Raw genomic sequence first — 144,179 nt, forward strand, 5'->3', positions numbered from 1 at the left:
TTCCATTCTGCTCTTGATTCTCCTGACTGAAGGTTTTCACTTTGTTCCTCTAAACCATCCTTCCTCTTCCACTGATTGTTAGACGGGTTTCTGTCCCCTCTCTCCCTTCCCCATGGGCAGTGACATCTAATCTCTTCAAGTGGGAGTGGAGAAATGGACCATCAGGCAGCTTCTTAACGGTCACTTCAATAGAAGATTGTTTGAATCCTTGTTTCTACTTTGCTGTGAGGTGGTAGAGGGAGAAAGTTTCTTCTGGATCAAGTGAGAGGCTAGAGGGCAAATAAATGCCCAGAAACAACTACATTATTGCTTGGAGATACAGTAAAATCTTGGTTTGCTTGAACATAATTCGTTTAGGAAACATGCTTATAATCCAAAGCACTTGTATATCAAAGTGAATTTCCCCATAAGAAATAATGGAAACTCAGATAATTTGTTCTACACCCCCAAAGTATGCATATAAAAATGATTACAATACTGTAATATAATACAAAATAATAAAGAAAATACAAAATATAAAGAAAAATAAACAAACTAACCTGCACTTACCTTTGAAAACCTTCCTGGCTGGTTTGAGAGAGACAAAAGAGGGGAGGGTTATCGTGTAGCACAACCTTCACTATCACTAACGGAATCACTGCTGTCTATGGGCTCAATGGAATCTTTTTCTCTTCATGCAGCTTTAACAAGAAACCTATCCAATGACACTTGCTTTTGCCTCCTTTTGAAGAGTTCATGGAAATGTGACATTGCATTGTCGTTAAACAGATCCATCACTCACACTGCTACAGCCTTCTTTGGATGGTGCTTTTCTACAAAATTTTGCACTGCTTCCCACATTTTAGACATCTCCCTCATCTCATTTGAAGTGAGGGATTCCTCTGCCTTTTTTCTCCCCCTCTGCAGACGAGATGCAGACGTAGACGTCTTATAAAATCTTGAAGTTTTGGCCACTCGCATACCCTGTTCATACTTCTCAATGATTTCCTTCTTAACTTCCACCCTAATCATCTCCTTCTTCTTAGCGCCTTTGTTTTCAGCCTTTTTCTGCATGGGGGCCATTGTATATGCTCACACAGATATTGGCCACGGTACAGTATTAATAAACTCTTGTCATATACTGTATTTAATGTAACTGGCAATAAGGCAGCAGAGGAAGGGGTTTATATCTGCAGGCAGCCTGACCTACAATGAAGCAAAGCATTCCTAAGCTTACTCACATATGGAAATGCAAAGAACTCCATAGATGCTTTGAAGTGCCAGTTGTGGGCACCTTCCAACGTTATGAAAAATCATTGATTTCTGCCAAACACCACACCCTGAGACTGAGCATCTGAGCATAGAAGACAATCACCCACAGTCCAGCAGCGAGAGAGAGAGAGAGAGAGAGAGAGAGAGAGAGAGAGAGAGAAAAGAACCATTGGTTCAGCTGTGATCATGTGACATTTGGGGGCATGCACTACTCTTATTGCAAGACATTGCTCATTTGTCAAGTTAAAATTCATTAGAAATATTTGTGTCTTGCAGAACAAATTTCTTGCAATCCAAGGTTTTACTAAATAACACGGACAAGGTTGCAAGTAGAAACCATTTGAGGAACTCAGAAAGGGGGACTTTATTGTAGAGGAAGTGTTTCCCACGAAGCCGTATCTGGACCCATTTTCTGCCTGTTGTCTCCGTGTCTGTTGCCTCTCACTCCCTCTCACTCTTCTCTCTTTCCAGGTCTTTCTCTCCTTCTGGTGCTTATTATAGTTCCCCTTACCCTACTCTAAATTTCTGACTAGACCAGCTTCCTCTGCTTCTCTAGTGCACGTGGAAAAGAAACATGCCTCTTGGATTTACTTGTTACAGATCCAGCCACTGAAATTCCCAGGGAAAGTCACCCAAGTTTTGACAGGTCTACCCTTGGAGTATCAATAGGAGAGGTGCTAAGTCAATGTCACATGAACATGGCAGAGTCCTGTAACCATGTGACAGGAAGTCATGGAGTGGGAGAGCAAGGAACAAAAAATAAACACCACATATAATGGATATCTACTATACAGTTTACTTATAATGCATGGCAAATTGTCTTCCTGATTTATGAGTATCATACCAGTTGCCTAGTGTATTTCATCTCACTTGAGAACAAAGAAAAGCACTCAGCCCTTAGAAACATTTGCAAACATGCCTATCCATATAGTAGAGATCTTTGAGAAATCTGCATGAGCTATCCTTAACCGGAAATGGGATTCGGCTCTTATCATTTCAGTTGTGAGAAATTTCTTGGTGTTCTGTGTGGTTGCCCACAAGATCAAGTGCTTTATGCTACATTTTTAACAGATGGAGAGCTTTCTTTACTTACTATAATTTTCATGTCATTGAGCCAGATGGGAGTAAGGGAATTGGAAAATAACAATAGATACAACAAATATCAGTTGCTGCTCCTTCTTTTTTTAAGACAAAAATTTTAATGTCATTTTCTTCCTTCCTCTTTCCTCAAGATCCTACTTCAATACTCTATATCCTGTGGTGACATATATCCCCTTCACGGTACAAAAAAGGTAATAGGTGCTCCATAAGTTCTTTCTGAAATAAACTGGGTTTATCCAACATGTGCGCGGTCACATGACTGACTTTGCCATCTCCCCTCTGATGGACCCAGCAAATAGGGAGGAGATCAATGTTTAAGCATTCATCAGTACACATCAGAAGTCCTTTATGGATATTTCAGAAGTATTATTCTTTATTGTCTTTGCAGTGTTAGGCTGTGAAGGTTTTTTTTTTTTTCTCTTTTTTCAGAATTAGCAGTAGGTGTGGTTCCCTTAGGGAGGGACTAAAAATATTCTGCTCCACATATGGCTTTCTTGGTGTTACTGCAGGTATTTGTGCTTTGCTAGATGCAACCGACTGTCTGCTACTTTGAATATATTCCAAGATCATTTGCCAGGGTGTGGGCAATTCATTGCAGAAGCCTTTATTAAGCACCTCCTCTGTGCTAAGTGCTGTGTAATTCCAATAAATAAAAAGCTAACATAATTGGTGATGGTAAGGAAATGGTTTATTCACTTTTTCTGTTGTTAAATGATTCACAATCCCTTATTCTTCCTATAATCATAAGAGTAGTTTTCAAAAACTGAGATCTGCTCCCATATTCGTATTTATTTTCTCTCATTTTAAAATAGTTTACACAAAGATTTACATGTGCTAGTGCTCAGTGCCTTTTTTTTTTTTTTCTTTCCTGGCTTTTTAACTAAAATTTTTATTGTTCCCTTCTCTTGGCAGAAGGAAAGAAATATTTTTAACTGAAATTAAAAAAAAAAAAAAACAATAAGGACTCTTCGTAAGAATAGAGTAAGTGTTCTCTCTGTTCAGGGTTGTCTGCCAGCCAGAAAGTAGAGTGTGGCCGCTATTAGGTTATTTGGTCCCTATAACAACCAATACTGATAATGGACACATTAAAAAGGCTTCTTAAGGGAAAAGTCTCTTTCCCAAAGAACCGAAATTAATGAAGATACATGTTTAATAGGAATGTGAAGGAAGTAGAGATTTTGACTTCTGCCAGCTAATACAGTGCTCAACTTTGGGTTAAGAGTCCATATATAATGACAGAATTAGCAATGCCTTGAAACCACACTCAGGATTCCTTTTCATTTAACAGCCTCTTCATAATGTAAAAATGACTCAAGTTATGTATAACTGTAGCGCCTAATGAATTTCTGGAAAGAAGGGGGTCTTCGTTCAAGCACTGCTGTGAAAACTCTGAATTCAGCAGCATACAGAGTTGACCTCCACACTGACCAGTCAGGCTCTGACATAGTCAACATTCCAGATCTATGAAGTACCATTTGCTTTCTGATAGATTTTGCACACAATACTCACAGCATCTTTTATCACAGGGCTTTCAAGTGTTCTATGGCCGCAGTTTACAGCCTTGATTTGCAAATGGAGATTCAGAAAGGTGAAGTGATTCCAGATCCTATTCTTTGCTGCCCTCATTAAGCTCGTAGGGCTCTGTCCAAGCCGTATCTGAGAAGAAAACAGTGACACAGATAACACCGTCCATCTGGGTCACTGCGGCAGCCCCCAGTGATCCATCTGTACTGATACAAGAGACACGGGGTTGGGAACACGGATGGCCATGCTGCTGCCACCTCAACTCACCTTGAGCTCCTCTCTTCTGAACTCCTGCTACACTCATCCTTAATTCACACATCGGGCTCTTAATCATTCACGACTCTGCACTGTGCTTAATCATTTCATGTTCATTGATTCATCTGGCACACAATGATGAAACATTTGCAGTAAAGAAAGCACTATTCTGGATGTGCATGTATGTGTGTTTTCTTTTTAATCTTACTCAGGCAAATACCTCCATGTTATTCAAAAATTAAAAAAAGAATTGAAGGAGACTTAGTCTTCCATTGCAGTGAGGAAATACAGAGTCACTGTTCTCTGGAATTCAAACCTAGAAAAAGAAGTTGGGCCTTACATGTTGTTCATTAGGACCCTCCATAAATATCCTAACTCTTCTTTTCTCCTAGATATATGGTTGAATTGAAATGACTCACCTCTCAAGCGGAATGTGACCATAAGACTTCTTTGGGCCAATGACACATGAGTTGAACTGATGTGTATAACTTCCCGGTGAAAATTTAAGGGCCAATGGGCGATTCACCACATTCCTTTGGTCCTACCTAGTGATCGTAGAAGTATATGATAATGCGAAGCCTCCATCAGCCAGGGTCTTAAGAGTGTCCACTCTGATCAGAGCCCCTCTCCCAGCCCTCACTGAGTGTGTAGCATGAGTGAGGGAATACATTTTCATTGTATTCAATTACTATGATTTTGTAACAGCTTCATTAAGATAGAATTTATACACTGCAAAATTCTCCCATTTAAAGTGTGTGGCTTGATGTTTTTTAGTACATTTATAAAACTACACAACCATCACCATAACCTAATTTTAGAATGCTTTCATCAAAACAACACCATTTCGATTTCATCAACAAGAAATCCTAAACCCGTCAGCAATCACTTGCCATTTCACTCTCATCTTCACAGCCCTAGGCAATCACTAATCTGCCCCTGTCCCTATAAATGTACGTATTCTGGACATTTTAAGTAAATTGACTTGTACAAAATGCAGTTGTTTATGACTGTTTACTTTCACCACCCATAAAGTTTTGGAGGTTCATCTGGGTTGTGGTATCCCAGTGACATGTTCCCTTTTAGTGCTGAATACGTTCTATGTGGTTACCACATTTTGTGTGTCCATTCGTTGTGCGGTAGACATTGGGGTTTTTCCCACTTTTCGGTGTTTATGAATAATGCTGCTACAAACATTTCTCTAGGAGTGAAATTGCTGGATCATACGATAACGTGTTCACCAGTTTAAGGTACCGCCAAAGTATTTGCCAAAGTGAATACACCATTTTGCATTCACGTCAGCAATGTGTAAAACTTTTTATCTCTTCACCTCTTTACCAACAATTCTTATCGTCTGACATTTTTATTAGAGTCAATTCAAGTGGGTGTGCAGTGGTACCTTGCGTGGTTTTGATTTGCATCTCCCTATTAAGTGATGATGTCGTACATCCTTCCATGCACCTACTCATCATTTGTAAATCTTTTTTGGAGAAAATGCCTACTAAATACTTTGATCACTTTATAATAGGTGTATATGTCTTATTGAGTTTAAAGAGTTCACTGTATAATCCATATACAAATCCCTTGTTAGATATATAGTTCATGGATATTTTACCCATTCTGTGGGTTGTCTTTTTGCTTTCCTGATAATAGGTTTGCAAGACAAAGCTTTTTTTAATTTTTGTAAGGTTTAATTTTTTCTTTTGTCACTCATGATTTTTGTGTTATGTCTATGAAAGCATTGCCTAAGCCAAGGTTCCAGAGATTTACTCCTATGACTTCTTGCTAAGAATCTGATAGTATTAGCTCTTACCTTTAGAGCTATGATCCATTTCAAGTACATTTTTTAAGTCTTTTTTTTGAAAGAGAGAAAGAGTGAGTAGGGGCAGACCAGAGAGAGGGAGGGACAGAATCTTAAGCAGGCTCCACACCCAACATGGAGACGGAGCCTGACATGGCGCTCAGTCTCATGACCATGAAATTATGACCTGAGCCGAAATCAAGAGTAGGACATTTAACTGACTGAGCCACCCAGATGCCCCTCAAGTACATTTTTATGCATGGTGTGAGGTAATGGTCCAAATTCATTCTTTTGTGTGTTTATATCCAATTGTCTCAGAACCACTTGTTGAAAGGATTCCTATTTCTCCTGCTGAGTTATCTTGGTACCTCCCTTAAGAAGCAACCGACCATAAACATAAGAGCTGATTTCTGGTCTCTTAATTCTATTCTTCCAATTCTGTTCTCCATGTGTCTATCCTATGCCAATACCACACTGTACTAGTTATTGTAGCTTTGTAATAGGTTTTAAAATCTGGTAGTGTAAGTCCTTCAACCTCATCATTCTTATTTCGAAATTTCTTTGGGTAATCTAGATTATTGCATTTCCATGAGTTTTAGGATCAACTTGTCAATTGCTTAAAAACAGGAGAGAGAAAAAAATCCCAGTTGGAATTTCAGTGGGGATTGCATTACATTTGTAGATCAATTTGGGAAGTTTTGCCATTGTGATGATATTGAGTCTTCTGATCCATGAACATAGGGTGTCTTTCATTTATTTAGATCTTTAAATTTTTCAACGTTTTGTAGTTTTTGGTATACAAGTCTTACACTTTTTGGCCAAGTGTATTTTTAATAAGTTTTAATATTTGAATGCTATTGTAAATGAAATTGTTTCCTTAATTTCTTTTTTTGCATTGTTCATTTCTAGTAAATAGAAATGCAGTTGATTTTTTAATATCGGTCTTGTGTCCTGCAAATTCGATTAATTCATTCATTAGTTCTAGTATTTTTGTAGTGGATTCCTAGGGCTTATCTACATAGAAAGTCATATTGTTTGCAAATAAAGATAGTTTTGCTTCTCCCTTTCCAATTTCATGCCTTTTGTTTCTTTCTGCCTTTTGTCTAATTGCCCTATCTAGAACCTCCAGTATGATGCTGAAGAAAAGAATCCCTGGGATTTTGACATTGGTTGTTAGGAAAGACTTCTAAGAATGACTTGGAGAGGCTAAGCCTTGAAGGAGTGAAGTGAAACCGTTCAATATGAAAAAATACAATATTGAGTTCTCTGCCTTTACTTAGAGTAAATCTGTACTGGAAGAGAGGAGAGAAGACAGGAAATATAAGTTGGGAACAGAATCTTTGCGAAAAGCTGTACTGGAGAACTGAGAATGAAGATAGAAAGATCAATTGGAGATTCCTGCAAAAGCCTAGCGAGGAAATAGCAAGTGTCATAGCTAGTTAGCGCTGCCTGTTCCAAGATCTCTCCAGTGCTCACACTTAGAGCTCCAACAGTAGCTAGACTCCACCTCCTCAGGCTTCCAGAACCCCCCAGCTCCAAACTAGAGGATATTTACTAGCTACTGAGTATGAATCTAATGGTGAACCTTGTCCCTGACTCTATCTTCTATTCTGGACCCCTATATCAGGAACAGCATGGGTTTTCCACTTTCAAATTGCAAGAATGCCTTTCCCATTTTGTGATCTTCCTGCTTTACCAGAGGCCTAGGAATCAATGTGCTTCACCTGTGTTTTTCACATTGCTCTAGCTCATTCCTCACCTAGGTTTTCTCATCTAGCTAGACTGCCTGTGGAGTAAAACCCAATGTCCTCAGCTGCTACTGATAGCCCTGCAACCCTTGTCCCCATCCACACAAAAACAAGACACAAAAGGGCCAAAATTCCTCAAATGAAGTTTTGTTAATTGGTTGGTTTGATTTTGTTTTTACTCCAACCTATGGATATAAACAAGAAATAACAAACTATAAAGTTTTAGAAATCTGGCAGAGTTTTGCTGTCATGATCTTTTGAATTAAAAAAAAATTTTTTTAAGTTAACTTATTTATTTTGAGAGAGAGAGCACAAGGGGAGGGGCAACAGAGAGAGAATCCAAGCGGGTCCACACTGTCAGCCCAGAGCTCATCATAGGGCTAGATCTCAGGAACGGCAAGATCATGACCTGAGCAGAAGTCAGACTCCCAACCGAGCCACCCACACACCCCACGATCTTCTTTTAAAGCAATAATTGTGAGTCAAAGCGGGCCTCTCTTCTAACAATAATTACCACCAGTGAGTACCAGGCAATGTGCTGGTCCTTTAACATGCTTACCATTCACCATTGCAAAGTAGGCATCTTACTGCCTTTTCACAGAGGATGCTAAGGCTTAGAGAAGATTTACTACTACAGCCACAATTAGCGTCGGAGCCAGTACTGGAACCCACATTAATTAATTTGTCTCCAAAACTCACATCCTAATATTATAGCCTACTGCCTTTTTGAGTAGAGTTCATCAAACCCCTTTTAGATTCCTGTTCTTGCATTGTTGTGACACTCTTTCATTGTGACCCTCCTTTTCCCTTCAATCCTTTTTTCTAGAGTGTTAACCAATGTCTTTTCAGGGATGTACTTGTCTTCATGGTTTTATTTGTATTTGAGAAACCTCTAAACTGATTGATGGTCATTTCATTAGAGTCTTGCCCCACACAGGCACAATCATTTTTAGAGTCCCATATTAGATTCAATTTCCTGAGAACAAGGCTGAGCTCAGAGCAAAGAAGTGCTTAACAAATGACGAATAAATAAAAAAATAAATGAAATAGATGAATTTATGAATGCACAAATTTAATAGATCATTCTTGCAACTGGCATTTGCACTGTTTAGAGGCAATGTCACCCTTTAGCAGAAACGGCAGAGTCCATCATGGAAACTGAATCCCAGCTTCATCACTTACAAGCTCTGTAAAGATGGATGTATTACTTAACCTTTCTAAGCCTCAGATTGTTCATTTGTAAAATGAATAATAATCGTACAGCATATGGAAGGCCATATGAACACAACACAGAGTAAACATTCATTGAGCATTATTTCCCTTCCCTTCCCTTCTCTTTCCTTTAAGACAGATGTTGCAACCTGAGTTTCCTTGTCTTAAGCTAGTTTTCTTTTGCCTGGTATGCTACCTAGCATCTACATATGGAGTATATCAATGTTTGAAACTCAGATTCTGGAGCCTGACTACCTGCATTAAAGTCTATGCCCCACCGCACCCCACCTGTGTGATTTAGGCAAGTACCTTCACATTACTTTGCCTCCGTCTCTTCATCTGGAAAATGGGAATAATAGCTCCTCCTTCTCAGAGATTCCAACTTGGAATTAAGTAATATCTATAATTCCCATAAAAGTCATATTATTATCGTTACTGATAATAAGAATAATAATACCACTACTTTAGGCACTTAAGTAAAAGACACCTACAATGTTCTTGTTGGAGGTACAGTTCTAACTGAATCTCTGCCTATTTCATTTGCTGTTTACCTTCACCTCCTTGATGTTTACTACTGGATATCATGAATGCTAATTATCGTGGGTTGTCTGCTGCTGAAAATTACCCCTAAGTACTTGCAACACTTTAGTCTGTCTCAACTCCAGGATTTATTGATTTTTTTTCTGTCCCATTTGGGATATATAGAATTCTACCGTTCCAAAATTAAATGGCCTCTGGATCATGATGTAGTGTGTGTGTGTGTGTGTGTGTGTGTGTGTGTGTGTGTGTGTGTGTGTTTGAATACCTGTCTCCTCTGCTGTCATATGTTATCTGACTCTTCACTGTGAGCAGTCATTTCTTCCAGATAGCAGCTGTTCATTGTCTGTAATCTGCTGTGGTTTTGCCAACCAGGAAAAGCCACCTTGTTTGAATTTTGTACATAGTAAGTGTGAAAAGACCCTGACAGAGAGCCTCTGGGGATTTCCCACTGAGTCCAGTTAAGTGAGGGTCAGTGTGTGTTAACATTGTAACATGCTGTCTAGCTGCTTAGAGAATTCTTTTTAGCTCACTTTCTTATTTTTGGTTGTGGTCCAAGAGAGGTGAGCTTTGCCAGGCATCTGAGTCTTAGAGAGGTGGAGCATGATTATTCTAATTTTCTTACAAGAAATGCAAAAAGCATTCAGTTCACCTCTTATCCATAGCATCCAAAGTTCTGGGCCACTTACGAGCACAGGAAGTGTATTTTGCTGGTTTGAGCTGAGTAATGGTCTGACAATCTAACCTCTAAACCTCTTTCTAGTGTTTAGAGAATTCTACACAGCCTAAGTCTAGATACAGGGCAGACAGTATCTCTTCCTAGGTTCCCAGTCCCAGAAGCCAGAGTAAAGAACTGTACAGGACGATAGTGATGGCAATGGAGCCATGGTGGGATCCAGTAAATGGTACTCGTGGCGGCAATGGTGTAAATGCTCTCCTGGATGTCTGTTCCTGTAGCACTTTGAGTGTGGATCCAATGGGCTGACCTCTTCAATCTGCTCCCATTTTACAAGCCTGGTTCTCTGGCCCTCCCGCAATAATGCAATAATTTTCCAGTAAATTGCTTGTATGCTTAAACCTATCAGCACTAGTTCTGGTATTTTTTTTTTTTTTCAGCCAAGAACCCTGTGTAGGACATGTGGGTAATTTCTTGTATTTCTATCGAAATCATAATATAAGGCAATCACTTGATTTCAAACCATAGTTTAGCTATATGTTTGATTATGGTCAGTAAATTTAACTGTTCACATTCTTATTAACACACTCAGAGAAAGTGTCAAAATTCTGTTTTGACTTACCACTTCCTGTTTAGTTTTACTCTTCTCAGTACCTGAGAAACTAGCAAGTAGCATTTAGATCATTTTTAGAAAAAAACACTTTTTCCAGGGTTCCTGGGTGGTTCAGGCTGTTAACATCAGACTCTTGATTTTGGCTGAAGTCATGATCCCAGGGTCATGGGATCAAGCTCTGTGTCCAGCTCCACACTGAGCATGGAGCTTGCTTAAGACTCTCTCTCCCAGGGCTCAGTTGGTTAGGTGTCTAACTCCGGCTCAGGTCATGATCTCACTGCTTGTGAGCTCGAGTCCCTCATCAGGCTCTGTGCTGATAGCTTGAAGCCTGGAGCCTGCTTTGGATTCTGTGTCTCTGGCTCTCTCTGCCCCTGCCCTGCTTGCACTCTGTCTCTCTCAAAAATAAACAAACATTAAAAAAAAAAAAAAAGACTCTCTCTCCCTCTCCCTGCCCCCCCAGCCCACACTCACATGCTCGCTCTCTCCCTCTCAAAATAAAATTAAAAATTAAAAATCATTTTTCCTCCCATATTTTCTTCTACAATTTTTATGGTTTCACATCTTACATTTAAGTCTTTAATCCATTTTGAGTTGGTTTTTATGTATAACACAAGGTAAGTTACAACTTTCCTTTTTTTTTTTTTGCATGATATCTAGTTTTTCTAACAACATTTATTGAAGAGACTATGTTTCCCCCTTTTTGTCTCCTTGGTACCCTTGTTAAAGATTAGTTGACTGTATATGCATGGGTCTATTTCTGGGCTCTCTATTCTGTTCTATTGCTCTGGTTTTTTTTGTTTTTTTTTTTATTTTTTTTTTAACATTTATTTATTTTTGAGAACGAGAGAGACAGAGCATGAACGGGGGAGGGTCAGAGAAAGAGGGAGACACAGAATCTGAAACAGGCTCCAGGCTCTGAGCTGTCAGCACAGAGCCCGACGCGGGGCTCGAACTCACGGACCGCGAGATCATGACCTGAGCCGAAGTCGGCTGCTTAACCAACTGAGCCACCCAGGCGCCCCATCTATTGCTCTGTTTTTATGCCAGGACCATACTATTTGATTACTGTAGCTTTGCAACATAATTTGAAAACAAGAAGTGTGATACTTCCATCTTTGTTCTTGCTCAAGACTACTTTGGCCATTTGGAGTTTTTGTGAATTTCACGATTCTTTTTTCTATTAGTTTTGGCAATCATGTTTTGGATATGACTCCAAAAGCACAGGCAATAACTGAGTGAGATTACATCAAACTAAAGAGCTTCTGTAAAGCAAAGGAAACCAACAAACCTACAGAATGGAAGAAAATGCTTGTAAAACATGTATCTGATAAGGGGTTAACATCAAAATAGGAGCACCTGGGTAGCTCAGTCGGTTAAGCATCTGACTTTGGCTCAGGTCATGATCTCGTGGTTCGTAAGTTTCAGCCCTGTGTCGGGCTCTGTGCTGACAGCTCAGAGCCTGGAGCCTGCTTTGGATTCTGTGTCTCCATCTCTCTCTGCCCCTCCCCTGGTAGTGCTCTGTCTGTTTCTCTCTCAAAAATAAATAAATATTAAAAAAAAATTTTAACAATCAAAATACATAAGGAACTCATACAACTTAAAAGCAAAAACAAAACAAAAAGAAAAAATCCACAAATAATCTAAAACATGGGTAAAGGAACTGAATAGATAGTTCTCCAGAGAAGACACACAAATGGCCAACAGATATATGAAAAAATGCTCAACAGCACTAATCATCAGGGAAACACAAATCAAAACTACAATGAGATATCACCTCACACCTATTAGGAAGGTTGTTCTCTAAAAAACAAAAGATAACAAGTGTTGGCAAGGATGTAAAGAGAATCTTTGTACACTGTTGGTGGGAAGGTATATTGGTATAGCTTTTATGGAAAACAATTTGGAAGTTTCTCAAAAAATTAAAAATAGAACTACCATATGATCCAACAATCTTACTTCTGGGTAGATATCCAAAGGAATTGACATCAGGATCTCAAAGAAATAGCTGTACTCCCATGTTTATTACAGCACTGTTCACAATAGCCAAGATAGGGAAACAACTTAAATGTGCATTAATGGATGACTGAAGAAAGTGTGGTCCTTACACATACTGGAATATGATATTCTGTCTTAAAAAAAAAAAAAAATCCTACCATCTGCAACAACATGGATGGACCTGGAAGACATTATACGAATTAGATAAGCCAGACACAGAAAGACAGATGAAAGCATGATTTCACTTAAATATGGAATCTAAAATAGTCAAACTTATAGATAGAGTAGGATGGTGGGTTTCCAGGGGCTAGGAGAAGGGGGAAATGGGGAGAGGATGACGAAAGGGCACAAAATTTCAGTTACGCAAGAGAGATAAGTTTGGAGATCTCCTATACAGCATAGTGCCTACCGTTAACAATACTGTATTGTACACTTAAAATCTGCTTGTTAGACAATCTACCACAATTTGACATTAGTATTTGTGTTGAGGTATGGTAACTTCTTAAAAGAGTGGGAAGATCTACACTTAAATATCAACTCAAAATGACTACAATCACTTTGTGTCCATTAACTTCTAAAAAGATTTCAAAAAAGATTTGGTTACTCTTTCCATGACCTAAGGCCTGAGATGTGGCTTGACCATACCCAGAATGAGTATTAGATGCCAAAAAAATGTGGGAGGGGGGAGGGAAGGGGGGGACAGAGGGGGGGGGGGGAAGAGAGAGAGAATATTCATGATGCTAAGCAAGAACCAGAGATGAAATGTGGAAAAATAATATCTTTTTTCCTAAGCACATTTCCAATTCTAGGTTCCAGTTTTTCTTGAGATTCATTTACACTTCTGCCCGTGCAGTCTGTATAAGATCCTATATTCTTAAAAACAAACAAACAAAAAACAAAACAAATCCTCCTATATATATGTTTTTTTAATTTTAAATATTTATTTTTGAGAGATAGGGAGAGACAGAGCCTGAGTGGAGGAGGGGCAGAGAAAGGAGACACAGAATCCCAAGCGGGCTCCAGGCTCCCAGCACAGAGCCGAACACAGGGCTGGAACCTACAAGCCCTGAGATCATTACCTGAGCACAAGTTGGACCCTCAACTGACTGAGCCACCCAGGCCCCCTAAACCTCCTATTCTTGAAAGAAATTCCTCCTTAGTTTCAGTTATTTACCATTAAAAAAATTTTGTCTAATGCAGAATTAGATTTGTATTTTCTTTTAAAAATGTCACACATACCTATATTTTTACAATAAAAATATATATTATAGTTATAAATATATAAATATAATAGATATTATATTTCTACACCATATTTATTTTGAGAGGAAGAAAATAAGTCCCCTAAATTTTAAATCTGTTCCAAAGACTCCAAATGATGGCCAAATGATCTTCCCATACTTTCCAAGTGATAGGAGTACAGAATTTAAACCTGTTTGTGAATCATTTGATTTGTAAATGTTTCTCAAAACCTCAAAGCAATCATAAATAACTGCCTACTCTTTACCCTGACTAAATGTAAATAACCTGTCAATTTCTGCCTATTGTTTTCTAAATTTAGTCAGTAGGATCATTTACATTATGTGACCCAAGCAGACACATGGTGTAACTCTGTCACTAATTCAGGCTAAAGGACTGTGATGGGGACCATTATTTTGTGAAGAAGTAATGTCAATCAAATAACAAATATAAAGCAGAACTGCAAGAGTATTTTTTTAGAAAATAGAATCCATAGAATTATGTTTAGAGACACTGTGATAGAATTATCATCTATGCTTAATTTTTACAGGAAAAATATCCAGGAAAAGAACACTTGGTCCCATTAAAACTTTGGGGGACCAAAAGTAAAATTAGCATACATTCAAGTTTAATACTCTTCTAGTTAAGTACAAGCATTTAAACAATAAGATGATTGACCTGGGCAGTACATTTAAGATATTGGGGCCATGTCACTATGGAATACTATAAAGAGAATATTTTTTGTATCTTATTCATGTGGATTCAGTCTTCTGTGGTAGAAAGATCTCATTTAGTAACACAGGGAGAGAAATCTGGTTCACATTTTAGATTTGCTATTTACTAGCTACCTGAATTTGGACAAATTATTTAAACTTTCGGAACCTCTTGTTACTTGTTACTGTAAAACTGAGCTGTTAATAGAATTAAAGGATATGGAACCTAGCTTTTGCTCAATAAAAAATACGGAAACCAATGTAAATAAGCCATGTAGGTAACACTGCAATCCAGGTGGAGTGTTTTATACCCTGTATGATTTGGCTTGCCTAACAACCCATATAAATTTCATAGAGAGGTACAAATGATGTCCATCAATTTGGCCAGATGGATCTTGTTATATATTGGTAGTCATGTGATACTTTGTAATTAAATCCATGGTTTGGTGGTCAGAGATTTAGTTTTAATACTGGCTCTGCCAACCACTAACTGAATGAACTTGGACATGCCACTTAAATCTCTTGATCTACTTTTTCATATTAAAAAAAAGGGGGGGAGGGGAGAAGGGTAGTATAGTTAATGCAGAAACTACCTCTCAGGGTTAGAATCAAAATGAGTTAACATGTGTGAAAGAGCTTTGTAAAAAGCAATTCTCCAAACCAGTATCAGATAAAGGGACAAGAGAGGAGAAGGTACTGTGTTTAAGATTAATGGCATGGGGGGAAAATATTTGGCAATCATATAATGAAAATGAAATATCTGACTGAGAAATATGAAATAAACTACAAATTTTTAAACAACTCACCTTACTTTCTTCTACTTTGTGTGGTATGCCCAGTGCTTACAAAACAATGTGAGTATTTAGAAGGTTGTAAGAGGCAGACTGATCAAAAAATACATTAAACAGATTTGGAAGGGGGTGGATATAAAGTTAGAATTTCTGAGTCATGAAAACATCAGATAGCAATTTCAGAAAGGTGTAACTTTATTTAAAACCAAGCTGCTGTGAATTCTATTATGTCACAGACACCTCTGAATCAACCCTCTCTGTTGGCAAATTGTTATGCTGACAAATTCTCACACACACCGAAAATTTCCACTTTGTAAACAAGTAAGTGGGTTCCTGATGGCCCAGCTTTTCTCCTGAGCTGGAACCTTGGAAAGCAGAGTCCTCATCTGAGTGGACCTGTATAATCTACTCCTCACATCCCCAAAGCAGATTCAAACCTTTATCATTCACATCCAAGGGCCACCATGAACATTAATGTAATATTAAATTTGACATTCTTGTTCAAGTCTGGGAAACACAAAAACACATCATTGGCTTCATTGGCTAGATTTCCTGAGATAGTTAGAATAGAGTGTGATAATTTGGTCATTTTTATAACACCAGGGGCTCTATTTCCACTTCTGTCCATGTGGACAAATACAGAACACTGGTCCAGAAGAACCCAGGATATTTGACATGCAGAAAAGTGAGTGTACATGTAGGTAAATATAGCTTGAGGGGTAGCCCTTCCTTCTGCTGGGTCAGAGTCAGCAGCAGGGGCTCTGGTTGTGTGCTTTATTTTATGATCACCAGCCCTGTCATCTCAGCAGGATGACCTGGCCAAGGGATAGAGCCATGCAGATGGGTGAAAAACCACTGCCAGGGCAGGGAAGGGGAGTAGGTGAGGTATATTTCCATAACATGGACCTTAGACAGGGGAACCTGCACATACATCGCCAAAGATGATGTGTGCACATCATAAAAGGTATTCAAGGGACAGCAGTGTCCAAAATGGGATATCAAGTGGGGATATTAGAGGTGTTGGGCCCTGGCCCCAGATACAGTGCGATTTAAAGAATCTATCACAGTGTCTAGCTTACAAGTGCTCAGTATATCAATATATTAGTTTAGGTTTCCTTCCTCCTGTTTTATAAAACTACCTTGTGAGAGGGGCATTATCATATATCAAGGGGAGTTGGAGTCCATGAGCACACCGTTCCTCCTAGCTCTATGAGTAGGAAGAACCTAGCAGTAATTGAACCTTTGAACAGTCCTGTTTTTATCAAGGGCTGCGACCATTGTTGCCTAAAGACCATGCCTCTCTGTGGCCCTCCGTCCTGTTAACTGGGGTGTGTGGGAGGATGAAGAGGGGAATACCTGTCCTTGGTCACAAGCTAGGTTCCCAACCCATTTTTCCTGTACTTTTATCTTCCAATTTCTAAACGCTTTAAACTTTCCAGCCAGCTGCAAGGATGATATGGGTTTACCTGTGGTCTTATGAGGAAACAACAGGAATACAAGGCATTCTGCAATTACATTGGGAGAGTCTAGTCCAGTGTGATCTTGTAGACAGACCTTCTCTGCCACACGGAAGCAGAGGTGATAACCAGCCTTCCACACCTGTGAACACAGACCTGAACATCTATTTTCCAGGTTACTAAAGATGTCAGCTAGGGCCAGACCCAGGCAAAATTAGAATATAGAAGAGGTTTGTTGCAAAGAGTGCTAAGACTGGGGCCACAATACCTAGATCCCATAGTTATATGACCTTGGACAAGCCCCTTCTCTTTTTTGAACGTTGGTTTTCTCACGTGTAAAATGGAAGGAATAATAACATGTTCAATATTTGATGAAGAGGAGAAAATGTTTGTAAAGTGTTTCAAATGGATATAAAAACAAAACAGTCTCCCAGCTAGAAGTCAGGGCCTGCCTTCCACATTCAAACCAGCTCCTTCCCTTCCGTTTTCAGTTTTCTCTTTTCTTTCTCTCTCCACTGGTATAGTCACAAGTGCCTTGGGGTGGGAAATAAATCTAGTTAATTCCTAACAGTGTTAGTGCCAAGGGTGACATTTCCCTTATGCCATTTCCACACTAATGAATGAATCTCTGGTTTTAGGAGATCATACGTTAGCAAGAGACAGAAGACTTCGAAGAAGATAGGAGAGAGATGTATGTGTGTATGTGTATGGAGGAGGGAGGTGGTTGATTGGGTGTCCTAAGGTAGACAGCTCCCTGATAACCCAAAGACAGCGCTGGCTCTACCTATGTGAAGCTGGCTGTGCAGGGAGCCCTTTAAAACACCGCCGCACAAAAAATGTGAAAGTCTCTCTCCTCTGCATCCTTGGTCTGCAGTGACACTGGCAGATGCTAAACTTTGGCCTGTCTAGAACAGTTAATTAGGTTATAGAGGCTGCCAAAAATCCCAAAGTCATCTTAAGAAAGTGCAACACTTTGAGATGTGAAGCAAAGGTCAGAAGACACAAACACTAATCTGATTTTTAAGAGAGAAACCACCAAATAAGTAGGGGGAAACGAAAGAAAGGAAGGCAGGTCCCTGACAATCCGGCAACTTATCAGTTTCTTATAAACAGCATTGAGATTAGGCATAAAGTGGTCCTGGCTCTTTTCTCCAGTAATAAATACTGTATATTCATAAAGGCTGGTACTGTAACGGACACTGTATATTCATGACCTGTTCCAGAACTCTCAGTCCATACCTCCTGGGATATCAGGAAATCTTTCAGAGACCTCCTTCCTGCTGGAGAATGTTCCCACCTGGGAGTAATAAAGCTGGAGAGGGAAGGAGATAATTTGCTAAACGGAATCAGTTGAACAAATGCCTGGGTATGTTCAACGTTTCTTTACTGGTTGCATCAAATTATTACAGAGTACGAACGGTTGACTGCCCCCTGGTTCCCAGTAGTGGAGAGGCAGCCTTAAAAACCCAGAGACCCAATTCCTCCGAAAGGTTACCCCAGAAAGCATGTTTTGGGAACGGGGTGGGGTCAGAAAATAAACAGCAGTGCATAGGACTTCACTGCCACCAGCAGGACCTAGGAGAAGTGCAGGCCAGGAGGAGGCCAGGAGAAGCCCCAGGTGAGAAGATAAAATTTGCAGCTGAGCTGCCCGCACCCTGTGCCCAAGCACCCCCTTTCCAATCCCAAAGGTTTGGAAAAGCCGTTCTTCCTCTCTAAGAGCCAGGAGTTCCTGCCCCAAAGCTCACAATGAGAGGTTTGGACGCCAAACTCCAATTAAGGCTCCAGACACACCTCCTCCCTTCCCCCACCCCAAGTACAATCACACTTTTAATTCTACGAGGTCTTCTTCCGGTCCTGGAATTTGCAGTACTTGGCAAGGGCAGTGAGCGTGCACCGGAGACGGTGATTTTACGTTGGGGTCCCTCGGCATCTTACGTCACCCCGCCGTAGACCAGACCCCTAGAGCTACGACTCCCAACCCCAGGGTAGCAGAGTTCCGCGACCGCTCTGGCCCCGTCGGATCAGCGTCAGGCGAAGCCTGCAGGGACTTGGAAAAGCGGCCAAAAGCCAACTCTGATCTCTCGCACCCCGCCCCAATCCGTGGCCACCTGCACTTTGCGGGCTCTTGCGCCAAACAGCGCTCCCCGGAGCCCCCAAAGGCCTGCCGGGCCCAGGCGCGCACCGGGCGGCACGGGGCTCCTGGAGCCGCCCAGCTCGCGGAGTGGCCCAGGAATGCGCCAGGGCGGGGGCAGGAAGGACCCCTCTGGAGCCTTCCAGACCTCGGGAAGGCTTCCCGCGGAGACCCACTCTTGGAAAGGTTCCGCGACCACGCGGCGAGGAGCACGTGAGCGGCGCGGCTTCTCTATAAAAACCCCCGGCTCTGCCGAGCGTGAGGCTAGCGGAGCGGCAAGACAGTCACCTGCGCCACCTGAGGCCGGGCGACGGTGACAGCCCCTCCAGGACGCTCAAAAGGGTGCCGAGTTTTGATGCTTTGGACCCTCGGGGGCCGGGCTCAGTGCGTGAGTCTAACTTTGAGGCCGGAATTGGCGGCACGTAGGCAAAGAGGCGCCGGCGCCGGTAGGCGTGCGTTCCCCAAAATGCTGAGGGCTTGTTTGACCTTTAGGAGAGTTGGAGGAGTCAGAGGGATCTCGGGCTAGTTTCTTTCATGTTCTCCACCAAGGAGACAGCCACGAGCGCTCGGGATCGTCCTCAGAGAAGCCCGGGAGGCCCACGGGCAGCCCGCGGCCCCCGCGCCCCCGCCCCTGCCGCCCATTAAGCCGCGGGTGAGTTCACCGCCCCGCGGAAGGACGTTCCCATAAAGTCGGACGCCTTTAGCAGATAAAGTTCGAGCAGCTCTCCTCCGCTCGGTCCCCGTCACCTCAGCGACCCCTCTTCCCGCGGCAGGCGCGGACGGGGAGATGGCCGCGGGCTGGGCGGCCGGCGCGGGCGCTTCCCGGCGCAAAGAGGCGCCGCGCGCGTAGCCGCCGCCGCCGCCACCGCCACGCTGACCTCCCGCCGGCTGCTGTGCTGAGCCCCCGGCGGCGGGCGAAGGCTGACGCCCAGAGGGCCGGGAGGCGGCGGCGTCAGCGGCCCGAGGGTCCGTATGGCCGCCCCGCGCCTGCCGGTGGTGTGCGCCGCGGAGCTCGCCGGCGGCGCCTCGGGCTCGGGGCTGCTCTGAGCCGCGCCGCCTGCGGGGATCGACCTAGCTGCTCCGCGGAGCCGCGGGCAGGAACCGAGGACCAGGAGGCGGCGGCGGCTATTACTCCCAGAGGGCGATGTGGCCGGCCGGCGCGGGCACCAGGCTGCCCTGTCCCCGGGACTCTGCGCTCCGGCGGGCGGCTTTCTCCGGGAACCTCAACGCCCTGCCTTCTCACCTCGTGCCCGCCGGGCGAAGCGTGCGGGTCTTCATCAGCGCCAACCCTGAAGGTAAGTCCTTCGCCCGGATTTGCCCGTCAGTCCTTCCGTCCGTCCGCGCGCGCCGGGAGCCGGAGAGTTCCCGCAGCACAGCCGGGCGCGCCGTGCGTGCCCCAATCTCCCTTCCTCCAGCTGAAAGCGTGGATGGTCTGAGCGCGTGGGAATTTCATTTGAATCACTTTTATTCTCCCTTCGCTCATCCCCTCTGCCCGCTGGCTTCCCCTGGGACCCCCATTCTCGCGCCCCTCGCCCGGGTTACTAATTCAGATCGAGCTAAGAAACGTCCGAGGCATTAGACGCTTCTGGAAGCGCCAACCTGCTTCCACTACCACCTTTTCTTTTAGCGGTGTCTTCTCCGGGGTTGTCGCGAACGCAAATAGTAGTTCGTCTCGCTCCCGGCTCAGCTGCGGGGTCCTGAAGGAGGGCTTCCTTCCTTGCTACTTGTTCGCGCCGAGCGGGGTGAGCATATGGGGTTCCCTGAGACTAGCCTCTTGTGAGTGCGACGGTGCCCTTCGCTTTGAAGGGCAGAAGAATCCTCTGTGAATCGAAGGCCCGCGGCGATTGCAGAGGAAACGCGCTGTGGGGCCCCGGGATAGATGGGCGTTCATCCCGGCGCTGGTTTCGTGGCGAGCGCTCAGGAGTTCATCTCCACAGCTGGACCCCGGGCTTGATTTCCCGGTTTGGAACCTGACCTACTCAGGCCTGTTTCTGCTCAAGGCTGGGCACCTGGTAGGCGCCAAACGCAAACTTGTTGCTTTCTCGCATTCGCAAATCACAGCGGCTGAGCGCTGGATGGTTCATTTCTTTTTTTGCTCAACACTGCCTTTGAGTTTTAGGACCTGAATATTAACTTTCCTTACTAGTAAGTGAAGAAGTAGGAAGTATTTGACTTAAGCTGGATAAAACTGCAGGAATTGCTCTTTTCTAGAAAAAGTAAATGTGTGGCCATAAGATAAGTTTTGCAGGAGCCTTTTTCATGCACTCTAACAAGCTTTGAGTCTGACAAAAAGTAAGCGTTAACAATCACTAGATATAATCTTTTTAACCCAAGAGTCTGGTTGCTTTTGAAAAGCATTTTGAGAGAACCAACAAAAATAACTTTCTAAAGAAGTTGTAAAAAACAAAACAAAAATCTCAGGGAAACTTTACATTATGTCAGGGCATTGGGGAAAGACTCAAATAGGTAACTCACAGTTCTATAATAATAGAATGTATACTTTTTGAGACAGAGGCACAACTGTGCTAATAAAGTTTGCAGCTCATTTTCACAAAATTTAATTGAGGCATTTAGGAAATTACTGTCCACCCTTTTAAAACCTTTTAAAATCTCAGATATGTCTTCCAGGATTCTTACTTAAGTCTGAATAAAGGAAAACATGGAGATATGCAGCCTGTTTAAAGACTACTGGTAATCTGCAATTTAAGTATTCAAGGTTTTTTTTTTTTTTCTTTTAATGCTAAAACATTTTTTTAAGTGGTTGGGAGAATTGTGTTAGAAAATGTTGTCTTAAAATTTTCACTTCTCCTAAGCTTGAAAGAAATTTCATGAGAAGTGTTTAAGTCTGCTGATGTAGAACCAGCAAAATTACTGTTTTTCTTTAAACATGTTCCTTCAAAAATACTGTGAAAATGTTAATATCAGTAGTTTGTTTTTCCTTTAAGTTTGTAATTTCTAAAATAAAAATCAATGATCATGAATGTGTGTTAAGTCAGGTTAATAATGAATTAATATTTAAGATTAATGTCATTTTTTTCATAAGCTTGTCCATATGATTCTTCAAATTTTCTAGTTTCTTAAAAGCTTTGCCATATGTTACTCTTAGGAAAGCAAACAGAAGGGAGGCTTTCGTGTCTCCTGCTTACTGTTTGAGCTAAGCTTGTACATTGATCTTGAAGGACCAGAAATGTGATTTCTATGTGAGAAGTTGTAACAGTGTTAGCACCCAGATTTGATCAAATTGGAGAGTCGAGGGTATATTAAATAGAAGAGACAGAGACGGGTATTTTTGGGGGGCCTGTGCGTGAAACCTTGCAATCTTGGTAAATGCTCTATCAGAGGCAGCACTCCACCACGAAATTTTTGTGGATGCAATTCAGGAAGCAAATGGTTGTGTTTTGGTTCCATCCAATATTAGATTCTTGGCCAATACTCAAGAGTTTCTCCACTGTCCAATTAAGACAAAGAACATTATCTCATGCTTTTCTCTACAAGTGGAAATCAATTCATGCTCTAGATAAAAGCTGCTTTGTGTTGAACTCCTAGCAGTATGTTTAAGAATTCAGCTAGGGTCTCCCTTAGGTTATTGTGTTAATACGTATTGCTTTAAAAGGCTTGTATGGACTTTACTTATCAATAATAAAAGTAATACATAAAAATTACTTTCCCATGTGTTAGCTCATTCAGTATTTTAATTTTGATTTCCATCCCCAAATCCTGTCAGGATGATGGACCAGGGGCTGTTCTCCCTGTTTCACAGATAAGGAAACTAAGGTTGTGCCAGGTTAAGCTACTTGCCTGAACCTGTATAGCAAAATAACGTGGAGCTTTCAGGGGACTCAAAACATCTCTCTTGGTACTCTGTGGCCCAGCCTAGGTTAATGCCAGATTTCTGTGAAATCTCTTCCACCCACATGGACAAGACAATCAGCTGGATATATAGTGGATAAGTGTTATCCTTACTCTTGAATCCTGACAGCCAGCCAGAAGCTGACTAACAGAGAGGGAACATGGCTGCTCTGACCTACTTCACTTACACCAGAGGGGTAGCCTCAAGGGCATTCAAGGAAATTTCAGAATGTTCTGGACTCTAATGGACCTGTTTTGGTCCAAAAGTATATCTGCATACGACCAGTCCACGCCACATTAAGGACACTGGAGAAGAACCAGTGTGGGGGAGACAATAGCATTGTCCCAGATTCTCTTACATGAATAAGCCTTGGACTTCATCTAGTCCCACCTTCCACCCAAGGTAGAAATTCCATCTGTGGCTTCTGTATTAATCCTTGGGAGTCTTCTAGTTATTTAGCCATGCTTCTCTGCCAGAATGGCACATACACCTTCTTGGAACAGTGATTCTAAAACGTGTATAAAATCTTCCACTGTGATGAGCCTGAATTGTCCATGAATATGTGGAGGAGAAGAGCCAGCATAATTCTCTCCCTGTATTGAAATTCATGGGAGCCTAATAAATAATCCTCTTTGCCTCAATTCCTGTTGGTTTTTTTTGTTTGTTTGGTTTTTTTTTTTTTTTTTTTTTGAGAGAGAGAGGGAGAGAGGGAGAGGAAGGGAGGGGAGAGGCAGAGAGAGAGAGGAGAGAATCCCAGGCAGGTTCCATGCTGTCAGTGCAGAGCCTGATGTCAGGCTTGATTCCATGAGTTGAGAGATTGTGACCTATGCTGAAACCAAGAGTCGAATACTTAACCAACTGAGCCACCCAGGCACCCCTGCCTTAACTCTTAATCAGTTTAGAGCACAGTAATGTCTTACTTAGCTCAGGCTGCTGCAACAAAATACCATAGACTGAGTGGCTTCAACAACAGACCTTTTATTTCTCACAGTTCTGGGGGCTGGAAAGTCCAAGATCAGGGTGCTGGCAAGTGTGATTCCTGGTGCGGGACCTCCTTGTGATTTTCCAATGACCATCTTCTCACTGTGTCCTTACATGACAGAGAGCACAAGCCCTGGTCTTTCTTCTTTTTCTTTAATAAGGATGCTGATCCCATAATGGAGGCCCCACCCTAATAACTTCATCTAAATCTGATTACCTCCCAAAGGGTCTACCTCTAAATACCCTGACATTAGGGGTGCCCGAGTGGCTTAGTCAGTTAAGCATGCTTAACTCTTGATATCCACTCAGGTCATGATCTCACCATTCTAGAGATTGAGTCCCTAAGTCAGGCTCTGTGCTGACAGCTCAGAACCTGCTTGGGATTCTCTCTCTCTCCTCTCTGTCTGCCCATCCCCTGTGCAGTGTCTGTCTCTCAAAATAAATAAAATACCATCACATTAGCTGTTAGGGCTTCAACATACGAATGGGGGAGGGGCAGAAATATTAAGGCCATAACATTCTGTCCCTGCACCTCCCCAAATTCATGTCCTTGTTGCATACAAATGATATTCATTCCATACCAACAACTCCAAAAGTCTCGACCTGCTCCAGCATCAGTTCTAAAGTCTACAGCCCCAAGTGTCGTCTAAATACAACCTAAATCAGATATGGGTGAAACTCCAGATATGATTTATCCAGAGGCAGGAATCCTTTCCTGCTGTGAGCGTGTGAAACGAGAAAAGTTGTGTGCTTGCAAAATGGAATGGTGGGAGAGGCATAGGATTGACTCTGTCATTCTAAAAGGAAGAAATTGGAATGAAAAAAGGAATGAAGGGTCCCAAGTAAGTTCAAAAACTAGCAAGGCAAATACCATTAGGTCTTGAAGCACTAGAATAATGGTCTTTGGTTTGATGCTCTGCTTTCCATACCCCCTGGGGGTGGCAGTGCTACATCTGTAACTCTGTGGAAGGGAGTTACCCACCAAGACTCCAGGAGGCGCTGCCCTCAAGGCTTTGGACGACGCCATCTGCCCTGTTGAAGTCCAGGTGATGCCTTCCCCTACCTTTGAACCAAGATGCAACCCTGATGATCTCCAAATCTCCTTTGAGGTCATTCTCCCTTTGTGTTGAAGAACCACAGCTGAATCGCCTTATGGCTCAGTCCTGCAGCATCTCAGTCCACCTATCTTCCTTGCAACCCCTGTCTTCCTCAGTTCCAGCTGAACCTTGCCTCTGCTGGGGTGGTCCGTGATTTATACCCGTATCAAAGGGTTGCTCGACCACACTCTTGGTTTTCAGAGCAAAAACTTTCGGTTTGTCCTTTGGTGTGATACGGATAAGCTGAGACTTTTCCAGATCCTAAAGTTCTGGTTCCTTTTTGTTTTAACAATTCCTTTCTCGGTTCCTCCTTTTTTTTTTTTTTTTCCTTTGCACGCAGGAGGAACCAAGCCACCCCTTCATCCAGTTTCCTGGCTTACCAGTGCTACCTTCCACAAAACACTAGAACACAGTTCAGCGACATCGTTGACCACTTTACAGCACTTGCCTCTGCTCTCTTGGGCAATAACATGTTCCTGGTTTCAGTCTTAGGTGTCGCCCGGATGGCCAGTTCAGCAGAATGGCCATATTCTGTTCACAATTTCTGGATTCTCTAAGAATCTTTCTCCACAGCTCTCCTCTTTCCTTTCTGAGCTCTTCCCAGAATTGCCAGTAACCGTCTCTTTGTGGCAGTCGTGGCTTTTTCTAGCATGTACCTCCCAAACTCTTCTAGTCTCTACCCATTACCTAGTTCCAAAGCTGTTTCCCCATGTTTTAGGTGTTTGTTACAGCAGCACCTGCCTCTTGGTAGCAAACTCTGTCTTTGTTTCCTAGAGTTGCCATGACGTTGGCCCCAAACTGGGTTTTAAAGTACAGGAACTTACAGTCTCATGATTCTGGAGGCCGGAAGTCCCAAATCAAGGTGTCAGCAGGACTGTGCTCCCACTGAAGGCTCTAGGCAAGGGTCCTTCCTTGACTCTTCCTAGCTTCAGGTGGCTCCTAGTGGTCCATGCTGTGTGGTCCATTGGCTTGCAGCTTTGTCCCTCCAGCCTCTGCCTCCATGGTCACCGGCAAGAAGGTCATGTCCTCATGTGGTGGAGAGAGAACTATTGTGTCTCTTCCTCCTCTTATAAATAGGACAGTAATCCCATCATAGGGCACCTTCATGACCTCGTCTATACCTAATTACCCCCCAAAGGTCTCAACCCACAATACCATCACTTTTGGGCTTGGGGCTTCAACATATGAATTTGGGGGGACACAACCATTTAGTCCGTAACTGGTAATGTCTAAAGCAAATAGAAGGTCAAGATATTGCTTTTATTACTGGTAAAAACTGATGTGGGCCCATGCTCCTTTATCATCTTTTGGGCCATATACGATTTTGGAATTTCATATTTTTTAGGTTTAGGAAGAAAATGGTACATATGCTATTTATTATGTAGGGTCTGGGTCATATCCCATAAGCAAGTATGAATGTGTGTATAAGGAAACATGCCTTCACTCTAAGCTGTACTTTCTGCAGTGCTGGAAGGTTTTCATCTGCCTTGTCCTGTGTGGTAGTACTAGTTAAATATAGCTGTTATTGAGCTTTTGAAATAGGACTGAGAATCTATTGTAACTTAGTTTAAATTTAAATAGGCACATGGGGCTGTTGGCTACGACATGCAACACAATGCTCTAAGGGGAAAAATGAGGATTTAAGTAGTTTCATGTCTGTTAGGGTCACGTTTTGCCACTGGTGACTCAGGTCACTTAAGGTTTTGCTGCCAGATGAATCGGGGAAAAATTTTTTGTTTTCATTACTTTGTGGATTCTGGAAGTGCAGGTAAGGACTGTGGACCTTTTGGGGGAAATATGGCTTTGGACTCGAGCCAAGTAGGGTTTTCCAGTGCTGAACCTCAGAACTGCAGTGTCAGCAATGGACCAGGGCATAAACCTGCCCCTTCCCCCTGCTGGTGGACAGAGTTGGCCCTTTGAAAATTTAAGACCTGGAAGAACAGAGAAGAATGACAGGTTCACTTACAAGAGAGAACAAAGGGGCCAGACTGTTTGTGCTCAGATTTTCCTTCCAAATGCATCCATCTGATTAAGACACTTCTGCCCTGAATAGTAAGTAATGGCCCTGTCCAGGGCTACTCTGCTAGTGGATCTCCCTATGTGTGTTGGGAGACATCAGGATTGGAGAAAAAGCTTCTCCAACACCTATTTTTGTCCCTTTTCACACCCGCTCCGATTTATCCACTGGTCGACTTTGAGAGTCATGCACGTTTGTCCATAGTATTCGTGATCAGCTGCTTTGTCCATTTCCACGTGGACTTTGTATGTCTTTGCATGTTCCCGTGCTCTCTCTTCCATGTCTTTGAGGTCTTAGTAGAAACGTTTGTTCTCCGTTCTGGCAGAAGCCACAGTAAAGAGAGAAATATTTTCCCTACAGTTGTTGCAACCAGTGTTTATTTGACTTTTACTTTATCTTGTGCTCCCAGGCAAGAGGCAGAAAGATGTGCATCAAGAAATTCAAATGAAAGCTACGAATATTCTTCACTGTGGTTCTTCTTACCTTCCCCGAAATGTCAATTATTTTTGAGGCTCCCTGGTTTTTCTTTTTTTCTTTTTAATGTTTATTTTTTATTTTTGAGAGAGAGAGAGCGTGAGTGGGGGAGGGGCAGAGAGAAAGGGAGACACAGAATCTGAAGCAGGCTCCAGGCTCTGAGCTGTCAGCACAGATCCCAACATGGGACTTGAACTCATGAACCATGAGACCATGACCTGAGCCAGTCAGACGCTTAACCAACTGGGCCACCCAGGCGCCCCATCTAAGGCTTCCTGTTTTTTCATTGTTTTTGCGAGTAATCAGAAAAAAATAAAGTTAAGGGGCGCCTGGGTGGCTCAGTTGGTTAAGCGGCCAACTTCGGCTCAGGTCATGATCTTGTGGTCCATGAGTTCAAGCCCCGCATCAGGCTCTGTGCTGACAGCTCAAAGCCTGGAGCCTGCTTCAGATTCTGCGTCTCCCTCTCTCTCTGCCCCTCCCCCATTTGTGCTCTGTCTCTCTCTGCCTTTCAAAAATGAATACATGCTAAAAAAAAAAAAAAAAAAAAAAAAAGAAAAAGAAAAAATAAAGTTATCACAGCAAAAAAAAACCTGTGTGTGTGTGTGTGTGTGCGCGCACGTATACACACAGCTAATTTGAACCACAAAGTTAATAGTCTTAAAGGAGAACATACTGAACTGCTACTTTATGGTAAATGCACATAGAGCATTTATACCGCATTCTCAACTTCTAGTGGTTGTATCTTCATGTCCTGGAGCAAGTATCATTCAGACAGGGGAAGATGTTAGATGCAGGTACAAGACCAGAGAGCCGGACTGCCCGGGCTTGCCTCCACGGTCCACCTTTTAATGCTGTGATTCTTAAGCACGTTGCTTAACTACTTTGTTCTCAGTTTCCTAATCTGTAGAAAGAGGACAGTAATAGTGCCTGCCTTGCAAGGTTACTGAATAAATAAAGAACTTACAACAGGGCTGGGCCCATAGTAAACATGAAATAAATGTTTGCCATGGTCACCCTTATTCTCTTTATCACTATTAGTTTCCACTGTGATCCAGATCCTGTGCAAGCCTGGGTATGGAAGGATAAACCCTCCCCTCCTTATAGAAACGGATTCTATGGAAGCATATCAGTTAGAATTCCACAGGAAAACAAGAAGCACTCCAGATACTTCAGGGAACTCAGCAGTCCCAAAAGTCCTTGTTAAGAGTCTGAGGAGTGAAAGGGATACTGCTAGGCAGTTTCCAAAAGCCGTCACCTAGAGGGTAGGAAACCGTAGAAGCCACTGCCAGTTGTCCTAGCTGCGAGCCGTGCAGCTGGCCAGTTTGTACAAACACGCCCGTCTGCTGAAGCCTCGTATCAGCCGCCACAACTCAAGGCAGAAGAACTTATCCTGTTCCCTTGTCCTCCATATGGCTCGCGGAGGCGCCCCGCCTCTCATCCCCCCCCCCCGCTCCCTGGCAGAGTCAGAATTGCACTTGGACCCTCGCAGTAAGTCTAGGCACTTCCAGGCTTCCAGCACAAGAGAGAGAATGAAAGGAAGCGGTGATGGACACTCACCACCAACACGCAGGGTCTAGTCCAAGGGGGAAGCAGGCGCATTGACTTATTCAACCAGGAGACATTCATGGAACACTTACTCCACATGGAGGGCTGTTCTGGTGCCTAGAATACAGCAGTAACAAAACAGGCAGGTCTCTGTTCTCATGCAGTTTATGTAAATAATATATGCGATGAGCACCGTGCTAAAGATATGAGCAGAGCAGTAGAGAGACGCTGAGGAGGAGTAAGCCAGCCTAGAGCTCAGAATGAGGGTTGGGAGGGCTCCCCAGAGGAGCCAACAGAGCCAGGGTGTAAACACTATCCTACATGGTAATCAAATACGAGGCAAAGCGATGATGAGCTCTCTGGAGGGAATAGAAAGAGATTATTATTCAATGAAGAGCTTTTATCCCTTTGAACAAGAGAGTGGAGCTGATGTCTTGAGGTCATAACTATGGTTTGTCCCTTAAAGGTGGCCCATTTAGAAAGCCACTTAAAAGAGTGCTACTTAGAGTATATAGGGCCGGCTACAAAGACATTGTGACTTTATGGTTTAGTCAATCATCTACAGCTCTTTTAAGATTCTTGTCACGCCATAGCAATGACACCACTTACTGTTTTAAAGGGTGTGTGTATATATGCGTTTTATTTTTTTCAGTTGTCTGCTGCCATGTATCATGATGCCCACGCTGAAATTTAGTGACTTAAACAATGATTTATGGTTTCCCACAGTTCTGTGCCTGCCGGGGAATCCAGGTAGGGCTTGGCCTGAAGAAGACAGGTAGGTACCTTCTGCCGAGCGTTGGCTGGAGTCACTCACTTGACTGCACTCAGCTAAGCCTGGGCGGAACTGGGCTGTGGAAGGTCCAGGAAGGCCTCACTCCTGTGCCTGGCTCCTCAGTGCTCCTCCACGAGGGCTTGCTCTCCAGCTTTTCTCCTCACTCGGAGGTCTAGCCCAGGATTCGTTGTAGGGGATTGGCTACCCGAGAGAAGGGAAATGGCAGCCACCAGGCCTCTTAAGGCCCTGGAAGTCCCAGGATGTCATTTTCACTGTGTTCTGTCCATGCAAGTCCTAGGCTAGCCTAAATTCAGAGGGAGAGGAAATAGACCCTCTCTCTCAGATGAGCAGAGGTAGATGCACGTGGTGGGGGGAGGGGTAGGAGTTAATGGTGGCCAACTTCAAAAGCTACCAAAACCCCAGTTGTATTGTGAAGTTTCTTTGGCCTGTTGTTGTCCTAATTAGGTTAAGTGAGTAAATGCTTGCAAAGTGAGTAAACTGGTGGCCTGGCACGTAGCACGTGCCCGACAGGTGTTAACAGCTGTGCTGATCAGTGAGTTGTTGAGCACTGATGGGGACTCCGTGCACAGTGCCCTTGTAGAACCTTCCAAATTCTAAACTGAGAAAAACGGAGCCTGCAAATAGATTAAAATACCACCATTGTTACTGAAAAGGTAATAACGGAGAATGCTTTTGTGCTTCTTGATACTAAACTCCAGAATTAGACATTCTTCTACCCACACACTGGCACTGGAGGGTCTGCCCCACAAAACACTGAGCCTGGAGAAGAGAGCATGACCTCTGTGTGGACAGGTCAATTCCTGGGGGAAGGAGTGAGCGGGTGGACTGAGCTTGCCTGGTTTATTTTTTCCCACATTTTCAGTCAAATGAGTCACCCCTTAAACCTTCCCACCCCTGTTCCGGGAAGTAAGGAAGGAGGTAAAAGGAACCCAGGAGTCCCATGCTCCAGAAGAAGCCTCCAGTTAGGGGAAGAAGGGCTTCTCCCCTAACCCAGATACTTACCTCTTTCAGTTTTAACATTTGTACACAGGATCACTTATATCGGATGTCTAGTTTGAAATAGCCCAAATTCTATCCCGGCCGGTATCTAACACATGATGCTAAGCTATAAGGTATGACATGCTTTGTATGTAGTAGCAGTAACTATATCAGCTGTCTGTATCAGATACTTTCATAAGGTAAGTGCTTCAAGTGGTCCAGGTGGCCTTGGGGTAAGTCACTTCATCTCTCTAGAAACCACTACATTTTGGGGTAGATTGAAAGGCAGCAATAGACAACCAAAAAAAAAAAAAACAAACAAACTCACAAACACCTTTTAAAATGGCAAATGATACAGTTCCTGTAGTGTGACAGGAATTCATCTACAGGGTAATTGGGTTTGATAAAGGCTTAGAGTTCTTTGCAACTCAAAAAAATTCTTACATGTTTTGCCCTTACTGGTCATGTGATTTAAATCAATGTAAAACCCCTAGGAGGTGGTTCAAAAGTATATGTATATGCTGAGTTATGGACAATCTAAAAGAAAGTCTGGTGCTACTAACTTAAAGACCGATTCCTTCCTGTTGCTGTTTCAAAGCTTTATCTTTCATATTTTTTACTGAAATCAAACAGGATTCCTTCTGCAAATTAAAGTAAGTAGGCTAATGTATAATTAGGAAAAGGATACGTGATAGAAAGTTAATAAAGAGATTGAATGGCATCCAAAGCTGTAGTTTCTAAGAGAATAATACCCACTTCTAATGAAATGCTTCCTTGAAATCTCATTTTCAATCCAAAATATTTGCTAGGCTTTGACATGAGTACAATCAAAACAAAGAGCAAAGCCCAGATGTCAGGTGTCTTATTCCAAGAGTGATTACAGAATCTAACTCAAAATGAAACCACAAAATTAAAAAGCTATCTTTCATAAAGTTTAATCTGATCCATTATGGATAGTGTCAGATTCTTGCCACTGAATAGATTTCCTTCAGAGTTTATTCTAAGTGTCACCTGCAGTATTTATTAGATACCCATTGTGTACAGCCAAACTCCTAACTGGTTGGTGTGGAGAATTACAGAGGAAGTAAGAGATACATACTGTCTTCATTCTTGAGACTCCTGCAGCTAGGAGGCAATACAGGCATAACTACCAAAAGTATACTGTGCTTAGGGCGCCCTGATGGCTCAGTAGGTTAAGTGTCCGACTCGACTCTTGGTTTCAGCTCAGGTCATGATCTCATGGTTCATGGGTTCAAGCTACTTGTCGGGCTCTGTGCTGATGGCATGGAGCCTGCTTGGCATTCTCTCTCTCTCTGTCTCTCTCTGTCTCTGTCTCTCTGTCCCTCCCCCTTACACACACACACACTCTCTCTCTCTCTCTCTCCCCCCCCCCAAATAAACAAACAAAACACCATGCTTGTGAGGTATTTCACACAAAGGGCACTTGGAAAAATTGGGATCAACCCATGGTGTCTGATATCTCAGTCAGGCATGAGCTCATCAAATTTAGTCAAAAGGGAAAGACCAGGATGTGTCAAATCTAAGAAATGGACCTCTCTGCTGTAGAGGAGTGGCCAGTGGGGAACTGGGTCAGTTGTAGGTGATGAGAGTAAGTCTAGATCCAAGAGAAAGGCACTGTTTTTGAAGAGAAAGCATTTGTTACCAAAGAGGCGTAGTGAGCACATATATGTTGAAATTTGTTTCATTTCCTTGAGTGTCAGAATAACTTCAGAGTTTACTCGGATAATAATTGGAGGGGTTCGGGCACAAGATAGGGACTCTGGGGAAGACAGAGGGGATAGTAAGAAACATCTGGCAAAATCAAGGCAGGATCCCAGCCCCTCATCTTTAGGTGGGACCCAGGTCCTGAGAAAGGTGCCGGCTGCTGTCAGGACTGAAATCCAAGGCCAGGGCCGCAGCTGCTGTCTGAGTGATCTGACCCTGAGTCTCAGGAGAGTTGGGAAAACAGGAACTAGGAAAGTAATAGGAAACATTTCCTGGCTGAGAATAGACAGCACTGCAGGTGGCAGGAAGTGTGGTTCTGGATATTTCACAGAGTACATGCTGGGGCTGGGCAGCAGGAAGCCTTATTCAATACAAACAAGGAATTCAGAGCACTGAGAGATTAGAAAGACTTGATTGGCCTAGTTGAAGATGACGAAGCATTACAGAGACACGGAATAGTATATACCCTGGAAGGCAAGCTATTCTCATTGCTATAATCCTTAGTGGTTGACTGAAATGTTTTGCAGCCACAAATGCGTTGGGGCCACATCCCATGCTCAGGGATTGATTAGTAATGTCTCCTGTGGGTAAGAAATGGGGTGTATCCTTCTTTGTGCAGTGAATTTGCAACTGTGAACCCTGAGTGGGGAAGGGGTAAGCAACAAACAGAAGGGTTTAGTTTTGGTTCATTTGGCCAAAGCAAGGAGAACAAGCCAGAGTGAAATAGGAAAAAAAAATGCCCAAGAAATAACCGGTGAGAAATGTTCTTGCCCAAGTGACAGAACTGGTAGAATCACCACTTTTTAAAGGAGGAAAAATGTGTTAGCTGTAAAAGAGACTGAAAACCTACTTGCATGTGGTAGGACCTGCATGCTCGTTAGTTGCTAAGCAAAGGGTGTAGCTTCAAGCAGAAGACCGTGCTCGGTTGACAGTGTTCTAGAAAATTCTGGAATTAAAATAGAATTCAGAAACTACTGAGGTCAGTGATTAAAAAGCAACAGAGTTAATCAAAGATATTACATATTAAAGGAAAAAAGAAAATCTGAGAACACTAAAAAGAAGATGTGAAAATTAAAGTTCCCTTTTAAGCCTAGGGTCCCTATTCAGAAGCCTGAATAATCTACATAGAGAGAATATGTAAAAAAATTATCTTGGCCAAAACCAAAAAGAAAAAAAAAAAAAAAAGGGAAAAGACCCAGACCTTCCCACCTTGGAGGAGTTGCCTTTGGGGGCATTCATCTGCAAAGTCATGCAGGATGAAAGCATTCATAAAAGAGGAGTCTCACAATTTAACAAAATCACCATTGAACCTGAAGTCTTAGAAGGTGTGGGGGTTTTGTTACACGGCCCCCAATTTTTTTTTTTTTTTTGGCATGCATCCCACTGAGAGGTAGAATCTATGACTTTTCTCCTTGAATCTGGGCTCTCCCAACTGGTTTTGGCCAAGAGAATATGGAACAAATGGCACCGCACCAGTTTCTGGGCCCAGGCTTCTGGAAATCAGCCACCTTGCGGTCAAGGAAAATGCGCCCCCTTGAAAGTGCATCTCCGCCCACAGGCACTGAGCTTTCCCAGTTCAGCTGAAGCCATGTGAGGCAAACGGCAGCCTTCCTTGCTGAACCCTGCCGAAATTGCAGATGTAAGGGGAAGATGAATGTTGTCTTAAGCCAGTGATTTTGATATGTTTTGCAGCAATAGAGAAATTAGTAAAATAAAATAAATGCATTATAGTACGTACTGGGTAAGATGAAAGAACTTGGAGGTTACAGTTGGTTTTGAATCCCAAGATTTGTTGTAAATTTGTGTATTTAGTTTCCTCAGACTTCATTCTCCCTTCTGAAGGTTGGTCACAATAACTACCTGGCAAGATCATTGTGGGAAAGAAGTGAAATATGCAAGCACCTAACACAATGCCTGAAAGATATCAAGGACTCAAAAGTTCTAGATCCGAATTTGCTAAAAGCCCTAGGAGATTAGAGAAAAGAACGAGGGATAAAGGTTTCAAAGGAATGACAGTTGCTTGAGTAACTTACTTTTTTGTAAATTGCAGCATGAAATGGTCCCTTTTCCCAGTATGCCACCCATGTAATCACGTATGCTTTTAGCTAGAGGCAACTACATAAAAACACCGTTTTTAAATGATGGTTTTAACACATAAATATGAATTCAGCCCAAATTACAAGGTATTAAATTACTAAGTTCCATCTCTAAATAATAGAGCAGATCTACTTAAAACCTGCTTTTAAAAATTAGCCCCAACTCTCTTTTTAAAGCCATGGATAACAAGCAGATTTCAATAAAATGACATTCAGAAAGAATAAAAAGATAGCACTTCCACCTTTTAATGTAGGGTGTGCTATAATCTTAAACTAAAAACCATAATTTCTTTCACACATAAAGAATCCTTTTAATGTTGCTTTAATCTACATAAAGTCTTGTCTTTTTTCTAACCTCTGTTAATCTTTTAGACCTTGATGCACAGTTTGCTACAATGTTCAAAGCATATTTGGTGCCCACATTCATGTGAGAAGGACCACTCTTCACAAAAAGGAACATCCCTCTTTAGGGAGGATTTCAATACAGACCTAACATATGTTTGAAAACTATTTCATTCTGTGTGGCCATTATGGTAGAATGACCCCATGGTTACGTCAGTTGATAATTCTTAAAAAAAATTTTTTTTAATGTTTATTTTTTTATTTTTGAGAGAGAGAGAATGAGAGTGGTGGGAGGGGCAGAGAGAGAGGGAGACACAGAATCCAAAGCAGGCTCCAGGCTCTGAGCTGTCAGCACAGAGCCATACATGGGGCTCAGACCCATGAACCATGAGATCGTGACCCGAGCCAGAGTCAGACACTTAAATCACTGAGCCACCCAGGGGCCCCACATCAGCTGATAATTCTTATTGTATGCGTGTAATGGTCATTGTAAGCCCCCGTTATACTAAGCAAATGATCTAGATATTCCTGTGTGTTGGTGTTTGGGGTGGAGGAGGGGAGAGAGGAGATGGGAAGGGGAGGGAGGAGATGGGTCTCTTGACTGAGTCAGTGCAAGGTCCAGGGACAGGCGGATGCTAACTTCAATCTGGAGAGTGCTTATCATTCATTTCTTTGTTGATTCTGCTCTGCAGATTTCAGACTAGAATGAAATGAAGGAGAAGGCTCCAGAATCTAGAAGTCTTGAAACCAAAACAGTTTTGTTTCTCAAGTTTGGAGTTGGGTTATACTAGAAAAGGGCTAGCTATTTAATCTGGTCCCTCTCGGGACAGGGGAGCCAGAGTGCTTGGTGGAGGAAGGCTAGGAGCCTGCCACCCTTTATGTGCCCCATAGGATTATCTGAAGAAAACAAAATTTAGGGCTTAGCCAAGTGCTTTCATTCTTTTACTGAGATTGTAAAAATCTATTTGAAACTCTTTTTTTTTTTTTTTGGATTCAGTACTTGCTGTGTAATGTTTTGTTTTTCCTTCTTTTTATCCTTTCAGAAATTAGTCTGTGTCAACCTTGTCAGGGAGGAAAAAACAGGTTTCACTTTTGCAAATCCCATGAGCAGTATCAAAGCAGACCTCTGCTCTGGGGGGCAGCCCCAGCGGGTATGTAAGCAGGTGGGTGTATAAGCTGACCTCACATGGGTATGCAGATTTCTCTCTGCCAGCACCTGCGTCTGCCAGGGGGATGGCCGTGCAAACTGGTAGGCTGTGAGTTTCATGTGAGTCCGGGCATCCAGGAATCATAACCCCAGAGTTCTCGATTCAGTACTGCCCACTATCTACCAGCGCTGTGACCTGAGGCGGTTTCTAGAGCCATGAGTCCCCATCTTCCTTCCTTTTTTTTTAACTTGTTTTATTTTTTATTTTTTTAAATTCACATCCAAATTAGTTAGCATATAGTGCAACAATGATTTCAGGAGTAGATTCCTTTGTGCCCCTTACCCATTTGGCCCATCCCCCCTCCCACAACCCCTCCAGCAACCCTCAGTTTGTTCTCCATATTTATGAGTCTCTTCTGTTTTGTCCCCCTCCCTGTTTTTATATTATTTTCTTTTCCCTTCCCTTATGTTCATCTGTTTTGTCTCTTAAAGTCCTCATGTGAGTGAAGTCCTATGATTGTCTTTCTCTGACTAATTTCACTTAGCATAATACCCTCCAGTTCCATCCACATAGTTGCAAATGGCAAGATTTCATTCTTTTTGATTGCCGAGTAATACTCCATTGTGTGTGTGTGTGTGTGTATACATATACGTATATATATGTATATGTGTGTGTATATATATACGTATATATATGTATATGTGTGTGTATATATATACGTATATATGTATATGTGTGTGTATATATATACGTATATATATGTATATGTGTGTGTATATATATATACATATACATACATACCACATCTTCTTTATCCATTCATCCATCGAGGGACATTTGGGCTCTTTCCATATTTTGGCTATTGTCAATAGTGCTGCTATAAACATGGGGGTGCATGTATCCCTTCAAAACAGCACACCTGTATCCCTTGGATAAATACCTAGTAGTGCAATTGCTGGGTCGTAGGGTAGTTCTGTTTTTAGTTTTATGAGGAACCTTCATACTGTTTTCCAGAGTGGCTGCACCAGCTTGCATTGCCGCCCGGTCTTCCTTTCTACAGAAACAAAACCCCTCCATTGTCTCTTTTTTGGAGTTCTGAGCATTAAATTCTGTTGTAGTATATAAACAGTGAGCCCGATGCAGAAACAAAGAATCATCCTTTAAAAAAAAACAAACAAAAAAAAAAAAAACTCTTTCAAATACATGAGTTAGAAACTGACTCTTAAGTGACTGTGTTAACAGTAGTGCTCACATAGTATGTACTCAAGAAATGCTTGTTGAATTTAAAGACCCCTGAAGAGAAATGGAAGTGGAGAGGGCAGTGAGGTGGGGGCAGTCTTCCTCATGCCCCGGCCATGTTGGGTGTTTCTGCAGGTCCGGCTGTTGCCAGGACCACCTCTGGTTCCCAAATCCCATACCTCCTGTGGTGGTTCTGTCCCTGTTGTCTCCAGTCCCTCCTCCGTGAAGTAACCCTCCGTCACTATACCCAAACTCCTCATGCCTGTATGGCTCCCCTACTCCTTCACCCCAGGGCTGATAGGGCCTCACCCACAGGCCAGCTAGGTGCCCACTGGGCTGGCCATGGAGGCCCAGCCCTAGCGTCCCCAAGCCCTGAGGCCCAAGTTCCCAGTAAGCCACATTCCACACATATAGCTCCCCGTCTCCTGCTGTAGCCACTGAGGAGGAAGTGGGGGGAGACGGGTGCCTTCCCACCGGGAGATCAGGGACTGGGGGTGAGGTAAAGAGAGGTCCGTCGTGAACCCAGACTGTGGCCGTGCAGCTTTACGTGCCCGTGCATTTCTCACAAGAACAGTGAGAAGGCAATAGTGCCAGTGGTATGGGCTAGCGACATTGTGTCTTTGAGGACCGGTTAGGCACCTTGCCGCTTTCTGAAACATCCTTTTTATGGCAGATTTCATTTTATGTTCCATTTAAATCATGTGCCATCAGGCTTGCGTAACAGCCCTTTAGAAGTTGGAGAGCTGTGTTTTCACCAGAGACCTTCTCCTCGCCTTCTGATGGCCTTGTGTGCGCATATGGGAGAATGTTCTTGTCCTAGAGACATTGCGAGGTGGTAAGGGGTGGGGGGCAGAACAGGGACTGAAATGTCTGGTTTGGACGGTATAGCTCTGTGACCTTGGGCATCCTCTCTGGGACACTTGCCTCATCTGCAGAATGAAGTGGCTGAGAAACAGGACCTTCTGGGACATCTTCCAGCTCCAGTATTACATTATCCCACTTCTTTGAAACTCCCCGGCAATTCCGTCTTGTTTTATTTCTGTGCAAGGAGAGGGAGTGTGGGGTCTAATAGCCCTTTTTCCTGACTCGGTGACCATGTCCATTCCATCTCCTGAAGAAGAGGGATAATAGTGCCTGTTCTCCTTCTGAACCTACTGCATGAATGTGCCCTGTTGATTTGAATGTGGAAAGTAAAACAAAGGGCACAAGTCAGTGGACGACATGGGCGGGATTTAGGAACTCTGACCAAAGTTTCAGTAGGAAGATGGGGAGCATGAGCAGGATGAAATACGCAGAAAGGGCCCCTTCCTTAGGCCAACAGATGAGACTTTAGGATGATAAAATCATTGGGCTTTGGGGTCAGATGGTTGTGTGTGAACTCCTGGGTGGAAGGGATTGGCTCTCTACCCTGAATTTTGTGGTGGAATGCATTGTGTGTACACGTACAGCACACAATGCTTACCGGGGCTAGTAATAGAGGGTAAGGGGTCGGAATCGGGAGTCGGAAACACTTGGGTTGGAGCACTTGCGGTGTGCCATTTTCTGACTGCCGTTTTCCGACTCCGTGACCTTAAAGCAGTCCGTTCCTCTAATCCTAGATTTGCCTATCTCTAAAATTGAAAATATGCTGGGATTTTTATGAGGCTCAAATGAGGTAAAGCTTGTGAAATGCTTATCACATGCCTGGAACCTCATAAGCTTTCATTGAATGTTAACTAGAATTGTTACCATTATTAGCTCCATTATCTGTTTACCTGGGAGTTGCTGACACCTCAGCGGGTAAAGAAGTGACATCAAGCCTGGCTCAACTAGCTGGCAGTCATTCAAAAAAACAAAAAACAAAAAAACAACTCATCCACCATGGTATCTTTGTTGCCCACTCAGTAGGAGAAGGAAGATGTGTCCCATGATGACACAATTAGGAAGCATTTATATTCTGTTTGTATTAAGCCAGAATGTTTATTTCCAGCTGCCTATCAAGGTTGACATCTTACGAGGCCATAGCTATTATAAACGTTTTATTTTTTTTAATATGAGATTTATTGTCAAATTGGTTTCCATACAACACCCAGTGCTCATCCCAACAGGTGCCCTCCTCAATGCCCATCGCCCGCTTTCCCCTCCACCCCACCCCCATCAACCCTCAGTTTATTCTCAGTTTTTGAGAGCCTCTTATGTTTTGGCTCTCTCCTTCTCTAACCTTTTTTTTTTTTCCTTCCCCTCCCCCATGGTCTTCTGTTAAGTTTCTCAAAAATATGGAACGCTTCACGAATTTGCATGTCATCCTTGTGCAGGGGCCATGCTAATCTTCTCTGTATCATTCCAATTTTAGTATATGTGGTGCCAAAGCCAGCACTATTATAAACGTTTTAAAAAGTGCTTTCATAGAATTATCACCAGAAGGAAGTTTAGAGCCACAAGAATTGGCGTGCCTTCTTCCTTTTACTCTCAGACCCCATTTTTAATCAGAGTCACAATAGTCATTTAACAAGTGTTTGTTGATGGCTTTCTGCATACAAGCCACCCTTCTAAGCCTTGAGGATAGAATTTAGCAATGCTAAATAACTACACATTACCCCTACCCCTTGTGGTTGTCACATTTAGATGGAGGGACCATGACATAAAAAGGCAAATACATTTGTTTGTAAAGTTTATGGAGGTGATGGTATGTATTATGAGGAAAAGTAGAGTGAGATAAAGAGGAAGCATTTGGGCAGGGACTGTCTCCCAGAAATGAGTGGTCAGAGAAAGTCTGTCTGAAGAGATAATATTTGAACGGAAACATGAATGGTGGAAGGGAGCCAAGCACTTCTGCCAAGAAGTGGAAGGAGGAAGCAGTAAGTGGAAGGAGGAAGCAGTAAGTAGAAGGAGGAAGCAGTAAGTGCAAAGGTCCTGTGGCAAGGAATGCCTTTGGAGACCCAAGGAGCAGCAAGATCAGTGTGGTGGGGAATAGATGGAGGCAGTGCAGTTTTCACAAAAGTGTGTACCCCCATATTGGCAGGTACCAACCAACCAGGACAGATGCCATCTATAAGCAACCAGTAAGCTGTGCTTAGTGCATCTCTGTTGAACATCAGTCTTTGGAGGGAACTTAGGGAGGCCAGATCACATGGGGCCACCATGTTCTTTTAGCATAATTTCTAGGCTTAGCTCCAGAAACCAACTTTATCCATAAAAGATAAGGATTACTGTTTATTGGGGGGGGGAAGTACATTTATTATTGACTCGGGTTATTTTTAAAAGTGAGTGTAAGAAAATTTCAAGGCACATTTGTTACAAATCTGATCTGTACTTGGTGGTTTTTCATTCGGCAGTTCCTTCAGCATCCTATTAGAGTAAAAAGATGTGGAACCTAACTTTCATCCCCTGCCTACTCTGGCTTCTAGGAATTAAAAGAGAAGGGGATAAGAGACACCGTTACTGGATCTTTTGAGTTAGCAGGTGACAGAGTGCCCTAAACCATGGGAATAAGACTCTTAAAAGAAGAAGCCACCTTCTCACATGTGACCTGGGCAGATCGGAAGTCCTCTGTGAGGTGGCAGAGGGTGGGGTCCGTCTTAGTCTCTGGGTGCTGGAAAGCGTCCCAGGCTGCTTTACTTCTCGGTATATCTCCAGGTGGATCCCTGCCATGTGTTTGAACTAAAGCCCTGAGGAACCCTGTTGAAAATTCTTTGAGAGTAGAAACCAGGGAAGTCATTCAGGAGCCCATGATAAAGTTGATGGGGCAAGGACCATCAACACTACCACGTCGGCCTCGGTGAGGGCAGTAGCAGCCATGAGAGTGATGGCCGTCAACATTAGAGGCCTGAGTGAGTGTCGCCTAGGGCCTCTGGCAGCCCAGCAGCAGCAGCTGTGATGTGACCCCCATCAGGGACAACCAGGGGCTACATGGTGCAGCTTTCACAGCTACTAGGATCCCAGGGCGTTTTGTATCTACTAGACCTATACCTGAGGCCGGAAAATGGAACAGTCTGCAAAGGAGAACACATAAGCCACATGTTTCATAGCAGATCCCCAAGGTGACCAAGAGTCTCATTCGTGCATTCATTCATTAGAGAAATCCTGCATGGCTGGAGCTGTCTGCCTCTTTCCCTTCTCCAGTCTGGTTTGGAGGCTGAGGGAGCGCGGGTTGTGAAAGCTTTCAAGATGTTAACCATGACAGAGAATTGTGTGGCTTCAGGTTCTGGAATCCGAAAGCGCTAGGTCTGGTATCTGGGCTCCGCCACTTTGTGGCAGTGCGTCTTCCTCCTCAACCTTCCCGAGCATTGGTTTCCTCATCACTGAACCGGGCTGAAAATAGCATTTGACTTAAAGTTCCTGTGAGGTTTAATGAGACAATGTATGGAAAGCACTTAGCACTGTGCCTGGTGTAGTGGACACTCTAATGCTAGTTGTTGGTTTGATAATTCAGAACGGAAGTAGAATGAGTGTGTGTGTGTGTGTGTGTGTGTGTGTACATGTACATGGTGGGGGGGGCATCGGGTGGGAAAGAAGGGGAAAAGAGGAAAAAGCAGAGAGGGAAGGAAGAGGGGAGAATATTCAGGAAGAATACAGCAGAGGAAAAAAATCAGAGGTGTGCCAAGGTGTGTGAAGATAAAATATTTGAGACCCTTGAATGATAGGCTGGAATGGGCCCTAAATTATTTAAAATAAAAAAAGAAGAAATGATTTTACCAGTAGGGCTTTGGATGATCATCGGAATTAATTAAAAATTGCTTTTATTCCTGAATGTTTACTGAGTTCCTGTACACAGTGAGATGACGAACAACCACGTTCTGAGCATTCCTGAAACAAGATAGCAATTAAAGAGAGTGCTAGGGGTGTATCCGATCGTTATTATGATGGAGATTCCAGACTATGGCAGCAGGGCAGTTAACGGCCATTCTATTCATTTCTGATGGAAATAACACCAACAGACCCAGGGAGGTTTTAGACGTGGACTCCTTCAATCTGTCTATCCACTCCCAAAGCTAACAGATAACTGTCAATTTTAATTTAGTGCCTGGCTGAATTCAGATGGGATAGGTGATGATTTTTTATCAGCCCCTTCCTATGATATAGGAAGACATGGAGAATTTGAGTGGCTCACTGAAGGTGAAATCACTGGCATAAACCTCGTATCTTCCCAGAACTTCAGAAGAGTTTGCTTTGCTTTTGGTGGATGTGTGGTCTGTATCGTTTCTCTCCCTTAGGTAAAATGAGGTTTCTCTATCCTCCCCCATCCTGGAGTTGCGTTGTTCATCATTTTGATTTTTTATAATCAGCTGACCTTTTCTCTAAATAGGTCATTTTGCTGTACAGTCAGTAAACTCAGCGTTCTGGAGATTTTTGCCCAAGGAGGCTGCATATATTTATATCTGGACGTGTCCATATGTCAAGCAGGTATTTCAGTCTATATTTGAAAGCTGGTGAGGTGGTAGCATTTAAAATTCCCTGCCCTAACAGAACAAAATGAAAACAAATACCCTTAACATATAACCAGACATTTTCAAATGTTCAAAAGATGAAAAATGAGACTTCATTAAATAAGAAATAAAATAAGCAAAATATGCAGGATCTAGCCCTGTATCATTGATGCATCTATATTCTATGCACACATAAAAATGTTTAATTCCCGTTTAAGTTCTAAAGACGAATCACATTTAGATGTGTATAGTATATGTTTTTTTAATGTTTGTTTATCTTCAGAGAGAAAGTGTGAGTGGGGGATGGTGCGGAGATAGGGGAAGTGGGGGAGGGTGAGAGGATCCCAAGCAGACTCCATGCTGTCAGCACAGAGCCTGATGCAGGGCTTGATCCCATGAACCGTGAGATTGTGACCTAAACCAAAACCAGGAGTTGGACACTTAACCAACTGAGCTACTCAGGCACCCCTAGATGTGTATAGTATATTTTAAAATACTATAGTCCTCTAATACCATCTTTCAATCATCAAGAGTTAAAAAAAAAATACATTTGTTTTGGGCACAATATTTCTGCCATAAGAATTATACTATCAAAATATGCAGGAGTGTTTACTGCAGAATCTGTAGGGTAGAATGAATCTCAAAATAGGTCTCCCTGCCATTAAATACTCAAAATAATACAAATTTCAAGAATATTAAAATCCGATCCAAGCAAGTTATTACCTCTCAAGCCCAGTCCAGCCTCTTCCATGACTTGATTGTAAGCTTTTCTACCTTCCAAAAAAAGTGGAGCTGTGGAAGGAAAAAAAAAAAAAAAAAGGAATACTTTGGGATAATCAAGTATTGAATAATTCTTTTTCAAAAGGAGAGTAATGGGGTGCCTGGGTGGCTCAGTCAGCTAGGTGTCTCTTGATTTCAGCTCAGGTCATGTGCTCCTGGTTTGTGAGATTGAACCATACATCAAGTTCTGTGCTAACAACACAGCCTGCTTGAGATTCATTCTCCCTCTCCCTCTCTCCCTCTCTCCCTCTCTCCCTCTCTCCCCCTCTCCCCCCCCCCCCCCCCCCCCCCCCCCCCCCCCCCCCCCCCCCTCTCTCCCCCCCCCCCTCTCTCCCTCCCCCCCTCTCTGGCACACACATGCATCCTCTGTCTCTCAAAATAAATATTTTAAAAAAGAGAGTAAGTCCTCAAGATCCAGATTATCAAATGCTATAGTTCAAACAGGGTCAGCTGCTGTGAATTATACAAACTCCTGAGATTTAATTGACCCAGCTCTGAACAGTCTCTGTGTAAAGACACACAGAAGTATGTGACATGGGATTTATATCCAGGAGCTTACAGTGTAGTTACCGACAATGACATCTGAAGTTAGAAAGTATCTAACAAACATAAAAGATTGGAATTCATTTTCTGTTGCTTTCTTAACAGGTTACTACAAATTTAGTGGCTTATAACGATACAAATATATTATCTTAAAGTTCTGGAGATCAGAAATCTGAACTCAGACTTTCTGGGCTAAAGTCAAGGTGTTGACAAGGTCTGCATTCTTTTTAGAAGTTGTAGGGGAGAGTCTGTTTCCTTGTCTTTTCCAGCTTTTGGAGTCTGCCTGTATTTGTTGCCTCGTGGCCCCTTCCAGCTTCAAAGCTAGTAGTGTAGCACCTTCAGGTCTCTGTTTCTGACCTCTGCTCCCATTGTCACACCTCTGCCTCTGACTCTGTTTTTATGGTCACACTTCCTCCTCTCACCAGACCTTTCTGTCCGCCTCTTATAAGGACACTTGTGATTATTGGGTCCTCTCAGATAACCCAAAATAATCTCCCCATTTCAAGTTCTTGCGTTTATTCACACCTGCAAAGTCCCCTTTGTCGTGTCAGGTAATGGTTACAGGTTCTAGGGATTAAAATCTGAATGTTCTGGGGGAGGGGCCTTACTTACTTAGCCTACCACAACTTTAAGCCACCAAAAAACCACCCTTGCGGCCAAGATTTGAAGATGCTATAATAACAGTCTTTGCCTTCAGCTTCATTTCCCACCAAACTCCCTAAGTGCGTTGTTTCTGGCCACAGCCCTGCCCTTTCTCTCCTCTCTGCCTTTGTTTGTGAATCCTCTTGTCTCTTGTTCACCTTTTGGAGTCCTACCCATCCTTCAAGAGTGGTCTTGAATGCAGTGTTCTCCCTTCAGTACTTGTGACTTTCCCAGGTTAGCCAGCACACTTTGTCTGCAGGGGACAGAAGCCTATCTCAAACTAATTTAAGCCAGAACTGGAGTTGTATTAATGCCAGCAATTTAATGGTGTAGGGGCAAGTCAGGGGTGAATCTGACCTCAGAAATAGGTAGGATCGGTGTCTTAGTTTGGGCAGCTGTAACAGAATACCATAGGCGTGGGTGGTTTAAACCAACAAACATTCATTTCTCAAAGTTCTGGAGGCTGGGAAATCCAAGATCAATGTGCCAGTACATTCAGTTTTTATTTTTTTTTTTTTAATTTTTTTTAACGTTTATTTATTTTTGAGACAGAGAGAGACACACAGCATGAACGGGGGAGGGGCAGAGAGAGAGGGAGACACAGAATCGGAAGCAGGCTCCAGGCTCTGAGCCATCAGCGCAGAGCCCGACGCGGGGCTCGAACTCACAGAGTGTGAGATTGTGACCTGAGCTGAAGTCGGACACTTAACCGACTGAGCCACCCAGGCGCCCCACATTCAGTTTTTAGTGAGAGCCCTCATCTTGGCTTGCAGAAGGATGCCTTCTCATTCTGTCCTCACATGGCTGGGAAAGAGGGCTGTGGTCTCCCTTTCCCTTCTTAGAAGAGCACTAATCCCAATATGGGTTCCACCTTCTTGACTTCATGATTACCTCACAGAGACCCTACCTCCAGCACATTTAGGGATTAGGATTTTAACATGGATTTCGGGGGACACAGGTATTCAGTTTGTAACAGTCAGGAGCTTGAACATGATTAGGACTGTGTGCTGCTGCTTTTTGCTTCTCTCCACACGCCTACCAAATTATCTCAGACCAGCACTTCTGACTTTGGTGGAAGTAGATGTGGCCACAGGCTACTTTGGTCTCACAGTTTTACAACTTTTAACTAGGAAAGAAAAAAAAAAAAAAAGCAGTCTCCTTCAGCTAGAGTTTGAAAACACTTGGGTGGGAAGGACTTCGATTGGCTTGGCTTTGGTCACATGTTCAGCCTTTAGACCAATCACTGTGTCCAGATGGTCACCTATTGAAGCTGGAGAATGGAAATGGGGAAAAGATTCTCACAAGAGGTGAAAGAAGGAAAAAGGTGTTGGAAAAAAAATACTTGCTGTAGCCTCCAACCTGGTGTTACTTCTCAAACCCCACTTTATATATCTTAATTTATATTGCTGTTACTTACACCACCTCTATCTTCTTTTTCATGACATTGATCATACATTACTCTGGATCGTTATAGCAACACACTGAATCCTTAGAGGAAGTGCATATGTCTTTCTTATTGTCACCCCACCCCTCCCACCTGGCACCTAGTACTGTGCAATACTGATAGTAAATGTATAGTCAGTGTGTTAAATGCAGTTGAAAATAACATGGTAAAAGAAGAGCTATCTTGAGGCAGCTCCAGGTTAATTAAAACAAGTGCTAAAAATTCAGAGAAATTAAGTATACAAAAGAGCTTGATGACTTGAAAAATGTCATCACTTGAGCTGGAACTTGGAAGATGAGTAGAATTCAGGGTAGAAAAAGACCTATAGCAAAGAGTATGAATTATTACAGAATGCATGTGACCATAAAGGAAACACAGAGAAACAGAAAACTAAATTTTAGGTGGAGACTGTCTCCTGATTCTGAGACCACTTCTTGTGACTGTGTTGCTATAAATCATAAATATTTCATGTTCACATTAATTAGAAATTGTCATTGCAGAATAGGAGTTTTTCCATAACTTGCTATGATTCATACAAGCAGTCATCCAGTTAATTACTTACTGAGGGTTTACTATGATTATGTATGCATAGTAGGAGCTGTCACTCATGTTAAGGAACCTATTGCCGTTTCACTGAGGGAGGTAAGGAGCTGCAGGAAAAATGCTGAGGAAAAGGAGAAAAGCATTGCAGCCCTTGACAGTTACCAACTCCATCAGAGCCTGTGGCTTTTAAGAATTCTTATGAATCTATTAATCAGAACAAAAGGAAGGTCTTACCCTCTAGTGTAGACATCAAGGGGTTCTGTCCATTTTTTTTTTTTATATGCCTTTTCTCTAGAAAATGTAGATGACAAGACTCTTCCTTTGAATTGAGCACCTCACCTAGGGATGCATCTAGCCACAATCTATAGACCTACAAAAGTTAAAGACTTTAAGTTTGGAGTGATAAAGATCCTGGAACCAGGGTCCTGCAATCATACCTCTCGCTCTTAATGTGTTCATTATAAATTTGTTTAAAGTTTATTCTGAGAGAGAGAAAGCAAGCAAAGGGGGGAGAGACAGAGAGAGAGGGAGGGAGAGAAAGAGAGAGAATCCCAAGCAGGTTCCACCCTGTCAGTGCAGAGCCCCACATAGGGCTCAAACTCACAAACCATGAGGTCATAACCTTAGCTGAAGTCAAGAACAGACCCTTAACCAACTGAGCCACCCAGGCACCCCAATGTGTTCTTTAAAACAAGAGTTGAGTCCCTACTATATGCCAGGAATTAATATTGTAACAATAATGGAAAGCATTATAACAAGTAATAATAAATTGATTCTGCCTCCAAGGATTTTGTGTCTAATGAGGGAGAAAAACAAAGAAATAGAAAGTAATAATTGCATGTAATAAGAACTGTGAAAGCCATTTGACCCCAGTGTCATAGGTTGTCTACTCTTCTTTATCTGCTTATACCCTTACCTGTTCCTATGACCTGTGCTACTTCCTGTAGGAGTCCTCTGTACAAAGACGATAGCTTTGTATTCAAGAAACTATTTCCATATGCTTGCGCCTTCTCAACTTGGAAACCTCTAAATTACCCCTCACCACCTCTGGAATAAAGTCTGAACTTAAGAATCTGAGTTGCTAGGCTTTCATATTTTGGCATCATCATACCAGCTAGCTGATTTCTTCCTGTACTCTACCCTCACATATTCCCCCAAATGAAGCATTTGTGTTTCAGTTGTTTTTTTTTTTTTAAATAGGAACACACCTTTTTATTTATTTTTAAGACAGAGACAGAGCATGAATGGGGGAGGGGCAGAGAGAGAGGGAGACACAGAATCGGAAGCAGGCTCCAGGCTCTGAGCCATCAGCCCAGAGCCCGACGCGGGGCTCGAACTCGCGGACCACGAGATCGTGACCTGAGCTGAAGTCGGACGCTCAACCGACTGAGCCACCCAGGTGCCCCTGTGGTTCAGTTTTAAGGTCTACTTGCAGGAAACCATTCTGAATGAACTCCTGGGAAAATTATTGCTTAAATGCTGATTTTTAAATCATAGACCTTTCACATTATTGCTTCACTTTATCTAGTGTCTATGCCTTGTTTCCCAAATTCATTGTTAACTTATAAAGAACTGGGATTTTTCTATGCATGTGTTGATTCTTAGTACCTTGCCAGAAAGTCATCCAATGAATATGCAGTATTACAAAACGTAGCTTGAATGTTGATAAGACAATTACAAAACTAGGTTGATATATGATATTTTTATGCAGTAAGGTCACTCATCAGCATTAGTGATGTGTCCTGTAATTGGTAAGAGCTTGTAAAAGGCTATTTGGTAATATTTAAAGGAGAAGGCAGACTGTTGGTATGAGGAAATCCATTTTTAAGAAAATTATTCTGGTAGCAATATGAATGGTGAGTTGATGAGGTGAGAGAGACTGGAGGCAAATAGAGGAGCCACAAGACAGGTGTACTATGCAATATATTAAGCATAAGAGGCAAGTTAGGGGGCGCCTGGATGGCTCAGTGGGTTGAGCTTTTGACTTCTGCTCAGGTCATGATCTCATGGCTTGTGAGTTGAAGCCCGCATCAGGCTTTGTGCTGGCAGTGCACAGCCTGCTTGGGATGCTCTCTCCCTCTCTACCTGCCCCTCCCCCACTTGTGCATGCACGTGTTCTCTTTTTCTTTCTCTCTCAGTAAATAAAGTTAAAAAAAATTTTTTTTAAAAGCGGCAAATTAGTATCTGCGCCAGGATTCTCCCAAAAACCCAGCATAACCAATTGCATCCATAATTATTTAAATGTTGTTAAAGCATAAATCCTCAGGATTTATTTCCATTAATCGTTAAGAAAGAAAGAAAGAAAGAAAGAAAGAAAGAAAGAAAGAAAGAAAGTCTGTTTTTAGCCAAGTAAGGATCAGAGTGCATTCCAGATTTATTAGTATTACATAGTTGTGAGCATGGATGATTTTATAGGAATTAAATATAATAGCCTGTATCTGGGGCTAAAATAAATAACATGTAAGTGTTTTACAATCACAAATAAGTTTTTAACAAAAGGAATATACTGAAATTGATGATGCCAGTCACAATTTGGTTTGATCCTGGACATCCAGATGCTGTCTCCTCTTGTGCTGCTCTTAATGGTTGATTGTACTTTTTAATTAAGGAGAATCTGAGCTACACAAGACTGAGGTCTAGAATATTAAACTAAAAAGTGGAAGTTTAATCTACAGTCTTATCTATGAATGATCCAGTAATCCTTTGTGAAATTTATATGCATTAAGATATGTAGATCTTAAGGGTACAGTTTAATGAGTTTTAACAATGTATTGCCTTGTGTATCCATACCCTAATGGAGCTGTACATATCCCTTGCCCCCAGAAGCTCTTCATGGACTCCTCACCCGTCAGTTTCCACCCTTCATGAGCACTACTCCTCTTAATCCCTTTGCCAGTGATTAGTTTTGTTTATTTTTGAGCTTCATTCAAGTGGAATCATACAATAGGTACTCTTTCATCTGGGTTCTGTCACTCAGCATAAGGTTTTGGAGATTCATCATTGTGTGGTATAGTTCACTCAGCTAAGTACTATTCTGTCTTATAAACATATTATTGTTATTCTTTTGATGACATTGGGGTTTCCAGTGTTTTTTTTTTTTTCTCTTATGAATTGAGGTGTTAGCATTTTTTTTTTTTCAACGTTTTTAATTTATTTTTGGGACAGAGAGAGACAGAGCATGAACGGGGGAGGGGCAGAGAGAGAGGGAAACACAGAATCGGAAACAGGCTCCAGGCTCCGAGCCATCGGCCCAGAGCCTGACGCGGGGCTCGAACTCACGGACCGCGAGATCATGACCTGGCTGAAGTCGGACGCTTAACCGACTGCGCCACCCAGGCGCCCCATGAGAGTCTTTCATTGTATATATTTTCATTTGTTGATTAAATACCCAAGAGTGGAATTGCTGACTCAAAGGCTGTCAATTTGTAAAAACTGGTTGTGATTTAGGTACTTTACATCAGTCAATATTGTCAGTCTTCTAGTGAGTGTGATGTGGTGTCACATTGAGGCTTTAATTTGTATCCCTCTGAGGAATACTAATATTCAGCACATTTTCCTACACATATTGGCCATTCGTACATATTTTTTTGTGAGGTGTATTCCAAGTCTTTAACAGCTTGGGTTTTTGTCTTTTTATTAATTGGTAAAATTGTTTATATATTCTGGATACAAGTCCTTTGTCAGATATATATCAAATATATATATATATCAAATATATATATAGCAAATATTTATTCACAGTCTATAACATGTACCTTTCATTTTCTAAGTATCTTTTGATGAGCAGATGTTTTTAATTTTGGTGAAAAATTACCAATTTTATATTTAGTGCTTTTTTTTGTCCAAATAAATCTTTTCCTATTCCAGGATAGCAATTATTCTCTTACAGTTTTTTTTTCTGAAAACTGTAATTTTTGCTTTTAGGTTTCAGTCTCTGATGCAGGTTGAATCAATTTTTATATAAGGTATGGGACCAGGGTTAGCATTCATTTTCTATACATTATCCAGTGATCCTGTGCCATTTGTCTAAAACATGTTCTTTACCCCCACTGAAATGCTCTAACAGCTTTGTTGAAAATCAGTTGACCCCATGTGTGTGGATATGTTTCTAGACTATGTTCTGGTTTGTTGGTCACTTTGTCCTTATTCCAGTATCACACTATGTGTTCATATTGTCTTGAAATAAGGTAATGTAAGTTTTCCATCATGGTTTTCTCTTTTGGGATTCTTTTGGCCATTTCAGATCTTTCTAACTTCCATGTATATATTAAAATCAGTCCATTTTTATAAGACAGCCCACTAAGATTTTGATTGGGTTTCCATTGAATCTACAGATGAATTTAAAGATAATTGATATCCTAACAATATTAAGTCTACCAATCTATGAACATGGATATTTGAACAGTGCGTTATAGATTTCAGTGAACAGGTCTTACACATTTTTATTTCTTTTTTTTTTTTTTTTTTTTTTAATGTTTAAGAAAGAGTGTGAGTGGGGAGGCACAAAGAGAAGGGGAGAGAGAGAATCCCAGGAAGGCTCCATGCTGTCAGCACAGAGCCTGACTTGGGGCTCAATTTCACAAAATGAGATCATGACCTGAGCTAAAATCAAGAGCCAGAGGCTTAACCAACTGAGCCACCCAGGTGCCCCTAGGTCGTATACATTTTTAAAGTTTCTTTCCTAAGTACTTAAAAAATTTAATATGTCATTTTAAGTGGAACTATTTTATATAATTTTCTAATTGCTGCTAGTATACAAAAATACAGTTGATTTTTATGTTAACCTTATATGCCCTATGATTATGCCAAGTTCGTTTATGAGTTCAAATAATTCTTTTGTAAATTCCTTAGCATTCTCTAGATACGTAATCATGTCATTTGGAAATAAAAAGCTACAATTCTGCCTTTCAGGTCTTTACACGTTTTATTTCTATTTCTTTATTGCACTAGCCTATTATACTTCAGAGTAACTTCTTGGACAGAAATGGTAAGAGAAGATATTTTTTCCTTGTTCCCAATTTTATGAGAAAATGTTCAATATTTCACTATAAAGTGTGATGTTAGATGTAGGTTTTTGGCAGTTGTTCTTTTTCAGATTTAAAATTTTCTAATCAATTCCTAATTTTCTGAGGGTTTTTATTATGAATGGGTTTGCATTTTATTAAAGACTTTTCTGCATCATTTAAAATCTTATGGGTTCTCGGTCCTTAATTCTGTTGTTGTGGTTAATTGCATGTTTATTTTCAAATGTTAAATTAGTCTTTTCCTTTCTGGGATAAACCTAACTTGGTCATCATATATTACCTTTTAATATTTATGGCTGAGTTTGATTTACTGATATTTTCAGGACCTTTAGTCTGTGCTCATGAAGGATAGTGATCTGTAGCTTCCTTTTCCTGCATTGTATTTGTCTGATTTGAATATCAGTACTGTTGGCCTCAAAAAGAATTGAGAATTATTCCCGTCACCTCTATTTATTTATAATAGTTATATAAGATTGATACTATTTCTTCATTAAGTGGGTGTGACGGAATATGTTACTGAAGTCATGTGAGCCAGTGTTTTCTTTGTGAGAATATTTTATAATTCAACTCTTGAAAAGATACAGGACAATTTAGGTTTTCTGTCTTTTGTCAGTCCTGGTAGACTGAGGTTTGCAAGGAATTTGTTTTACTGAAGTTGTTGAATTTATTAGCATAGGGTGCCTAGTGGTATGACCTTTATTTTTATACTAATAATTTGAGTTTCCCTTCTTTTTATCCTTAATCAGTTTTGCTAATATAATCATTTTAGTATTATTTATTTATCTTACTAATCTTTTTAGACATCCATCTTTTGGCTATGTTAATTTTCTCTGTTTGCTTTCTATTTTATTCCTTTCTGTTCTTATTTTCTATACTCTATTTACTTGGGATTTAATTTACCCTTTATATATCTGCTTACAGTGAAACTGAAGTTATTGATTTTAAACCACTTTTCTAATCCAAGCATTTATGGCATAGTGTATGGTCTGTTTCAGAGAATGTTCCATGTAAGCTCAAAAAGAATGTATATTTTGTATACATTGGGCAAAGTGTTCTGTCGGCTGACTTGCTGTTCTTCCCAGTTGTCTTATCAATTACTGAAATCTACTGGTTTTCCCTTTAATTCTGTTAATTTTTGCCCTGTTTTAGGTACACACTTTAGGTACATATTTATCATTGTTAAGTCCTCTAGATGTATTGACCCTTTTATTCAAAGTATCTCTTTGTATCTAGTAAAAGTTCTAGAGCTGATTTTGCCTGATGTTACTATAGCCATTCCAGGCCAGTCATGGCATTCATACCTGTTTTCATGCTTCCACGTTCAACGTAGTTGTATCCTTGAATCTCGAGTATGTCTCTTGTAGACGGCATGCAGTTGGTTGAGTCTTGTTTTTTTAATCAAGTCTGACAACTGCCTTTTAATTAGAGTTTTTGGACCGTTGATATATAATAATAATAAGTGTAGTTGAATTAACATAATTCAGATTTCCATTTTGCTACTTGTTTTCTATGTGCCTTCTGTCTTTTTATTCCTCTGTTCCTCCTTGACTGCCTTCTTTTGTCTTAAGTAAATATTGTAGTATGCCATTTTAATTCCTCCATTGATTTTTAAACTATATTTGAAAAATTGTTTACTTTGCATTTGTTCTAGGGATCATAAGATAAATCTATTTTTTCACAATCTCTTTAGATTACTATTAACTTTGTTCCACTAAAATGTAGAAAATGTACTTGAAAATAATTCTGTTCCCTCCCCTTTTGCATTAATATTGCCATATGTAGTTATAGTTCTATAAGTAGTAAGCTCAGTAAAAGTTTTTTGATTCTTGCTTTATATAACATATCTTTTAACGTAGGTAGATACAAAATGAAAAAATACACCTATAGAGTATTTTCTATTACCACACATGTTTACCATTTCTAGTGTTTTCCATCTTATTCAGTGGATTCTAGTCACCTTCTAGACCCATTTCATTTTTTTTTACTTTAAAATTTTTTAATCTGTTTTTAAAATTTCAGCATAATTAACATGCAGTGTTATGTTAATTCCAAGTGTACAATAAGTGATTCAACAATTTTATACAGTACTCAGTGCTCATCCCTTATTTCACCCATCCTTCACCTCTCCTCTGGCAATCACCAGTTCTCTATATTTGAGTGTGTTTTTTTCTTTTTTTAATTTTATTTTAAAGAAAAAATTTTTTTAGCGTTTATTCATTTTTGAGACAGAGAGAGGCAGAGCATGAATGGGGGAAGGTCAGAGAGAGAGGGAGACACAGAATCTGAAACAGGCTCCAGGCTCTGAGCTGTCAGCAGAAAGCCCGACGCAGGACTCGAACTCACAGACCACGAGATTATGACCTGAGCCAAAGTCGGATGCCCAACCGACTGAGCCACCCAGGCGCCCCTTGAGTGTGGTTTTTTTGCTGGTCTCTTATTTATTTTTGTTTCTGAAATTCCACACATGAGTGAAATTGTACAGTATTTGTCATTCTCTGGTTATTTCACTTATATCATTACACCTTCTAGATCCATCCATGTTGTTTCAAAGAGCAATATTCTTTTTATGGTTGTGTTATTCCATTGGATATGTATGTTACAGTTTCTTTATCCATTTATCTATGAATGTATGGATGAACACTTGATGACTTCCATATCTTGGCTATTATAAATAATGCTGCAATAAACATAAGAGTACATAATATCTTTTTGAATTAGTATTTTCATTTGCTTTTGGTAAATACCCAGTAGTGGAATTACTGGAACATATGGTAATTCTAATTTTCGAGGAAACTTCATACTGTTTTCCACATTGGCTGCACCAGTTTTCAGTCCCATCGGCAATACATGAGGGTTCCTTTTTTTCCACATCCTCACCAACACTTGTTGTTTCTTATGGTTTTGATTTTAGCTATTCTGACAGTTGTGAGGTAATACCTCATTGTGGTTTTGATTTGAATTTCTCTGATGATGAGTAATGTTGAGCCTCTTTTCATGTGTCTGTTGGCCATCTGCATGTATTCTTTGGAAAAGTGTCTGTTCATGTCTTCTACCCATTTTTAATTGCTTTTTTTTTTTTTTTTTTTGGTTTTGTTTTTTGGAGTTGAGTTGTATAAGGACTTTATATACATTGGGTATTAACTCCTTATTGGATATATCATTTATAAATATCTTTTCCATCAGGTAGATTGTCTTTTTGATGGTGGTTTCCTTTGTTTTGCAAAAGCTTTGTATTTTCATGTAATCCAAATAGTTTAATTTTGCTTTTGTTTCCCTTACCAAAGTAGATATATCTAGGAAAATTTTTCTACAGCTGATGTCAGATTACTGCCTTTGTTTTCTTCTGGGAGTTTTATGGATTCAGCTCTCACATTTAGGTATCTAATCCATTTTGAGTTTATTTTTGTGTATTGTGTTAGAAAGTGGTCCAGTTTCATTGTTTTCCAGGTAGCTGTCCAGTTTTCCCAACACCATTGGTTGAAGAGACTGTCTTCAACCGATACTGTCTTCAGTTTATACCTCCTTTGTTGTAGACTAATTGACCGCATACACATGGGTTTATTTCTAGTCTCTCTGTTCTGTTGATGCGTGTCTTTTTTAGCACCGCTGCCATTCTGTTTCTATCACTACAGCTTTGTAGTGTATCTTGAAATCTGGAATTGGGATACCCTCAGTTTTGTTCTTTTTCAAGATCACTTTGGTTATTCTGGGTCTTCTTTGGTTCCACATAAATGTTAGGATTGTTCTAGTTCTCTGAAAAATATTGTTGGTATTTTGGTAGGGATGGCATTGAATATATAGCTTGCTTTGGGTAGGATGGGTATTTCAGCAATATTCATCTAATCCATGAGTATAGTGTATCTTCTTATTTGTGTGTTCTTCAGTTTCTTTTGTCACCATCTTATAGTTTTCACAGTACAGGTCTCTTTTACCTCCTTGGTTGAATTTATTCCTAGGTATTCTTTTTGATGTAATTGTAAGTGGGATTGTTTCCACCATTGTCTGAAAACTCTTTATCTCTCCTTAAGTTTTTAAATGGTAACCTTCCCAGGTGGAGTGTTCTTGGTTGTAGAGTTTTTTTTTTTTTTTTTCTTTCAGAAGTTTGATTATATTCCCACTACCTTATGGCCTGCAAAAGTTTCTGTTGAAAAATTAGCTGATAGCCTTATGGAGTTTCCCTTGTACATAACTAGTTGCTTCTCCTCTGCCTTTAAGATTCTCTCTTTATCTTTAATCTTGGGACATTTTAATTATTATGTGTCTTGGTGTGGACATCCTTGAATTCATCTTGTTTTGGACTCCCTTTGCTTCCTGGACCTGGATGGTAGTTTTATTCCTCAGGTTAGGGAAGTTTTTAGTTATTCTTCAAATAATTTTTCTGTTCCTTGTTTTTTCTCTTTCTGGGATTTCTGTTGTATGAATGTTCACATGCTTGATGTTGTCTCACAGGTTCCTTAACCTATCCTAATTTTTTTTTAATTCTTTTTTCTTTTTTCTGCTCAGCTTGAGTGCTTTCCATTACCCTGTCTTCTAAATCACTGATCCATTCTGCATCCTCCAATCTGCTCTTGATTCACTGTTGTGTATTTTTTATTTCAGTTATTGTATTTTTCCAACTCTGATCGGTTCTCTTTTATATTTTATATCTTTTTGTGGAAGTTCTCAGTGAGTTCATCACTTTTAAGTCTTATGAACACCTTTCTAGCCATTACTTTGAGCTCTTTATCAGGAAGACTGTTTTTCTGTGTTTCATTTAGTTATTTTGCCTGGTTCTTTCATTTGGGACACAATCCTCTGTCTCCTCATTTTGTTGGTCTTCCTGTTTCTATGAATTGGGCAAAACAGTTATCTCTCCTGGTCTTAAAGGGGAGTGGCCTTGTGTAGTAATGTCCCTTGTATAGACTGTGTATACCTGACAGCTTTAGTTGGCTGGCTTGAGTTATAGTGGGCACAGGCTGGGCTTTCAGGGCAGTCTGCCCCAGAACCACCCTGGCAAGATGGCTGAGACTAAAGCAGGCACAGACTTAGAGGGTTCCAGGGTGTTCTATGCAGGGCATGCCTGGCAGGATGGCAAAAACTGAGGCAGTGCAGACTGGGGGGTTCCGGGCACTCCACACGGGAGCAACTGTGGCAAGATGGATGAAGCTGAGGCAGGCACAGGCCAAGGGATCTCAGGAAGCTCTACATAGGGGTGAGGGGGTACCTACTGGGACAACTGGAGCTGAAGCAGGTGCAGGCTAGAGGGTCCTGGAATTGCTTTGTACCTGTGCTGCCTTGATGAGATTACTTACGCTATAGTGGGCTCTGTCCTGGAATGTCCCAGTCAGTGCCATACTAGGGCCACCTTGGTGAGAGAGGTGGAACTTGGGTGGCACAGGTTGGGGGCGACCTTGAGGAGCAGCTAGGGCTGGTGTGGGCTATGGACCCAGCGTTCACTGGGGCAGTAGGCAGGTTGGGGCACCCAGACTCTGCTTCCATCTATTATCAAGGTGCAGGGGGAATGTAAACAGTGGTGTTCACCAGCACCACTGACCCCTGGAAAGTGTTCTAGCAGCTCCTCTGCTGTTTGGCAGACTCTCTAAGGTTAGTTCACTTTTCTGTGGCCCAGGATGGTGAATCTACTGATGGTCCCTTAGTCTTATCCCTCCTTACTGCAGGTCACAGTGCTAGGTGTGAGTTTACCCATCATTCCCTTGTGTCATCTCTTCTGTTATTTTCTGTGTGGTCACTCTCTTCCTTGTTGTGCAGAAGCTGTTCAGTCATCTCTCTGTTCTTCAGGAGCTATTGCTTTATTTGTGCATGTAGATTTAGTCACCCAGTGGAGGATGTAAGTCCATGGTGTTCCTGTGTCACCATTTTGGACCCCCCCCTCCATCATGCATTTCTGTAATTCATTAACTGTGGTTTCCTTTACTACTTGGGACTTCTTTCTAAGAGCTTCTTTGAAGCTTTTGTCTGCTCTAGTATTAGGGGATGTTCGAACTTTGCTAATGACTACTTTTTTTTCCTGAGTACGAGTCACTCTTTCCAGTTTCTTTGCATGTCTCACAATATTTTTGTTGAAGACTGGAGATTTAGATAATATTAGCAACTCTGTATTTAGATATTTCCACTGATAATAATAACAATAATAATCTGAAGATTGTTATTGTCACTGGGTTTTATTTCATTGTGTAGTAATTTACTGGATCTAATTTTGTGAAATTTGTCTCCTCTGTCATATGCTTCCACTGATACCACTGCTCAGTTTGTATGTATACATAGACCATAGATATTCTCTTGTTTTAATTTTTAGGTCTGCTTTTCTGGGGGTTTTCCCATGTATCTCTGTAGCTTGGTGGTGCGAAGTTATGCTCAACCACCTTGCCAGTAAGTCCTCTGTCCATGATCCGTGCATCTGTGTGTGGTGTAAGTAATGCATTCAAAGCTCAGGCTGTTTTAAATTCTGCTCTGACCTTTACTTTTTCTAGGCCCTTTGAGGTTTTTTATGTACATTTGCTTAACCTTAGGTTTGGTTAGGAGTATGTGAATAGCTTGGGTCCTGTCTGGTATTCCCTGGATGCACATGTAGCTGTAGCCATAATTTTGCTTTCTTCAGCCATGACTTTCCCTAACCATTGGCCCTTCCCACTTGTCTGTTGTTGAGATGATCATTTTCATCAAACACGCCACTGGGAATGAGCCATACCCATCCATCACTCAGTATTCCAAAACAAGCGATCCCCTTTACCTGCAGCAGATAAAATGTCACCCCCACGGCCTGCCCTGCCCTGGCACAACCTCCATGGCCACCTTGCTGGTCAACAGCAATTGTGAGACACCAGTAATTTTAAGTGACCTTTTTCATCAAATGTGCGACTTAAAATTGATGAAACATGGCCATATGGGTTGGGAAAAGTGCACTTAAGTGAATCGTCATATGCATTGCTGCCTTTGGGAGGGTTTCGATCATTCTGACATCCTCTGAATCTTTGTGGAAACTAGCACTCACTTCCTTGACCATTCATATGTGTAGTGAAATTGACCCAGCCATGGCACAAGAGAAATGGGCTATTTTCCAAAACACATACACCTACAAGATGAATAGCCCATTTTCTGATTTAACTGGCATCCTCACCCATCCCATTATGTACAATTGGCTTTATAGCCCTCTCACCCAAAATAGGAGGGCACGTTCTTGGTAAGTTAAGTGCAGCTTATTATTATTAAGATTTCAGCTTCCTGAATCTTCTGTTGTTGTCAATTCTGTCCAAACATTAGGACAAACCAGACTAATTTAGTATAGGCACTTATTTCCATTGCATTTGGCTCTTTTATATGATATCAAGAGTAACAGTCAAAAAAGGAAGACAGAATGCAAAGCAAGATGAAAATAATGAGAAATACACGTGGTTAATATCAGACTATATGTTTAAATAGAGAAGATGTAGAATTCACTGCTAGACTTTTCTGGGTTTTAGATCTATTTGTGCAAGGAACTTCATTATGATTTGTTTTACAGTTTTTTAGCTGGAAAATGATCCTCACCAAATGGGAGGGTTGATTTACCAACAACAAAAAAAGAATTCTGTAATACTAAGACTGTACCTGCAGAAGGAAAAAGTTAACATAGTAATTAGCTGTTCATTTCACAATTCAGCAGTAGAATTTCCCAAAATGGTATGTAGAGACAGAATTTTATTGTAACTAAATATCTGTTGATTATTCTCAAATACGTTTTAAACTTGCTGTAATATCTGGACTAGATTGAAAAAAAAATGAAGTGAAAAGTAGAAGCATCTCTGTTGTATCTGAATTATCTCAAAAATAGTTTATTTTATATTACATTTCTTGTTAATGGAATGTTTGTGAGTTTATTTAAAACTCTTACTATTCACTGAAAAAATTCAGCTATTAAGAGCAGAATTTATCTTGGAAAACTTACCGCTTTCCATTCAGATTATATTATCACCCGTAGCTAAATTTAAACATGGACAGCAGAGTATAATCATCAAGTGAAATGATGCCTCTAAAAAGTACACAACAAAACTAAAACTAAAACTAAGATACGGAAAATTATTCCGAAGTTATAGCAAAGATTGTTTCTCTCAAAAGAATTTCCTAAAGGAAGAAAAAGAATGGAGAAGTCTTGATCATTTTAGAATTCACGGAAGTATTTGTAGGAATAGGTGGTAAGCAGCAAGGGGGAAGTACCTGGGTCCTAAATAGGAATTAAGAGAGGAAACATTGCTGTCTAGCTGCCTAGTGGGAGGAAAGAAGATGGTTGTTTTATGGCTCTCTGTGTGTATACCTAGAGTACTGTATCAGTCAGGGCTCCAGCAGAAAACAGATGGCAACACTAGATCCTTTCTTGGGGGGCTTACAAAAGGCACTTTTAACAAAGCTTTGGGAGGAGTGGAGAGAAATTACAAGGGGTGGTGCAGCCCCCTGGGGCCAATAATAATAGAGCTGTACCCACCCCTTGTCCAAAGGATCCTGGAGAAGCATGTTTACAGGATCATGCAAAGAGAAGGCCCCCTCCTGAGGGGACTTTACAGGGCAGGACCCTGCGAAATAAAGACATGACTTCTCTCTCTCCTTTCTCCCCCTGGCCTCTTGCTGTGGCTCCCAGGGTCCACAAATCACAGGAAGCTGGAGGGGAACCAAGGGATCAATTGACACTCTCTACAGATCGACCTCCTGGCTTGGGAAAAAATGAAGGGGGATATTGGGGGACGGTGGAGGAAGGCTGACCCACATGCTATTTCAGAACGCTGCTCCTGTGGAGCTTCCAGTCCAGTGAAAGGATGTGGGTAAAAACAACCTCAGCGTAGTTAAATATGAACGCAAAAGAGAAAAGCAGAAATGCCTATTGCAGGACTCTGATTAAACGTTTTTACGAAGGATTTCCTTCCTGTTTACCTGGGACAGTGGATGTCCCATGGGGCAGTCTTGGCCGCCTCTCTTCTGCACCACACCAAGTATTTCTGGGACCAGTTGAGGGGGTTGGTAGATTTTACCTTTTTTTTCTTTTAAAGCTGCTCTGTTCCAGACATTTTGTTAAAAGTTGATAATATAAAGTTGGCAAAATAAAGACTCCCTCAAAGTCCTGATGGGAGGAGAAGAAAGAAAGGCATCTGTAAGCCATGTCTGGATGACCCTCAAGGGAGACTAGAGCAGCCATGCGGGGGTTTGGGGGCAGGGGGGGAGGACAGAGACCCATTTCTCCTCTTAAGCTCTTTATTGATTAAAGTACTATTGTATTAAATCATGATTTCTTTGCCTGCACCTATGGGATTCATTCTGTTATCATCCCCGAAGTTAAGTAACACAGAAGGTCACACAGTAAACAAGGAAGGTGCGATTGGAGCTGGGTGGTGCTGCCCCAGCCCCTCCCCACATTCTGACCTTGACAAGGCCCTCCCGCCCACTCAAGGCTGAAAGGTCACAGAGGAAAAGAGGAAGAGTGGTAGGAGTGTCCTTAATGATGATGATAGCTCCCAGCATGTAAGGAGGAACCCAAGCTGACTTCTTGAATAACATGGGCTTGAACAGTGCAGGTCTACTTGTATGTGGATTTTTTTTTCTTTTTTTTAATTTTTTTTTTTCAACGTTTTTTATTTATTTTTGGGACAGAGAGAGACAGAGCATGAACGGACGAGGGGCAGAGAGAGAGGGAGACACAGAGTCGGAAACAGGCTCCAGGCTCCGAGCCATCAGCCCAGAGCCTGACGCGGGGCTCGAACTCACGGACCGCGAGATCGTGACCTGGCTGAAGTCGGACGCTTAACCGACTGCGCCATCCAGGCGCCCCTGGATTTTTTTTTTCAATAAATACAGGGCCAGTACTGTAAATATACTTTGTTTTCCTTCTGATTTTCCTAACATTTTCTTTTCACTACCTTACTTTAAGAATACAGTATATGATCCGTGTATAAAATTCTGTGTTAATCATCTTGTTTCTTTTCAGTAAGGTTCCCCCCAGTCAACACTAGGCTAAGAGCAAAGTTTGGGGGAAGTCAAAAGTTAAATGCAGATTTTTTACAGTGCAGGGAAGGTGGGGGCACAGCATCCCTAACCTCCAAGTTGATCAAAGGTCAGCTGTAGTATGCCCCCAGCATTGTGGTAACCACTTTTACGCTTTGTAACTCAGCAAGAACTTTCAGTGCCAAATAATCAATGTTTGTTTAATCTTGTCAAACCACCTATGTAATAAAAAGGTCAAAAGCATGAAGTAATGATTCACTCATCTTCCCCTAAATCTCTGTGAATACTTTGCATTGGGTACCTTTTATCCATCATATTTGATGATACAAGGAGATTCATCACTGCTTAACAATAGAAACACTAGTAATAAAATACTAAGGTTAATATAAAAACCGTCAACTTTTTTTAAACTTTTTTAATATTTATTTGTGAGAGAGACACAGTGTGAGTTGGAGAGGGGCAGAGAGAGGGAGACACAGAATCCAAAGCAGGCTCCAGGCTCTGACCTGTCAGCACAGAGCCCAATGTGGGGCTCAAACCCATGAGACACGGGATCATGACCTGAGCCAAAGTCAGACACTTAACCAACTGAGCCACCCGGGTGCCCCAAAACCGCCAACTTCTTACACAGTTTCGGTCTGTTCTGTTATCTCCTATGTAATCATCACAGTTCATGTGAGAAAGAAACCCACTGACCCAGTCAAAGGGATGCGGAGGCTCAGAGCACAGTGAAGCAAGGCTTTAATCAACTTTCTTGGAAGACTGGGTGTCTGAAGGACCGACATACTCAGGACAGTTACAGCAGGCAATTTATCTCCTTGCACGCAGGGCCTTCCCCTGGTTCCTCATTGGCTGGGTCCTACAGAGGTTCCAGCCTTTTCCGGACGTCACCTATGCCCACGTAAGGCAAAAAGTAGTCTAATTGGAACAAATGTACATTCCCTGAGGTGACACAGAGACTTTCAGTCCCTCCTCCCTGTATTCCATGGCGCATGCTCATTGCAAAGCCCATGAAACAGAGAGGGGAAGAAGAACCAGAAAGTGAAGTGTCTAAAGGTTTGGGACTCCATCATGTGGGTGGGGGTGTGGGGGGTTGTACATATTTCTAGTGGGCTGGGGACTACTGTGAACTGGACAGCACAATTTTTTTTTATTTACTATTTCTGAAAATCATCTCCCTTCTCAGAGTTTATATGAAGATATTTTTATTATTTCTTAAAGTTTATTTGTTTATTTTGAGAGAGAGAAAGCATGGGAGGGTCAGAGAGGGAGAGGCAGAGAATCCCAAGCAAGCTCTGTGCTGTCAGCACAGAGCCCAATGCAGGGCTCGAACTCAAGGAACCCGCAAGATCATGATCTGAGTGGAAATCAAGTCAGACGCCTAACTGACTGAGCCACCCAGGCACCCCTGAAGATATTTTTATTTTAAAGGGATTTATGGATGTAAAAATAAGAACAGAAATTACGTCCTTTACACACACACAGTAGCATTCCAGTAGCTAAATCAAAGTAGTTGACTAAATGTAGCTTCCTAAAGTCTCCACAATGCTTATAATTCCCTAGGGAGAAATAGAAAGATCTGTCTTCATATCTACACTGTCTTCAGGGTTTCTCTGCATTACAGTGAGTATAATATTGCTTTTCTCGGGCAAGATTTTAGAGCAGCTGTGTATAGACCTTTAGTGGTCAATGACATAAGTTAATCGTCTCTCAATTTAAAATCATTAGCATGTCTCTTGTAGAAATCACAGTTCTTTCAGTGGAAGACTGTTAAAAATGAAAAGCAAAACAAAAACCCCAAACATTCCCAAGACCCCAAGTATAGGGTATGCAATCTATTGCCTAGACTGAAAAAAAAAAATTACTGCTTATAAACTGCATACAGTGTAGCCATATTTTATTTCTAAGGTAGGAAGAAAATTATAGAATAACAATGTTTTTTCTCCACTGAGCTTGCTTTATTTCCTGGACTTGAAGTAATTTGGGTGCTTAGGAAGGCACATTAAGAATTTAGTCTACTTGGATACTGTTTGCTGCGCGGCGAATGCAGTTTGGGGCTGTAAAAATAGTAAGCCCTCTCCCTGTTAAGCATCGGTAATTCAGTAAGTCAGACCCACTGACCTTCCAGTCAGTCTAAATCCTTGTACAATCTGAGTTGTAAAAATATTCAAGTGCCATTCCATCATTCATGCTCAACACTTACTGGACTTGTATTTGGCTCCAGCTGTCGTGCTAGGCATGTTCCCGTAACTTATCTCTCTTTTTGGTTTTGAGGCACAAGCTTTTCTTTCCCTGGGTCTCCTCATTTAGCATTTACTAAATGTTGTGGGTAAAGTTACACCGTGAGCAGCATCCTTGGAGAAATTACCTAATCTCTCAACATTCCCATTGTCATAACTTTCAATGTTGTATTACAGTTTTTCTTTTAGGGTTGTGAGAAATTAAGTGACACATGTCAGTAATGTCATTACAGTGGGTACTGTTTAATTAAATCCCAGGACATTACATGATTACTAAGTTATTCACGGAGTATTAGAAAGACACTACTGTTAACCCTGTTAACTCTGAAAGCTCAGAGAGGTTCAGTAACTTGCCCAAAGTCACACAGTTAAGGTGTGGTGAAAGTAGGACTCACATACTCCATATGTATTCATAGTAGGACTCTGAAGCTCCAGGCTCCTTGTTGGACTGGGACATTGTAGAATCATCTGCTGATCTTGCCTCAGATCCAGCCTTCTGCAATCAGTGAAGAGGCTTCCCTTACCTAAAGTGTGTTTTCTGAATTCTTATTGGTAATATTGTAATAGGCAGAAATCTGTTTTACACCATTCTGGAGGAATATTTGGCTCAGTACATAATGGATTTAGGAAAAAATTCTCTGTGAGGACCAATCCACTTTTTTGACAAAATAATTTCTGAAATATGGCACTTATGTTCTCTTGAATGTGTTTGCTTAATTTTTTTACTAATTCAGTGTGCTTGTATACGTCAGCTAAGAGCTCTTAATGATACTGGAAGATTTGAGTTCTGTCTTCTGGTAATTGTGGCAGTCAGTGTTTTAATCAATTACAAATGTAGAGTTGTATCATTAGTGCGGTTTATTGAAATCCTAAGCTTCCTGGGCCTAGGATATCCCATCTTTCTAAGAAACCTTGCACGTTTAGCAGAGTGACTTTACACTTAACAGAATGAGACTCGGTAACGCACAGGTCTTACAATTTGGATAATACTTATAAAGAATTGGAACTTAAATTTCATTAATGTGAATCATGTGGAAATTTACATGTAGTAGGGCAAGCCAGATAATTTGACGGAGATTTCTCTTGATATATCTCAAGAGCGCCTGAGAGGTATAAAGTGATGAAGAGAACTGTCATCTCTGGAAAGTATATTTAGCACCCTTCTGTGTGCTTTATTGGTATGTGCTCAGGAGATCAAGATTCTGGAGAATGCCCCCAAAGCTCTTGGGTTTCAGTGTTTTCACTTAAACTAAGTGGTTGGCTCTTGGTTAGTTTACTGTATATACAGTATAAAAGTGAAGGAACAATGCAAGTGTTTTATTTAAATTCCTTCAAGAAACATTTTGGCATTCTCCCCTGGAAGGTCATTAGCATTGAGTTACCGTGAATCAGTAGAGCGCCTGTATTCCAGGAGCAAGAGCCCACAGCCCATCTTGAGGAGCTCTCCACTTCTTCACTCCTCCAGTTCCCATTGGACTCCCTTAGAGGGCCCCAGACCTCCAGATTCTCCTTTGGCCTGAGTAACCCTGTGCATCCGATGGCCCTATCTCTACAGCCCATTTTCAGGAAACTTTCTCTTAGCATGAATCCTGTAAAATTAGGGAATAAAGGAAGACATTCAGTTGGAAACACAGAATGTAGATGTGGTACACGTACCTCTGTGCCCGGCCCCGATGCGTATCGGGTCCCCAGGATGCTGTGATAGCCCTTGTGTTGACTTGGCTCCAGAAACGAGGCTGCAGGTATATGTCTTTGCAGCTGTGTACTTGCCTCATGCCCCTTCAGTGACTGGAGACCGGCTGGCTGGGATATCAGAGAGGGATGCGGAGGAAATGCTGGTAGCCTGTTTGCCTTCAGGAATGATATTCTTAGTAGTTGTGTCACTAATGAAGTACCTCTCTTTCAGCCAGTTCTACGGGTAGACGTTTACTTCAGTATCTACAGATGGATAGGACTGATTTAAAAAAATCTTGGAATGGTATACGACCTTGGATGCCATATTAGTTTAACATTCCTTCTTGCATGTACTACCCTCAAACCTTCCCCCCCCTCCCCCCCACCGTGCCAATGCTCTCCCTTTACCAGTGGGGAACAGAAGTCTGATCAAGCTACAGTAATTATTGGCAGAACTTGAACTGTGTCTCCCTTTCTGGCCAACTTTATAGCGCACTATGTAACTTTTAAGAAGGTAGACTTTTTATTTTGTGTGTCTTTTTAATGATCTCAGATATGTGTTCCCTGTAATTCAAAAACCTTTGGTTATTTTTCTAAATCTCTGGAATGTTAGAAAAAAAAAAAAAAACCACTGGCCTTCCTAAAACAATTTGTAAATAATTATCCTAAAAGTGTCTCCTGTATTTTGAAATACGGTTTCATTGGCTGATCTCCCGGACTTTCTGGTAATGAGCAATGCGCAATATAATAATATCTTTATGGTAACATACAAGAGTATAGGACCATTCTGATTTATAATTTTTATAAGTACCCAAAAATTAAATGAAAAATAGGCATTGTTTTCACACATTCATCTTCATTAACACATGAAGGATGCTATTTCCTAACGGTTTTCTTTGAGAAAATGTATAGATCTTGGTTTCATTTGGACTGGACAGTGTTTTCTAAAATATTTTTTGTTAACAATACATTATCACTTGGCATTCTGATTTCTAATATATGTGTATGTGTTTATCTTTATTCTGTTGGAAGTTATATGCAGAAGTTTGCAGTAAGCTGATTTTTCTCATCCAAAATTTTATGTGCAGAAAATTCTCTTTAATGCTCAGAATACAGGGTATAATTCTGTTCAGTGGTGTCACTGTCTATGTTATTCAAGTGATAGCAATTTTTTTAAATTAGTTTTTAGTATCAAACTGATCTGGAAAAGAATTTCACTCCAATTTTTTGGAAGCTCATCAGATGCATGTAAGGATTTTGGAGCTGCTTGGTGTTGGGATCATGTCACCCATTGGCCTTAGGCCATATGTGTGGAAGCAAGTCATTTAAAGGTATTGCCAACAGAAATCTACAGAGAACAATTTTCTGCATATAGTGACTGAACAAATAGGATATAGCATCGCAGAGTATCATTTAATGCAGAATGGTTATTTTCAAATAAAACTTTTATTGCCATCTGTGAAAAAAATTAACTTTCTAATACGATTGGACAAGTTAATCATTTTTATGTAGTGTTGTCTTATCTAGCATCCGCTTTAGAGGGTTTTCTTCACGTAGCACTTTTGTTAACAATAACAGCTGTGATGATGAAATCCCCAAGATAGTCTAGTGTTGAAATATCATCCAAATTAGACTGTGCTTATTGGGTCAGGCTTCCCCCACTGTCTGAAATGGAGAAGGGCCTTAACTCTTCCTTATTGTGAATGGGTCCTCGCGCCCTAGAATGTGAAATTACCTACGTAAGATTCTAACGTAGGGATTAATCAGATAGAAGGCCAGTTCACACTGTAGTACGCATGTGCCAAGACAATTACATGGGGTAGAAAGGATAAAGAATTCGAATCCATTTGTGGGCAATAGAAAGAACGTGGACTCCGGAGTTGAGACCCTGGAAAAAAACCACGAATTGACCAACACTGAATTGACCAACACAACTAGTGTGTGCTTGGTCAAGTTGATGAGCAACTTTGAGTCTCTTCATTGTGAAATACAGATCATGATACATCTTTCATATGATTACTGTGAGGTTTATGTCCTAGAACCTGGAGCAGTCACCGAGGAGATCTTAATAAATATTGGTTGAATCGTGACTGCTCGTATTCTCACACAGCTTAACTTAAATGACACTGAAAGAAAAAAAAAATCAGTACAAAGAAGATAGGATATTTTCTAGTGTGTACTGTGTTACGTGGATCCTTTATGTCAACAGGAATAAAGCCACTGCGAGGAAAATTAATTTCACACGCTAGCCTTCTGCAAATGTCTCGTGTTCCAGGATCATTTAAACCAGTATCACTTAACCCCAAGGTGAAAGTGAATATACCAAGAGGGAGAAACAGTTGTTCGATTTATTACAATAGCTGAGCTATCAAATTAAACATGTTATTTATAGCATTTCTAATTGTCACCCTGATTTATGTAACAGTTTTTCAAGATCACATGTGCAGAAATTTAATCAGCAACCTGTTATTTCCATGGAGGTTTAGTGGTTATATTCTGGAATAGAGTTCAGGCATTGTAGTCTCTTCTGCTGCCTCTGGCAGAGTCTGGAGGCATAGCCATGGAATGTGTAGAAAAGTAGAAATCTCTGTGAGCTGGCCATTTGTTACACAAGGCTTAACAATAGAAGTAAATTAGTGGTTGGTTTTTATGGGATTAATGGAACCCAATTGCTGTAGGAACATACAGGAATGGGCCTGATGATACTGGATGAATCGTTTGTTATTTAAATAAAACAGCTTTGGGGGAAAAAAAGGTTATAAATTTGTGCTGAATTATTAATAATGATCTTTTATATCGTGTTTGTTAATTCCACATGTGGTTTACATCAGCATTTTAGCCTCACCTGATTTTCTTTTTTCATCGCTAAAGTTTCCCGTGATTTTTCATGATAAATCTCTTAACCTAGAATTCAAGCTGGTGCTCAAATGTTGATGGATATTTGGACAAATACCTCCAACAAGGTTGCAGTGTTCCAGTTTTACTACTCCAGAGAATAATCTAGCTTGGGATGATATAAATTAGAAATTTCCACATGACTTCTGTATTTTTTCATGAGTCCCCTGCAGTCTCAGTTGTAATGTGCTTATACCCCATATCTGCGCAGAAGCCCTATTTTTCAAAAATAAGCATTTTACTGACAAATTAATATTTTGATTTAATTCACTTAGTAATTTCAGAAAGTACAATACTAGTGATTATAGTTTCCTAACTAAATAGGGTCACTTCACCCATTTTCCCCCCAATATATTGTTCTGTATGAAGGAATACTTTTTTGTAAATGAATCCTTAAAGAAAAAAAAAACCTTTATTTACAATGTTATTTTGACAGTTGCATATTCCTTTCTTTTTTTTCACCTCCCTTACCCCCAAAGTGCCTTCCAGAATACCCCTAAAGTGCATTCCAGAAAACCCCATATAGTGTTGTTAGTTGATATCATTGGTACTCCCATTTTAATTTATCAACTTTTTTCTTTAATTATGACATTTTTAATTCTGAGACATTTTAAACATAAAGAAAATGTACCACCCAGATTTAATAAATGTCTTGCCACATAAGCTTCAGATGTTTTTTAAAGAAATAAATCATCAATGTGGCTAAAATACTGACCACTACTCTCTGCCTCCTTCCCTTGAGGGAGCAGAACGTGAGTCTGTATAATATGCAGTTATGTCTAGATTTAGAAGGTTGCAACACATAGCTTTCTCTATATTGTACATGATACGTTCTTCCAGGGCCAACTATAACAGGAGTTAAGAAAATGAAAGACCCTGATTCTTTCTACTTTGGAAGGCATGCTAATTTACCACTGTGAACGAAAAGGTGGTCTCACGTGGAAGTGTTATTACCCTCAGTGGATTGCCAGTACATTCCAGATCACAATGCCTCTATCCATTTAATGTCCTTGTGTGGTAGTATTCCCTGCAGAGGGTAGTCAGGACTGAAACAGGAACAGAACTGCCCCCTTGTCTGCAGCTATGCCCCTGCCCCTCCCCCAGTTTTCTCCCCATCTTTGGAGGGGATCCCCTTGAAATCATGATGAAAATCGCAACTCCCAAGAAGATCCAAATTTTTGTCTCTTCAGTGTGTCTAAAACAGTTTCTGGTGCATACTAGGAGTCCCATAAATATTTATTGAATGAATGAATGAGTCCATCGGTCACAGATAATGAGAACTTTTCCTATTTTCCTGAGACTTTTAGAATTTCTTCATTATCCATCTTAACCTTTCATCCATGACCTTAATTTCTGACTACATGGCTGAAGGACTCCCTGAAGACAACTCAGTACTTTTGGGTGCTAATGTACCTGCATCTAAATGAGGCCAAAGAACCATTTTCCCAAGCATTTTTTAATGAAAATTTTCAAACGTACAGGGATGCTGAATTATATACTAAAAATACAATATATCTACCATCCGGTTCCTACAATTACAGTTTTACATATTCGCTTTCTCATATGTTTCTCTGTCCATCTTTCCTGTTACACGCATTTCAAAGTAAATTGCCATCATGCGGGTACTCCACACTTAGTGTATCACGTCTGGTGTGCCATTAAATAGAGTTCGGTATGAGGCACCTGGGTGGCTCAGTACGTTGAGCACCAACTTCAGCTCAGGTCATGATCTCATGGTTTGTGAGTTTCAGCCCCGGGTTGGGCTCTAGATGCTGACAGCTCAGAGCGTGGAGCCTCCTTCAGATCCTGTGTCTCCCTCTTTCTCTCTCTGCTCTTTCTCTGCCTTATGCTCTCTGTCTCTCAAAAATAAAATAAAAATCTTAAAAAAATAGAGTTCAATATTTATTGACCTTATGTTTGTTTTTTTGAGGTAAAATTAACACACAGTGGAATGTACACATCCTAAGTGCACCACTTAATGAGTTTTGACAAATGGCTGCCATCAGTATGGGAGAAATCCATCGCCAACCCCTGGAAGTGCTCTCATACGCCTTCCTAGTTAGTCCCCATACTCACCCCCAGAGGCCACCACTGTTCTGATTTATTCCGCTGTAGATTAACTTCAAGCAACCAGTTAGTAACAAATGCTTTTTCCCTCGTTAAAAAAAAAAAAACAAAAACCAAAACTTTGGTTAGATTTGGCCAGCATACACAGGTACCCTGGCTGAAGGTTGAATGAACAATCCATTTTCCATTTTCACATTGGTCTAATTTTTGAGTCTCTTATTTCCACTCTCCTGATGTCTCACTTGCCCTTCTCCCTAATAATCCAACTGTCTTCCAATTCCTTCCTCCTAGTTCACGGGTAAGCGAAGGGAAGAGGAGAGTTCTTAGGAAGTCCAAAACACCATTTCACCTTTTATTTATTTATTTGTCTATTTATTTATTAAATGTTTATTTTTGAGAGAGACTGATAGTGGGGGAGGGGCAGAGAGAGACACACACACAGAATCCGAAGCAGGCTCCAGGCTCTGAGCTGTCAGCACAGAGCCCAGAGCCCGACATGGGGCTCGAACCCACAAACTATGAGATCATGACCTGAGCCGAAGTCAGATGCTCAACCGACTGAGCCACTCAGGTGCCCGTCTCAAGACACCATTTCAGAAATAAATTCAACCAGTATATACTAAGGGCTTGCTTTGTGCCAGGTACGGACTAGACAGAGCAGATACCAAGATGAATAAAACACGAAGAACTCACAGTATAGGGAAACTATTATTCACTTACTTGTTCAGAAGATACTTACTAAATCTCTCCTGTGTGTCAGGCAATGGGGATACCACCCTAGACAAGATAAACTTGGTTCTGCTCTCCAGAGCTTTAGGCTGGAGTCAAAGGCAATCCTTAGTTATTCCAAGTGTGCCGAGTGTCAAAATCAGAAGTGCAGCGTGTTGCGGGAGCTTACAGTAGGCAGAGATAGCCTCCTAGGCCCTCTGGGAGGATGCAGATAGTCAGAAAAGGCTTTCTGGAAGAAACTGACTCTAAGCTGATCTTTAAAGGACAAGCACGAATAAACTAGGGGAAAGGGCTGTGCAGAAGTTTGATCACAGACATGTGGAAACAGCATTGGCATGTTGGAAAAGTGGAAGTCGAGGGTAAGAGCAAGGAGGAAAGGGACAGAAAGTAGAGGCTGGAGAAGGAGATGGGGCAAATCCAGTAGATTCTTAACGATGTTCATCACGAGAAGGTGTGAGTTGAGCCATCATCATTTTCACTGTTCATACCCCAGATCAATTACCAATACATTGGATTAGCTTCTGAGCATCATCTACAACTGGTTGTACGGTTTGAGAAAAAAGCAACGCTTAGAAGGATTGCTAAAGAGTTCTGGAACTAAGGAATGATAGGACAAGATTTTGGTTTAATCAGACTTCTTCAAATAAGCTGCTGTGTGTTGAGTCCGGAACCCTGAGAGCAAAGTAAGGGACAGCAGGAATCCTTCAACCAGAGCCCTTGAGTTTAGCCTTCTCCTTCCGAGGCCCAGAATCCGCCCAGGGCATGGGGCAGTGATCCCCACTTTGTTAGCAGGTCTTCCCTGGGGAGTTAGTTCAGCAGTTTGAAAATAACATGGCCAAGTTCTTACCTTCGGATCACTTTGATTTTCTTGCGTTATTTAATACCTTATAATAAAATTAAGTTCCCATAACAAAAATAATAGTCCAATATAAGGATTGTCGTGAGGCTTTTAAAAAATACCTTAAATGCGATGTTTTGTTCACATGGTGAGATTCTGTAGGAAAAACTCCACAGTGATTGAGCTGCTGCATTGAATTGTGTGCCATTCCTGATAAAATCTCCATTACCTTTTTGTGAATTTAATGTTAATTACATCAGCCTAGTGGGCTCCATGAAGATATTTACTTTTAGTATAATGGATTTTTAAGGGAAAGTGCTCCATGAAAGCATTGAGTGTTGAATATTTTATTTGAAAGCAAATGGCAAAAATATTTTTGTAACATTCAATATTGATACTCTGGAGAAAAGTAAAGTGAAAACATCCTTTAATGGATTACGAGGAAACCTTTGCAACCTCTAGCTGTGAGGAGTAGTTTGAAGTTCACACTAATAATAATATATTATTTATAAATGCACTGGAGTGAGGGGGTAACTTTACAAAGACGTTGTTTTGCTGTTTCCTTCCACGTAAACGTTAATTAATGTGCTTCGTGTGGTGTGATAGGACCAAGAAAGCACACCCTTTTAGTGATGAGACCAGATAAACACATCCGTAAATAAGTAATGATCAAGGTAATTTAAACTTACCAAGGAGAACCTGGGTGGCTCAAGTTGGCTGAGCATCTGACTCTTGATGTCAGCTCAGGTTGTGATCTCAGGGTCATGGGATCGAGCCCTGCACTGGGCTCTGCACTGAGCAGAACCTTCTTGGGATTCTCTCTCCCCGTCTCTGTCTGCTTCTCCCCCCACATCTGCACACGCTCTTTCTCTCAAAATAAGTAAACTTAAGACAAAATAAACTTACAATCCTTTAACTGCTTTTGATAGTTTAGAATGGAGAAGAATGTTCACTAACAGGCTTCCTCCAGGTTTTCTGAAGTCCGAATCTTTTTTAATGACCTTGTAGGATTCATTTCATGGTTGGAAGGATGTGGCCCAGGCCCCAGATGTCCACCTCACCATTTGCCCATTCATAAAATAGCAAACTGAGGGACAAGGTGGACAGCTTGGTTAAGATATGGCTGCTGCCTTTTTCTCTGTGTTCCAGATATTCCAGTGAGATGGATTATGGTTTTGTCTGTGATAAAAAATTGTTTTGCTTAACTTGATAGGCTTGGCTATTTTTAAGGATGTCAGACCTGCTTCATGATTGATCAAGTATGGGAATCCTTTGTATAAAAACCAGAGGGTCAGCAAAAAAAAAAAATTAGTCATTGAAAGCTAGAATTACACAGGTCTTAATGATGATCCCAAGTACTACATAGATGCTTCGATTGCAGTCAGTGATCCTGAACCCTGTGAATACTGCCAGTAGGAACAAGTCCATCTTCTAAAGCAGCCTGGGTGGCTCATTCAGTTAAGCATCTGACTCCTGATTTCGGCTCAGGTCATGCTCTCACAGTTTGTGGGATTGAGCCCCATGTTGTGCTCTGTGCTGACAGGGAAGAGCCTGTTTGGGATTCTCTCTCTCTCTCTCTCTCTCTCTCTCTCTCCCTCCCTCCCTCCCTCCCTCCCTCCCTCCCTCTCCCTCTCCCTCTCCCTCCCTCCCCGCCCCCCTCCCTCCTCCCCCCTACCCCTTCCCCTTCCTTGCTCGGGCACACACACTTTCTCTTTCTCTCAAGATAAACTTAAAATGAGTAAAGCAGCCCATTTGGCCTGGAAAGCTCTAACTAGACAAATTTTTCTCTCTCTTTGGATTGGAACACTCTCACTGAAACCTGCCTGCCATTCCTTATTCAGTGTGCGTATTTTAATAACTTATGTACAACAAAGCAGGCATCACTGTGTGCCCCATTCCTGATACATTAGCCTTGATTCTGCCTGCCTTATTATATAATCCTCATCTGTGTTACTGGTTAGGCACATAATCTGGCTTTTCCCTTGCTCATGGCATCAATTATCTCTACTCTGACCAATAATTCCCATAAACTTCATCTCCTACTCTTTCTCGGCCTTCCTCAATTGCTGGATTTCCAAATGTCCCTAAGGCATTGGGGGTCAACCTTCCAGACCTATCCTATCCTGAATTAAATAGTATCTTCCCTCCCAGAACGATTCCCCAGCCCAGTGGTCATAAGTTCATTTTATTATACCACCATGTTTCTAGTTTTCCAGGTTGAAAGTATATATTCTGAATTTTTTATTTTGATATGTAGGTAGTCTCCATTATTGAAAGATTCCACATTTGCAAATTCATTCACTTACTAAAATTTATTTGTAACCCCAGAACCAATACTTGCAGGGCTTTGGTGACCATTGTAGACCCGTGTGGAGCAGTGAAGGATCTGCGTCCCCCAGTGTGTCCCATTCCCCGCTGAGCTTGACCAAGGCGATGCCGTGCTTTCCTGTTTCAGCGCTCCTGTAAGCAAGGATTCCTTCCACAGTTCGTTTAGTGCCACAGTTCCACATTTTTGTGTTTTTTCTCACTGGCATCGCTATGTAAAAGGGCCCCAAATTACAGTGCTGATGGCTATATAGTGTTACTAAGCACAGGAGGGCTGTGAAGTGCCTTAGGGAGAACACTTATGAGCCAGATAAACTTCTTTCAGACAAGAGTTCTAGTGCTGTTGGCCAGCATGAATGAATCAACAATAGATATTAAATAAGGTGTCTTTAAAGAGAACACCCATAAAACAAGGTTTTGTATTGATTGGTTGATGAAAATACTGTGACCAGCAGCTCCCAGGAACCTGACCCCATGTTTCTCTTAGGGGCAGTGCTTTGGTATTCGCTAATTTTGGGTTCATAGCAACACCATAGAACATATAAAACTGCAAATAATGAGAATCAGCTAAAATTTCAGACTTTAAGAAGAGTAAAAAGGGGCGCCTGGGTGGCGCAGTCGGTTAAGCGTCCGACTTCAGCCAGGTCACGATCTCGCGGTCCGTGAGTTCGAGCCCCGCGTCAGGCTCTGGGCTGATGGCTTGGAGCCTGGAGCCTGTTTCCGATTCTGTGTCTCCCTCTCTCTCTGCCCCTCCCCCGTTCATGCTCTGTCTCTCTCTGTCCCAAAAATTAAAAAAAAAAAAAAAAAAAAAAGTTGAAAAAAAAAAAAAAAAAGAAGAGTAAAAAGAATTTCTGTATACCCTTCACCTATGTGCCCCAGATGCTAATATTTTACAACATTCACTTTATACATCTGTCTCTGTGTGTGTGTGTATATGTGTGTATATATACACATAAAATTACAACATAGATGTATATCCTCCACACCAAAATGCTTCAGTGTGTATTTTCTAAAAATAAGCACATTGTCTTCTATAGCCACTATATTTATCAAAATCAGAAAATGGACATGAATTCACTATTATCTAATCTACAGATCTTAGTAGGATTTACCAGTTGTCCCAATAATACCAGATCATGTGTTGCATTCAACCGTTATGTCTCTCCAGCCATCATTGATTTAGTCCAGTTCCTTAGCCCTTTATGTGAGTATATCATCAGTTGTTTTGTAGACTGTCTTCAGTGTGATTTGATGTTTCTTCGTGATTAAATTTATATTGTGCTTTTTTGGCAGAAATGTTACAAAAGTGAGTGTTCTCCTCAGCATGCCATATCGGGAGGAATATGACGTTGATTGGTTCCATTTCTGGTAATGCTAATTGATTGCTTGGTTAAGGTGGTGTCTTCCAGGTGTCTCTACTACAGAATTATTGCTGATGCCCTCCAGCCAAACACCCCCAGGAATACAGCTGTGTTTGAACACACCTGGGTCTGTTGGCTTCAAACCAACCTCCCAGTAAGAGGGAGAGCCCATACCATGAGGAACTTTGGGACATCTCAGTAAAAGGGTCTCAAGGAGTGCTTATTACCAGATTTAGACTTACAATTGATTATTTGGGGGTGGTTTCAGGGAAGTGAGGTCTTACTCTAGAATGGATGCTTTCAGAAAAAGGTGGTTTGTAGCCAAAGTATGGAGAGAACCCAGATGTCCACGGACTGATGAATAGATAAATAAGATGTGGGGTGTGTGTGTGTATACACACATATAAATAGTGGAATATTACTAACCCGTCAAAAAGAATGAAATCTTGCCATTTGCAACAATGTCAATGGAGCTAGAATGTATTGTGTTAAAGCAAACAACAAATATACATGATTTCACTCATATGTGGAATTTAAGAAACAAAACCGATGAACATATGGGAAGGAAGAAGAGAAGAGAAGGAAACAAACCGCAAGTGACTCTTTCCTATAGAGAACAAACTGAAGGTTGATGGAGGAAAGTGAGTAGGAGGATGGGCTAGATGGATGCCGGGTATTAAGGAGGGCACTTGGGCACTTGTGATGAGCACTGGGTGTTGTATGTAAGTGACGAATCATGAATTCTACTCCTGAAACCAATATTGCACTGTATGTTAACTAACTGAAATTTAAATAAAAATTTTTAAAAATTAAAAAAAACTAAGAAAAGAAATAGGTAGTTTCCTTCTTGGTTAGTAATCTGTATCTAGAAGGCAAGAGAAATAGAGCAAAGCTAAACCTGTATTTGATAAGCAACAGTCAGTCAAGTCAGTGGCAGAGGATGGATATTGGTCATTTTTTATAATTTGCACAGTATTGTTTTTCTTCTCCTGTGTCCATCTATGTTTATAGACTGGTTTTATTTCTCTTTTATTTCATCACAGTCACAGAGTAACCGTGTCTAATACTGGTGTTAGGTGAAATTATTTACATTCACCAATCGAACACCATCATTTAGCTGTGAGAACTAGGTCAGCTCCTATTTGATAACAGTTTCAGGGGTAGTTTTTTTTTTCTTATTACTATTTTTTTCTCTTTTTGATTAATGTAAGTATCCCTTCTGAAGTGGGTAGATAGATGGGTAGATGGAGTGGGTGTCACAGACTTTGAGTCTGGAGTTCTCTCTTGTCCATTAAGAGAGCAAATGCAGAATTGAATACGAGAGAGGCTAATGTCCGGGAGGAGACAAGAGCCCCGAGTAAGGGTTCTTGCTCCATATTTATTAGGATCAGAGGATCAGAGGCTTACAAACGTGATGGACATGCAGAAAAAGACAATGAAACAGTGATCATTAACTCGTGTGTGAGAGAGAGGGAGTTTCTAGCATATGCGGGTCAATACAAAACAAAATCCCAGCCCCAAGCAGATGTCTCTTTATGGCAGGCACCAGGCACCTGTCTGTTTATCTTAACTTGCCTAGGGAATAAGAGCATGCTACCTCAGGGTCAACAAGGCACCTTTCTTTTGCTAATTAGCTCCACTCCAGACAATTTCCAGGCGGTGGTCTATCATCCTGTTTACCTATTCTGGATGCTTCCATCTTGTGAAAGCAGCTTCCCACTCTTATGCTTTTGTTCTATGCTGGGGGCGCTTTTGCCCTGTTAACCTATTCTGGATGCTTTCGTCCTAAGCCTTGTTCACCCACTGATGCAAGCTCAGGGAATTCTTAAACTTATTCCTCACAGATGGGTGAATGAAAGGATGGATGGATGGGAAGGGGGAGAGTTCTTCCTTACAATATAAGGGTAAATGTGAAAGAAGATGGAAATAGAAAATCATTATTTACCAACTATAACAATTTATTCAGGCAGGGATCTTCATTGGATGCTCTGGTGGGTGAAAGGTTGAGGAGCGAATAGGACAGTTATATAGTCTCAAAGTATTGCCCCCACAAGATACTTATCAATTACAAGAAAAATTTTTAATCACTCTAATATGATGAAGATGGTGGTGGTGCAGCCAACTTTTACTGAGAAGTTAAACACTGATTGAATCCTGATGCAGTAGACAGTATGGACATTCCCTTAGGTTTATAAGGGCTTATGAACTAGCCCTTAGACATGCACTTTATGTTTAACCAAGCCAGTACTCAAACCCAGGATTTTTCTTAAAGAACAGCCATATTATGCCATCTCCTTTTTATTTATCTAATCTATCTTGCGCTCCTTCTTTTCCTCCTGAAATCAAGGTATAAACTCTCTTCACCTCATGCATGGATTACTGTACCTGTTTCCAGTAGTCCCCCCAACTCTGATTTCTTCTTTGTCACATCTGCTACACGATTGTTTCCTTTTGTACCTTTCCATGAGATCACATTTACCGCATCCTCGCCCTGCCCCTTCATCGAATCCGGGCCCATCAGTAACTTGGTCCCAATGCCATAACTTCTTCTTCCTATTCCATTCAGAAGTTTTGTTCACTCACTCCCCTCTTCCTATAATAAGCTCTAGGTCTTTTTCTCCATTAGTAAAGCTCTCTTTTCTACCCTACTTATTCTGAATTCTACTTATACTTATACTTGGGCTTCAGTGTCAGTCTTGGGTCTAGAATACATTCTATCTGGTTTAACGTGGAGTCATTTTTTGGTTTTCTACGGGTACCTTAGTTGTAACTCTGTCTAAAATACAAGTTCCTTTGCACTGGGGACTACATGGTGTTCCTGTTGATTCCTTGACACCCAGTAGAGTGCTGGGTACAGGATGGAGTCTGGGCAGATGGAGGACTGCTGATTGATAAATTACTGCCAGGTGTAGGTGGACCCCTTTCAGAAATGGAACAGCTGCGTTTTGGACGTGGTATGAAAGACATTTTTCTCATAGTTGACTGGAATATGTAATAAATTACTTTTTTTTCTTTATGTTCCTCTGCATGTATTACTTTCTTTCCCATTTGATTATGAGAAAGAATAGCTGTCACATTCCCAAATTTCCAGCACACAGAAGAACCTCAAAAGATTCGTAATAGACTAATGTAATGCCTGTACCTTGTACTACAGGAAACTGTGCTGCCTGATGTTCCTCAGACACACGTGCTTTTTAAGCCTTCCTCATTTGCTCCTGCTGCCGCCTCTTCTAGAAGATATTTCTCCTTTCTGCCTGGGAAAATCTTGTCCATATTTCAAGGCCTAATATAATGGTTGTCTGCTCTGTTAAACGGTCTCTGATAATCCGAAAAAAATTCTTCTGCCCTTCAACATTTTGCTTGTATGTCGAATCTAGAACTTCCTGTACATTATTAGGAATCCCATTCTAGTGGGCTGTCTGCATCCAATATGTGAGTGCTGAGAGCAAGGCTGTGCCTTCCCTCTTTTATTTTGAAAGAAACAACATAGCAGTAAATTTCAATGTGGCAAGCCCTTGTCGAGAACTACATTTGAGTGAAGTCTAGTGGAGTATGAAATTCAAATTATGTATTATTTGAGTAGATCTGAGATGCCACATATAGTTCTTACTGAATGTTCTTTAAATAGACTTTGGCATGAAAGGAAGAGAATAATTAGAGATGAATTATGCCAATTTGAGGAATTTTTTTTTAATTACAAAGAAACTGACAACTCCAAGCCACCAATTTTGCAGTAACTCTGTTTACTACGGAGTTACTAGGGAATCATTTTGTAATAAATATGAACTATTTTTGAAAAGAAAAAAAATCTTACTTTGTTATAATAAACCACAAAGAGGTATTTAAGCTTCTTCAACAACATGCATGGTTTTAACTTTAATATTCAGTTTAATGGCTCTCCTAGAAATTTTAACAAACAGACTAAACAAAGTATAGAGACACTCAGAAAACATGGGGAGGGAATGAAGAAGGTTTTAATTTTCACCATCTCTGATTTACATGCTAGCTTAAGATCATAATTCTTTTTAACTCCGTAAATTAAACATTATTTTATGCAACGAATTTTTTAGGCTTAGTTATACATGTACCACTTTCTTTGCACACCAACATTTTTTGCATCTCAAACTGAACATTTGGGACAGTTTTGGTTTGTTTTTTTTTTTTTCTACCTGAAATATATTCTTTTTAATTTCCTTCTAAAGGAAGATGGCAGAAACTCCCTTTCTGTTATTCTAAAAGCATTCCCCTTTTGCCCTTTTTCTTGAAAGATAGTATTGTTGGTTACTTCATTCCAGGCGGACAGTTGATTTTTCTCTCTGCAGAGTGAAGAAAATATTCCACAGTCTTTTGGCTTCAGTACTGTTGCTGGTGTCATGTCAGCTACAAATATAATTGTCATTATGTTGTACGTAACCTATCTGTCTTCCTCTGGCTGTTTTTCAGATCTTCTCTTGTTGTTGGTGTTCTGCATTTTCACTATGATATGGAATTCTTTATACTTATCATGCCTAGGATTTGTTCGCCTTCCTGAGGACTGGTATCTTTTCAACAAATCTGGCAAATACCTAACCGTGATCTCTGCAAGGACTGCTTGATCTCTCTTGTCTGTCCTTCTGGGACTTGAGAGATGCCTGTTAGATTTCAGTATTTCACCCTTATCTGCTAATCTCCCATATTTTTCTTTTCTTTATATCTCTGTACTGCATTCTGGATGATTTAGTCATACTTTTTTGCTCACTTACCTTTCTTCAGTTGTTTATTCTATTAAATTTTAAATTTTAATATTTTTTAATTTTTATTTTTATTTATTTTTAATTTTTTTTAGTTAATTTTTTGAAAGAAAGAGAGAGAAGCAGGGGAGGGGCAGAGAGAGGGAATTCCAAGCAGACCCTGCACTGTCAGCATAGAGCCCGATGCGAGGCTCAGACTCTCAAACTATGAGATCATGACCTGAGCCGAAATCAACAATAGGATGCTTAACCAACTGAGCCACCCAGGCACCCCAAATATTTTTCATTTTTAGAGATTCTTTCTTCAATATTACTGTTTTTCTTGGTTTCATACTCTTATTTTATTCAACACCTACTTTTCTTTCTTTAAATACATTAAGTACTTATTTTGTGTTCCAGATACTTTTGTAGTGCTGTGTGGATCTGATTCACCTGGGTTGTTTGTTTCAATTCATGGTGCGTTATTTCTTCATGTTTTTATTGATTTTTGTTTGCATATGTGTTGATAGGAAATGGGTAAGGCTTAATATTCCTTAGAACATTTAATTTTCTGGATTTCATTAAGACATTGTTAAAAAGTATGCTTCTCAGGCACCAGGGGTCAATATCAGAGTGGGACTATTTAAAAATAAATTATAGACTTAAGATTTACTAGACTGTAAATAAGATGAATTTGCACTACCTACCTGTAGGAAGCCCAGCTTGTGATTACATGCATCAGGGAGATTGCTTTTTCTTTCACCTTACGCAGATATGATGGTCACAGGTTTTCTTGCTGATTTATTTTTGAGTCATCCTCACATTGAAGATACAGGTCTGTGGGGTCATAGCCTTTTGCATAGTTATCCTGTTATACCCATCACTTTGGGGCTCTGTGCTTTGACCGAATACCCAACAGTAGAGATGACTGTGATTTAACAGCAAATAACTAAAAGCTGACCTCAGGGAGCTCCTAATTTCCGAGATTCACTATGTCTTGGACCTCTGTGCATTGCTTAGTTTTTTCCATCTGTGTGACACATATAAAAATATTTTTAAATATTTTATGCTGCATTTAGTTGTGTTTAGTGTGATATTTGTACAGGTTTCTTTTATTAAACATTATCAGAAACAAGTCCAGCATTATTACCTTTTATGATTTCTTTTTTCCTAAAATGTATTTAGGTATAGAAATAATACTGAATTCCTACTGGAAGTTTTTAAGAGTATTTTCATAAACTGATAATTAGAAGAATAAGTTTATATATTTTTAAAACTAAATTTGTATTTTAAAAAAATCTTAGATTTAAAAAATATATATTTTCTCCTTATCAGGGAAATACAAATCAAAACCACACTCAGATATCACCTCACACCAGTCAGAGTGGCCAAAATGAACAAATCAGGAGACTATAGATGCTGGAGAGGATGTGGAGAAACGGGAACCCTCTTGCACTGTTGGTGGGAATGCAAATTGGTGCAGCCACTCTGGAAAAGAGTGTGGAGGTTTCTCAGAAAATTAAAAATAGACCTACCCTATGACCCAGCAATAGCACTGCTAGGAATTTACCCAAGGGATACAGGAGTGCTGATGCATAGGGGCACTTGTACCCCAATGTTTATAGCAGCACTCTCAACAATAGCCAAATTATGGAAAGAGCCTAAATGTCCATCAACTGATGAATGGATAAAGAAATTGTGGTTTATATACACAATGGAGTACTACGTGGCAATGAGAAAGAATGAAATATGGCCCTTTGTAGCAACGTGGATGGAACTGGAGAGTGTGATGCTAAGTGAAATAAGCCATGCAGAGAAAGACAGATACCATATGTTTTCACTCTTATGTGGATCCTGAGAAACTTAACAGAAACCCATGGGGGAGGGGAAGAAGAAAAAAAAAAGAGGTTAGAGTGGGAGAGAGCCAAAGCATAAGAGACTCTTAAAAACTGAGAACAGATTGAGGGTTGATGGGGGGTGGGAGGGAGGGAAGGGTAGGTGATGGGCATTGAAGAGGGCATCTTTTGGGATGAGCACTGGGTGTTGTATGGAAACCAATTTGACAATAAATTTCATATATTGAAAAAAATAAAAAAATAAGAAAATATATATTTTAATGGTTTTCTCTAAGGCTTTAAAAAATATCTAGATAATTTAATCTTTTTTTTTTTTTTTTTGAAAGAGAGGGAGGGAGCACACATGAGCAAGGTGGAGGAAGGGGGAGAGAGAGAATCTCAAGCAGGCTCCATGCAGAGCCCAACAAAGGGCTGGATCTCACGACTGCAAGATCATGACTTGAGCCAAAATCAAGAGACAGATGCTCAACCAAATGAGCCCCACAGGAATCATGATCTGAGCCAAAATTAATAGATGCTTGGGCGACTGGGTGGCTCAGTAAGTTGGACAGCCGATTTCAGCTCAGGTCATGATCTCGCAGTCTGTGGGTTCGACTCCCGCATCCGGCCTGCTTCAGATTTTGTGTGTGTGTGTGTGTGTCTGTCTGTCTGCGCCTCCCCAGCTCATGCTCTGTCTCTCCCAAAAATAAATAAACATTAAAAAAATTAAAAAAAGAAAAGAGTTAGATATTTAACTGACTAAGCCACCCAGGCACCCTGAAAATTCAGTCATTTTGAGTAATATGATGTGGGACAAGATATCATGATTGTTGTGGCTACTTTACCGTTACTCTTTCAGTACTGAAAATTGTCATAAGTTTTAAAAAAAAAACGCTTTAATAAATACTTGACCCTCGAATTGTGTGATAAAGTAATTGCAAACATTTATTGAGCATTTATCATACAACAGGTGTGTTTAAGTACTCCCAACACCTCATAAGGCTGATATTAGTAATGTTGATTGCATGTGACAAGTGAAAAATAAACGGAAACCCAGAAAGATTTAGTAATTTGGCAGAGATCATACAGCTGGTGCATGAAGGAGCTGGAATTCAGACCTAGGAAGTTTGGCTCCAGAACCACACTCAGTCTGTCCACTGTCCTCTCTGTTTGATACCGGTTGGTGTACCTTCCAGAGCAGGTAATGGGCAAGATCGACTAAGGTGTACCTTTTATTTCATGTTAATGATGGTACTCGAAAAATAGTTGCAAAATGTACTGGAATTTTTATAGGGATTGTGTAGGATCTGTAGATGATTTTAGAGAATCTCAGGCCAGTATTTGGTAAGGATTGTCATTCTGACAATTTTGAGTCTTCCAACTCTTGAAGATGAAATGTCTATTTAGATCTTTCTCTCAGCAAGGTTTTATAGTTTATAAATGCGATATGCCTTGCATTTCTTTTGTTATATTTATTTTTCAGTGTTTTATTATTTTAATGCTACTGTAAGTGCAGTTTTTATATTTCATTTCTGGATTGGGGTGAGTATAAAAAAATATGATTGATTTTGTATGGAATATCCAGCAACTTTGCTGAACTCGTTTATCAGTTACTGAAATTTTTCCTCTGGATTCCTGACTTTCCATATAGAAGATCTTGTCGTTTGAGAATAAAAATGGTTATATTTGTTTATTTCCAATGTTATTGCCTTTCTTTTTTATTATTTTTTATTTTTTATTGTTTTTCACTGCACTGACTGGAACCAGTAAAATGCTGAATAGATGTGACAAGGAAGTGTTCCTGATCACAGGTAGAAGCCATTCAGTTTTTACACCATGAAGCGTGGTGCTAGCTGTAGAGTTTTGTGCAGATGCCCTTTACCAGAATGAGGAAGATTCCTCTCTGTTCCTGTAGCCAAGTTTTTGTCCTGAATGGGTATTCGATTTTGTCAAATGATTTTTTTTTTTTTCTGCATCTGTGGAGTGATCATATGGTCATGTCCTCGTGTAATGTAATGGCATGTTCCATTAATGATTTTCAAATATTAAAACTAACCTCTCCTTCTTGTAACAAACCCCCGTTGGACATGATATATAGGTTGCTGAACTAAGGTTGCTAGTATTTTGAAAAGGATTTTTGCATTTATGTTCATGAGGGTTATATTAGTCTGTAATTTTTGTTTTGTGTTTTTTTTCCTTTCGATATCTTTGGCTTTGGGTTTAGGATAATACAGCAGACTTAAAAAAGGAATTGAAAACTATTTTCCTTCCTCTGTTTTCTGAAAGTGTTTGTAAAGGATTATTTCTTCTTTATTGATATAATTTACCATTTAAACACTCCAGAATGGTGATTTTCTTCATGAGACGATTTTTAAAAGTTCCGTAGTGTCAGTATGCCATATGGTTTCTCCTTCATTCCTATTTTGATCATTTGTCTTTTTTTGTCTTAGTCAACCTAGCCAACAGTTCATAAATATTACTGATCTTTTAAAGAACCAGCTTTTGACTTTACTGATTCTCTGGTGGGGGGGGGGGTGTTTTGTTTTCCTGATTTCTATTTCATTGATTTTCATGCTTAATTTTTTCCCCTATTCTTTGATTTGGGTTGAGTTTGCTCTTCTTTTGCTGGGAAGGTGGACTCTTGAGTTATTGATTTGAGACCTTTCATTTTTGTTATAGGTATTTAAAGATAGAGATTTCTTTCTCACCACTACATTTCATGGCTTTTAACATGTGTTTTTATTCACTTCAAAACATTTGTTTCTCTTGTTGCATTGATCTTTGGTACATGAGTATTTTAGAAGTTAGAAGAAATTAGAAGTTCAATTTCCAAATATCTGGAGGTTTCCAGGGGTGCCTGTGTGGCTCACTCCATTAAGCATCTGACTCAGTTTTGGCTCAGGTCATGATCTCTAAGATCAAGCCCCACATCAAACCCCACATCAGGCTCAGTACTGACAGCACAGAGCCTGCTTGAGATTCTCTCTTTCCTCTCTCTCTACCCCTAAACCCCACCTCTCTCTCAGAATAAATAAATAAACTTAAAAAAAAACCTGAGAGTTTCCGAAAAATCTTTGTTATTGATTTTTTATTCTATTATAGTAGATCATATTTGTTACAATTTTAGTACTGTTAAATTTACAAGACTTGTTTGTGGTTTAGCATATGACCTATCAGAGCACTAGAAAAAATGTGTTTTGCTGTCTTTTGGGGGGGATAGTTCTACAAATGTCAATTAGGTCAAGTTGTTTGATAGTGTTGTTGAAATCTTCTGTATCCTTGTTGATTTTCTGTTTTGTAGTTTTATCCGTTATTAAGAATGGACCATAGAAATCATTAGCTGTTGTTGAAATGTCTATTTCTCTTTTTACTTCTGTCAATTTTTGCTTTGTATATTTTTCATCTCTGTTTATAATTGTTATATCATGGCTCTTTTTTTTCTCTAGTATTGTTTCTTAAAATCTGTCTTGTCTGATTTTATATATTCAGTCTGGTTTTGGTTACTGTTTTCATGTTATTTTTTTCTATCCTTCTACTTTCAACTTCTTGTGTTTTTTTTCTTTTAAAAAAATTCTTATTTATTTTGAAAGAGAGAGAGGAAGTGATCAGGGGAGAGGGGCAAGAGAGAGAGAATCTTAAGCAGGCTCCAGGCTAAGCTGGAGCCTGACACAGGGCTTGATCCCATGAATTGTGAGGTCATGATCTGAGCTGAAATCAAGAGTTGGGCATTTAACCAACGGAGCCACCCAGGTGTCCCTCAACCTATTGGTGTTTTTAAACCTAGTGTGTCACTTGTAGATAGCATATAATTGAATATGGTTTCATTATCCATAGATAATATCCATATCCAGGAGACTGACAGTCTTTTTCCATCTGAGCGTTTATTCTTACTTAAAGTAATCATTGATGCGTTTGGGTTTATTTCTCCTTTTGCTATTTGTTTTCTACATAACTCGTGTCATTCTTCTTCATCTGTTCCCACTCTACACTCTTCTTTGTAAAATATTTGAGTGTATCTTTTTATTTTTTTTAAATTTACTTATTTTGAGCGAGAGCACATAGGGGAGGGACAGAAAGAGAGGAAGAGAGAGAATCGCAAGCAGGCTCCATGCTGTCAGTGTAGAGCCCAACGCAGGGCTCGGTCTCACCAGCCAGGAGTCATATCCTGAGCCGAAATCAAGAGTTTGATGCTTAACCAACTGAGCTACAGGCGCCCCTTTTAGTGTGTCATTTTAATTCCTTTGTTATATTGTTTTTATTTACTTTTTTAATGCTCTAGGGATTATAAAATCTATCTTAACTTATTACACTTTAGGTGAATACTAACTTAATTCTGGTAAAACATACTTTGTGCCACTATAGCTCCATTTTCTCCTCCCTGTTTTGTGTTACTATTGGCATGTGTTATATATATATGTATGTTTGTTAAAACCAAACAGTGCAGTGTTACAGTCTTTTTTTCCAAGAAGCATGTAAAAGAGGTAACCAACTAAATAGAAGATATTTGCAAATGACATATCAGATAAAGAGTTTGTTTCCAAAATATATAAAGAACTGTTACAACTCAATACCCCCCCCCAAAAAAAATAATTCCATTTAAATGGTCATAAGACATGAACAGATATTTCTCCAAAGAAGACATCCACATGGCCAACAGACACATGAAAAGATGTTCAACATCACTCATCATCAGGGAAATACAAATCAAAACCACAATAAGATACTACCTCACATCCTTCAGAATGGCTAAAATCAAAAACACAGGAAACAACAAGTGTTGGCAATGACGTGGAGAAAAAGGAATCCTCTTGCACCATTGGTGGGAATGCAAACTGATGCAGCCGTTCTGGAAAACGGTATGGAAGTTCCTTTAAAAATTAACAGAACTACTTTACAATCCGGTAATCACATCACCGAGTATTTACCCAAAATATACAAAAACACTAATTCAGAGGGATACATGCACTCCTATGGGTATTGCTGCATTTTTTACAATGGCCGAACTATGGAAGCAGCCCAGATGTTCATTGATTGATGAATGGATAAAGGAACTGTGATATATATTCACAATGGAATATTGTTCATCCACAAAAAAGAATGAGATCTTGCCATTTGCAGCAATATGGATGGAGCTAAAGAATATAATGCTAAGCAAAATAAGTCAGAGAAAGACATGTACCATATGATCTCACTCATGTAGAATTTAAGAAACAAAACAAAGGAAAGAGAGACAAACCAAGAAACAGACTCTTAACTGTGAAGAACAAACCAATGTTTACCAGGGGGAGATGGATGGGAGGATGGGGGAAATGGGGGATAGGGATTAAAGAGTACACTTATTGTGATTAAAGAAGATAAAACGACGGGCGCCTGGGTGGCTCAGTCGGTTAAGCGTCCGACTTCGGCTCAGGTCATGATCTCGCGGTCTGTGAGTTCGAGCCCCGCGTCGGGCTCTGTGCTGACAGCTCAGAGCCTGGAGCTTGCTTCGGATTCTGTGTCTCCCTCTCTCTCTGACCCTCCCACATTTATGCTTTGTCTCTCCCTGCCTCAAAAATAAATAAACGTTAAAAAAAATTTTTTAAAAAGAAGATAAAATGATTAAAAATTTGTAAAAAGTATATAAAGGAATACAGAAAAAAATACATAATTATGTAATCTTTTTTTTACATGCTTATTTACCTTTTCACAGTGCTTTTCATTCTTTGTATGGATTTGTTAACGTCTGATGCCATTTCTTTTCAGTTTGGAGGACTTTCTTTATTTTTAATATTTTTAATATTAAATTAATATTTTAAAATTTTTAATGTTTACTTATTTGAGAGAGAGAGAAAGTGCAAGAAGGGGAGGGACAGAGAGAGAAACACAGAATCTGAAGCAGACTCCAGGCTCTGAGCTGTCAGCACAGAGCCTGATACGGGGCTTGAGCTGACAAACTGCATGATCGTGACCTGAGCCGAAGCTGGACACTTAACCGACTGAGCCACTTGGCTGCCCCTCTTTTGTAAATTCTTAATGCAGATCTGCTAGCCGCAGCGTTTCTCAATCTGTTTAAATTTGTTAATGTTCTTATTTCACTTTCTTTTCTCAAGTTTATGGAGGTACAATTGACAAAAATAAGTTGTAAATATTTAAGATGTACAACTTGATGTTTTGACACACACTGTGAATTAATCACGATCAAGCCAATTAATATATTCATCACTTCACATAGCCTTTTTTTCCTTTTTTTTTTTTTTTTTTTTTTTTTTGGTGATCACGCTTAGGATCTTGGCAAATTTAAAGCCTAAAATACAGTATTGTTAACTATATTCACATTTCTCTCTATATATTAGATCCACTTTTTCATCTTGCCTAAATGCAACTTTACACCCTTTGACCAACCCCTTCCCATGTCTCCCTTCAGCCCCTGGCACCGATCATTCTATTCTCTGCTGCTTTGAGTTTGACTATTTTAGATTCTACCTGTAAGTGGAATCATTTTCTGTGTCTTATTTCATTAACATCATGTCCTCCGGGTCTTTTTTTCTTTATACATAGTTTTATTAGATATGGAACTCTTGGTTGACCTTTTTCCCCCATTATTTGAGTATGTCATTCCATTGCCTTCTGGTTTCCATGCCTTCTCATGAGAAGTCAGCCCTTATTGTATTGTTTCCCTTAGTGTGATGAGTCATTTTTTGCTTGCTGTTTTCAAGATTTGCTCTTTATCTTTGGTTTCAACTGTTTGACTAGGTGTCTAACTGTGGATCTCTTAGTCATTACATATTTGGGTTCTTTGAACTTCACGGATGTGTAGATTACTGTTTTCCATTAAATTTGGGACATTTGCACAATTATTTCTTCAAAATTATCTTCCTCCTTTCTCTTACTCCTGTCCTTCTGGGACTCCCTTTACAACTATGTACCACTCCAGCAGATGCTGCCCACAGGTTTCTGGGAACTTGTTTATTTTTCTTTCTTCCTTAAACATGGTGACCTGAAGTTCTCTGAATACATCTTTAATAGCTGTTTTGCAGTCTTTGTTCTCTAAATCTCATATAGGAACCACCCACAGCTCATTTCTGTTGACTACTTTTTTATCCTGAATAGGTGTCACATTTTTCTGTTTCTTTATATATCTCAAGATTTTTTGTTAAAAAGTAGACATTTTAGGTAATACACTGTAACAGATCTGGATTCTGATTTTTACTTCTGAGTGGTGTTTTTTAATTTGTTGGCATTTTTTGTTTGTCTGTTTAGTTACTTGCCTGGACTAAATCCGTGGCATCGGTTCCCCACAGTGCAGGCTGCTGCTGTCTCTGCCCAGTTATTTGATGGTGATGGTGGTGATGATGAAGATATGCCTGACTTCCCAGGGATCACCCACTTTTCTCTGTAGCTTAATGTCTGTCAATGACTTCAAGAGTTTCTTCTCAAATGCCTCAAGCCAGTAGGGCTTCTGTTCTCTGCCAGTTTGTGTGGGCTGGGGAACACATGCAAAGCTTAGCCAGTGTTTAAGTCTATCCCAACTTTTACTTTCCACCCAGGCTTATGTTTACACTGCCTATGTACACAGGCTCAAAGTCAGCCACAAATACGGGGGTAGCTTTCAGTCTCTCTTGTGTTTGTGGGTAGCCTTCCCATCAGCTAGGAATTTGCAGAGAACTTAACAAGGCCTTCCATGACTGTTTATTTCCTTGGTCTCCTTTTTACATTTGGGTGAAACTATAGGTTGGCTGAGCCACAGAGGTCTCTCTACCTCTGAGACCACTGCTGCTGCCAACAACACGGATGGCCATGGAGTGTTCCCATGCTCCGCTCCAGATCAAGCAAGCGCTCTCTGGCAATGAAGTTGTTGATACTCACAGCTTGACCTTCTCTGACATGGGAAGGGGTGTGGCAGTTAAAGAGGAATGGGACAGTCCCATAGATTCTCACTGTTCTCACCCAGAGTTGAGTGGTTTTTCATGAAAGTCATTTCCCAGTTTGCTTTATGCCTTTGGTCTTTGGTGAATTACTTGAAAACGATATTGCATTTTGATTTGTGTTAGCTTTGTGGAGACACATTCTTTAGTTGGGATTAATCAATGTTTTCATTGTAGATAGCATCTATTTGCCCATTCACTTATTGACTGTGTACTGGGGTCTGCTTTAATTTCCACATTGCAGAGGTGAATGAGAAAGTCCCAGCATGTCATGAACTCACAAGTCTATTAGGGGAGACAAATTAAAAATTAAAACATAGTATACGATGATACATAGGAGTGAGCACAGTGCTGTGGGATGAGCTAGACAGAGCATGCCGGCCTCTGAGTAGTAAGAAATCACTAAGTATACTACCTTTGATTGGGCCTAAGAAAGGTCAAAGTCTGCCAGGCAAAGGGGATGCAAGGATAAAGAATTCTGAGCATGGAAAGCAGTATGTATTAAGGACAAGGGTTGGGTTCAAGTAATAGCTGAAAATGGACCCAGGAGGGTCCATGGTAGAGAGCAGTAGAACATGGAACTTAGCTAGAAAACACATTTACGTCTACTGAACTTTACAGCCTTTGTCTTCTGGGCCACCAGATTCCAGCCAAGACCTGCATTGATCAGACTAGTTATTGCTTTTCTTTTGTCTTGGATTTCTCTCCGTCTGTTCTCTGGAGTATAAGACTGCAATGAGGAGGGACAGATAACAGGTCAGTCAAATAGGAGACTTGGGGACCCTTCGGGTTGAGAGATGGTGAGTACAAAACTAGAGAGTGGCCAGATTCAAAAGATGTTTGTGATCAAATTGACAGGATTTGGTGATACATATAAGGGTAAGCGTGGCTGGTTGGGCACAGAGGGCTTAGAGGGTGTAGAGAGGAGCCAACCTCTGGAAGCCATCAGATAAGAAATCAACCCAAACAAAAACACAGAAGCCAGGTAGGGTGTCCAGAGGAATCACTGGCTGACAGGCCAGGGGAAGAAAGAGAACCCAGGCAAGAGCAGATGTACAGAAATCTGGGAGGCTGGGCTGGAACAACAGTTGTAGCAGAGGGTGTGGGCTGGATCCTAAATGAATTTTCTGAGCTGCCTGGATGGAAGCGACTTAATCAAATGCCCCTGGCCTTAAGTTTGGGTGAGGCAGGGACAGTAAGAAGTCCCAGTGCAACATGGTCGTGTTGGCATTTTTATTTCTTTCTTTTTAATGTTTATTTTTGAGAGACAGAGAACGAGTTGGGGAGGGGCAGAGAGACAGGGAGACAGAGAATCCGAGGCAGGCTCCTTGCTGTCACTGCAAAGCCCGGTGCAGGGTCGAACTCACGAGCTGTGAGATCATGACCTGAGCTGAAGTCGGACGCTCGACCGACTGAGCCACCCAGGGCGCGGCCCTTGGCACTTTTATTTTTGATAGAAATTTGGCATTAATCTAAATCCCTCATGAAGTGGGATACATGGTATTGATTAATAATACTCCCTCAACTAAGGCTTTTCCTGTGGGTAACTCAGACACGGCATTAGAAACGATCATTAACTCTGAGATCATTGAGGAATTGTAGAAAACAACTTCTTAAAAACCTAGTAGTGCTGCCCAAGTGTTAATGTATCTTTTCAAAGCGCTAAGGAGCTGAGCAGATACAAATGGATGCAGTGACTATGTAGAAAGAGTAAATGATGACATACCTTGTGTCTGACCTACACTTTTTAAAGAGGTCTCTTTTTATGTGTGACATTTTGTAACTTAATTTTTCCTGTTTATGACATTCTAATGTTTTTTTAATTGCCAACCATCCGGATTTGCTGTTAGTATGAATTAGGTTTTTTAATATAATTAAGCCAGCTTATCTGCCACCCATTATAACTAATCCATTCTGTCTTAATTACTTTTCCATTTCCAGAGCCATTCATCACCTATTAATACAAATATAGGAAAATCTGAGACTTTTTTGTAACATAAGTAACACAAAATGTCTGTGAGATATGTGCATATGTTTTCTTCCTATTTTTAGGAAAGGTCAACATGACTTGGTAAAATGTATTAGCATTCTGCCAGAAACACAGAAACCAAAAAAGAAACCAGTATTTCAGCCCATTCACTTACCTCATGAAACCAACTTTATAAGCCACATCGTTTATTTCCCACAATTTCCCCTAGTCTTGATTCTGGGTCCATCCAGCGACAAATTGTGATGTAGGAAGCCCTTCTGTTTCCGGAGGTAATTACAAGGAAGCATTGCCTGTCAGCTCATTTTGGTCACTGGTGCATGTGTGGGTTTTTTTTTTTTTCATTCACTCATTTCTTTTTTTTTTTTTTTTTTTTTTTTTTTTTTTTCAACGTTTATTTTATTTTTGGGACAGAGAGAGACAGAGCATGAACGGGGGAGGGACAGAGAGAGAGGGAGACACAGAATCGGAAACAGGCTCCAGGCTCCGAGCCATCAGCCCAGAGCCCAATGCGGGGCTCGAACTCACGGACCGTGAGATCGTGACCTGGCTGAAGTCGGACGCTTAACCGACTGCGCCACCCAGGCGCCCCTCATTCACTCATTTCTTAATCGAGCACAACTCTGATCACTGGCGATGTCGCAGTAAACGAGACAGCAGAAGGGTTCTGACTCTTTGAGCTCACATTGCAGTAGGAGAGACAAACAGTAACTGAATAGCAACAGTAAAGTGATGAGTAATGTGCAAAAGACTTGAGAGGTGATGTGACAGAGAGTGGTTCGTAGATGGAGGGCTCAAAGAGGCCTCTCTGAGGAGGTGGCTGTAAAACTGACACTTGAATGACAGGAGATGCCTTGAGATGATCACAGGACTAACCATTACAGGAGGAAGTCACAGCTAGCCTGAAGGCCGTGAGTAGGCGTGTAATCCAGTAGTGGTAAGAGATCCCTTTGGGGGAGGGAGAACATTCAAGGTAAGAGGCATGGATGTCATTCCCAGTGCCTTGCAGAGCCCCTGGAGGGCTTTCTGTGATCTGATTGGCGTTTGTAAAAGAGGAGTCTGGCTTCTCTGTGGAGAATGGTTTGAAGGGGGCAAGAATGAGAACAGAGAGGCAGAGTCCAGATGAGAGGTGAGTTCAGCATTCCTTAACCATTCTATGAAGTTAGTCTATGTGTCATTTTCAAAGATTGTTTCTTTGCACCGTTGCATATTTCCTCTGGTTAGAGTGAACTATGTAGCATACGGCTCTCTAGATTCAAATCCAGCTTCTCTAACTTAGTGGTCATATGACTCAGGCAAGTCTCTTAACTTCTCTGTATTTCAGTTTCCTCTTGTAAAAAAAATGGAATAATAATTTTACCCATTTCAGAGAGTTGTTGTCAGAGGGACTAAGAAAATACACATAGAAATACTTAATACACGACTACAGTAAGCATTTGGTAAATATTAGAGATTAGAGACTATATTTCTGTCTTATCCTCATAATATGGCACGTTCAGATGGCTGTACCTAGTAATGAGTTACAATAACATATTAAAGAAATAATTTCTGCTCCTTCCATCATTTCATAGTTTCTCATGTTATTTTGATACTACGTTAGTATACCTTAATAGCCCTTGTTTACTTAATTATGTAATATAATCATATTATGCATGTTATTTCCAGCTTCCACATCTGGTAGTAGTTAATTTTAATGTTAATTTTTAAATGTTTGTTTATTTTGAGAGAGAGAGACCACGTGCACATGTGCGCACTAGTAGGGGAAGGGCAGAAAGAGAGGAGGAGAGAATCCCAAGCAGGCTCCACACTATTAGTGCAGAGCACAGGACTTGATCCCATAAACCATGAGATCATAATCTGAGCTGAAACCAAGAGTTGGACACTCAACTGACTGAGCCACCCAGGCACCCCAATATTTGTTTATTTTTAAAGTGACTTTTGTTACTTGTGTTTTAAACATGTACAGCCTTTTAGAGAGATTGGTTGAATATTAATCAGCTTTACTGCAAAGTTAGTGTTTTCAGCCCTTAAAATGGGGTGAAGGGGATGGGGCTCTGATCCTGAGATGATATAAACCCTGTAAAAGCTTAGCATACTGCCTCCACTAGTGCCTTAACAGCCCGAGGGCACTGCTCAAATGTACCACTCGGTCCTCCAGCTTTCCCTTTAAACTGAGGGTCCATGATGGATCTACGGTTAGAAAAGACTCTGACCATTTGGACCATATGGTGATTTAGAAGGCTTGTATTGAGTTTCTGGTTTCCCTGTAAATACGGGTTTCTGTCACTTTGTCAGCCTCCAGCTGCATTTCAGACTCTTGAGATTGGTTATTTACATCTCAAAATAGTCTTGAGAATAGTAGGAAAGTAGAGTAGGTCAGCACATCATATGGTTGAATTTGCATGGACAGACGAACTTGAGAATAATAAGGCAAGTCTTTTAAACTGGCTCTTAGTTATAAATGCAGTATGCAAATGTTTTGTAGTTATGGCTGGGATTGAGGTACATTTGGCAAATGTTAATTTTTATGAGATAAGACATTAACCTAATTTTTAAAATCTCTGTTCTCCTCTTTCACTGAAGTTAGTTGGGCAGGGAACAGCCTGTCTTTGCTGTAAGCATTTTACAGCGTCATCATCGATGCAGATAATCACCCAGCACAGGTGGCTTTGGAAAGCCCTTTCTGTGCAAAACACTTGACATTAAATACATACATATTCTGTGGTTCTTCCGGTTTCAAGTTCTCTGTTTCTTCTTGTATGTTTTTTTTTTTTAATGATGCAAATTGTAACATGATTTTGAAGTTTTTACGTGGTGTGGAACATGTGACACAATTCCCCTCTCTGATAAACAGGCAGTCCCTGTGCCCAGGGTGGCAGGCGTTACTCTGCTAAACCATTGGCCAGTGGAATCTACCAAATTTGGATGTTGGCTCCCACAATTTGTCCCTCCTCACTTTTGCGTTGATTGCATGGATGCCGTACTGAATTTTGTAAAAGTCTAATTAGTTCTAAGTACTATAGGAATGATGATAGAGATTGAATTTTTTTGGAAATTGGTAACTAAATGTGTGTGTGTGTGTGTGTGTGTGTGTGTGTGTGTGTGTGTGATTTTGTAACTTTTACACTTAATGGGGCTAAAACATGTCATAGCCAATAGCCCTATGATTTTTTCTTCTGTCTCTTCCAAAGACAGCACATCTGGCTATTTAAGAGATTCATGTGAGGGTCCGCGTGGGCATAAAGGCTCAAATATGAATTCCCAGCCCTGTCACATACACGGAACTGACCAGTGAGACTCCCATCCATTCCCCAGGCTTCCTGTGCGTGTCTGGAAGAGGGGTCACTACTCCCCGTCCCCTATTAGGAACAGGGCTCCCCAGCTTGTCAGATATCCCATCATTTCACAGTTGGCACCCAATCTGGTTATATTAATGTTAATATTAATTGTAAGTTTACCTTGTTTTTCCAGAAATACATATGTGTGGACATAACTCCCTCTCTATGTGTTTGTTTTTCTACCACAGACACAGGAGCAGAAAGACAGGCACTAAGAGAAAATGTGTATCCTAAATTGAGAGAATTCTGCAGAGAAAACTATGGATTAGAATTTCAGGTAACTCTGACATTAATTTCATTTTTAATAATGTTAGCTAAATAATGTTTGTGTTTATTTATTGTCACAGCTTCGGTGTTACAAACCAAGTTTTAAGCCCCCCCCCCCAAATTTTACTTCTTTAAGCATGGGTAAAAAGAACAGTGGAAAATGGAAATAAAATATTTAGTTATTTTTGATGCTTTGCACTTTTATGCTGTTTGTTGGACCCTGCCTGGTATTGGCTCACCTTTTCCCTGTAACCATGTTTGTTTGCCTCTTGGCAATCTCCTCTATTTTCAAAAAGGTGAAGGTTGCTGAGCACCTGTCTTAGGCTGTGGTCGCTGGAAAGGTTTTACATCTAAAAATTGGGACCAGCTTTCTCACAGGTGGTTGTTTTCTTTGTTCGGTTTTGTTTTGTTTTGAGCAACTGGCCAGTCCTTGCCTTCTATCTTGCCTTTTAGTTGTTGTTCACATTGTAGAATGTCCTTTTTCCTATTTCAGGGATTTGCCATTTAAAAAAAAAAATTACATCAACCTTTCAAGAGACAGTAACTCTTCATGTCATTGCTAAAGTTCATGAACACCCTGGCATTTATAGATACCACGGATTTTGCCACCTAATAAAAAGTATTAGAAAACATTGGGCGTATCTTGAATATCCAGAAATTTAAAAAGTAAATGCCTCCTGCAACAGATAATTTTTCAATCTCATTTACAATGGACATCTTATTTCTCCAGTGCTATCTTAACTACATGTTTCCACTGTTAAGTGAGGAATAAAATGTACCAGAGGTTTGTGGTATAAGAGTGCAAAATGCATCTTTGTTAGTGGAAGAAAACTTCACCCTTCATTTATTTCCTCCTGAATATTTTATCTTGGTACACTTAATGATGCTTTCTCATCTGATGGATAAATTAGTTGGTCTCAAAATGACTCCATTCTCTGTGCATACTGTAAGTCAGCAACAGGCCATTATGACACACATATTGAACAGTTACTCACAAGTCACGAATTGCTAGATAAATTGTGAGCCTAAATTAAATCCCTTGTTGTGAATTCAGCACTGCCTTCCCTGGGGAATCTGGTTCTACTGATAACAGGATCTCAACTGTTACAAAAATTCTGATCTGTCAAGATTCCCAAAGACTTAGACACTCCTTGGGGACTCAGTTACTATAGAGAAAAAGATGTGGCCAAGCACGTTAATCCCATATTTGAGTTTGTTTGGATTTGCATTATTTTTTTTTTTTTTTTAGTAGAGGGAGGGAGTTGTTGAGCTACAGACCAGCCTGCATACAACATGGTATTAAGATTAGCTGAGAGGAAAAAGAAGAAAAATATATTTTTCTAAATTATAAGTAGTCCCAGGAAAAGAGAAATAAAGCCAAAGGAAAACTGTAGAAGGCAGGGTCCATAGAATAAATTGACAGCAAGGATCATTGAACGAGGCAGGTGCATTGAACGAGTCTTTGAGATGCCAGGAAGCAGTGGAAACCACACTGGGCAAAAAAGAGCTGGAAGTGAAGCCCGGCTTTCCACTGTGACTCCTTTAGTCCGGTGTCTGAAACACGGGGGTGGTGACCACTTCTGTGTCTGAGGCTGTGTTTGGAATGAAAGTTTGCTAGTTCGCATTTGCTTCCCACCTTCTGAGCTTCCCACCTTCTGAATCTTCTAAAAATATACTTCTTAGTATAGTCTCTTCTAGTAAGTTGTTTATAGATCTCCCTAAGGGTATGTTTTCTAGTGAGATGGTTTTCTTCCCTCAAGTGCAACAAAATATGACGCTGGAAGATTCGTGAAGAAAACAAACAAACAAACAAAAACAACTTCTCTATATATTACTCTGGATTTCATCATTGGCTGTGCATTGAACCCAGAAGAAGTGAATTTCCTAGGTTTACTTAAATATGCACCGATCTGTTTTATGCTTCCTTGCCTTTGTTTATGCTGTCCTTTCCACCTGCAGTGCTCTGCAGCCTGCTTCCCTCCCTGAATAAGTCCTACTTATTCAGTTATATACATTAAAAAATGTTTAATGTATATTTATTTTTGAGAGAGGGAGACACAGAGTGCGAGTGGGGGAGGGGCAGAGAGAGAGAGAGGGAGACACAAAATCTGAAGTGAGCGCCAAGCTGTGAGCTGTCAGCACAGAGCCCTATGCGGGTCTCAAACGGTGAGATCAGACCGGAGACAGAGTCGGACACTTAACCGACGGAGCCCCCAGGTGCCCCTAAGTCCTACTCATTCTTAAGACTATGCCTATAGATCTTAAGTCATGCCCCTCTCCTCACCACCGCCCAGTAGCTATGTGTCCTCCGTGTGGTTCCTTGAATACTTCAAGCCTGTTCCCGTTTCAGGGTTTTGCCCTGGCTGCGCTTTCTCTGTAAGCATGTTCACCCCCCTCATCTTCACGTGGGAGTTTCCTTATTATTCTCCAGGTCTCCACAAAAATGCTACTTCCTAGAGATACTTCCCTAGCGACCCAGTCTAAAGTGAGCACCTAGGAGACTTCTTTTACGTCACCCTATTTTAGTTATTTGCATAGCATGTCTCAACACTGGATATTTGCCTTTTTTCACATATTGGCTTGCTTATTATCTCTCTCCCACTAGATTGTAAGTTTCACAAGAATAAGGACTTCTCTGCTTTCTTGACAGCTCCCCTCCGAGTTCTAGAATAGTGCCTGACACATAGTATAACTCTGTAGGAATGTGTTGAACAAGTGAATGCCTTTCTGAGCATATGAATGAATGAAGTCTAAGTCCAGCATTACTTGCTTAAGGAAGTTTTCTCTGATCCTCTGGCCCCTCCTGGGATATGCCATGTACCCTCCTCTTTGCTCCCCTATAATCCTAGGCATAACTCAACAGTGCATCCAGTTTGTTCAAGAAGTGTTTGTTAACCAATGAACACATGCCAGCCAAGTGCTGGGAACACAAAAACAAACCAATCAGACCCTCTTCTTGTGGAGCTTCCAGTATTGTTGGGGGTGGCAGACAATAAACAATATATCCCAGTGGTTATGGATGCATTTTCTTGAGTAAATGCTTTTAAGAAAAGTAAGACAGGATAAGGGGGTTAGGGAATGCCAGGTAGTCAGAGAAGGACTCCTTAATAAGACCTTTGGACAGAGGTCTGTAGAAAATGAAGGAGCAAGTCTTACAGATGCCTTGGTAGGAGAATTCCAGGCATAGGCAACAAGGAAAAGGGTCTGAGGACCCTTGTGGGAGAGGACATCAGGTTCAGATCATATGGGACCTTGTGGGCCAAGATTAAGGACTTTGTACGGTTAAGAAGGGAAAGGAGGACGTTATAGGATTTACATTTAAGAGAGTCATTCAAGGGGCGCCTGGGTGGCTCAGGTGGTTAAGCGTCCGACTTTGGCTCAGTTCATGATCTCACAGTTCATGCGTTCGAGACCCACGTTTGGCTCTGTGCTGACAGCTCAGAGCCTGGAGCCTGCTTCAAATTCTGTCCCTCCCTCTCTCTCTGCCCCTCCCCTTCTCATTCTCTGTCTCTCTCTATTTCTTAAAAATGAATTAATGTTAAAAAAAAAAAAAAAGACCTGTAAGAGAGTCACTCAAGCTCTGTGAGGAGACTGGAATGGGGTGCAGGAAAAGGTAGAAGCAGGAGAACAGTGCAAGTTAAGAAATGATCACGGCATGGACTAGAATGAGCGACGGAGAGAACGAGACATCTGGTGAGGTCAAGTTTTCATCATCTGTCTCTAAGGTCTGCAAGTTCTCAGGATTGGAATTGTCTTACTCATCTTATCCCAGTGATGAGTCATGTGTCTGGCACATAGTAGGCTGTTGAGTTAAATATTTATTAAATTGGTAGAATATACAGTTATGTTTTACACAAGGCCTTAAAACTCTCTCTCTCTCTCTCTCTTATATATATATATGCCTGTTGGTCAGGCTTTTTTCTCTGTTTCCTTAATCTTTTCATTTAAACTAAGATATTCATTCATTCATTCTTGGAGTATGCACTAAGAATATATAAATCTGCCCCGCCCAGCACCCACTGTTACTCTGAACTAGGAGTAAGCCAGGTTAGGGCAGGAACCTCTAAAGGGGGTGCTTGACTCATGGGCACTTAGGACACCTCCATTTTGAAAGTGATTTTCATGTGAGTCCAGCCACTCAACTCGGTATCATTCCTGAAGAATATCTTCTCTCCTGGGTGGCTCGGTCAGTTAAGCATCCGACTTAGGCTCAGGCCAGGATCTCACTGTTTACGAGTTCAAGCCCTGCCTCGGGGTCTCTGTTGTCAGCACAGAGCCTGCTTCAGATTCTCTGTTCCCCTCTCTCTCTGCCCCTTCCCCACTTGTGTGCATGCTTGTCAAAAATAAAATTAAAAAAAGAAAAAAAACTGATAGCCAGCTTCTTCAGTGGCATCTAGTATTTATCTCACTTCATCTTATTCCCCAATGTTCATAAACCTGTTCCTTTTCTTCACCTTTAACATCCAGTACACCCCGGGTGTTTTTAATCCTTAGACCCCCAGTAAGAGTGCTGTCTTCCCCCTAAGCTGGTGCCTCTGAGTGATCCCCATGTCCTCATATCTGGCTCTCTTCCCTCCAGAGTTACATGAAGATAAGTCTCTATTTTTGGAATGTTAATATATGTGAAATGGAAGCCATCCCTCTCCTTTTGTCCAGTTTCTCAATTGCTATTGTTTTCTAGTCTTCAAAACTTCAAGATCTTAGCTTCCAGCACATTCTTCACCTTTTATAATCTACAAACTGCCCCTATTCTTGTTGATTCACCTGCCACAGCATTTCTTAGAAATTCACCTTTTTCTTCCCATTTCACAAGGCTCTGTCTTTATTCAGCCTTCTGTTTCTTAGATGCTGAATGACTATGGCATTTTCCAATTCTCTCCCAGCACTGGGCATTTTGTCTTCTGGTCCAGACTGTCCACAGCTGCTCAGATCATCTTCCTTAAACAGTATTTATCAGATTTAATTCATTGTAAGATGGTTTTTTTTTCACATTTTTACTTCTCAGAAATCAGAATTCATCTTACAAATAGCACATCCTGATGTAATTGGCAGTGCATTTCTGTTTTTAGTGGAACATACAGTATTGGAGCAGCCTACAACTCCTGATGTTTTGGATTCAGTGAAATACAGTGAATTATGTCATTTATGGAGTGTAGTAGAAACAGCATGAATTTTTCTGTTAGAAAGACTAGGATTCAAATGCTGGGTCTGCAAATTACCAGTTCTGTGAGTCTGAACAAATTGCTTGATTTTTTTGACATTAGTTGACTGTTCTGTAAAATGAATGGGGGGTAGTGTTTATCTTCCCAGATTGTTTTGCGAAGGCACAAGATGACACGAAGCCCCTGGCATGTGGAAGGCACTCCGCCAATGTTCATTTGTTACTGCCTCTCGCCTTTTTAAGTCTCCTCTCCTGATTAAGAACCCGGTGTAATGAAATGATTTATGTGCATTTTCTTTTGCCTTTCTAAGTACAGCAGGAGACTTCTGACCAGAGGCATCTATCTGTCTGAGGGGTGCTCAATGTCTGGTACAGAAGGAATACAAACGGGAAGAATGGTTAGGAAATACTGTGCCGCATACAAGAAAGACCAGAACCTTAAAGGTCAGGCTGTTGGCTTGAGAGAAGATTTTGGTAAATTCGTTTAATCCTTTAGCACATCGACCAGTACTGTAGGACTCTGAGCCTGGAGGTCTAAAGTGTAGAGAAAAGGGCCGAGTTTGTCCATAAGGCAGAACCAGAACCCTCCCCCTGTAGCCTCCTGGAAAGTGATAGAAGGAGAGAGAAAGGCAGAGTCAGCACGTATACCTTTCCTTTCCTTCCTCTGAGTTCTGCTTCAGAGAAGGGGCCATGGGTTAGATAAGTGAAAATGAGTGGGAAAATAGGTAGCACTAAGGGCACCTTGCCTGTGCTCTCTACTTGGGACTCTGGAAAGAGATGGCCAGACAGTAACCACCCTTCCCCGACCCCACCCCAACCCTGCAAACAGACCTGGGCTTGGCCACATCATGGCCGTGGCAGCAAGTGACGACTAGGCTTAACTTTCCCAGGCTGCTCTCAGTTATCGTGTGTCGTATATTCTGAGTTAAGAGCCAGTGCTAGTCTCCACGACCGGAAGAGGTGGCCGCACAAAAGGCCGTGGTGAAGAAACTGGACGGAGCATGGGCCCATGGCTTGGGGCAGCTCATCCACAGCAGGGGAAGCTGGCCTGGCTTGGCTGGAGAGCAACACGAGGCTCTGACCCAGCTGAGAGGGAAAGACCAGTCCCTGGGTGACTGATGCCAGCAGCCAGTGGGCATCACCTGGGGGCCACGCCCAAGCACTCTCATGTTTTCCCTTCAGGATATGAGGTCACCTGGATATCATCTTAGGGAAAAGAAGCAGGGGAACAGGGAAGCCATGTCTTTTGAGAAACTCGGCATTTTGATCCAAGAGAGAATAAGCACCTAACAGAGTCCTGGAGAACATCAGTTTACACTAAGGTTTAAATTGGGTAAAACTGAAAGTTCACGGTCTCGTGCTAGCCAGAGGGTGGAGACTTGGACAGGAGGCACAAACTGGTCTTAGAATTAAGAAGCTGCGCTGTCTGTATGTATCCGAGTTGTAGGTTGAGTGAAAGTCCATGTGTCTTACACTACCTTCACCTTGCTAACGATTACCAAGTTGAACAATCGCTTGGTCTCACACTGAAGGTCCATCCGCGGTTGCCCCCACCCACTCTTCCTCCGCCACAGCCCTCCTGCTCTGTCGAGCCCAGCCTCCTGCTCTATGCTGATTTTTTTCCTTGCAGCCGTCTGCCTGCTCACAAATCTCAAAATGTCTTTGCCTCCTGAGTTGCCAGAATACATCATTGGCTTCATAATTGACAGGCTGTGTTGTGATGCCCTTGATTTTTTCTCCACATTGTCAGCTGATGGACTTTTCCATTTCCTGTTAATCAAATGCGTGCTTCTTAAGTGAAATGTATATCCTCTTATGGAATCACAGGTTGTTTCACTCAGGCAAGCACTTCAATTTGTCTAGCTCACTTCACATTTCAGTTCTGCCCATCAGTGCCTGGACAGGTCTTACCAACTTGATATTCCGTAGAAGTATTATAAGTGTGTGACATCATCTTTCTCCCATCCATGAGCCCATTGGTTACAAGAGGGAAGGAAGATTAATAGAGATGAGAAAGAGAAGGAAAGCAGTATGTCATAATTGACCTTCATTGTTCTAGTGTGATTGTAAGTGTTGGCTCACCATTTCTGCAGCACGGAGCGGCTCTTCTGGAATTCTCCTGCCTGACTTCCCAAGACAGTATTCTTGTTCCTCCTTTACCTGGTGTGCACAGACAATCTTCTGCCTAATATTTCTCCTAAATATAGAGCAGTGGCACTGTGGGGAGCTCCAGAATTTACTGGAGGAGCTATATACTTTGCTGAACATTTAATTCTGCTAAATTGTGGCTGGCTGATTACCCCAACGCTGAAAATCACCCAAGATTAGTCCTCCAGTAAGCAGAATGAGAGATCCTCATTTGCAGGTGACATTTACGTGTCCCAGTTGGGTACAATCACCGTGAAGCCTTTCTCAGATTCTTAACACAAGGCACCTATTTCTTCCTATCCTCATTTTTTATTTCTTATAGTAGAGAGAGGAGACCTTTTAACAAGACTGCGCCGTAGAAAGAGCACTCTTATTTAAGAGATCTGATTTGTCAATAATTAGTTGTAAACCATCGAAAAAGTAACTTTAGCTCAGTTTTCTTGTTTCTTCTACTTGATCTGTATTTTCTTTTGGCTCCCACAGTTAATTATGCTGTGACCTCATCATCTCTTTATGGACAGGCTGTCACATTTCTGTCTTTGGGGAGCTTCTATCTAGAAGTCCCTCTTCTCCGAAGAACAGCCTCCTGTACATTTAACCTTCAAGTCCAGACTTCCTCAATAATGTCTCACCCTCAAGTCCTCAGGGCAGATTTAGGTCATTGGTCCCATGGGCCTCATGTATTTATTCACAGACATTGACTGAGCTCTTGCTCTGCACGAGGCAGAGTTGTGGGTGCAGCAGATACCACAGTATTGGAAACGAACCTAGTCCCTGCCTTCGTGGAGTCGTGAACGGTGGTGACCAGAGTGATGCTGGCTGCAAAGGGAACACAGGGTGCTCTGGGCGTGCGCAGTGGGAGGCTTCCTCAAACTTTGAGGCCTCAGGACGGCTGAGGAACTGATGTCTAAGCTGAATCCTGAAGGATGGGTAGATGCAGATGCCCACATTGAAAAGAAAAGTTCAGGCAGAAAAAACATATTTGCATAGGCAAGTTTGGAAAAGAACTTGAACATTATGCTGTACTCACTGCCTACCAGGCACTTACCCTGAGTGCTGTGTGTACTTTAACGTGTTTAATCATTGCTGTGAGCCTAGCCGGTAAATTCCATCTTCTCCATTTTATTGCCTGGGGACGCTTAGAAATAACTTCTGGGGACAGAAGTAAATAACTGCTAGAGATCTCATAGCTAGTAAACCGCAGAGTCAGATTTGACCCAAGGCAGTTTGGCCCCAGTGTCCATGCTCTTCAATCATTGCACCAAAAAGCCTCTTATGTTCACATGTTCACAAAAATGTGTATGGCTAGGTACAGGTATGTAAATATAAACATCTATGTAAATATATGTGTACATTTCAATATATATTTATACACTTGTACAAACACGTGTGAAGGGCATATACATAGCTAGAACATGAACAGTGAGGGGGGAACATGATATGAAATGAGGGTAGGGAGTTGGGTAGGGACTAGATCATGGAGGATCTCATAGAGCAAGTCAGGGATTCTAGATCCGATCTTCAGGCTGATAGGAAGCATGGGAAGTACATAAAGTAAACAGCCCAGGTTCAAATCCCACCTCCATACTTGTGACCTCCGGGGCTTTGCACAGGTTACTTCTCTCTGCCTCAGCTTTTTCATTTACAGAAAAGAGACAATATTCTTGTCTGTCTCATAAGTTTAAGGAGTAAATAAGTTACTCTGTGTAGTATCTGGTAGAGTAGGAGGAAATCTTAGTTCTGATGATCAGATCTGCATTCTAAAAAGCTCCCTCTGCCCGCCATGTCGTGAATAGATTAGAAGGAGCAAGGATGAAGGTAATGCAGGGAGTCAGAGTAGCAAGACAGGCACAGGTGCACTCCGATGCGGTGCTTGCTGAAATCCCAGCGACGAGAACAGAGCCAACTTTGGGTCTTTCACTCGGGCACCTGCTCTGTGGACCTGCCACCAAAGGAAGCCAGTCCCTGGTTGCTGCCTAGCTGCTGTTCCTTCATGGAGTGGGCTTCTCCAGCTTCTACTCCATGGACACTGGCTTCTAGCTTGTGGTTCTTTTTTCTGCCTCCAACAACAACTGCTCCCTTCCCTCTGCCTCCACGTTTATTAGGCCTGAAAAGTCCAAGGTGCTGCCTTACTCCATGGTTTAGTTTTCTTCACTATCACATCATAATTGTTAGGGCTGTCCAGAGGCTAAATCTCCAAGACATAGAGGCCTCAGGTATGAGCAGTTCGTCATCCTCATGAGTCTTTGGCTGAGGCATCACCCTACGTCATACTCTTGGAGCCTTCTGGTGATTGTGTATGACCACTTGTCTCAGCCAGTCCTCCCTGGACTTGATTTAGCACTTGACTTTCCCAGAAAAGTCCCATCTTAGTCATGTCCCCATATATCTTTGTCCTATATGTCATGACCAAGAGAATAATTGCGAGGTAACCTAAAGTCAAGATTTGCTATAGTTCTAGTAAAAGGGTGGCTGTGGATGATGTGGAGCTGAAGAGGGTTGTTTTTCTTATATCCTATGCATCTTAGGGAAGTCATTCTAACCAGGGCGAGAATTACCATACCTGTAAACCGTACCTCCCCAGTTTCTGGCGAACCTAGTCTGAGGTTTAAGACTCCTCCCTGTTTACATTCTCCTGCAAGGTGAACATTCTAGTAACAAGACACAACTAAATCAAAATCAAACGAGTGCTGTATTGACCTTGGAAGTTATGTCCATATGACCATAACGTTGCCCTTGTTCAAAACTTTCTGACCTGCTGTGTGTTCTTTTGAATATTTTTAGTGGTGGCAGATTTTAATCCCTTTAAGAATAGGTCTGATTTTTTTGAAAGAGCTTAAGGCCTTTTCAAAGCCATGTCTTACAATGTAAAGGCCAGTAAGGCTGGGAAAATACCATTTTTAATAAAAACAAATCTAACAATAGAGTGACAAGAGGTTTTTTCAATACAAAATAAGATAATTCCTGCAGAGGAAATGCCCTGGGCAGTGGCAGAATCGTTGGCATGAACAGGTAGCCTCCCATTATAATAACTTTGAGAAACAGCCTTCGTTTCAGTACTGTGTCTATTCGAAACCAAAATCGGCCGTACTGTCTCTGTAGTTACACTTTTGTCTTGCATTCAGGTAGCGTCATATGATAGCATGGGAAAATCGAGAAGGAACCTATTTTGGAAAATATTTCAACTCAAAGGCTGTTTCTGAAGAAATGATAGTGTGAAGCCATGGTAAATGCCAATTTGACCTTTTTTCTGGTAAATCATAAGGTTATGTTTGGTTTCTTACAGGCTGCTTTGTGTTTGCTGGGCAGTCTTGGTATTTAAATGGTTATGTCTGATTCGAGTGGCCAAATTTGTTAGGGCCTTTATTTGCTGGCTTTTTGTTTTCAGACCAATTCAGCACATTATAATCATGATAAATTAGCTTTCCTAGGAATATTTTAAAGCAAGTTAGATGGCTTTAAGTACAAAAAGATAAAATCAAATTACTTTCCTGAGTGTTTATATTTCATGATGAAATAAGTAAAGACACATAAAATGTGCTGTCAACAAGTTAGTATTCCAATAAATAGTAAATTAGATTCAGTGTCTGCAGTGCTTGGGCATTAGGCTAAAAGCTAAACTAATTTTTGTAAGTATATAATAAATCTTGTCTTGTTGGGCACTTTGGATTCCAACCACTTTTTGCCAGCTATTGATCATGGGAATAGACAGCAGATTTGCCTGCCTAAAATGGTGTTTTGTGTTGCATAAGTTGGATGTTTCCTTTATTTATTTCCTCTCTGCCTTCATGGTTGCTTGATTTTATCTTTTTTCATCATTTTCTGCCCATAAAGACGTTTGAGAAAGAATAACGTAAGGGAGAAAAGCTGGAAGCAGGAGAACATTTAAACAAAGTGACCAAAGTAAGGAGACGTGGCATTAGACAGCCCTGGATGAGGGCCATGGTGGCCAAACTTGAAGAAAGTAACAGGTGCAAAACTTATTACAAAAGACTTCCATTGGTGGCAGATAAATCATGCGTCCCTTAGGCTTCTATTTGAAAATACAAGTGAAATCCTTGTTTTGACTCATACCCTGGTCATTTGTTCCACATATGTTTATTTAGATTTTATTGTTGACTCTTAAAATCATAGGCGCTTGATTTAAACATCTGTTGTTGCACTCAGTTCTGCTGTGAGTAGGGGACAGAAGACCTGTAGAAAATCACAGTACTAAACGGATGCACAGAGTGTCGTTGAGATGACAACCACAGAATCGTTCCCCTTAAAGTGTGTGATTCAGTACTTTTTAGTATAGTCAAAGTTGTGTAAGCATTATGATTTTAGAACCTTGTCATCACCTCAAACTGAAGTCCTGTGCCCTTTAGCTGTCACTCTCAAATTGGCCTGTTCCCCTCCCTCCCTGCTCTAGCCAACCATTAAACTGTTGTTTGTCTCTGTAGATTTGCATGTGCTAGACGTTTCATATACATGGAATCATACAGCAGATTCCTTTGTGACTTTTTACTTAGAATAATGTTTTCAGGTCTCATCCATGTTGTAGCATCAGTATTTCACTACTTTTTATTGCCAAATAATATTCCATTTACAGATATACCACATTATATTTCCCCATTGATCGCTTGATGGACATTTGGACTGTTTCCACGCTTTAGCTATTATGAATAATGTTGCTACGAATATTAGTTTTTGTGTGGACGTATGTTTTCATTTCTCCGGGAGAACTGCTCGATCGTGTGGTAACTCTGTGTAACTGTCTGAGGAACTGCCAGGCTCTTTTCCAAAGTGGTGGCACCATTTTATATTCCCACTAGCAACGTAGGACACTGCTCCACATTTTCATTAACACTTGTTATTATCAGTCTTTTTAATGGCAGCCACCCTAGTGGGTGTGAGGCGTTATCTCATTGTGGTTTTGATTTGTGTTTCCCTGATGACTGATGATGTTGAGTATCTTTTCACGTGCTTATTGACAATCTATAAATTCTGTGAAGAAACGTCTACTCAGATCTTTCGTCCATTTTCGATCAGCTTGTCATTGATGGAGCTGTAGGAGTTCCTTATGTTTTCTAACTGCAATTCCATTATCATAAAGGGTCCTCTTTCTCTTTTTTTAATGTTTAATTTTGAGAGAGAGAGAAAGTGCACACGAGCAGGGGAGGACAGAGAGAGAGAGAGAGAGAGAGAGAGAGAGAGAATCCCAAGCAGGCTGCATGCTGAGTGGAGCCCCACACAGGGGCTCCTGTGATCCCACAGGATCCCACAGTTGTGATCCCACAACTGCAAGATCACGACCTGAGCCCATATCAAGAGTTGGACACTTCACTGAGAGACCCAGGTGCCCCTCTTTTTACTTTCTTGACAGCATCTTTTGAAGCACAAAACTTTGATTTTGAGGAAGTCCAACTTCTCACCTTTTTTCTTTGGTTACTTGTACTTTGCTATCATCTCTAAGAAAGCATTGTCAAATCCCAGTTCACAAAAATATACTCCTGTGCTTTCTATAAAACTAGTTTTAATTCTAAAACTAATGTCTGTGATCTATTTCAAGTTAATTGTTGTATATGATGTGAGGTAGGGTGTCAAACTTCATTCTTTTGTATGTGGATCTCCAGTTGTCCCAGTACCTTTTGTTGAAAATATCATACATTCCTCATTGGATTATTTTGGCACCCATGTTGAAATCTATTGACCAGAAGTGTGAGGATTTATTTTATTCCATTGAATATCCTTATGCCAGTATCACACTATCTTAATTATTGCACCTTTGTAGTAAGTTTGAATCTGGAAGTGAGAATCCTCTAACTTTGTTCTTCCTTTACAAGTTGTTTTAGCTATTCTGGAATAGCTAAATAGCTCTTGAATAGCTAAATTGCTAATAGCTCTTGAATATTCTGGGTTTTAGGATCAACATGTCAACTTCTGTAGGTAAGCCAGCTTGGGTTTTATAGTGATTGCTGTGAGTCTAAATATTAATTTGGGGAGTATTGCCATCCTAAGTCTCCCAGTTCATTTACTTGGGGTGTCTTCCAGTTTGTTCAGATCATCTTCCATTTCTTTCAGTAGTGTTTTATAATTTTGAGAGTGTATATTTTACATTTCTTTTGTTAAATCTATCCCAAGTTTTTTATTCTTTCTGTTGCTGTTCTGTTTGCTCATTGCTGGTGTACAGAAGTACATTTGGTTTTTGTACGTTGATCTTGTATCCTACAACCTTGCTCAACTCAATGGTTCCAACACTTTTAGTGGTTTTCTTAGGATTTTAATATATAAGATCGTGTTATCTATGAATAAAGATAGATCTACTTCTTCCTTTCCTATCTGGATGCGTTTTATTTCTTTTTCTTGCCTAATTGCCCTGACTGGAACATCCAGGAAAGTGTTGAATAGGAGTGGTGAGAATGGATATCCTTCCCTTGTTCCTAATCTTAAGGGCAGAGTTTTCATTATTAAGTATGCTATTATTATATGCCCTTTATTCGGGTTAAGGTAGTTAATTTCTATTCCTAGTTTTTTGTGTGTTTTATCATAATGGGGTGTTAGGTTTTGTCAAATGTTTTTTCTGTATCTGTTAAGATTGATCATTTGATTTTTTCCCTTTATTCTATTGGTATAAAGTGCATCACCTTAGTTAATTTACTGGTGCTCAGCCAACTTTGCATTCCTGGGATAAATACCACCTAGTTGTGTTGTGTAATACTTTTTACGTGCTGCCGGATTAGGTTTTCAAGTGTTCTTGAATATATTTGAGTATTCTAGAATCTTCTCCTTTTATTTTACATTCATGAGATACTGCTCTGTCATTTTCTTATATGTTTGTCTGCCTTTAGTACGAGGGTCACACTGGTCTCATAGAATAAGTTGGGAAGTGTTCTCTCTTCTAATTTTTGGAAGACTGTGAAGAATTGATAGAGTTCACAACAGTTCATCCATCTGAACCTATGCTTTTCTTTCAAATTCCTACTTAATCTCTTTTCACATTTCTGTTCATATTTTGTTTGTCTTGAGTCTGTGTGATTTGTCTCTCTAGGTATTTGTCCATTTAAGTCATCTAATTCATTGGCATATGGTTGTTCATCATATCCTCTAATAATCCTTTTTCTATTTCTATAAGGTCAGTACTAATGCCTCTCTTTCACTTGTGATTTTGGTAATTTTGAGTATTTTTTTTAATGCAGCTAAAGTTTTGTTCCACTGTGTTCAGAGAACTTTTGGTTTCACTGATTTTCTCTATTGGTTTAATATTTTCTTTAATAATTTTTTTTCACTATATTTGTTACTCATAGTTATTTTAAGACCCATCTTCTCAGAAACTATGTATGATTTATACCAACTTAATTTCATTGAGCTAGCATACTTCTTTATAACTCTATTCCCTTTTTGGACTGTTTTTATATAGGTTACATATCCAATTATATTTTATATAATTTTATGTCATTTAAAGAGGAGAGGAGGTATATATTGATAGCATTTGTTATATCAACCTTTATATTTACCATTTCTTTTTCTATTCATTTGTTCTAAATCAGACCTTTCCTCAAATATGTCCAAACAGTGTCAGCCAAAAGGATGGAAAGCAGGCTCTCTGAATGACTGTTAATCTGTGCGTGGTACAACTAAGTGTCAGCATTCACATTGCAGATCTGTGCGTTTGACAAGTTATTGGTAGATGGCCAAAAATGTCTTGTTCTAATAATCTCAGTAACTTACAGTTATGCCAAATTAAAGTTTCTGTTATGGTGAAGTAGTCTGTATCTGTGCTTTCCAACATGAGAGTCAGTAGCCACATGTGGCTATTGAGTATTCGGACTGAATTAATTTTAATTTATATTTAATTTTAAATAGCCAAAGTTATAGGCTCTCATACGGGACACCGAAGTTATCATCTCAGATGACTCCTTCCTTAATACTGTGATTAAACTTTGTAAGGTAGATTAAAGGGAAGAACCCCCAAAATATATGATATTCATCATTTATCATAAAACATAAGGATTTTTTTAAGAAGTTGTTATATCTTTGTCAGCCATCTAAAAACTCATATGCACATAGACAAAGAACTGGTGCAGACACACCCATGCAGGGCCATGGCCAGGAGACGGGAGGTACGCGAGCCCTTGAGGTCTGCTTGGGGCACCATGGAGGACACACGCTCTGTGCCTGCGTCTCCGTGAATGCCATACAAACAGCCAGTAAGGAGGGGAGGTTCTTTTTCTGCTTGTGGGAAACAAGAAAAAGGAAATCTTCAAAGCTACAATTGGAAACATTTACCTTATGTATGCAGAACATCAGTTGAGTAAAGGGAAGGAAACCCATAATGCTCTTCATAGATTTTTCAAAGAGTGTGCTTGCGGAAGTTTTCACAGACTCTCAGCATCTTCCCTCATACTCTTTGAAGTAAGGAAATAGAGGATCCTATTATCCTCACTTCTCATTAAGGCATACCGCCTTTCATTGTTTCCAATACATGTTTCTCAGACATATATTGATGAAAGCCAAACTGCTCTCAGATGAAACAGACATAAACAAAATATGTATTCCCGTGGGATAAAGCATGATAAAAATAAATACATAAAACCTAAAAACACCTGTTAAGAAATGTAGATGTTTCCCTCTAGGTCAGTATATATTAATGCCCATTATGGTTTTCCCTTCTCATATTAAGATGCACAGCACCATTATACACTATTGTTTAATTGTCTCAAATAATGTGGTTGCCATATCCCAGTTGCTTCCAGACATGTTTTTGAACTCCTGTTACCATTTCAATATAAGGAAAAGTTGGTTCCACAAAACCTCTGCTGACAGTTAACATTTCATTCTTCTCTGGGCCTATGTCAACAGTATAATAAAGAACAAAAGACATTACAGTGTGCACACCTATCATGGGGTAAAACAGTATGTCTGTTTGGATCTTAAATTTTCCCTCTTAAGGGAAAACGTGCTGCAAAGAGGAAAGTTAAAAGTCACGTTAGCTTAACACTGTAAGTAAGAATAAAGGTAAATTAAGTTTTCCTGCAGGTAAACTAATGTTGCCTCGTCCATTGGTTCCCAGGTCATAGATCTCTACTGGGGCATCGATGAGGACGAGTGGGACAGCCCCGAGCTCCAGAAGACACGCATGAAGCAGCTGGAGGAGTGTTTGAAAACTTCCGCAGGTCCATGTTTTGTTGTGGGTATAAAAACACTAATGCTTTATATTAAATTGTAGATGACTGTGAGAATTGTTGTTGGTTTGTGATTCTTAAGGGATCTTAGTTATTTTGAATGAGGAACAAATCCTGGCTTTTCTCTACCTATTGAAAAACTATAAACTGTCTCCTTGCCCTAAATGTGTGAGAACAAAACCTTCAGCTTCTCCATAAGCAGCACTGCAAATTCACGGTGAGTAATTCGCAGTGGTAATCGAAGGGGTGACTTGGGTCTGACAGCAGTTTCCCCCACACCTTGTGATTAGCAGTAAGGATTACTGTGTCCGTGTACAGTAAGTAGCCCGATTTTCCTTACAGGGTATAATGTATTACATCAGTGTCTCCCTTTCTTGACACCAGAATTGTTGGCAGGTTGTTTTTTTTTTTTTTTTTTTTTTTTTAACACACTGACAAACATTTGTTAAAGTAAACCAATGTAGGACGTCAAATCCACCAATAGAAAGTGATGCCCTATGGGAGGAAAAAATCCTTCAGAGTGATTTTCAGCTAGATGCTCATTAAAGGCTACAAATGCACAGGTTTTTCTTTTTTTAAAATTTGTTTTTCAACATTTTTTATTTATTTTTTGGGACAGAGAGAGACAGAGCATGAACGGGGGAGGGGCAGAGAGAGGGAGACACAGAATCGGAAACAGGCTCCAGGCTCCGAGCCATCAGCCCAGAGCCTGATGCGGGGCTCGAACTCACGGACCGCAAGATCGTGACCTGGCTGAAGTCGGACGCTTAACCGACTGCGCCACCCAGGCGCCCCCTGCACAGGTTTTTCAAGTGAGACATATTTTCCAAAGAATACGTACTCTTCTATGTGCACACAGTGGTAGTATGATATGCGGGTCACTCTCTGGCAGGTGATTGTGTCAAATCACTGCCTTAATTTAGCTTAAGAATTAGCTTATCCTGAATCCAGACAGATTTTAGCAATTGATATGGAAGTTACCCCTCTCAACACAGAGATGTTGAGGCTGATAGATGAATCTGAAACTAGTGAATGCTTCGAAGAAAATATCATACAGTTAAAAGCCTAGAGTTAGTGTGTCAGCAAGAGTTTTTAATATTTATTTGCATTTCTATTTATATTCAGTTCTACAAAGGGTTAGGAAGACAGAGATGATATCAGATATCCAGCCACGCGATAGTGAAGTTCTTCCTGAGGATAATAAAGTGCATAAAGGTTCTGCAGCATTTTTAGTATCAGTATATAAATTATTTACTTATTTGCCAACTACTTAATGCTTCTGTGCCAGGCCTTGCTCTTAGTGCTGGGGATATGGTGGGTTGACCCATATGAAATGGTTATTTTGTCTGCCACTTATGATTTAACCTTAGTTTTGAACTAAGAAAGTAAAACTCCCTGCCCTTAAGCAAAAACAATATAAAAACAGAGAGGGGGACAAAATAGAGGAGACTCTTAACTATAGAGCACAAACTAAGGGTTGCTGGAGGGGTTGTGGGTGTAGGGATGGGCTAAATAGGAAGGGGCATTAAGGAAGACACTTATTGGGATGAACACCGGGTGTTCGCAGAAGACTGATAAAACTAACCACTTTCAAAAGTTTTAATAATTATTGGGGACATACAAATAAAATAAAGAATAAATTGCCAAAATAAATAAATAAATCAGACAAAAAAAACCCAAAAAACTCCTTCCCCTTTCGAGAGCTTAATGTTCTTAAGTGGGCCCAAAGGGAGAGGGTAGGCAAAAATGAAGAAAATAAGGAAAATAATAAGTGCTATGGAGAAGAATACAAAAAGGAAGGAGAAGAGGGAAGACCCATGAGGGGAGAGATTTGTTATTTTCGGTAGAGTGGTTGGAGATAGGCCTTACTGCTAAGGTGTGGGTAGTGCCTGTGAGGGGAGATAGGAGGAAGGACGGGAAAGAACCAGGTATATTTCCAGAGCAGAGTGTTCCAGGGAAAGGAGTTGGGACCATGCTTGGAATGTTCAGGGAACAGTATGAGCAAGAGGGGGAAGGACAGGATGATCTTGGGCTCGCTCATCTTGAAGTTGGCTGCAGAGATTTTGCTTCCAATGACCTGAGAAGCCACAGAGTATTTTGAGAAGACTGAAGGGACCTAACCTCTCTTAAGGCCCACCACGGCTGCCAGGTGTAGCATAGAGGGCAGAGCGGGGAGCCCCCTTAGAGCGCTAATGCAGGAAGCCAAACGAAAATACATGACTTAAGGGGTTGAAGAGTGGACATCTAACAACAGTGTCCTGTGGTCTGAACAGAACAAGACAGTCCTGAAAGCCATGTAAGATATCTGAAGATTTAGTAGGGAAAGAGGAATTAAGACCTTTTCCATGGGTCTTCAGAGGACAAAATTAGGACCGGCAGCTGGAAGGGAACAAGAAGACAGGCTTCAGCTCCAGGTGAAGAAGTTGGAAGATACAGCACTCACTGGTTTGGGGGGGGGTCGCATATCCCTGGGCTCTGACATTTCATAGCTGCCTGACAGTGGAGGAGTTTCTTTACTACCCTCAGCCTCAGTTTCTTTATCTGTGAAATGGAGATGATGATGATGATAATAGTTCTCTGTCTCCTGGGGTCCCTCTGAGGATGAAATGACATTCCAGAGCACTTTGTAGTGTCTCATATCCGGAATCCGCAGTAAGTGTTGTATCACTGTTACCTCTCAAAACTGTCTAAAGATGAAATCATCCGGCCCAGACTGCAATGAGTGCATCGTTAAGAAAGTTGTCATCAAAGGAGAAGTAGGGGTGCTGTACAGGAGACTCAGTGGAAGACAAGTTAGACCAGGTTCCGTGATGCTTGGAAAGCCCAACTGGGGAGGTCCGCCCTGGGGAATCACAGTTGTTATGCTGTCCTGATTCAGCCTCAGAAAAGTCAGGAATGAGAGGGACATTCTCCACACGCCCCCCCCCTTTTTTGTCTCCCTGTAGAGCATCATACCCAAACTACTAAAATTAGCCACGGCCATTAAGTCTCACAATTTGCTGGTAGGGGAGTGAATAAAGACTGCCAGCTTCAGCAGGTTCTGAGAATAAAGGTTAAATGAGAGAACATAAGAACAGCTTCATTGAATGTAAACAAATGATTTACCCCTTCTCCTGTTCCATGTTGAAACTCAGGGGAACCAGGATGAAACCCTGTGGATACAGCCAGGATTACTCACCCCAGTGATCCTAAACCAGGCAAGACTTCTCTCCCTGCTTATAAGAAATATAGTACGTCTCTTATGGCCTTTCTTGTTGTAACTATGGTAACAGCAGGCGTGCATGTGTCGCCTTTGAGCTCCAGTTTCCTTGCCCAATGCTTCCTTGCGTTACTTCTAGAAGTCATCATGACCCCTGTGGCTTGCAGCCCATGGCATATTATTCCCCCTAGTGCTAAAGTCTTTGGCAGGAAAATTCGCTATTGCTGAATGACAAAGTTTGTGTATTTTCAAAGGCTTCACAAATACCAGCCTTATGTTAGATGCAGATAAATTCCGCAACCAAACAAAGCTCATTTTAAGTACCCAGGGAACTGAGACCCAAAGGGAACTTGGACCTAAACGTTCTATGTGCTTGGCTCTTTCCAGCATCCTTTCCCAAAAGCGGTCCTTTGGGATATGGCCTGAGGTCGTACAGTCAAGAAGGCTAATCCTCCACACCTGTCTGTGCACATGTTTGATCACAGGATGGGATGGCATCAGGTGCCTACACACGTGTCCAGTTTCTCAGAGGATCCACTCAGGAGACCTGTCATACTGAGAATACATCATTTTCTTGTAGGAAAGCACACGCAGTGGGAAAAAGCCACACTTTGTATTTCGCAACCTGAGTTAGAGCCCTGGTTCTGACAGAGCCGTTAACTAACCTCACCCTGCTTTGATTACCACATCCATAAAATGGGGAAATAACCATGAGCTATAGCAAACGTAGAACAAATATCAAAGGTTTGTTGTAGGAACCAAATGTGATAGTTCTTGATAAAGGGATGCACAACCATTAGTTATTATTAAAGTGGGATTTATTTTCAAGTGAGAATAAAACGCTTTTACCCGTAATGGACATTTATGCGATACTGGACATTTTTCCCTTTGAAAATGGTGATGATAGTCTAAATGTAGAAAAGCACTAAGACTCGATTCACACCGTCAGATAATAGAGTCAAATGTTATAGGGGTTTTGAGTTCATTCTTTACAAACGTTGTAAAACGTAGAGTATATATTCATTTGCTGGATAGGAATTTGCTGGAATTTACTTAGACCTTGACCTGCTCCCAAGGAGGGGTGTTGACCAGGACCGCACTGTTTACAGGAAGACAGCTTACACCGGAGTCCAGAGTCCTCATCTTCAGAGAGTTGCCTCAGCCCCCACCAAGTGTGGGAAGCTTAGCAGAATCTTCCCCACAACCTGTCCCACCCACTTAGTCCAGAAAAACCTCTTATGAAGGGGGAGCGGGGATGCCCTTGAGCAGAGTTCCCGTATCTGTGGCCTCTTCGTGATGCGTGTTTATGGAGAGGAAGCATTTTGTTATTGTCATCCTTCCAAATTTGGAGTACCCCAAAAGAATTGCTTGTGACATTTCAGCATTGACCCTGGACCTTAGGTGAAGGCCTATGTCTTGGCCAAAGTTCATTAAAGCAACTGTTGGCTTGAGGAACTGGGAGTTTGAGAAGCTTCCTTATAGGATTAGAAGAGCTTCCGCCAAGGGTGTCAGAGCCGTGGGAGATGCAGACAGCGTCTCGCTACGTTCCCTCAGTCCAGAGTGGGTGATGTGGAGATTTACTGAGGGAGAGGCATTGGCAGGCTACCCTAGGGGATTCGAGCCAGGCCTGTGCAGCCAATACAGGCAGCTCCAGTTACCACGGACTGAGACAGGTAAGAGGTGATTCCATGACTTCACATTCAGAGGGCCATTCCCCGTATCTTAAGAGTCGGGACAAAGAGAATGCGGCGTGCTTTGTCAATTTCCAGAAGTCTCAGGGAGCCATAGTCCATATAGCATCCTCACTGGGGTACCAGACGTAAACAGACATAATCTGTCAGCATTGGATAGAGAAGCATTCCAAAAGAACGGAACTACTGCCATCATTCTGACCTGAGCGTAAGTGGATGCCACACCCATCTTCCACCCCACCCCACCCCCCCCACCCACCCCTACACACACACACACACACACACACACACACACACACACACACACACTACCGTCACTGGCACCAGTGGTACTTGCAGAGAGCACTCTTGCTGACCACAGACGGCTCCTGGCAGCTGCACTTGAGACTATGCACAAAGTGGGAAGAAGGAAGCTCGGAAATAGACATTTTCAACTGGGCTAAATTTCAAAACAGAAATACAAAAACAGAAAGAAAGGGTTGGACCAAGAAATCGATCATTATTGAGCAATTTAAAGTTTTTCCACTAGGCAGAAGAATAAAGATGAGACAGCAAGGTCCATAGTTGTTACCGGTAAAAATGAAACCTTCCCATATTTGCACATCACAGAGGGACACTACTGAATGGAGCCTACAGCACACGGATCCGTTCCTTGTCACCTGCCCCCACTCTCCTCCAGCTGCCATGATGCTTCAGATTTGGGATCGTTTTGGTTTTTTAATAATTTTCAGTGAAGGAAAACTATACAGTGAGAGTTCTGAAATCACTGAATTTGAAAGATGTGTTCGCACAACATTTTAGCTTTGCAAAATATTTCATTTTATCCACATTCCAGTATATGATTGATTTACCGTTTTAGGTATACTAAATTAAATAGAAACATGAAAAAAGAATACAAGTGCTTAGTCTCAGCTTGTACTTTAAAAAAATATGCAGGGGTTGTGTATGATTTAGTTCTCACATTTATAGGTATAGGTTTACTAGCCAAAATATATGAAAAATAGAAAAATAGTCATTGATCTGAGCTGGAAAACCATTTAATCAATCTAGATTTTTTTTTATGTCCTTCCCTAAAAAAATTAAAACTTAATCTGAAGCCTTAGATTTTCAACACAAAGTCTTATTTTATAGGGGCACCTGGGTGGCTCAGTTGGTTGAGCGTCTGATTTTGGTTTTGGCTCAGGTCATGATCCCAGGGTCATGGGATTGAGCCCCGTGTGGGGCTCTGCGCTGAGCATGGAGCCTGCTTGAGATCTGTTCTCTCTCCCCCACTCCTCTGCTCCTCACCCTGAATTGCATACTCCCTCTAGAAAAAACAAATTTTTAAAGACATTTTTATAAAATTAAGCTTGTCCAGTTGAAACCAACTAGTTACCGTAGCTCTAAAATAGGTTCCAGTTGGGTTCCAATAAATTACCTGGTTATCACCCAAGTAATGATAGAATGAGCAAACACTGAAAATTATTATTGAAAAGGAAGCTAGTTATCTTGTTTGTAGAATCCAAGAGATTCCTTTAGTTCATTTTTGCTAATATATATAGTTTAAGCACAGTTTCACATTAAGAAGAATTATGGACAGAAGAGAGAACAGGAGAGCAGTCAACCTCTGTATAACTTAACTGGTAAGAAAAAGTGTTCATTGGAAACTGTAGTCCAAAGGACTTATGTTTCCAAGTGGGATTTCAACCACTTAAAAAATTATAAATATCCTGCTTTTACAGAGATAGTAGAGCCTTGAAGACATCGATGATTAGACAGGTTCCATGTCCAGAGAGAAAAGTCCTTTCTTGTTGAGCTGGCATTACATTTGGAGGAGGGCCAAAAGTATCCACAGTTTTCTCCATGGGACATGTGCTGCTCAGTGGGCAACATGGAATAATGGAAAGCTGGGATGGAAAAGCAGAGTGGTCTTCTTCCACAATCTCTTACTGTTTAGAAAAACAAAGTCCACTGAAACCTAACATGAATATTCAAGTCTTGCCACTGACACATTTGAATTCAAAGTCAACTGAATCCAACTAAACCTACAACCTAGTTGTACCCATTTCAAATACTGCGACTGACGTGATCAGCCTCTCCTCCTAACAGGAAAAGGAACCCATAAATAACAGCTCTTCTAAATACAATACCCAGACAAAAATAGACACATAAATAAATGGAACAGAGTAGGGAGCCCAAAAATAAACCCACTCTTATATGGTCAATTAATCTATGACATAGGAGCCAAGAATATACGATGGGGAAAAGATAGTCTTTTCAAAAAACGGTGTCCAGAAAACTGGACCACTTTCTTTACACCATATGCAAAAAATCAAAATGGATTAAAGAACTAAATGTGAGACCTGGAACCCTAAAACTCCTATTAAAAAACAAAACAACAACAACAAAAACATAGGCAGTAATTTCTTGGATATCAGCTTAGCAACATTTTCCTAGATATGTGCCCCAGGCAAGGGAAACAAAAGCAAAAATAAACTATTGGGAGTACACCGAAATAAGGTTTTGCACAGCAAAGGAAACCATCAACAAAGTAGGCAACCCACTGGGGGAAGGTATATGCATATATCTGATAAAGCATTAATATCCAAAATATATGAAGATTTTTAAAAAAATAGCAAAAAGCAATAGGATTTAAAAATGGGCAGAAGAGGGGCACCTGGGTGGCCTAGTTGGTTGAGCAGCCGACTTCAGCTCAGGTCATGACCTTGTGGTTCATGAGTTTGAGCCCCACATCAGGCTTACTGCTGTAAGCACAGAACCCACTACATATCCTGTGTCCCCCTCTCTCTGCCCCTGTCCTGCTTGTACCCTATCAAAAATAAATAAACATTAAAAATGGGCAGAAGATATGTAGCAGTAGAAGAACCATATAATCCAGTAATCCCACTGGGTAGTTAGCCAAAGAAAACAAAAACACTAATTCAGAAAGTTACATGTATCCCTGTATTTTATTGCAGCATTATTTATAGCAGCCAAGATATACAGTCACCACAAGTGTCCATTAATGAATGGATAAAGACTCTGTGAAATATATATAGAGATATATAGATATCACAATGGGATATGAACCATAAAAAATGAGATCTTGCCATTTGCAACAACATAGATGTACCTAGAGGGCATTATGCTAAGTGAAATAAGTCAGGGAAAACAAATACTATATGATTTTCCTTTTTTTGTAGTTCCAGATTTTTACTTAAATTCCAGTTAACATACAGTGTAATATTAGTTTCAGGTATAGAATTTAATGATTCATCACTTACATACAGCACCCAGTGCTCATCACAACGTGTGCCCTCCTTAATACCCACCACCCACTTAACCCATCCCCTCACCAACATCCCCTCCAACCCAGCAACCCTCAGTGTGTTCTTTTCAGTTGAGTCTGTTTTATGGTTTGCCTCTTTTATCCCCCCTTGTTCATCTGTCACGTTTCCTAAATTCCACTTATGAGTGAAATCATGTTGTCATTCTTGGACTTATTTCACTTAGCATAATACTCTCTATCTATTTATCTATTTATAATATCATCCACATCATTGCAAATGGCAAGATTTCATTGTTTTTGATGGCTGATATTTCATTTTGTGTGTGTGTGTGTGTGTGTGTGGGTCCATCCCACATCTTCTTTATCCATTCATCAGTCAGTGGACATTTGGGACCTTTCCATAATTTGGCTATTGTTGATAATGCTGTCATAAACATCAGGGTGCATGTTTCCTTTGAATAGGTATTTTTGTATCCCTTGGGTAAATACCTAATAAGTACAATTTCTGGATCCTAGGGTAGTTCTATTTTTAACTTTTTGAGGAAACTCCATACTGTTTTCCAAAGTGGCTACACCAGTTTGAATTTCCACCAACAGTGTGAGAGGGTTCTCCTTTCTTAAGCCATTCTGACAGGTGTGAGGTGATATCTCATGATGGTTTTGATTTGTATTTCCCTGGTGATGAGAGATGCTGAGCCTCTTTTCACGTGTCGGTTAGCCATCTGGATATCTTCCTTGGAAAAATGTCTGTTCATGTCTTCGGCCCATTTTTTAACTGGATACTTGTTTTTGTGTGTTCCATTTTATAAGTTCTTTATAGATTTTGGATACTATTTGTCATAGGTGTATTTTGAAAATATCTTCTCTATATGATTTCACTTACATGTGGAATCTAAAATAAATTTGAACGGGGCGTCTGGGTAGCTCAATTGGTTGAGCATCTGACTTCGGCTCAGGTCATGATCTCACAGCTCATGAGTTCGAGCCCCGTGTTGGGCTCTGTGCTGACAGCTCGGAGCCTGGAGCCTGCTTCAGATTCTGTGTCTCCCTCTCTCTGCCTGTAACCCACTCACATTCTGTCTCTGTCTCTCTCAAAAATAAATAAATGTTAAAAAAATTTTAAATAAATGTGAACAAGCAAATCAGCAAAACAAAAAAACCCAAAAAACAAAAACAGACAAACAAAACAGACTCTTAAAATACAGAGAACTGGTAGTTTCCAGAGGGGAGGTAGGTGCAGGAGTGGGTGAAATAGATAAAGGGGATTAAGAGGTATAAAATTCCAGTTATAAAATAAATAAGTCACAGAGATGAAAAGTACAGCACAGAGATGAAAAGTACAGCTCTCAAAATTTTAAGAGCATTTGGTGACAAATAGTGACTACACTTATTGTGGGAGCACCAAGTATAGAATTGTTGAATCCATATGTTGTACACCTAAAAATCCTATAATATTGTATGTTAATTATGCTTCAGTAAGAAAATAATAAATGTGCAGAATACAATGTAAATTACAAGCCATGCAAAGAATCAAGAAAATATGATTAATAAGCAAGAAAAAGTAGATAATAGAAGTCAGACCCCCAGATGACTAGATAGAGTTGACAGGCAAAAGCTGTTGGATAACTATTTTTAAATGTTAATGAAAATAGATGAAAAGGTAAAATGAGAAGATGGATAATTTCAACAAAGACATGGAATCTATAAAAAATATGAAAGAATCAAATGAATATTTTAGAATTAAAATATATACAGTGTCTAAAAGTTGAAACTTACTTGATGGGCCTAATAGTAGACTCAACACAGTAGAAGGCAGGATTAGTGAACTCAAAGAGAAGTCAGTTAAAATATATGTAAATTGAAGCATAGATTTTCTTCAATAGAGTAAAAGAAACAGAATAAAATAGACGAGACATGTGAGGTACAAATCGTCTCACAGAAGTATAACTGGTGTCTCAGAAAAAGACACCGAGAAAAATGATGTGACGTAACAAGTGAGAATTTTCCAAAACTATTTGAAGACATCAACCCACACAGATTCAAGAAGCTCAGTAAACTCCAAGGAAATTGCACCTGATCACATTTTAGTAAACTGCTGAAAAGCAAAAATAAAGAGGAAAAAAAAACACCTTAAAATCCATCAGAGAGGAAAAAATTATTACCTTCAGAAAAACAACAGAGAGCCTATCAGTTGACTTTTTAATAGAGAAATTCTTGAAGTCAAAAGACAATGAAATAACGTCTTTAAAGAGCTAAAGGGAAAAAAAAAAAAAAAAACAGCCAAGCTAGATGGCTATACCTAGTGAAAGTATCCTGCAAACACAATAAATTAAGAGGTTTTCAGACAAAAACAGAAAGACCTTGTCATCCACATTCAAAGGAAAACTAAAAGATGGTTTTCTGCCTTAGAGAAAATGACCACAAGAAGTTCAAATCCATAAAAAGGAATTAAGAGCACTGAAAAGGATAATGTCAGAGTATTGACTGTATTAAGCAACTAATAATGCTGTGTAGGGATGGTAACATGAAAGGCAGATATAAGCCCATTATAGCTCAAAGGGCAAAAGGGACAAATGTGGTTAACCTCTTTTAAAGGTAGTCTTGCATTACTTGGGAAGTGATAAAGTAAAACTTAGAGCTTATCTGTATTTAGTGAAGGATGAATATTATACCTATATAGGTTCTCCTAAACATAGGTATAATATTCATTCATTATAATGAATGATATAAAAATTTCATGTAAGAGATTAAATAGAATAATAACTCCTCTAAAAGAGGGCTAGAAAAGAATAAAGCATGGATGCAATAAATAGAAAGGTGGAAGCCTTAACCCCAACTATTTCATTAAATTTAAAATAGACTAAACACTCCAGCTAAGATACAGATACAACTATGTGCTGTCCACTAACAAAAACAAAGTTTTGTCAGGCTTTAAGCTAAGGCTTTAAGCTTAGAAGACATAGGGACATAGGGACATTTCATAAGATAAAAAGTTCAATTCAGTGCGAAGATGTAATATTCCTTTAAGCACCTAATAATACAGCTTCAAAATACAGGCACACCTCGAGATATTGCAGGTTCGGTTCCAGGCCACCACAATAAAGTGAATATCAAAATAAGGTGAATCAAATGAATTTTCTGGTTTCCACTGCATGTAAAAGTTATGTTTACACTGTATTGTAGTCTATTCATAATAGCATTAGGTCTTAAAAATAAAACAGCATATAACTGTATAAATGTAAATTGTCAATTTAAAAATACTTTATTTGGCTAAAAAATTCTAACCATCATCTGAACTTTCACTAAGTCATAATCTTTCTGCTGTTGGAGGGTCCTGCCTCGATGTGGATGGCTGCTGACCCGTCAGGAAGGTGGTTGCTGAAGGTTAGGGTGGCTGTGGCAATTTCTTAATAGAAGACAATGAAGTTTGCCCTATCAAGTGACCCTTCTGTGTAGCATCAGGTGCTGTTTGGTAGCATTCTAACCCTAGTAGAACTTTTTTCAAAATTGGAGTCCCTCCTCTCAAACCCTGCCAGTGTTTCATCAACTTAGTTTATGTCATATGCTAAACACTTTGTTGTCATTTCAGTAACCTTCACAGCATCTTCAGGAGTAGATTCCATTTCACTCCATTTGCTCATCCATAAGAAGGAACTCATCATCTGTTCAAGTTTGATCATGAGATTGCAGCAATCCAGTCACGTCTTCAGGCTGCACTTCTAATTCTGGTTCTCTAGTTATTTCCACCACACCTGCAGTGACTTCCTCCACCGAAGTCTTGAACCCCTCAAAGTTTTCCATGAGGGGTGGAATCAATTTCTTCCAAACTCCTGTTAGTGTTATTTATATACTTATGCTTAATTTCCCCATGAATCATAAATGTTCTTAATGGCACCTCAGACCATGAATCCTTTCCAAAAAGCTTTCAGTTTACTTTGCCCAGATTCATCAGAAGAATCACTATCTATGGCACTATGGCTTTACAAAATGTATTTCTTTAATAAGACTGCAAGTTGAAAAGACCCCTTGATCCAGGGGCTGCAGAATGGTTGTGTTATCAGGCATAAAGAGGACATTAATCTCGTTATCCATCTCCATCAGAGCTGTTGGGTGACCAGGTACATGGTCAACATGCAGTCATATCTTCAAAGGAATCTTTTTGAGCAGTAGGTCCCAACAGTTAGCCTAAAACATTCAGTAAAACATTCAGTAAACATTCATGTAAACAGATGTGCTGTCATCCAGGCTTTGTTGTTCCCTTTACAGAGCAAAAGCAGAGTAGATTTAGCATCATTCTTAAGGGCCCAAGGATTTTTGAAATGGTAAATGAGCAATGGCTTCAACGTGAAGTCACCAGCTGCCTTGGCTCCTAACAAGAGAGCCAGCCTGCCCTTTGAAGCCAGGCATTGACTTGTCCTCTTTAGCTATGAAAGTCCCAGATGGCCTCTTTTTCCAATAGAAGACTGTTTTGTCTGCATCGAAGATCCGTTTTGTGTAGCCACCTTTGTTAGTTATCTTACCTAAATCTTCCGGATAACGTGATGCAGCTTCTACATTAGCACTTGCTTCTTCCCCTTGAGCTCTCATGTTCTAGAGACAGCTTCCTTCCCTAAACCTCTTGAGCCAGACTCTGTTAGCTTCAGACTTTTCTTCTGCAGCTTCCTCTCCTCTCTCAGCCCTCACAGTATTGAAGAGAGTTAGGGGCTTTCTCTGGGCTAGGCTTTGGGTTAAGGGAATGTTGTAGCTGGTTTGATCTTCTATCCAGACCCCTCAAATGTTCTCCGTCAGCAGTAAGGCTGTCTTATCATTCATGTGTTCATTTAAGTAGCGCCTTTAATTTCCTTCAAGAACTTTTCCTTCGCTTTCACGATTTGGCTAACTGGTGCAAGGGCCCTAGCTTTTAGCCTGTCTCGACTTTTGACACGCCTTCCTCACTAAGCTGAGAGAGCCTTCCTCACCAAGCTGAATCATTTCTAGCTTTTGATTTAAAGTGAGAGACATGTGACTCTTTAACTTGAACACCTAGAAGCCATTGTAAAGTTATTAATCAGCCTAATTTCAATATTTTTTCTGTCTCAGGGAATAGGGAGAGACAGGGAAAGGCCTGTTAGTGGAACAGTCTGGAACACACAGCATATATCAATTAGGTTCAGTCTTCTTTGGGTAGGGTTTGTGGCACCCCAAAACAATTACAATAGTAACATCAAACATCACAGATCACCGTAACAAATATAATAATGAAAAAGTTTGAAATATTTCAAGAATTACAAAAATGTGACCGAGAGACACAAAAAATGAGCAAATGCCATTGGCTAAAGGGCACCAGTAGGTTTGCTGCCATGAATCTTCAATTTGTAAAAAACAGTTATCTGCAATAAAGTGAGGTATGCAGGACTTGACAGAACTAAAAGAGAAATAGCTGGAAATTTTTATAAACTTCTTTTTAAAAAAAAAAAATTTTTAATGTTTACTTATTTTTGAGACAGAGAGAGACACAGCATGAACAGGGGAGGGTCAGAGAGAGAGGGAGACACAGAAACCAAAGCAGGCTCCAGGCTCTGAGCTATCAGCACAGAGCCCGATACAGGGCTCGAACTCACGGGCCATGAGATCACGACCTGAGCCCATAAACTTCTTCTAGTATCGGAGTTAATGAGTAGAAAACAAAAATTAGTAAGTAAGTATATACATTTGAATAACGTGACCAGCAGTGACCTAATTAACATTTATATCCTAGCTGTTATAACCAATAATGACAGAATGTACCTTTTTTCAGTGACACAGAGAATGTTTGCTGAAGTGGAAAGTGTGATTCATCCATATGATGGGTAATAACACAAATCAACAAATTTCAAAGGACTGAAATTCCACTAAATGTGTGCACTCACCTCAGTGGAATTAAAAACTAAGAAATAAAATCACTGAAAGAGAACTGCAAAATCTCTAAATACACAGAAGTTAAGCAGCATAGTTCTAAGTGAACCAGGGATAAAAGATGAAATATCACAAGGGAAATTTTATAATATTCTTAACCAATTAAAATGAAAACACAACATAACTAAACGTGTGGGGTTAAGCTAAAGCAGTGCTTGCAGGAACAAAGGAGGAAATGCACAGAAATGTGTTTATTAGAAGAGAGTTTGGCAATTAATGATTTAATTGTCCATCTCAAAGAAGCTCGAAGAAGAGAAAATTAAACCTAAGGAAATCCAAAGACAGCAGCACATTCATCAGAATGTGTCGGCTTTCGGGTGCCTGGGGGGCTCAGTTGGTTAAGTGTCCAACTCTTGATTTAGGCTCAGGTCATGATTTCACGGTTTGTGAGTTCAAGCCCCACATCAGGCTCCGCGCTGACCTTGCAGAGCCTGCTTGGGATTTGCTCTCTCCCCTCTCTCTCTCTGCCCTTAACCCATTTGCTCTCTCCCTCAAAATAAATAAGCTTAAAAAAAATTTGTTTAAAGAATTCATCAGCTTTGAAACCACTTTCAAAGGTTCTCAGTACTGTTCACACCTCTAAAGATAAAAGGGTAATGTGACTTTAGAACTGGAAAGAGCCTTGAGATCAAGTAACTAAGTGGTTAAAAAAAAAAAAATCCCACGTTTTACACACAGGTAAAAATTGAGACCCAAAGAAATGAAGGAATCCAATATTTCCTGCATGCCTAAAATATGCCAGGTTCTATTCTGAGCACATTTCATCTACTAGTTCTTACACTAACCCATTGCAACCGTTATTTTTCCAGTTCTGTCCGTGAGGATGCTGAGACACAGGCAGTTTCTTTAATTTGCCTGAAGTCTTCCAGCTCGTAAGAGATGGGTCCAGGATTCCAGCCAGGTCTGCAACTCCAAAGGCCACACTCTCCCTCCAAGCCCCTAGGTGGCTTACTTGGAGGATATAGTGAGCTCTAGAAATGACATCCCTTCCTCTCGGTCTCTTCTCATGCTATAAAAGCACGGAAATTGTACCATAGTACTCTGTTTCTATTGTGTGGAATTGTTTCACACACCGTTGAGCGGGTCAGGTACAGTAATCACTGATCTAGTGTGCAATATACTTTCCAGTGTGCAATAGAATGTCCAGTGGGGAATGTAGCTGTTTTGCCCAAGGCTTTATTAAAATTGCTTAAGCTAACCATGAAATTCTGTAATAAACTTTGACTTGTTAACCGAATTTCCCTGGACAGAGGACCTGGAAGCTGCCAAAGTCTGTGCTTGGAAATGCCATACATGCACACTGTCAAAACAACACAATGACTTCTTAGATTTCTTTTCCCCTTACACTTACCCAGTGTCTATCTGCTCACAGTACAAGGTCCAGGTCGGCTATACCAAACCAGCCTAAAGTCCCCATGTGGTTCTAGAAATGCACAGTGTTGCTCAATAAAAGCAATTCCTGGAGTGTCTATCATGTATAAGACTCTGTGCTTTGTTCTCTGAATAACATATTAATAGCTTAATATTCTGTGCTCAGAGATAGAAAAATAAGGAATATACTATCTCTGTCCTAAGCATTCGCCTAAACAGAAAGAGATGTGTCTGCAGTTACATATGATCCAGTTTGACAAACACGTCAATATGGTGTTAGACAAGTGTTATGAGAGCCAAAGGGAGAAGGGGGCTTGTTCTGACTCTCTGGGTCGGAAGAGGTCTACAGAGGAAGGGATGTTTGCAAAGAAGCTAGAAGGACTTTCCATCTCTAGATCTAGCGCAGGGAATGGGAGGGTGCCTTGATTGTCCAGAGAGCAATAGTTCCTGAATACAGTTAGAATACAGGCAGCATGACAGAGCCGTGGGGAACACGAGGCAAGAAATGTCGTCTGAGGCCAGACCTTATAAATAAGTTGCAGCTTACACTTGTTAGCAGTGAGGGGGGACATTCTCTGCAGATATGTAGCTCTGAAGGTAGTGTTGGGAAAAAGCTAGAGACACTGGAGCCCAGCTAACGTCATGCAGCTGACGTGATCCAGGTGGAGGATTATCTGGTGTGGTGAGAGGTGAAATAGAGGGGTGGGTATAGACTAGAGACATTTAAGAAATAGAATGGGGGGAGGGGTTGAAGAAGGATGAAGAGCCAAAGGTGCTTATGCTAATACCCAGGGTATTGCCTCTTCCATCCATTCCACTGTGACAGACACTGAAATGACACACGTTATAGAATAACCTATAATCCAGCTTTACAAAAGCTAATTATCTGCTGAAAATAACACCTAAGACCGGCAAGAATGTATAATACGTATTCCAATCTGTTTTCTTCCTGATTCTTCCCTATCTTGGGCCATGTTGGGGGCAGGGGGCGGTAAAACCAGTAACCAAGAGTGAATAAGGAGCAAATGGAATCACAAAATCAGTGTGGACCATCAGAGTTCTATGAACACTTCTCATACTGGTTTTTACTTCTTTAAATCAGCAAGAAAGGAGCAATTTTTTAAACATCTCTTATGGGTCAAATGCGAAGAAAACTCTGTGGTTGGAGGTCAAAGTTGGTGCTCTCCTAGCTTGGAAATCTGTACAAACATGGGACAGCCTTGTGGGCCTTCTCTGTTTTATGGCCCCTTTATTCTCAGCTGTCTATAGCAGCGCCTGAAATATCAGGACGTCCTTCCCTTTTTCCTGTTTTGTCTTCATTCTTTAGCACCTGAGATGCTAGAAAAAATACAGATCTAGTCATAGGATCATTGTTGCTCTCCTCCCCTCCCTGCTTCACTAGGACAAGTTGACAAACCATCTTCCCAGCCATCCTGCAGAACTGAACTGAATGGTTTGAGGCAATTTAAATATTTTAACATTTTCATTTATTTACATATAACGTCTCTGATTATGGAAGAGGTGATGGCTTTAACTTTTTAACTTGGAGAGAATCTCTGCTTATTTTTACTTAGTTCAGCATTTCCACTGAATTGTCTACTATTTAAAAAAAAAAAAGGCATAAATGAATGCTCCAAGTTTTCCAACCCTGTCATTAAGATTAGTGTTTCTGAACTAGAATCAAATACTCATATACCACTCTCATTCTTATACATAATTTTAAAGGTATCTTTTCATGCTGTGGATGAACCATGGTACCTTTTTTTAACTATAAAATTATTTTCTTGTCCAAACATGGGTGTGGACTTGGGGATTTTTACCTGGCTTTGTAAGAGGCAGCTGAGTAAGCATTTGGATGAGTCTTTGAATTGAATTGAAAATGGATATTAATTGATCTCCAACTTGAACCAGTTATAAATATAGAGGTGACCCCGATTAACCAACTGGGAAGCATTTGTATTTAATTGCCTACACCAGTCTCATGAGATGCTGGACTCAACTTTTTCCAAAATGGAGCAGAGAAGTATAAAAAAGAATCTATCGCAGTCATTACGTCCATCTCTCTACCTCATTTCTTCAAGACCAGAATCATAATGAGACTAGAGCTTAATTATAAAATGTTCAGCCCAGCCTTAGTTTTTACTAGATTTGTAACTGTGTTACCTACAGTTACCTACAGATGTGAACACACCTACCAATGAGAGGGCTTGGTTTTTAGTTTGTCTGTAGGACCTCTACAGTGTGAGCTGGGGGTCTTGCTACCCACATGGAACCACCTATGTTCCTTTACTTTCTTATTAATCATAATCACTGTGTTTTTGAATTTCCTCTTAATACATGGCCAAAACGGCTTTTTAATAAAGTTTAGGACGGAAGGCTTTCCTTGTTAATTTTTATCAATGATGTGATCATGATTTCTGCTTTTATTCTAGTTAAATATGTTGACGTTTCTCAGGAAGTGAGGCAAGAGGCTTCCCTTTCCTCACTTTATCGTGTACAAGCAATAATTGTGGCTGACACACACTGGCTCTTGTTTACTTGAGGGCACCAGGTATGTCGCCTAATTCTCTTTCTTTGACATTACAAACCAGTCAACTGAATAGATGTTTCACTTTGTTGTTCCCCTGGAGAAAACGTTGAAATACGTATTCCTATTCTATCTTCTTTCACCCTGTAGTGCAGAATAATTGTTCCTTTCTTAGAAGTCTTTCTAATGCACAGAAATTAATTCTTACAATGGAAAACTTTCTGTATTTTAACAGTGTCCTTCTAGAATGAAGCAGAACTGTGTTCATGGTAATAACATTCATAAAGTGTGAAGAAAAAAATGCACTAAATTTTAGGGAATCAAAAAATCCCCAAATACTGTGTTTTTAATAAGAAAATTGGTATTATACTCCTGTAGCATACTGAAAAGCTGGTGCAAGGAAGTCCTTTCAAATCATTGTTCGGTGAAATTGTAAGTTTTATATGAATAATAATTGTACGTTTAATAACTATTTGTATCTTCTTTTACCTACTACTTAATTATCTCTACCTCAACACTATTATTTAAAACTAAGCACACACTTGTTTGACTCATATTCTTCATTTTTTAGAAATGTCCAGATTATATTTACAGATTTATGAATCACATAAACATGTAAAACATTAGTGGGACACTTTTTCCGGGCTGTACTATGAGTAAATTTGTGGGTTAGTTCATTTACTCTTCCCAATAATTTATGAGGAAATTGCTCCTGTTACAACCATTGTACAGATGAGGTAACCCCAGGGGGAGTAGAGGGTTCCTGATCCACTAGCACACCTGCTGGTGAAGGAACAACGCAGGGCACAGACTCAGTTGGTCTGATCTAACCACCCCACAGTCTTGCTCCTCAGTCTTTGCTCAGCTTGTGTTTCCCCCGAATTAACGTGTGTTTTTAGTCTAAGGAACCAAGTCCGTCTTTATCAATGGGTCTTAATCTCCCCTTGGAGCACAGTTGTCTACTAGTAACACCTTTTCAGTATACTCCAGTTCATATAGATCCAGGTTAAAGAAAAGCATTCCTGACTTCACCCTTCTCAAAGTTCCAGTCCATAGTTTTCATTCTGTTTTAAGACACATCCATCCATGTGCCATTGTGCTGTGCAGCACAGAAAACTGCTCATTTCTAAATGTGATTAGTTCACATTTCCTTATCTCCCACAGAAGCCATCATCCCTCTAATCCTTGGCAAGAAAGGGAGTGAAAGAATGCAGACTTACATCATAAATACCTCCTGACTATCCCAGCTTTACAGCGAACTTTGAGGATCCAAGGCAAAGATAAAAATCTACAATGCTAAAACCAAGACAAATCAAGGAGGAAATTCAACTAGTTATAAGACATGGAGAGCTAAATTAAGAGGCACAAAATGTGGGTAATAAAGAATGATAGCAGCAAGCATTTACTTGGCATTATTTATGTAGTTACATATAGTAATTTGTGTAACCTCACAACGGCAGTAATGACGTAGGTACTGTTATCCCCATTTTACAGATAAGGAAATGGGCACACAGAGTTGGGATTTGAAGCCAGACAGACAGACTCTGAGGTTCATAGTCTAAACATTTCTCCCGCCACTTGGTCTGAGATACTTCATTCATTCTGACCTCACTATCTACCCTTTGCCTCAAAATCCGGGTCAGTTACATGAAATGCACTGAGCAGCCATTCATGGTTATGTATATATACTTTCCAGAAAGGTTGTCAAAGTTCGATCAGCAAAAATTCAGGAGCTGCAAATCATTATCAACAAGGAACATGATAGAGATTTGGTAGCTTACTGTAATTTGGCATAGATATTCCCAATAGACCAGTTGCTGCTTGGAAACACCTTAGCAGCACTGCATTCTGAGAATTCTAAATACCTATATACCCCATCACTTAAGACACTGAGAGAATAAGCAACAGTGGTAGATAGAAGATCCAGCTCAATCTACTAAATGCCTATTAGACACTGGTTTCTGAATTAGGAGAAAGGGCATCAATTTGTCCTCCCACAACAGATGGAGAGGAAGAGTTGACCAACACCCAGATGGACAGAGATCAGGACAAGAGAACAAGCCAGACATTCTGTATATTCATCAAGTTTCCGAAAAAGCTTTTGAAAATGATTTTATGGATAAAGGGAAATAGACTAAGAAGAAGGGTAATATATCTGTAAATAATTTGCCCCAGGAAACCAAAGACTTTAAAAAACATGTTGGCATCTCATGCAAAGGACTCTCTTGAGGCTGAAAGTTGTATGATATGAACAGAGTAATGTAAAAACAACAACCAACCAGCTAAATGGTAGGAATGGGTGATTTGCGAGGAAAACAAAGAATGGAATTAACACAGTAAAAATCAAGTCGGTGATGCAAAACATCAATATAATTTCTTGAAAGAAGAAAAAAACAATAAGAAGTAAAAAGAAAAAAAGCAGAGAATGGACTCCTCCCCCCCCCCCCAAAATAAGTAGTACAGGCATTTTCAGGGAAAAACACAAGGGTCAGAAAGCCATAATCAGAGACAAAATTGAAGAAAAAAATAGGCACAAATGATTTTGAGTAGCAGTAAAAACAGACCTTTGGCAAATCTAATAAAATAGAGCAAATACGTACAAGCAAAATTAGAAATAAAAAAGGTAATTTAGCCACATGTATAGAAATAACAGAATACTAATAGAGTGCTAAGTGCCATAAGTCTAAGAATTATATATACAAGGTTTTAAACATATCACAAGAAAACTTTTAAAATTGAAATACTGTGTAAAACTCAATGCTGAGAAAGTTTCAAAGCTGAATGATACGAACACTTTTCTGGAAAGTGTAAATTACTAAAATAGATTCAAGACTTGGACAAACTGGTAGTTGTAAAAGAAACTGAAAGCTGATCAAAGCAGAAGTTCCAAAAATAAGCTTCCTTTTGCTTCCAAAAACTCAGAAAAGAAAGTTGTTTTACCTGTATTTTCTTACAGGCTTTCGAGGAACATGTTCCCCTGCTAATTGTTCCACTGTGAAGGCAGGATGCAAAGCCATCCTGTTCACTTTCTAACTTGCCCAGCCCTGACCCCAAACCTGAAAGACCACAAAAATTAATGTCCCTCATTAATTTTAATGTAGATCCAAGAATTCTTTATAAATTACTAAATTCAAAAGTAAATTTAGGAAAGTATATCTACCATAGTTATCCAGGAAATTTAAGATTATGAGAAAGCCCATCAATAAGTAAATCAATGCAAAAATGTTAATTTATGCCAAATAAAGCATTTAATAAAATTCAAGACCCATTTCTAACAAGTAATGAATTCTATAAATCTATCGATAGGAAGATTCTTTTTTCATATTTTAAGAGTATCATCTATTAATAACCAGCTTTGTGATGACTATAGGAATACCTATTATATAAAAAAATTTAATATTTATTTATTTTATATTAAAATATAATTTATTGTCAAATTGGTTTCTATACAACACCCAGTGCTCATCTTAACAGGTGCCCTCCTCAATGCCCATCACCAACTTTCCCCTCTCCCCCACCCCCAATGTTTATTTATTTTTGAGAGAAAGAGCATGAGCTGGGGAGGGGCAGAGAGGGAGACACAGAATCCGAAGGAGGCTCCAGGCTCTGAGCTATCAGCACAGAGCCCAGCATGGGCCTTCAACCCACGAACCATGAGATCATGACCTGAGCTGAAGTCGGACACTTAACCAACAGAGCCACCCAAGCGCCCCCAGGAATGCCTATTATAAACTCAATGCTTATTGACAGGAATTTGCAGATGATTAGAAAGAAAGAAAATATAAGTCACCCATAATCTCACCATCCAGAGATACTCACCATTAATATTTTAACTAATATTTTTAATATGTACCAGGCCCTATTCTAAGTGCTGGCATGTTTCCATTTAATTCTACCAGTCTTCTGCCAGAGGTATTATTTTTGTAGTCCCCATTCTCCTGATGATGAGACTGATGCTTACAACAGTTGTATAGTTTGTCAAGGTTGCCGATCAAGCAGTAACACAGTGAAGGTATGACCTCTGGGAATGTTACTCTAGAATTCACTCCCTCAATTCATTGCCTTATACCGTCTCTTTAGAGAAATTTTTTCCAATATTTTAGCATAAGCCTTTTTCAATGCTAGGTTTTAAAATTAGGATTTTAATAATTGTATAACATTCTAGCATATGAATGAACTGTTACGTATTTTTAAATTGCCTATTTTTAAATATATAGGTCATTTCTATTATTATAAATATTAATGCATTTAACATTTTCATATCAATTCAGGCTACCAAATTGCTTCTTTGAGGATAAACCCCAAGATGCAGAATTACTAGGTGAAAAGTATTAATATTTATGAACTGTCCTGAGTTTTTGCTTGTTTTCCAAAAAGAATGTGCAATTTGTGTTTCTACCCAGAGAAGCTGAGAATGTCCATCTCTGAATAGTACCACCGTGTTTAAAACTTTTGCAAATTCAATAAGTGAAAAAGGGGAATCTTACTTTATTCCACATCTTTGCCAACTAGTAAGCGTGTTTTCATACGTTAATTGGCCACTGGAATATTGTTTTCTAATTTACCTGTTTATTTCTGCCCCTGAAAAAAGCAGCATAGCTCATGGTTAAGAATGGTCATTTTTGTCAGCCTCTAGATCAAGATGCTTTCAACTTCTAAGAAACAGAACATCACTAGACTAGATAAATTGTTCTCACACAAAGGCTGGCATGAAAAATTCATACAGGTATTCCTGGAAATCTAACTTAATCCTGATCCCACAAACCTTAATCTCACTGAACCTCATTTCCTCCTCTTTAAAGTGGGGATAATACTTCATTTCGTTTATTATCAATATTAAATAATACAAAGTTCTTAGTGTACAAAATGTTTAGTGTTTAGTGTAGAGCAGCCTACAAATGGTAACTATTTTAAAACATTGTTCTGTGCTTTCATGTCACTTACGTGGAGCTCTATTTAGACTTGAATTACAGTTTTATATATACTTATCAATAGATTATGGAATTTCAGGAATTATCTTTGTCCTGTGTCTCCAGTACTGACATGAAGTGGGGTATATATTGAAATACGTATCTACTATATTGAGCTGAATATGAAATTACTGTGTCTCCAAAGGACAATTTGTGAATAAATGTCATGATTCCATCTAGCTAGCCTCTAAAACATTTTATTGTTATCCTGTTGCAGAATTTTTAAAAATAGAAGCAATCAAGTTTAAGTTCTTAAAGGCAGCTTTTATAGTTTTAACTACTTGCTAACTACTTTCCTTAGGGTAAACTCAATGACAGGCCAGTGCCATACGGGCCATACTCTAGGGCATAGTGACCACCATAGTGTAATTTGATGAAAAGAGATGTGGTGTTCACAGTGTGGACCGCAGCAAACGGAGAAGTGCTCACCTCACCCCCTTCTTCCTCTTTCCATTCAAAGTGAAATGTTTTCAAAAATAGCTCACAATGTTTGGCATAGTAAAGCACACACACACACGACGAATCTCACTGCTAAGTTTTCATAAAGACCTGCAAAAGTCAACATGATTTTTAAAATTATTTTCACTGACAGACCAAAGTCATTAGAAAAGTTCAGGGGGAAACTTTTCAGAATAAAATAACTTAAAGCCTATTTTAACTTAGGCGGCCATCTTTTTCATAATAAAAAATATAAATTCATAAGCCTACTTTTGGTTATGATAATTAAGAAAACAAATGTTGGCTCTCTGTGCCCCTTATGCATCCCCAACCCACCCTCTTCAACTTAAGGGCCCGTTTGCTTAACATCCCTGTTAATAATTATCTTTTTTTTTTTTTTTAATGTTTATTTATTTTTGAGACAGAGAGAGACACAGCATGAACGGGGGAGGGTCAGAGAGAGAGGGAGACACAGAATCCGAAGCAGGCTCCAGGCTCTGAGCTGTCAGCACAGAGCCCGACGCGGGGCTCGAACTCATGAACCATGAGATCATGACCTGAGCCAAAGTTGGACACTCAACTGACTGAGCCACTCAGGCGCCCCCCTGTTAATAATCCTCTTACAGGGGCACCTGGGTGGCGCAGTCGGCTAAGCGTCCGACTTCAGCCAGGTCACGATCTCGCGGTCTGTGAGTTCGAGCCCCACGTCAGGCTCTGGGCTGATGGCTCAGAGCCTGGAGCCTGTTTCCGATTCTGTGTCTCCCTCTCTCTCTGCCCCTCCCGCGTTCATGCTCTGTCTCTCTCTGTGCCAAAAATAAATAAAAAACGTTGAAAAAAAATTAAAAAAAATAATAATAATAATAATCCTCTTACAAAATACTAACAACAGCTTTGGTTTGGAGAACTTCAAATGTTCTATCATTATGTGCTTCTATACTGATGTCTGAATTGAAACAAAGGACATACACAACAATCATCTTTATAGACAGGTTTAAGTTCAATTTTATTATCCAAGCCTTCTCAAAGAGAAAAGTGAAACACAAGCCAAAAAATAATGATGAGGCTCTTGGTTAAGAAGTGAGCAGTGTGACAGGGTGTCATTTAGTTCATCATCTAGCTGTCATTCATCTTGGATGACAGCCCACAATTTCAGGAAAGTTAGGAGGGGACTCCATTTTCCCTTGGAACCATGGCTGATGCTAGCCAGACTCTAGCCTGGTTGTGCCAGGATCTTGGGACAATTCCTTGGCCTGGTATGCAATTGCCTTCCTCCTGCTGACCCTTACGTTTTGCCTTATTTTCCTGATTTTTTTTTTTTTTTTTGAGTGACCTTTGAGTCAGAGGGACTTATAATTTGGTGACTGTTATAAAAGTGTTTCTTTCAATACACCCCCCCCATGTGTCCTCTCTAAATGTAATTCTGTAAATCATTTTTTTTAAACTGCTTTCTCTGTAATGCTGGGCTCAACAGCAGATTTCTTTAAAAAATAAGAAGTTTAAAGAATTGGGCATGTTGCTGAAATTCACAAGGACTTGTGTGTTGTGTTGTTTTAAAGCTGCTGAGGGAATGAACATTTGCTTTTATAGGTTTTCAATTAGAAACTCTAACGCTAGTGGAATAGTTTTATTTCCTTTGTACCGGGGCTATAAAACTGGCTACAATTTCAATTCCCATTTTATAACTCAACTTTCAGATTAATTGTATAAAGGAAAGCCAAAGCTTAGCAAACGCTTGCTAATATGCATTCCTCTGTGTGCCCGGGCCCAAAGCTTCTTTTACTGCAGTTATCTGATCCTTCGGTGGAAAACCATGACCGTTCATGAATCCACCCAATGTTGTTATATTTGAGGTTCGGAAAAGGGCGGCATTTTAGGATGTGTTTTGCAGGGTGTTCACAGGAATTGTGATGGATGGAGCTACTACAGTTAGTCAACCTCGAAGGATAAGGACAGCGATCACTACGTTGTACACCTGAAACTAATAGAACACCCTGTGTCAGCTGCACTCAAAAAAATGTCCCCCCCCAAAAAAGAATAAATAATAACAAAATACTTGTGGAGTAGGTTTCTGTACTTTCAATCATTTAGTCCTTCCAACAGCATGATGAGGAAGGTACTCTTGTTACCTTCACTTCACAGAACAAACCAAGGCACAGAGAAGTTGAATAGATGCCCAAGGTCACACAGTAAGAAAGGGAGCCAGAATTCAAAACCTGACAGTCCAGCTCCAGGGTCCGCTTATTCCTGTGCCATGTACTTGTGTTTGACAAAGCAAGTATGATGTTTTTTCACTGACTCTTCTTAATAGCTCCAGGAGATATTAAGGGTTTTTTTTATTCTGCTTCTTCACTTGAATAAACTGAGACCTAGAATCGTGAAGCAGGACTGACCAAGGCCACACACAAGCAAATGTGAAGCCGTCTCAATCCCAGGCATCCTGACCACAAGCCTCCTACTCTTCTCTCATTTTGTTTTTGTTTTCCTAAGGAACAATTTCATTCAATGAAAAGTTAAACTATCTCTTTATAGAAGACCAATAAAGGCAGAACTGTCCTGTTGAAGCAGAATGACCAGGTGCTTAGACTTCTCTCCTAACTCTACCTGTTTCCATGCCAACCCCAGAAACCCCTAGAAGGGCTCTATAGAAGAGAGCTGGGAACCCATGGTCTTGTTCCGTGTTATCTTTCAAACAGGTAAGAACTGGTTTTTTTCTCCCCTGGACGGACTGAAAGGTATAAGGAGAAATTCGTTCTGGAGAGGCCAGAAATTACTTGCAACAGGAATAACATCTAGGAAAAAGCAAGCTGATTCTGTTGGAGAAGTCAGGACTTGAACTTAGCACTTGTAAGCTTCGGTCTGTTCATCGGTAAAGTGAGAAGAAGAATTTCTGCCTTCCATTCAGTGATCCTAGCAGGCCAAGTACTAAGCACTCTTTCATTTAATCCTTCCAGCAAATCTATGAGGCGTAGGTATTGTTATCCTCCATTTACAGATGAAAACTTGAGGTTCAAAGAGATTAGCTATCTTCCCCCAGTTTACTAAGGCATAAAATGGCAGAATAGTTCAAAACTACATTTTTTTACTATAAAGTCTGTGTTCTTAACCTACACAGGATTGTGGACATTATGAGATAAAGATCCCGGTATATGCCACACACATTTCAGGCAACCAGTAAATGGCAGGTATTATTTTAGAGAGACAGTATGTTATTGAACAGTATAGACTCTGAACTCAGAATGTCAGGGTTCAAATATCTCCTCTACTATTCACATAATGTGCGACCTCGGACAAATTTCTCAATCTTTCTAGGTTCCAAGTTACCTCGTGTATAAAATTGGAATAATATTAGCGCCTTCTACAGTTTTTGTGACAATCAGACGAAACACTGTGTTTACTTAGCACAGGGTGTTACCCATATCGTGTGTTAAATAAATGCTAGCTGTGATTATTAGTTGGAACTGCATGCTAAGGAATCAGGGATAGGAGACCAAAAAAAGCAGATTTTATAAATAATCTAAATATCTCACTTTGTTTTCACCAAAACGTATATGAAGTGGGTGCTACATTATTTCCATTTTGCAAATGTTAATTTTTTTTTTTTCCTTAAATGTTCATAGCCAGTAAGCACTGGAGCCAGAATGTGAGCCCAGGCAGAGGGGAGTCCGAGGCCTCATCACCAATCTTTGATTCTGACAAACCAGTTGAGATCGACTTCTCCTAGTCTAGATGGAGCCCAAGCGTTAGGGCTGTAGCAGGTTAGGAAAAATGCCCGTATTTTCCTGCTTAACCAGTACTAGTTAAGAGGTGGTTGCAGGAATCAGGCAGATCACCTTTCACGGGATAAAGCTGTTAAGGAACATGACTTCGATTTGATGCCAGTGATTAAATCTTTCATGAGACAGAATGACCTCCCTCCTGGCCATCCTAACACCTCAAGCCCCACATCCACCCCATGGAGCCCGCCCTGGGGAGGAGTGGAGCTGGGTGAGAATTTGCTGCAGGCAGATCCCAGAGAGAGAAGGCCAGGTCATTCGAATTCCATCCTTTCTCCCACGTGACCAATCAGATAAGTGTAAGTGACGTCTCTCCTGGATGGAGTGGGTGAGGGTGGAGACAGGCCAGGGGCGTCAACACTCATGGAGCTCCTCCAAATAGAAACACGTGGAATGGGGGCATGGGAATCACACTTAACATTCCCGGATTTGTGTTCTCTCAGCTTCTCCGGGTTCAACCTTTAAGGCTGTGGGTCATCCAGGCCTGTGACTACACCTCTCAGGTGAGGAGATTAACATCTGTCTGGGCAGGACTGCTCCCGGGCATCGTGAGGCCACTCACCTAGATCAGCTGCTGCTGCTTTGGGTTTTCTCCCTGGACCGTAGCCAGACAGTGTTCTTTTCCCTCAAAAGTCCCAAAACAGGTCCGAAACGTGTAATTATTAAATTAATGCCAAGGCTACTCTGTACCTAAATCCAGAATTCGGTCTATATTCTATTTCCCTTCCCAAATTCTGGGAAGGGAACATAGCCCTTCATCCAACATAGCCCTTGGGCTGTGATGGCATTAAAAGGTGGCAAATAGCCACTCCAGTGATGAAATGCTAACAGACACTTGTATTTATTAACATAAATCTCATGCCATTATGAATTCTAAAAGGAGAAATTAAAGGTAAAAGATGAGCGTCCAAAAAATTAAAGTGCAAAATAGTTAAGTCAAATATCAAAATAATTGGAAATGCTCTTGCTTTTGTAGGATAAAATTTTGTAAAGTTTAGAATTGATCTCCTTTAACGTCCTATTCTGCTCAGTCTCATTCATAGACAGTCTTGATGCCTGGGACAAGCTTGGGCTGTCCTCCTCTGGATGGGTGTTATTACTTCAGCATCTCAGAAATGAACTATTATTCTGTGTTTCCAAGGAGATGATAGGACATAACCAGCCGTTTTAGTACTGTCCCCACGCCCATGACATTTAGAAAACAAGCCAACCCCAGGCTCTGAAGAAGTTAGCCTGGGAACCCTGACGTTGCCAGAAACCATAGCAGGGATTTAGTGGTTGACAGAGAAAGAGACACAATAGGAAAGTCCTGTTTTCCACCTCGCCAGGATGCCAGCTGGTCCGTGCATGCACTCCAGTGACTATGACCTGCATTCATTTGGGAGAAAATTCCCATCCAGAGACTAATTTTGGCACTCTGTCTACTATAGTCAGAAAAACATTTCTCCTTGCACATACCGTCTCCCCTCACGGGACGGAACACTGACGGGCTCCTCCCTTGCCAATTGACATCTCCGATGGTGGCAAGCCCCGGACGTCAAGCTCTATGTGAGAGGTGTCATTCTTTCCCAGTGGCACTATAAATGGGGAAAATGGTGCTCTTCCCCACCTCTCCCTCCCCTGCTCCCCTTTGAGCTCCATGTTTCTGACATGCCAGTGATGCACTAAGGGTATGGAGTCAGTGACATAACCAAAGCCTCTGTGAAACTCTATTGACAAATGTCTATTATGATCTCTTACCATGGCATCACTTCCACCTATGAAGCATGCTGCCTGAAGAGGATTTTCGCTGCATCCACACATCTGTTTCAACTGGAGAACTACCCTAAGAAGATTCCTGAGCTGGAGATGTTATGGAAGTCTTAGGAACCTATTGAGAACCATTTCTTCCATCATATTCTCCTTAAAGTACTCCCCTCAGATTTTGACTATCTGAAGCATCAGGAGCATTTCTCTGTGTAATCTTTCTCTGCAGTAGCATCATCTAGTATTGTAGAAAGGCTCAGGGTGGCGTCTGGGTGGCTCAGTCAGTTAAGCTTCCAACTTCGGCTCAGGTCATGATCTCACAGCTTGTGGGTTTGAGCCCTGCATCAGGCTCTGTGCTGACAGCTCAGAGCCTAGAGCCGCTTCAGATTCCGTATCTCTCTCTCTCTCTCTCTCTCTCTCTCTTCCCCTCCGCCACTTGTGCATGCAGGAGTGCGTTCTCTCTCTCTCACTTGCTCTAAAATAAAAACTTCAAAAAAAAAAAAAAAAGCTCAGGGAAGTTTCTAACAGTTCAACCTAATCCTTGGCTTCCCTCCCTGTCCTAACATGCTTAGGACTAGCCTTGTTTACTGAATTTGACAGCCTCCCCCCACCTTTAATTTATAGCCAAAACAACTGATTTTCTAAGATCTTTCTTTAGATTCATCATGTGAGAAATATGAAGTTATGAGTTCTCGATAACCAGAGGCTTCTGCTTCTCAAATCATGCCTATCTGGCCCTCGTAGGTGATTTTCTCCCATCAGATCAGCAGGGAGTCTGACGTGGACTTGTTCTGTTGCTGCACTGGCTGTTCACACATAGCGGGTCTCGTCTCTGTCTCTGAGTTCTGATCTCACAAGCTTCTCAAGCAAGTCCCTAGAGCACATGAAACACCCACATGCCTCCCACAGTGGCTCTATCACCTGAAAATTCACCCAGGCATTCTTTTCTGCATTCCCCAGACTACATATCCAATCTGTCCACATATGTACCCACTTTCCACACCAACCCCGTAACCAGAATGTGGGTCCTCAATGACTTTTAACTTTGGACTTTGCAGGGCTCTTAAGGTGTTTGCAAAAGTGTTCTGGATTCCAGCGCCCTCTAGGGGAGTAATTTCAAGTTTTGTTTCAGTTTATTTTGAGGGAGAGAGAGAATCCCAAACAGACTCCACACTGTCAGCCCAGAGCCCAATGCGGGGCTTGAACTCACTAACCATGAGATCATAACTTCAGCTGAAATCAAGAGTTGGACGCTTAACCGACTGAGCCAGCCAGGTGCCCTGATTTCAGGTTGTTTTCTGGGATCTCGCCTTCTGTTCTCTTCACTGGGCTTGAGTCACTCTTTCTGATCAGCTTAAAGGTATCTCCTGTTTTAGAAGCAGACAGACTTAGGCCCATCTCATGTTTGAGAGCTGTCTTTTTAGGCCTTCAAAGATTTTCATACCTATTTAGTTTTAGATGTCAGACTTTCCTTCAAGAAAATCTTTTTGTCCTTCATCCTTTAATCAGCTGGTCTTATTTTTTCAATCTTCCATTGATCCTGGAGGGATTGTCAACCTGGAGCACATTTTTCAAAGCACTTGAGTTCTTCCTGCATTCCCTGATTCCTGGTGACGGGACTCTGTGTTTGCAGTAATATTGAGTTCTCTACTTCAACCCAGGAAGATGGCATGTTCTGTTTATTCTGAATATACTGCCTTTCACAGGTGACCTTTGAGAGCCTTTGGCAAGCACATAATCACCAGACATTAGCCATACTAATTCCCTCTTTGGGTCCTGAATGTAGTTCATGGATTCTGAGACCGCCAGAATAATGCCGCCTCCCTGGGCCTGACACTAATAATTTAAAGCTAGAACTTACCAGTCTTCTTAGTGCACACGGAGCTCAGCTAGCTCTACTCTTACAAGTCCCGGCCAGTAGGCACAGCTGAGAAATCGCAGCAAAAAGCCATTTAGCTCATGAATATCTAAAAGGCCTGTACCTGTTTGCACACTTTCCCCATCTCGACTCCATCGTGACTGCTTTTCAAGGTAGGCAACTACGCTCCTGCCAACATAAAATTATTTTCTTACCCCTACAAAAATAGCCACTCACCTGCAGATAAAGCCATCCTAAGCCACTGCAGGAATCCCACAAGACCCACATTTGCCAAAGCCTGAAGGCTTCTGGCTCAGCCGTACCAGTTAAAAACCAACAGTGAGGGGTGCCTGGGTGGCTCATGATCTCGACTCAGGTCATGGTCTCAGTTTGTGAGTTTGAGCCCTGCATCAGGCTCTGTGCTGATGATGCAGAGCCTGCTTGGGATTCTGTCTCTCCTCTCTGCCCCCCAACCCCGCTTGTGCTCCCTCTCTCTAAATAAAATAAGTAAATAAATAAATAAGATTTAAAAAAACTGCTGAAAAACAGCTGCATGTCACAATATAGATACCAAGTCCCAACATTAACATGCATGATCCCTCCCTGCCCACTCTAGAGGCCTGAAGCCGTGTGCCTTGGCCCCACAAAAGCCCTCTCTACTCTTGGTCGATTTCTCCAAGTTCCCAGCTGAAGGTACCAGACCCTGGGGATTTAGGGAGATAAGTAAGTGACAGTCCCATTACCCATGCTTAAATTCTGAACCGACTGAGACAGACACAGGAATCACGTATCATTTTAAAACCTCACCTTTCCTGTGAATCTAGCCGTTTGGGATTTCCAGGTAGGCGGGCTTGTCAGATTTCACAATCATTACCTTCCACGCACCACCGGACAGCCTCAGGCCTCCCTCAGGGGCCCCTGTCCTCATGCCACTAGCTGCTCAGAGGAGCAGAGCCGAACGTGGTCTCTGCCAACAGGTGGATTCCAAAAAGAGATGCCCGGCTGTATCCCCCGAAGCCTCCAGAGAGTCCTTCCCCCACCCTGGGAGGCATGATTGGAGGAGGGCGAGAAATGAGGGTCCCTCCGCGT

The 144,179-nt window shown here is 40.7% G+C and overlaps 1 protein-coding gene and 1 non-coding gene across 2 annotated transcripts; one reads left to right on the plus strand and one right to left on the minus strand.

Moving 5' to 3' along the window:
• Positions 1-19,901: 19,901 nt before the first annotated feature.
• On the plus strand, positions 19,902-112,385 carry LOC125922699 (NACHT and WD repeat domain-containing protein 2-like). Its single transcript, XM_049630422.1, has 3 exons — positions 19,902-20,336; positions 95,764-95,852; positions 112,204-112,385. The coding sequence occupies exons 1-3, from the start codon at positions 20,186-20,188 to the stop codon at positions 112,357-112,359; spliced, it is 396 nt and encodes a 131-aa protein (XP_049486379.1). The 5' UTR covers positions 19,902-20,185; the 3' UTR covers positions 112,360-112,385.
• Positions 39,576-39,682, minus strand: LOC125924052 (U6 spliceosomal RNA). The gene has a single exon (XR_007458239.1). It is a non-coding gene; the product is annotated as a U6 spliceosomal RNA (small nuclear RNA).
• Positions 112,386-144,179: the final 31,794 nt, after the last annotated feature.

Source organism: Panthera uncia, chromosome B1 (genome assembly GCF_023721935.1).
Source record: "Panthera uncia isolate 11264 chromosome B1, Puncia_PCG_1.0, whole genome shotgun sequence".
NCBI lineage: Eukaryota > Metazoa > Chordata > Mammalia > Carnivora > Felidae > Panthera > Panthera uncia.

Excerpts from the sequence above, each read along its gene's own strand:
- LOC125922699 (XM_049630422.1), top strand. The coding sequence starts at position 20,186 with ATGTGGCCGGCCGGCGCGGGCACCAGGCTGCCCTGTCCCCGGGACTCT. Across the intron at positions 20,337-95,763 it reads CATCAGCGCCAACCCTGAAG|ACACAGGAGCAGAAAGACAG; the intron begins GTAAGTCCTTCG and ends TTTCTACCACAG. Across the intron at positions 95,853-112,203 it reads ACTATGGATTAGAATTTCAG|GTCATAGATCTCTACTGGGG; the intron begins GTAACTCTGACA and ends ATTGGTTCCCAG.